The sequence below is a fragment of the Psittacula echo genome (assembly GCF_963264785.1).
Source record: "Psittacula echo genome assembly, chromosome: 19".
NCBI lineage: Eukaryota > Metazoa > Chordata > Aves > Psittaciformes > Psittacidae > Psittacula > Psittacula echo.
In genome coordinates, this window is record NC_137755.1 from 1,550,321 (window position 1) to 1,672,961 (window position 122,641).

Sequence of the window (122,641 nt, forward strand, 5' to 3'; positions counted from 1 at the left end):
GCCCTCATTATTGATTAACTGCAATCACTGCAGTGCACTCATCATTGATTAACTGCAATCACTGCAGTGCACTCATCATTGATTAACTGCAATCAGTGCAGTGCACTCATTATTGATTAACTGCAATCACTGCACTGCCCTCATTATTGATTAACTGCAATCACTGCAGTGCCCTCATTATTGATTAACTGCAATCACTGCAGTGCACTCATCATTGATTAACTGCAATCACTGCAGTGCACTCATCATTGATTAACTGCAATCAGTGCAGTGCACTCATTATTGATTAACTGCAATCACTGCAGTGCCCTCATTATTGATTAACTGCAATCACTGCAGTGCCCTCATTATTGATTAACTGCAATCACTGCAGTGCCCTCATTATTGATTAACTGCAATCACTGCAGTGCCCTCATTATTGATTAACTGCAATCAGTGCAGTGCCCTCATCATTGATTAACTGCAATCACTGCAGTGCCCTCATCATTGATTAACTGCAATAACTGCAGTGCCCTCATCATTGATTAACTGCAATCACTGCAGTGCCCTCATCATTGATTAACTGCAATCACTGCACTGCCCTCATCATTGATTAACTGCAATCACTGCAGTGCCCTCATTAGTGATTAACTGCAAACACTGCAGTGCACTCATTATTGATTAACCATCAACACCATAACCAGCACCATAACCACCGTAACCATAGCAAGGCCCCGGGCTTCACCTTCGGCAGCTCCGCCATGGGATGGATGCGCCAAGCACCGGGGCAGGGGCTCCAATGGGTCGCCAGCATTACCGGCAGTGGTGGCAGCACCTACTACGGGGCATCGGTGCAGGGCCGAGCCACCATCAGCAGGGACAACTCCCAGGGCACGGTCACGCTGCAGATGAGCGGCCTCACGGTGCAGGACACGGCCACTTACTACTGCGGGAAGAGTGCTGGTGGTGGTGCTGGTGCTGGTAGTGCTGGTGCTTATGGTGGTTATGGTGGTTATGGTGGCATACCCGTAATGAGCACCATAGCCACCACCATAACCACCATCCCCAGCCCCATAACAGCCATACCCATCATTACCACTGCAGACACCCTCCCCAGTACCATAACCATCATACTCACCATACCCACCGTAACCAGCACCATACCCACCATAACCAGCACCATACCCACCATACCCACCATAACCACCATAAGCAGCACCACCACCAGCACTCTTCCCGCAGTAGTAAGTGGCCGTGTCCTGCGCCGTGAGGCCGCTCATCTGCAGCGTGACCGTGCCCTGGGAGTTGTCCCTGCTGATGGTGGCTCGGCCCTGCACCGATGCCCCGTAGTAGGTGTCACCACCGCTGTTAATGCTTGCGACGTACTCGAGCCCCTGCCCCGGTGCTTGGCGCATCCATCCCATGCCGTAGTCGCCGAAGGTGAAGCCCGAGCCCTTGCAGAGGAGGCTCACGGAGCCCCCGGGGCTTTGGAGGCCGCCGCCGCTCTCCTCCAGCGTCACGGCCGCCATCAGACCTGGGCATGGACAAGAAGGAGCCATTGAGGCCATGGGGGGCTCAGCACCGCCACCATGGACCCCCCATCCCCAACCCCGTCCCCAGCGCCGCCGGGGCTCCGGGTCCTACCTGGGGAGAGGTTTGGGGCAATGGATCCGGATTTGGGCTTCACCTTCGGCAGCTCCAACATGGGATGGATCTATATGGTGATATACCCATAATGAGCACCATAACCATAACCACCATCCCCAGCACCATAACAACCATACCCGTTATTACCACCGTAGCCACCCACACCAGTACCATAACCATCATACTCACCAGATCCAGCATAACCGGCACCATAAGCAATACAAGCACCATAAGCACCAGCAGCAGCAGCACCACCTCCAAAGCCCCGGGGGCTCCGTGAGCCTCCTCTGCAAGGCCTCGGGCTTCACCTTCGGCGACTACGGCATGGGATGGGTGCGCCAAGCACCGGGGCCAGGGGCTCCAGTTCGTCGCCAGCATTAGCAAGAGTGGTGGCAGCACCTACTACGGGGCATCGGTGCAGGGCCGAGCCACCATCAGCAGGGACAACTCCCAGGGCACGGTCACGCTGCAGATGAGCGGCCTCACGGCGCAGGACACGGCCACTTACTACTGCGGGAAGAGTGCTGATGGTGGTGGTGCTGGTGATGGTTATGGTTACGGTGCTGGTAGTGGTGGTGATTATGGAGGTTCTGGTGCTGGTCATGGTGGGTATGGTGGTTAGGGTGGTATACCCATAATGAGCACCGTAACCATAACCATAACCACCATACCCCGCACCATAACAACCATATCCATCATACTCACCATACCCACCATAACCAGCACCATACCCGCCAGCCCCACCATAACCACCATGCCCACCATAACCGCTATAACCAACATACGCACCATAACCAACACCATAACCACCATAACCAGCACCAAACCCACCATAACCAGCATCACCAGCACCATACCCACCATAACCAGCATCACCAGCACCAGAACCACCATAAACACCATGCCCACCATAACCAGCACCATAACCACCATAACCACTTTATCCAACATAACCAGCACCATATCCACCATAACCACCATCACTAGCTCCATACCCATCAAAACCACCATAACCACCATAACCACTTTATCCAACATAACCAGCACCATAACCAGCACCAGCACCACCACCACCATCACTCTTCCCGCAGTAGTAAGTGGCCGTGTCCTGCGCCGTGAGGCCGCTCATCTGCAGCGTGACCGTGCCCTGGGAGTTGTCCCTGCTGATGGTGGCTCGGCCCTGCACCGATGCCCCGTAGTAGGTGCTGCCACCACCGCTGTTAATGCTGGCGACCCATTGGAGCCCCTGCCCCAGTGCTTGGCGCATCCATCCCATGTTGGAGCTGCCGAAGGTGAAGCCCAAATCCGGATCCATTGCCCCAAACCTCTCCCCAGGTAGGACCCGGAGCCCCGGCGGCGCTGGGGACGGGGATGGGGATGGGGGGGGGGGGTCCATGGTGGCGGTGCTGAGCCCCCCATGGCCTCAATGGCTCCTTCTTGTCCATGCCCAGGTCTGATGGCGGCCGTGACGCTGGAGGAGAGCGGCGGCGGCCTCCAAAGCCCCGGGGGCTCCGTGAGCCTCCTCTGCAAGGGCTCGGGCTTCACCTTCAGCGACTACGGCATGGGATGGATGCGCCAAGCACCGGGGCAGGGGCTCGAGTACGTCGCTGGCATTAGCTACAATGGTGGCACCACCAGATACGGGGCATCGGTGCAGGGCCGAGCCACCATCAGCAGGGACAACTCCCAGGGCACGGTCACGCTGCAGATGAGCGGCCTCACGGCGCAGGACACGGCCACTTACTACTGCGGGAAGGGAGATGGTGGTGGTGCTGGTAGTGCTGGTGCTTATGGTAGTTATGGTGGTTATGGTGGCATACCCATAATGAGCACCATAGCCACCATCCCCACCACCATAACAGCCATACCCATCACTACCACTGTAGCCACCCGCACCAGTACCATATCCATCATACTCACCATACCCACCATAACCAGCACCATGACTGCCAGCCCCACCATAACCACCATGCCCACCATAACCGCTATAACCAACATACGCACGATAACCAGCACCATACCCACCATAACCACCATAACCAGCACCATACCCACCATAACCACCATAAGCAGCACCACCACCATCTCTCTTCCCGCAGTAGTAAGTGGCCGTGTCCTGCACCGTGAGGCCGCTCATCTGCAGCGTGACCGTGCCCTGGGAGTTGTCCCTGCTGATGGTGGCTCGGCCCTGCACCGATGCCCCGTAGTAGGTGTAACCACCATTGTCAATGCTTCCGACGGACTCGAGCCCCTGCCCCGGTGCTTGGCGCATCCATCCCATGCCGTAGTCGCCGAAGGTGAAGCCCGAGCCCTTGCAGAGGAGGCTCACGGAGCCCCCGGGGCTTTGGAGGCCGCCGCCGCTCTCCTCCAGCGTCACGGCCGCCATCAGACCTGGGCATGGACAAGAAGGAGCCATTGAGGCCATGGGGGGCTCAGCACCGCCACCATGGACCCCCCCCATCCCCATCCCCGTCCCCAGCGCCGCCGGGGCTCCGGGTCCTACCTGGGGAGAGGTTTGGGGCAATGGATCCGGATTTGGGCTTCACCTTCGGCAGCTCCAACATGGGATGGATCTATATGGTGATATACCCATAATGAGCACCATAACCATAACCACCATCCCCAGCACCATAACAACCATACCCGTTATTACCACCGTAGCCACCCACACCAGTACCATAACCATCATACTCACCAGATCCAGCATAACCGGCACCATAAGCAATACAAGCACCATAAGCACCAGCAGCAGCAGCACCACCTCCAAAGCCCCGGGGGCTCCGTGAGCCTCCTCTGCAAGGCCTCGGGCTTCACCTTCGGCGACTACGGCATGGGATGGGTGCGCCAAGCACCGGGGCAGGGGCTCCAATGGCTCGCCAGCATTACCAGCAGTGGTGGCAGCACCTACTACGGGGCATCGGTGCAGGGCCGAGCCACCATCAGCAGGGACAACTCCCAGGGCACGGTCACGCTGCAGATGAGCGGCCTCACGGCGCAGGACACAGCCACTTACTACTGCGGGAAGAGTGCTGATGGTGGTGGTGCTGGTGATGGTTATGGTTACGGTGCTGGTAGTGGTGGTGATTATGGAGGTTCTGGTGCTGGTCATGGTGGGTATGGTGGTTAGGGTGGTATACCCATAATGAGCACCGTAACCATAACCATAACCACCATACCCCGCACCATAACAACCATATCCATCATACTCACCATACCCACCATAACCAGCACCATACCCGCCAGCCCCACCATAACCACCATGCCCACCATAACCGCTATAACCAACATACGCACCATAACCAACACCATAACCACCATAACCAGCACCAAACCCACCATAACCAGCATCACCAGCACCAGCACCACCATAAACACCATGCCCACCATAACCAGCACCATAACCACCATAACCACTTTATCCAACATAACCAGCACCATACCCACCATAACCACCATCACTAGCTCCATACCCATCAAAACCACCATAACCACCATAACCACTTTATCCAACATAACCAGCACCATACCCACCATAACCACCATCACTAGCTCCATACCCATCAAAACAACCATAACCACCATAACCACTTTATCCAACATAACCAGCACCATAACCAGCACCAGCACCACCACCACCATCACTCTTCCCGCAGTAGTAAGTGGCCGTGTCCTGCGCCGTGAGGCCGCTCATCTGCAGCGTGACCGTGCCCTGGGAGTTGTCCCTGCTGATGGTGGCTCGGCCCTGCACCGATGCCCCGTAGTAGGTGCTGCCACCACCGCTGTTAATGCTGGCGACCCATTGGAGCCCCTGCCCCGGTGCTTGGCGCATCCATCCCATGTTGGAGCTGCCGAAGGTGAAGCCCAAATCCGGATCCATTGCCCCAAACCTCTCCCCAGGTAGGACCCGGAGCCCCGGCGGCGCTGGGGACGGGGTTGGGGGGGGGGGGTCCATGGTGGCGGTGCTGAGCCCCCCATGGCCTCAATGGCTCCTTCTTGTCCATGCCCAGGTCTGATGGCGGCCGTGACGCTGGAGGAGAGCGGCGGCGGCCTCCAAAGCCCCGGGGGCTCCGTGAGCCTCCTCTGCAAGGGCTCGGGCTTCACCTTCAGCGACTACGGCATGGGATGGGTGCGCCAAGCACCGGGGCAGGGGCTCGAGTACGTCGCTGGCATTAGCAAGAGTGGTGGCACCACCAGATACGGGGCATCGGTGCAGGGCCGAGCCACCATCAGCAGGGACAACTCCCAGGGCACGGTCACGCTGCAGATGAGCGGCCTCACGGTGCAGGACACGGCCACTTACTACTGCGGGAAGGGAGATGGTGGTGGTGGTTATGGTTATGGTGGTTATGGTGCTTATGGTAGTTATGGTGGTTATGGTGGCATACCCATAATGAGCACCATAGCCACCATCCCCAGCCCCATAACAGCCATACCCATCACTACCACTGTAGCCACCCGCACCAGTACCATATCCATCATACTCACCATACCCACCATAACCAGCACCATGACTGCCAGCCCCACCATAACCACCATGCCCACCATAACCGCTATAACCAACATACGCACGATAACCAACACCATACCCACCATAACCAGCACCAAACCCACCATAACCACCATAACCAGCACCATACCCACCATAACCACCATAACCAGCACCAAACCCACCATAACCACCATAACCAGCATCACCAGCACCAGAACCACCATAAACACCATGCCCACCATAACCAGCACCATAACCACTTTATCCAACATAACCAGCACCATACCCACCATAACCACCATCACTAGCTCCATACCCATCAAAACCACCATACCCACCACAACCAGCACCATAAGCACCATAACCACTATATCCAGCATAACCAGCACCATAACCACCACCACTACCAGCACTCTTCACACAGTAGTAAGTAGCCATGGTTATGGTTGTTATGGTGTTGGTTATGGTGGGTATGGAGCTAGTGATGGTGGTTATGGTGGGTATGGTGTTTATGGTGGTTCTAGTGCTGGTGATGCTGGTTATGGTGGGTATGGTGCTGGTTATGCTGGTTATGGTGGGTATGGTGCTGGTGATGGTGGTTATGGTGGGTATGGTGCTGGTTATGGTGGTTATGGTGTTGGTTATGGTGCGTATGTTGGTTATAGCGGTTATGGTGGGCATGGTGGTTATGGTGGGTCTGGCAGTCATGGTGCTGGTTATGGTGGGCATGGTGAGTATGATGGATATGGTACTGGTGCGGGTGGCTACAGTGGTAGTGATGGGTATGGCTGTTATGGTGGTGGGGATGGTGGTGGCTATGGTGCTCATTATGGGTATGCCACCCTAACCACCATAACCAGCACCATAACCAGCACCATAACCATAACCACCACCATCTCTCTTCCCGCGGTAGTAAGTGGCCGTGTCCTGCCCTGGGAGTTGTCCCTGCTGATGGTGGCTCGGCCCTGCACCGATGGCGCGTACCAGGTGCTGCCACCACTGCTCCTAATGTGAGCCACGTACTCGAGCCCCTGCCCCGGTGCTTGGCGCATCCATCCCATGCCGTAGTCGCCGAAGGTGAAGCCCGAGCCCTTGCAGAGGAGGCTCACGGAGCCCCCGGGGCTTTGGAGGCCGCCGCCGCTCTCCTCCAGCGTCACGGCCGCCATCAGACCTGGGCATGGACAAGAAGGAGCCATTGAGGCCATGGGGGGCTCAGCACCGCCACCATGGACCCCCCCCACCCAACCCAGTCCCCAGCGCCGCCGGGGCTCCGGGTCCTACCTGGGGAGAGGTTTGGGGCAATGGATCCGGATTTGGGCTTCACCTTCGGCAGCTCCAACATGGGATGGATCTATATGGTGATATACCCATAATGAGCACCATAACCATAACCACCATCCCCAGCACCATAACAACCATACCCGTTATTACCACCGTAGCCACCCACACCAGTACCATAACCATCATACTCACCAGATCCAGCATAACCGGCACCATAAGCAATACAAGCACCATAAGCACCAGCAGCAGCAGCACCACCTCCAAAGCCCCGGGGGCTCCGTGAGCCTCCTCTGCAAGGCCTCGGGCTTCACCTTCGGCAGCTACGGCATGGGATGGGTGCGCCAAGCACCGGGGCAGGGGCTCCAGTTCGTCGCCAGCATTAGCAAGAGTGGTGGCAGCACCTACTACGGGGCATCGGTGCAGGGCCGAGCCACCATCAGCAGGGACAACTCCCAGGGCACGGTCACGCTGCAGATGAGCGGCCTCACGGCGCAGGACACAGCCACTTACTACTGCGGGAAGAGTGCTGATGGTGGTGGTGCTGGTGATGGTTATGGTTACGGTGCTGGTAGTGGTGGTGATTATGGAGGTTCTGGTGCTGGTCATGGTGGGTATGGTGGTTAGGGTGGTATACCCATAATGAGCACCGTAACCATAACCATAACCACCATACCCCGCACCATAACAACCATATCCATCATACTCACCATACCCACCATAACCAGCACCATACCTGCCAGCCCCACCATAACCACCATGCCCACCATAACCGCTATAACCAACATACGCACGATAACCAACACCATACCCACCATAACCAGCACCATACCCACCATACCCACCATAACCAGCATCACCAGCACCAGCACCACCATAAACACCATGCCCACCATAACCAGCACCATAACCACCATAACCACTTTATCCAACATAACCAGCACCATACCCACCATAACCACCATCACTAGCTCCATACCCATCAAAACCACCATAACCACCATAACCACTTTATCCAACATAACCAGCACCATACCCACCATAACCACCATCACTAGCTCCATACCCATCAAAACAACCATAACCACCATAACCACTTTATCCAACATAACCAGCACCATAACCAGCACCAGCACCACCACCACCATCACTCTTCCCGCAGTAGTAAGTGGCCGTGTCCTGCGCCGTGAGGCCGCTCATCTGCAGCGTGACCGTGCCCTGGGAGTTGTCCCTGCTGATGGTGGCTCGGCCCTGCACCGATGCCCCGTATCTGGTGGTGCCACCATTGTAGCTAATGCCGGCGACGTACTCGAGCCCCTGCCCCGGTGCTTGGCGCATCCATCCCATGCCGTAGTCGCCGAAGGTGAAGCCCGAGCCCTTGCAGAGGAGGCTCACGGAGCCCCCGGGGCTTTGGAGGCCGCCGCCGCTCTCCTCCAGCGTCACGGCCGCCATCAGACCTGGGCATGGACAAGAAGGAGCCATTGAGGCCATGGGGGGCTCAGCACCGCCACCATGGACCCCTCCCCCCAACCCCGTCCCCAGCGCCGCCGGGGCTCCGGGTCCTACCTGGGGAGAGGTTTGGGGCAATGGATCCGGATTTGGGCTTCACCTTCGGCAGCTCCAACATGGGATGGATGCGCCAAGCACCGGGGCAGGGGCTCGAGTCCGTCGGAAGCATTGACAATGGTGGTTACACCTACTACGGGGCATCGGTGCAGGGCCGAGCCACCATCAGCAGGGACAACTCCCAGGGCACGGTCACGCTGCAGATGAGCGGCCTCACGGCGCAGGACACGGCCACTTACTACTGCGGGAAGGGAGATGGTGGTGGTGCTGGTGCTTGTTGTGGTTATGGCGGTTATGGTGCTGATTATGGTGCTGGTAGTGGTGGTGCTTACGGTGGGTATGATGCTGGTTATGGGTACAGCACCATAACCACCATACCCACCATAACCGCACCAGAACCACCATAACCACTGTAACCAGCACCAGAACCACCAGAACCACCTTAACCAGCACCATAACCACCATACTGACCATAACCACCACAACCAGCACCATACCTATCATACCCACCAGAACCACCACCATAAAAACCATACCCATCATTACCACCGTAGCAACCCTCACCAGTACCATAACCATCATACTCACCATAACCAGCACCATACCTGTCAGACCCACTATAACCACCATGCCCACCATAACCGCTATAACCAACATACCGACCATAACCAGCACTATACCCACCATAACCACCAACGATAGCTCCATACCCATTCAAAACCACCATACCCACCATAGCCAGCACCATAACCACCATAACCACTTTCTCCAACATAACCAGCACCATAACCAGCACCAGCACCACCACCACCATCACTCTTCCCGCAGTAGTAAGTGGCCGTGTCCTGCGCCGTGAGGCCGCTCATCTGCAGCGTGACCGTGCCCTGGGAGTTGTCCCTGCTGATGGTGGCTCGGCCCTGCACCGATGCCCCGTAGTAGGTGCTGCCACCACCGCTGTTAATGCTGGCGAGCCATTGGAGCCCCTGCCCCGGTGCTTGGCGCATCCATCCCATGCCGTAGTCGCCGAAGGTGAAGCCCAAATCCGGATCCATTGCCCCAAACCTCTCCCCAGGTAGGACCCGGAGCCCCGGCGGCGCTGGGGACGGGGTTGGGGGGGGGGGGTCCATGGTGGCGGTGCTGAGCCCCCCATGGCCTCAATGGCTCCTTCTTGTCCATGCCCAGGTCTGATGGCGGCCGTGACGCTGGAGGAGAGCGGCGGCGGCCTCCAAAGCCCCGGGGGCTCCGTGAGCCTCCTCTGCAAGGGCTCGGGCTTCACCTTCGGCGACTACGGCATGGGATGGATGCGCCAAGCACCGGGGCAGGGGCTCGAGTACGTCGCCGGCATTAGCTACAATGGTGGTTACACCAGATATGGGGCATCGGTGCAGGGCCGAGCCACCATCAGCAGGGACAACTCCCAGGGCACGGTCACGCTGCAGATGAGCGGCCTCACGGCGCAGGACACGGCCACTTACTACTGCGGGAAGGGAGATGGTGGTGGTGCTGGTAGTGCTGGTGCTTATGGTGGTTATGGTGGTTATGGTGGCATACCCGTAATGAGCACCATAGCCACCATCCCCACCACCATAACAGCCATACCCATCACTACCACTGTAGCCACCCGCACCAGTACCATATCCATCATACTCACCATACCCACCATAACCAGCACCATGACTGCCAGCCCCACCATAACCACCATGCCCACCATAACCGCTATAACCAACATAGGCACGATAACCAACACCATACCCACCATAACCAGCACCAAACCCACCATACCCACCATAACCAGCATCACCAGCACCAGCACCACCATAAACACCATGCCCACCATAACCAGCACCATAACCACCATAACCACTTTATCCAACATAACCAGCACCATACCCACCATAACCACCATCACTAGCTCCATACCCATCAAAACCACCATAACCACCATAACCACTTTATCCAACATAACCAGCACCATAACCAGCACCAGCACCACCACCACCACTACCAGCTTCCTTCCCGCAGTAGTAAGTGGCCGTGTCCTGCCCTGGGAGTTGTCCCTGCTGATGGTGGCTCGGCCCTGCACCGATGCCCCGTATCTGGTGGTGCCACCATTGTAGCTAATGCTGGCGACGTACTCGAGCCCCTGCCCCGGTGCTTGGCGCATCCATCCCATGCCGTAGTCGCCGAAGGTGAAGCCCGAGCCCTTGCAGAGGAGGCTCACGGAGCCCCCGGGGCTTTGGAGGCCGCCGCCGCTCTCCTCCAGCGTCACGGCCGCCATCAGACCTGGGCATGGACAAGAAGGAGCCATTGAGGCCATGGGGGGCTCAGCACCGCCACCATGGACCCCCCCCCCCCAACCCCGTCCCCAGCGCCGCCGGGGCTCCGTGGCTATGGGGAAGGGTCCATAGGGACCCTATGGGGTGGGTTTGGGGCCTGAAAGGGGTTAATTATTAGGGGTAACGTAGTGGAGATGGGAGATAAAGGGGATTATTAGGCCTAATAGGCTTAATTATTAGCCCTAATACAGCAGGGATGGGGGATGAATTAATTATAGGCCCTAATGGTCTTATTTGTTAGCCCTAATATAGTAGTAATGAGGGATAAATTGAATTATGAGCCTCATAAAGTCAATTATTAGCCCTAATAGGCTTAATTATTAGCGCTAATATAGCAGGGATGGGGGATGAGTTAATTATAGGCCAAAATGGTCTTATTTATTAGCTCTAATATAGAAGAGATGGGGGATATATTGAATCATTAGCCTAATAAAGCCAATTATTAGCCCTAATAGGCTTAATTATTAGCTCTAATGTAGCGTGGAGGGGGCATAAATTAATAATAAGCCCTAATGGTCCTATTTATTAGCCCTAATATAGTGGGGATGGAGGGTAAATTGAAGTATTAGCCTAATAAAGTCAATTATTACCCCTAAAAGGCCGAATTATTAGCCCTAATGGAGCGTGGATGGGGGATAAATGTAATAATAAGCCCTAATGGCCATACTTATTAGCCCTAATATAGTGGGAATGGGGGATAAATTGAATCGCTAGCCTAATAATCTCAATTATTAGCCCTAATAGGCTTAATTATTAGCCCTAATTCAGTGGAGATGGGGGATAAACAAATTATAAGCCTAATAAACTTAATTATTAACCCTAACAGTATTAATTATTGGCCCTAATTTGCTGGGGATGGGGGATAAATGTACTTGCAAACCAAATAAAGTCAATTATTAGCCCTAATAGGCTTAACAATTAGCCCCAATTCAGCGGGGATGGGGGACAAATTGAGCTATAAACCCAATAAACCTCATTATTAGCCCTAATAACGCTCATTATTAGCTCTCATTTAGGGGGCTGGGGCTCAAATTCGATTGAAAGGCCACAGAGTTGCCATTATTAGCCCTAATAGACTGAATTATTAGCCCTAATAGAGGGGATAACCTTAATTGTCTCCCGGAATCCAGGTGCCGAGAGCAGCTGCTGGAACCAAAGCAGCCGAAAACGACAGCCGGGGCCTATTTTTGGGCTGAAAAAGGCCCTTTTTGGGGTTTCGGGGCTATTTATGGCTATTTTGGGCAGCAGCAGCTGCGCGGGAAACCCCCAAAGCGGGCGGGTTTGGCCCCAAAAAGGGGCCGCCCCCGACATCGGCCGCGGGACGGGGCCGTCGCTGCCCGGTGATCGCTCTTAATGCTATTAATTGGGTCCGATTAATGCGATTAATTGCATCAAATTGATGATTCTGCTTCACTATTAATGGTATTATTCGCTTTATCTGATGGGAATTGCTGGTTTTATTGCTAATAGTCATCAGTTCGCTGAATTCAGACCTATTATTACGCCCTCCTATGATATCGCTCCTTTATTTCCTATTAACTTATTAATGCATTATTTCAACTTATTAACCTATTATTTGAGTGTTAGGGGAACTATTATTAGCTCTATTAGTCCCTTTTATCACTCTTATTAGCACAAATGCTTCTATTTCTAGTATTAATATTAGTATTTGTGTTATTAATAGCTTTTATTAGCATTATTATTGTGAATAGTAATACTATTAAATAATTGTTTAATTACCATTACTTTATCTTCCTTTTTTACAGTAATATTATCATTAATAGCACTAAAATAATGATATTATTATTATCTTATTGGAAATAATCAGATTTATATTAGAATATTAGAAATTATTAGGTTTTGATTAGAAATTATTAGGTTTCTCTTAGAAATGATTAATTTCTACTAGAAATCATCACATTTACATTGCAATTATTAGAAACAGTTATTAGCGCTAGAAATCATTCTCGTTTTATTAATGGGAATTAATCAGGAGTCTTTTATTAGGAGGAATTGCCTTTAATCACTATTATTAGAAGAAAAATCTCTGCATTATTGTAGTCTATTAGCTGTTTTATAGGTCTATTAGGGGGTTATTAGCTTATCATTTTGTCATTATTTAGCTTTATTTTTATTATAATTATTATTTTCAAGGCTCCATTGCATTATTATTATCATTATTATTTTATTATTAGCAATAATAATAATTATTAATTATTATCATCAAACCCTCCCACTTTATTTGCCCTCTTTATTATTATTGGGAGGAACCAGCCCTGTTTCTTTCACGTTATCTCTTTATTCCTTGATTAATTCCTGTTATTAGCACAAATACTCTCATTTCAGCATCGTTCCATTGCATTAGCGCTATCATTAATCACTATTATCGCCAATAATCGCTTCTTATTCCCATTATTACCGCCTTTGCAGAGATTTGCACCACTTTATTAGTGGCTAATAGCAGTCATATTAATAATATTAATAATATGAAACCAATATTATTTTATAAAAGGATAATTTATAGTTATTATGTCATTGTAATTATTATTTTTTTATTTTCTATTGCCTATATTTTCTATTATTTTATATTGGCTATAATTATTACAACTAATTAATATTATTAATAGAGAAATAATACGTTATTTACATACTATATATTAAAAATCATACCTTGTATAATAATACGTTATTTATTAATAAATATGTTACATTCTAATTGCCATATATTAATCATTCTATAATTTATATTTATTATATCGTTATAATAATTATTTTCTATTTTCTATGATTTATATTTTCTATTATTTTCTATTGCTAGAATTATTATAACGGTAATTTATATTAATATTATTAATTAATTATATTAATTACATTAATTAATTAATATATCAATATATAAATAATATATACTGCGTTATTAATAAACACATTACAGTGGTCACATATTAAGATTTATATAGAACACTATAGAATAATAAGGATAATATTATACTAACCAATTAATAATTAGCCTCTTTAGTAGCAATACGGCTCCTTTATTATCATTATTAGCGATAACACTTGATAGTTTATGGGTATCATTAGGAGGAATGTGCAGAGAAGTGATTTACGATTACTTATTTATTAATTAGAAGTGATTTATTATTACTAATACTTCTTTATTGTATTATTGTTAATAGTCGATGATCTCATAACGCATATTCCGTTCTTACAGATATTATTAGATCTTATATCATTATTAATAGCATTAATAAACATGATTACTACCAATACGTTATTAAATCACTAATAAATTATTATTAAACTATTATTTCCTTTATTTTTCCTATTATTAAAGCAATAAATCCTACTTTCGGGGTGCAAATAAAGGGAATCAATGGAGTTAAAGGGAATAAAAGAGAAAATAAAGGGAAGGAACGCAAGGGATAAAAGGAAATCAATGAAATAAGGGGAATAAAAAGGGAATAAAGGGGAATAAAAAGGGAATAAAGGGGAATAAAAAGGGAATAAAAGGGAATAAAAAGCGAATAAAAGGGAATAAAAAGGGAAAAAAAGGGGAATAAAAAGGGAATAAAGGGGAATAAAAAGGGAATAAAGGGGAATAAAAAGGGAATAAAAGGGAAATAAAGGGAATAAATGCCCCCAAAATTGGATTAAATTCCCCCAAATCAAGGAAATAAAGGCTCAAAATTGAATTAAATGCCCCCAAATTGGATTAAATTCCCCCAAATCAAGAAAATAAAGGCTCAAAATTGAATTAAATGCCCCCAAATTGGATTAAATTCCCCCAAATCAAGGAAATAAAGGCTCAAAATTGAATTAAATGCCCCCAAATTGGATTAAATTCCCCCAAATCAAGAAAATAAAGGCTCAAAATTGAATTAAATGCCCCCAAATTGGATTAAATTCCCCCAAATCAAGAAAATAAAGGCTCAAAATTGAATTAAATGCCCCCAAATTGGATTAAATTCCCCCAAATCAAGGAAATAAAGGCTCAAAATTGAATTAAATGCCCCAAAATTGGATTAAATTCCCCCAAATCAAGGAAATAAAGGCTCAAAATCGAATTAAATGCCCCAAATCAAGGAAATCAAGGCTCTAAATTGAATTAAAAGCTCAAAATCAATGAAGTAAAGGCTCTAAAGTGAATTAAATACCCCAAAGTTGGATTAAATGCCCCCAAATCAAGGAAATAAAGGCTCAAAATCGAATTAAACGCCCCCAAACCGGACTAAATGCCCCCACATCACTGCAATAAAGGCTCAAAGTGAAATTTAATGCCCCAAATCAAGGAAATAAAGGCTCTAAATCGAATTAAACGCCCCCAAACCGCATTAAACGCCCCCAAATCGAGGAAATAAAGGCTCTAAGTGAAGCTTAATGCCCCAAACCGGCGAAATAAAGGCTCCAAATCGAATTAAATGCCCCAAAGCGGTGAAACAAATGCCCCCAAATAAACTGAAAGGAAGAATTTGGGCGAATGTTACAGAAATCCCCTCAAATTAAGGAAAAGGCCATTAAGAAAGCGACGGAACCCGGACCCAAGCCGCTGGCCCAAGGCAAACGGCACCGAACGCCCTAAAAGCCCAGGAAACGCGTGAAAGAAACGGTTTAAACACCCCTTCCCGCGAATGGAAGCGGAAAACGCTCAAAATCCGTGAAATTAAAGGGGAAAAATAAAGGAATTAAACACAATAAAAGTAAAGAAAACGGAAGGGGGGGGGGTGGTGCGTGTGGCTGTGGCATGCGGCTCGCCCCACAAAATGGCGCCCTAATCTGCCCAGCAACGCCCTCCGATTGGCTGCGAGGCGCCGTCGGGGGCGTGGCTTCGTCGGGGAACCCGGAAGCGCCTCCCCCGTCTCCGTAGCAACCGCGCCGTTGCCCGTGGCAACCGCGGGGGCTCTCCCTTAGCGACGCCGCCATTTCCCTTAGCAACGGCCTCCGGGTGGGTTGGAGGTGAGGGGGGACGCGGTGGGAAGGGGGGGGGGGGACAGAGCCTTTGGGGGGGACCCCGGAGACGGGAGGATGGGGTCCGGGGGGGTCCAGGCCTCGTTTAGGGGGGCTTAGGCTTCATTTGGGGGGGCTAGGCCCAGGTAGGCCGCGGGGTCCGGGGGGGCGCGAGTGGGGGCCGCGCTCCATTGGGGTCTATGGGGGGGACGGGGGGACGGGTTTTGGGGGGGGGGGGTGGTGTCACCCCATTCACCTCATGTCTTGCTTTAGGGCCTCTAAAGGAGAAGGAGCCCCGTTTGAGAGCGACACCCCCCCCCCCCTTAAGGTAAGAGGAAAGGCCCCCAAAATAGGGGGTTTGAACCCAAAGCGGAGGGATTTGCCTCAGAAATGGGGGGGGTTCACCCCGAAACGGGGGTTTTCTCCCTTTAACCCCCCTAAATAAGCTTGTTTGTGGCTATTGTTTGATTAAACCCCCCCCCCCCAGGCTTGAACCCCCCCAAAATCAGGATAAACCCCCCCCAAACAAGGATAAAACCGTCCAAAGGAGGGGTTTTACCCCCAAAATGGAGGCCAAACGGCAGATAAACCCTCAAACCCCGAAGTTTTTAGCTTAAAAGGATTTAAAGCCCTAAAATAGGGGTTTAATGCCCTAAAATAGGGGTTTAATGCCCTAAAATGAAAGAGGTGCCCCCAAAATACAAAGATCCCACCCCAAAAATCAGCTCACCGCAAGAAAATGGCTATAAACGCTTAAAATAGGCCTAAACCACCCCAAAATAGGTGCTTTGGCACACAAATTGGCATAGAATGCCCCCAAAGTGAGGTTAAACCACCCAAAATAGGGGTTTTAACCCCCAAAATGGGGTTTTTAAGCCCCAAAATGGGGTTTTTAACCCCCAAAATAGGGTTTTTAAGCCCCAAAATGGGGTTTTTAAGCCCCAAAAGAGGGATTTAAACCCCCCAAAACGAGTTGAATTCCCCCCAAATCGGTATTTAAGCCCCCAAATATGTTGATATTCCCCCCCAAAATGCGTATTTAGACTCTAAAATGGATAAAATAAGGATAAATAAGCCTCAAATAAGTATAAATACACCTAAAATAGGGATAAATCCACCTAAAATAAGGAAGAAAAAGCCTCAAATAAGGATAAATCACCCTAAAATAAGGATAAATCACCATAAATAGGGATAAATAAACCTAAAATAAGGATAAATGACCCTAAAATAAGGAGAAATCACCCTAAAATAAGGATAAATGACCCCAAAATAAGGATAAATCAACCTAAAATAGGAATAAATGACTCTAAAATAGGAATAAATAACCTAAAATAAGGATAAATGACCCTAAAATAGGGATAAATCACCCTAAAATAGGGATAAATAAACCTAAAATAGGGGTAAATCACCCTAAAATAGGGATAAATAACCCTAAAATAGGGATAAATCACCCTAAAATAGGGATAAATAACCCTAAAATAGGGATAAATCACCCTAAAATAGGGATAAATAACCCTAAAATAGGGATAAATCACCCTAAAATAGGGATAAATAAACCTAAAATAGGGATAAATCACCCTAAAATAGGGATAAATAAACCTAAAATAGGGATAAATCACCCTAAAATAGGGATAAATAAACCTAAAATAGGGGTAAATCACCCTAAAATAGGGATAAATAACCCTAAAATAGGGATAAATCACCCTAAAATAGGGATAAATAACCCTAAAATAGGGATAAATCACCCTAAAATAGGGATAAATAAACCTAAAATAAGGATAAATCACCCTAAAATAGGGATAAATAAACCTAAAATAGGGGTAAATCACCCTAAAATACGGATAAATAACCCTAAAATAGGGATAAATCACCCTAAAATAGGGATAAATAACCCTAAAATAGGGATAAATCACCCTAAAATAGGGATAAATAAACCTAAAATAGGGATAAATCACCCTAAAATAGGGATAAATAAACCTAAAATAGGGATAAATCACCCTAAAATAGGGATAAATAAACCTAAAATAGGGATAAATCACCCTAAAATAGGGATAAATAAACCTAAAATAGGGATAAATCACCCTAAAATAGGGATAAATAACCTAAAATAGGGATAAATGACCCTAAAATAAGGATAAATCCCCCCAAATAAGGATAAATCCCCCCCAAATAAGGATAAATGCCCCCCAAAGTAGTCGAGAACCCCCCAAAGAACTTTATTAACCCCAAACCCGCAAGTTTCACACCCCAGAAATACGCTTATATTCCCCCAAAATAGGTTTCTTACCCCCAAATCCCCCTTTAGACCCCCCCAAAACCCCTTTTTCCTCCCTTTCCGCCCCAAAACTCCCCCTCCCCTTAATGACGTCACGGTGGGGGGGGGCTCCCCCCCCCCCCCTTTACATCCGCCTTGGTCCCCTCCTCTTCCTCCCATGGGGGGGGGGGCACCCCCGGGACCCCCATAGTTGAGCCTGGAGGTGGGACCCCCCCTTATCCATCCCTTTGTGGGGGGGGGGAGGTCGTTTTGGGGTGAAAAAGGGGAATTTGGGGCTGGAAATGGGGATTTTTTGGGGGGGAAATGGGGATTTTGGGGGGGAAATGGGGATTTTGGGGGGGGAAATGGGGATTTTGGAGGGGAATGGGGATTGGGGGGGGAATGGGGATTTGGGGGGGGAATGGGGATTGGGGGGGGAAATGGGGATTTTGGGGGGGAAATGGGGATTTTGGAGGGGAAATGGGGATTTGGGGGGGGAATGGGGATTTGGGGGGGGAAATGGGGATTTGGGGGGGGAATGGGGATTTGGGGGGGGAAATGGGGATTTTGGGGGGGGAAATGGGGATTTGGGGGGGGAAATGGGGATTTGGGGGGGAAATGGGGATTTGGGGGGGGAAATGGGGATTTGGGGGGGGAATGGGGATTTGGGGGGGGAAATGGGGATTTGGGGGGGGAAATGGGGATTGGGGGGATAATGGGGATTTTGGGGGGATGATGGTCGTTTTTGGGGTGAAAACCGGGGATTTTGGGGGTGAAGAGGTCGTTTGGGGTGAAAAATGTGGATTTTGGGGGGGAATAGGGGTTTTGGGGGGGGATAATATTGATTTGGCTGTGAAATGATGCTTTTTTTGGGGGGAAAAATGGTGATTTTGGGGGGGGGGAGCGGTGATTTGGGGGGGTTAATGGTGATTTTTGAGGGTGATGATGTTGATTTGGGGGAAAAGCAGTGATTTGGGGGGGTTGAGGGTGATTTTTGAGGGGGAAAAAGGTGATTTTGGAGAGGCAAATGTCGGGTTTTGGGGGGAATAATTGTGGGTTTGGTGGCTTAGGGCAAATAACAGGGATATGGGGGAAATAACGGGGTTTTGGGGTCCAACGACTGCTTTTTGGGGTAAACCACCCAGTTTCGGGGTGCAAAACCTGAGTTTTGGGGTTTAACACCGGATTCTTTGGGGTAAAGCCATTGCTTTTTGGTGCCTAACGCCTGATTTTGGGGTGAAACCACTGCTTTTTGGTGTCCCAAACCTCATTTTGGGGCGAAACCACCTAATTTTGGGGTAAAACCAGCTGATTTTGGGGTTAAACCAGCTGCTTTTTGGTGCCTAACCCTTAATTTTGGGGTCAAACAACTGGTTTTTGCCATCCCAAACCTTAATTTTGGGTGAAACCCAGGTGATTTTGGGGGTAAACCCCCTAATTTTGGGGGGTAAACCCCCTAATTTTGGGGGTAAACCACCTGCTTTTGGTACCTAACCCTTAATTTTTGGGGTAAACCAAGTGATTTTGGGGGTAAACCCCCTAATTTTGGGGGTAGACCACCTATTTTGGGGGGTAAACCAGGTGATTTTGGGGGTCAACCACCTGCTTTTGGTGTCTAACCCTTAACTTTGGGGGAAACCCACTAATTTTGGGGGTAAACCCCCTAATTTTGGGTGTAAACCACCTATTTTTGGTGTCTAACCCTTAATTTTGGGGGTAAACCAGCTGATTTTGGGGGTAAACCACCTAATTTTGGGCGTAAACCACCTAATTTTGGTGTCTAACCCGTGATTTGGGGGGTAAACCACCTAATTTTGGGGGTAAACCACCTAATTTTGGTGTCTAACCCTTAATTTTGGGGGTAAACCAGCTGATTTTGGGGGTAAACCACCTAATTTTGGGGGTAAACCACCTAATTTTGGTGTCTAACCCTTAATTTTGGGGGTAAACCACCTAATTTTGGTGTCTAACCCTTAATTTTGGGGGTAAACCACCTAACTTTGGGGGTAAACCGCCTAATTTTGGTGTCTAACCCTTAATTTTGGGGGTAAACCACCTAATTTTGGGGGTAAACCACCTAATTTTGGTGTCTAACCCTTAATTTTGGGGGTAAAACACCTAATTTTGGGGCTAAACCCCCTAATTTTGGGGCTAAACCCCCTAACTTTGGGGCTAAACCCCCTAATCTCGGGGCTCAACCACCCCCTTCTTGGCCCTAACCCCCCGCTTTCGGTGCCACCCCCCCCCCCCCCCGTTTCCTCCCTGCAGCTCCCCCCCTCGCCATGGACCCCGACCCGCGCCGCCCCCCGCCGAGCCCTCCGCGTCCCTTGGCCCCCCCCTTGAACCTGCCCCTCATCCTGGAGGAGCTCCGGGTCCTGCAGCAGCGCCAGCTCCACCAGCTCCAGTTGACCGAGGACATTTGCCGCCAGGTCCTCCTCTTGGGCACCCTCCAGCCCCCCAAGAGCCACCTCCTGCCCCCTAAACCCCCTTTCTTCCACCTCCTTCCTGCCTTCCACGCGCCGCCGGCGCCGGCGCCGCGGCGCGAGTGCGGCGTGTGCGGCAAGGCCTTCGGCAGCGCCAGCGCGCGGCAGATCCACCTGCGCTCGCACACGGGCGAGCGGCCCTACAAGTGCACCGTGTGCGGCAACCGCTTCACCACGCGCGGCAACCTCAAGGTGCACTTCCACCGGCACCGCGAGCGCTACCCGCACGTGGCCATGAACCCGCACCCCGTGCCGCAGCACCTCGACTTCCTCCTGCCGCCCCGCGGGGGAGGCCGGCAGGGCAACGCGGGCAACCAGCAGGGCAATGGGGGCAACCAAGTCAATGGGGGCAACCAAGTCAGTGTGGGCAACCAAGTCAATGGGGGCAACCAAGTCAACGCGGGCAACCAACCACTCAATGGAGGCAACCAAGTCAACGGGGGCAACCAACCACTCAATGGAGGCAACCAAGTCAACGCGGGCAACCAACCACTCAATGGGGGCAACCAAGTCAACGCGGGCAACCAACCACTCAATGGAGGCAACCAAGTCAACGGGGGCAACCAAGCACTCAATGGGGGCAACCAAGTCAATGGGGGCAACCAAGCACTCAATGGGGGCAACCAAGTCAACGCGGGCAACCAACCACTCAATGGGGGCAACCAAGTCAATGGGGGCAACCAAGCACTCAATGGGGGCAACCAAGTCAACGGGGGCAACCAACCACTCAATGTGGGCAACCAACTACTCAATGGAGGCAACCAAGTCAGCGGGGGCAACCAAGTCAATGTGGGCAACCAAGTCAACAGGGGCAATCAAGTCAATGGGGGCAACCAACAGGGCAATGGGGGCAGCCAAGCCAACGGGGGCAAGCAAGTCAATGGGAGCAACCAACAGGTCAATGTGGGCAACCAAGTCAATGGGGGCAACCAACCACTTAATGGCGGCAACCAAGTCAATGGAGGCAACCAAAGCAATGGGGGCAACCAACCACTCAATGTGGGCAACCAACCACTCAATGGAGGCAACCAAGTCAATGTGGGCAACCAAGTCAATGGGGGCAACCAACAAGGCAATGGGGGCAACCAAGTCAATGGGGGCAACCAACCACTCAATGTGGGCAACCAAGTCAACGGAGGCAACCAAGTCAATGCGGGCAGCCAACCACTCAATAGGGGCAACCAAGTCAGTGGGAGCAACCAACCACTCAATGGGAGCAACCAACAAGGCAATGGGGGCAACCAAGTCAATGGGGGCAACCTAGAGGGCAATGGGGGCAACCAAGTCAAAGGGGGCAAGCAAGTCAGTGGGAGCAACCAACAGGTCAATGGGGGCAACCAACCACTCAATGGAGGCAACCAAGTCAATGGGGCCACCCAACCACTCAATGGGGCCACCCAGCCGCTCAATGGGGCCACCCAACCGCTCAATGGGAGCAACCACGTCAATGCGGGCAACCAAGAGGTCGACGTGGCCACTCCTGATCTCAATGGGAGCAAGCAAGTGGTCGATGTGGGTGCTCAGGAGGTCAATGGGAGCACCCAAGAAGTCAAGGTGGGTGCCCAAGAGGTCAACGTGGGCGCTCAGCATCATGGTGGGGCCAGCCAAGGCCATGTGGGCACCCAAGAGGTCAGTGTGGGCACCCAACAGGTCAATGTGGGCACCCAAGAGGTCAGTGTGGGCACCCAACAGGTCAATGGGAGCACCCAACAGGTCCATGTGGGCACCCAACAGGTCAATGTGGGCACCCAACAGGTCAATGGGAGCACCCATCAAGTCAATGTGGGCACCCACCAGGTCAACCCAAGCACCCATGAGGTCAACGTGAGCACCCAACCCATGAACCCAAGCACCCACCAGGTCAACATGGGCACCCAACAAGTCAACACGGGCACCCGCCAGGTCGACCCAAGCACCCAGCAGCTCAATGGGAGCACCCAACAAGTCAATGTGAGCACCCATCAGGTCAACGTGGGCACCCAACCCATCAACCCAAGCACCCAACAGGTCAGCCCAAGCACCCATCAAGTCAGCGTGGGCACCCAACAGCTCAACGTGAGCACCCAACCCATCAACCCAAGCACGCAACAGGTCAACGTGGGCACCCAACAGGTCAATCCAAGCACCCATCAAGTCAACGTGGGCACCCAACAGGTCAAGCCAAGCACCCAACAGGTCAACGTGGGCACCCAACAGGTCAATCCAAGCACCCATCAAGTCAACGTGGGCACCCAACAGGTCAATCCAAGCACCCATCAAGTCAACGTGGGCACCCAAAAGGTCAACCCAAGCACCCAACAGGTCAACGTGGGCACCCAACAGGTCAAGCCAAGCACCCAACAGGTCAAGCCAAGCACCCAACCCATCAACCCAAGCACCCACCAGCTCAACGTGGACACCCATCAAGTCAATGTGGGCACCCATCACGTCAATCCAAGCACCCAACAGGTCAACCCAAGCACCCATCAGGTCAACCCAAGCACCCATCAAGTCAATGTGGGCACCCATCAGGTCAACCCAAGCACCCATCAAGTCAATGTGGGCACCCAACAGCTCAATGTGGGCACCCAACAGGTCAACATGGGCACCCAAAAGGTCAACCCAAGCACCCATCAAGTCAACCCAAGCACCCATCAAGTCAACATGGGCACCCATCAGGTCAAGGTGGGCACCCAACAGGTCAACGTGGGCACCCAACAGGTCAACCCGGGCACCCAACAGGTCAACATGGGCACCCAACAGGTCAACCCGGGCACCCAACAGGTCAACGTGGGCACCCAACAGGTCAACATGGGCACCCAACAGGTCAACCCGGGCACCCAACAGGTCAACGTGGGCACCCAACAGGTCAACGTGGGCACCCATCAGGTCAACCCAAGCACCCATCAGGTCAACATGGGCACCCACCAAGTCAACGTGGGCACCCACCAGCTCAATGGGAGCCCCCACCTCACCCTCGCCGCCTTCCACAAGCTCCGGCTGTTGTCCGGTGACGACAACGCCCCCCCCCCGCCTCCGTGGCCCCTCTTCCCCCCCCCCCGCGCCTCGGAGACCTCCAAGCTCCAACAACTGGTGGAGAAGCTCGACCCCCCCCCATCATCACCATCACCATCATCATCGCCATCACCGCCATCGCCATCGCCGCCAATGGACGCCCACCGGCACCGGTGCCGCCGCGCGTGGAGGCTCCTGGGTACTACATGGAGGGCCCGGTGTGGGGCGCACCAAGGGGGGGCCCCCCCGCTGCCCCCCGGCTCCTGCCCCCTGTGCCTGGGGGGGCTGCGGCGGCGCGGGGAGCGCGGGGAGGAGGCCGCAGGAGGAGGAGGAGGAAGGGAGGAGGAAGGGGAGGTAAGAGGGGGATGGGGGGGGAAAGGGGGGGAATTGGGGGGAATTGGGGGGGAATTGGGAATTTGGGGGGAATTGGGTGGAATTGGGGGGAATTTGGGTAGAATTGAGGGGAAATTCGGTGAAATTGGGAGGAATTTGGGTGGGATTTGGGTGGAATTGGGTGGGATTGGGGGAAATTGGGTGGGATTTGGGTGGGATTTGGGCGGAATTGGGGGGAATTTGGGTGAAATTGGGAAATTGGGTGGGATTTGGGTGGAATTGGGGGGAATTTGGGTGGGATTCGGGGGGAATTGGGGGGAATTTGGGTGAAATTGGGAATTTGGGTGGTATTTGGGTGGAATTGGGTGGAATTGGGGGAAATTGGGTGGAATTTGGGTAGAATTGGGTGGAATTGGGGGCAATTTGGGTGAAATTGGGAAATCGGGTGGTATTTGGGTGGAATTGGGTGAAATTTGGGTGGGATTTGGGGGGAATTGGGAGCAATTTGGGTGAAATTGGGAAATTGGGAGGGATCTGGGTGGAATTGGGTGAAATTTGGGTGGGATTTGGGGGGATTTGGGGGGAATTTGGGTGGAATTAGGGTAGGAGTTGGGTGAAATTTGGGGAAATGGGGTGGGATTTCGGTAGAATTGGGTGGAATTGGGGGGAATTGGGGGGATTTGGGGGAAATTTTGGGAGATTTGGGTGAATTTGCGTGAAGTTGGGTGGAATTTGGGGGAAATTGGGTGGGATTCGGGTGAAATTGGGTGGGATTTGGTTGAAATTTGGGTGAAGTTTAGGTGAATTTGGGTGGAATTGAGTGGAATTTGAAATTTCGGTGGGATTTGGGTGGGATTTGGAGGCAATGAAGGAAAAAGGGGGGAAATGAACAAGAAATGGGGAAATGGGGTGAAAATTGGAGGAAATTTGGAGGAGATGAAGGAAAATTTATGGAAACTAAGGAAAAATGGGTGAAATTTCAGGGAATTATTGAATTTTGGGGAAATTTGGGAGAAAGAAAGGAAAAATGGGTGAAATTGCGGGAAATTGGGGAGAAATGAAGGAAAATTGGGGGGAAATGGGGGAAATTGTGGGGAAACCGAGGAAATCTGGGTGAAATTTGGGGAAATTTGCGGGAATTAGGGGGAAAATGAGGAAATTTAAGGGAAATTGGTGGAAATTTCAGGGAAATTGGGGAAATTGTGGGGAAACGGATAGAATTTGAGGGGAAATGGGGAAATTTAAGGGAAATTGGGGGAAATTGTGGGGAAACCGAGGAAATTTGGGGGAAATTTGGGAAATTTGTGGGAATTGCGGGGAAAATGAGGAAATTTAAGGGAAATTGGGGAAAGCGTGGGGAAACTGAGGAAATTTGGGGGAAATTGGGGAAATTTGGGGGAAATTGGGGAAAATGCAGGGAAATCGGGGGAAATGGTGGGGAAAATGAAGGAATTTGGTGGGAAAGAGGGGAAAAAAGGGGAGAAAACGAGGGAATGTCAGGAAAATCCATCGGGAATGAGGGGAAAAGGGGGGGGGGGAATGGAAGCGAATGGGGGGGGAAACCGAGGCACAGCAGCGCTGAAACCCCCCCTCCCCTCTCCCCACAGGTCCCCCCCCCATGGACACCATCGGCACCCCCCAGAGCCCCCTTGGGGACCCCCAGTGAAGACGAGGGGGGGGCTCCGGTGGACGGGGACCCCCCCAAGGAGGCGGAGGGGGACGAGTAAGGCAATGGGGGGGGATGGAGACCCCCCCAAACCCCCCCCCTGCACCCCAAACCCCCCCCCCATAACCATAGTTTAGGCCATTAAAGCCATTAAACAGCCGCCCCCCCCCCCCCGCCCCTCCGCTGTGCTTACTGGGGACAAAATGGCGGCCGTTGCTATGGAGACGGTGCGCAAGATGGCCGCGGTTGCTAGGGGGAGAGCGGATAACGTTCAAAATGGCGGCGGTTGCCATGGAGACGGGGCAGCGTTCAAGATGGCGGCGGCTGCCATGGAGACGGGGCAGCGTTCAAGATGGCGGCGGTTGCTATGGAGATGGGGCCGCATTCAAAATGGCGGCCGTTGCCATGGAGATTCGCGCCCGCCCCCAAAATGGCGGCCGTTGCCATGGAGATTCGCGCCCGCCCCCAAGATGGCGGCGGTTGCCATGGAGATTCGCGCCGGCCCCCGAAATGGCGGCCGTTGCCATGGAGATTCTCCCCCTCCCCTACAATGGCGGCCGTTGCCATGGAGATACGCGCAGGCCCCCCCAAATGGCGGCTGTTGCCATGGAAACACGCGCCGGCCCCCCAAAATGGCGGCCGTTGCCGGGGACCCGCCCCTAAAATGGCGGCCGTTGCCATGGAGATACGCGCCCGCCCCCAAGACGGCGGCCGCCGCGCCGGAGACGTCGTAAAGAGCCCGCGCCAGCTCTAAAGATGGCGGCCGTCGCCACGGCGACGGTCCCCATGGCGACCGCCGCCAGCCCTCAAGATGGCGGCCGCTGCCTGGCAGCGCGCCCGCCAAGATGGCGGCGGCCGCGGCGGCTTCGCGCCCTTTTCCCCGCCGCCACTTCCGGTTCCGGGGCCCGGTGAGGGGAAGGCGGCGGGGCCCAGCGCGGCGGCCGGATCCCGGCGTCCGGATCCCGGATCCCGGTGCTTGGATCGCGGATCCCGGGATCCCGGGGCCATGTCGGACACTTGGAGCTCCATCCAGGCGCACAAGAAGCAGCTGGACTCGCTGCGGGAGCGGCTGCAGCGGCGGCGGAAGCAGGACCCGCTGGGTAACGGCGGGGAATGGCGGGGGGGGGGGGGGGGCAATTAACGGGGTTAATGAGGGGTAATGGGGAAATTAAGGGGGTTAATGAGGGGTAATGGGGGTAATTAAGGGGTTCAATGAGGGGTAATGGGGGTAATTAAGGGGGTTAATGAGGGGTAATGGGGTAATTAAGGGGGTTAATGAGGTAATGGGGTAATTAAGGGGGTTAATGAGGGGTAATGGGGGTAATTAAGGGGTTAATGAGGGGTAATGGGGGTAATTAAGGGGGTTAATGAGGGGTAATGGGGGAATTAAGGTGGTTAATGAGGGGTAATGGGGGAATTAAGGGGGTAATGAGGGGTAATGGGGGAATTAAGGTGGTTAATGAGGGGTAATGGGGGAATTAAGGGGGTTAATGAGGTAATGGGGGTAATTAAGGGGGTTAATGAGGGGTAATGGGGTAATTAAGGGGTTAATGAGGGGTAATGGGATAATTAAGGGGGTTAATGAGGTAATGGGGTAATTAAGGGGGTTAATGAGGGGTAATGGGGGTAATTAAGGGGTTAATGAGGTAATGGGGGTAATTAAGGGGGTTAATGAGGGGTAATGGGATAATTAAGGGGGTTAATGAGGTAATGGGATAATTAAGGGGGTTAATGAGGGGTAATGGGGGTAATTAAGGGGTTAATGAGGGGTAATGGGGGCAATTAAGGGGTTAATGAGGGGTAATGGGGGTAATTAAGGGGTTAATGAGGTAATGGGGGTAATTAAGGGGGTTAATGAGGGGTAATGGGGGTAATTAAGGGGTTAATGAGGGGTAATGGGGGTAATTAAGGGGTTAATGAGGGGTAATGGGGGTAATTAAGGGGGTTAATGAGGGGTAATGGGGGTAATTAAGGGGTTAATGAGGGGTAATGGGGGTAAATAAGGGGGTTAATGAGGGGTAATGGGGCTCAATGGGAGGTCTGGGGTGAATTAAAGGGGTTAATGGGGGTTAATGGCCATTAACGAGGGTTAATGATAATTAATAGGGATAATTAGGGGGGTTACAGGCTTTAATTAGGCGGTTAATGGCCATTATTGAGGGTTAATGGCAACTAATAAGGATGATTTGGGGTTTAATGGGGGTTAATGGTGTTAATTAGCGGGTTAATGGCCATTAATGAGGGTTAATGATAATTAATAGGGATAATTAGGAGGTTTAACAGGCGTTAATGGCGTTAATTAGGGCCTTAATGGCCACTAATGAGTGTTAATGATAATTAATAGGGATAATTAGGGGCGTTAATGAGGGTTAATGGCATTAATTAGGGCCTTAATATGTCTCAATGGCCCTTACTGGTGCCCTAGCATTAATGAACCTGTTAATTAACCCCCATTAACGACCCCTAATGAGCCTTTCCCCCCCCCCCCCCTTAGACCCTACCCCCCCCCGCACCTCCAGCCCGGCCCCTCCCCCTCCCTCCTCCTCCTCCTCCTCGTCCCCTCCCCCCCCGGCCTCCCCCTCCCCGGTGACGTCATCGGCGGGGGCGGGGCGCCGGGACGATGACGTCACCGCCTGCGACCCCGCCCTCGAGCGCCGCCTCCTCCTGCTGCTGGCCCAGCCCCCGCTGGCGCTGCCCGCCGACGCCGACGCCCTCTGCCGCGCCATGGCCGCCGTGAGTGACGTCACTTCCTGCGCCCACTGACCTCAGCGCCTGGGGGGGGGGGGGGCGGGTTCTGCGCGTCCCCATGGGATGACGTCATCGTCTATGGGGGGGGGGTTCTATTCGTCCCCATGGGATGACGTCATCGTCTATAAGGGGGGGTTCTGTTCGTCCCGATAGGATGACGTCATCGTCTATAGGGGGGTTCTATGTGTCCCCATGGGATGACGTCATCGTCTATAGGGGGGGGTTCTATTCGTCCCCATGGGATGACGTCATCGTCTATAAGGGGGTTCTGTTTGTCCTGGTAGGATGACGTCATCGTCTATCAGGGGTTCTATTCGGTCCGATAGGATGACGTCATCATCTATAGGGGGGTTCTATTCGTCCCCATAGGATGACGTCATCGTCTATAGGGGGGTTCTATGTGTCCTGATAGGATGACGTCATCATCTGTAAGGGGGTTCTATACGTCCCGATAGCATGACGTCATCATCTATAGGGGGGTTCTATTCGTCCCCATAGGATGACGTCATCGTCTATAAGGGGGTTCTATTCGTCCCGATAGGATGACGTCATCGTCTATAAGGGGGTTCTATTTGGCCCCTTTAGGATGACGTCATCATCTATGGAGGGGGTTCTGTTCGTCCCGATAGGATGACGTCATCGTCTATAGGGGGGTTCTATGTGTCCCCATGGGATGACGTCATCGTCTATAGGGGGGGTTCTATTCGTCCCGATAGGATGACGTCATCGTCTATAAGGGGGTTCTGTTTGTCCTGGTAGGATGACGTCATCGTCTATAAGGGGTTCTATTCGGTCCGATAGGATGACGTCATCATCTATAAGGGGGTTCTATATGTCCCAACAGCATGACGTCATCGTCAATAAGGGGGTCCTATTCGCCCCGATAGCATGACGTCATCGCCCATAGGAGGGTCCTATTCGCCCCGATAGCATGACATCATCGCCCATAGCAGGGTCCTATTCGCCCCGATAGCATGACGTCATCGTCAATAAGGGGGTCCTATTCGCCCCGATAGCATGACGTCATCGCCCATAGCAGGGTCCTATTCGCCCCGATAGCATGACGTCATCGTCAATAAGGGGGTCCTATTCGCCCCGATAGCATGACATCATCGCCCATAGCAGGGTCCTATTCGCCCCGATAGCATGACGTCATCGTCAATAAGGGGGTCCTATTCGCCCCGATAGCATGACGTCATCGCCCATAGCAGGGTCCTATTCGCCCCGATAGCATGACGTCATCGTCAATAAGGGGGTCCTATTCGCCCCTAATAGCATGACGTCATCGCCCATAGGAGGGTCCTATTCGCCCCGATAGCATGACGTCATCGCCCATAGCAGGGTCCTATTCGCCCCGATAGCATGACATCATCGCCCATAGCAGGGTCCTATTCGCCCCGATAGCATGACGTCATCGTCAATAAGGGGGTCCTATTCGCCCCGATAGCATGACGTCATCGCCCATAGCAGGGTCCTATTCGCCCCGATAGCATGACGTCATCGTCAATAAGGGGGTCCTATTCGCCCCGATAGCATGACATCATCGCCCATAGCAGGGTCCTATTCGCCCCGATAGCATGACGTCATCGTCAATAAGGGGGTCCTATTCGCCCCGATAGCATGACATCATCGCCCATAGCAGGGCCCTATTCGCCCCTAATAGCATGACATCATCGCCCATAGCGGGGTCCTATTCGCCCCTAATAGCATGACGTCATCGCCCATAGGAGGGTCCTATTCGCCCCGATAGCATGACGTCATCGCCCATAGCAGGGTCCTATTCGCCCCGATAGCATGACGTCATCGCCCATAGGAGGGTCCTATTCACCCCGATAGCATGACGTCATCGCCCATAGCAGGGTCCTATTCGCCCCTAATAGCATGACGTCATCGCCCATAGCAGGGCCCTATTCGCCCCGATAGCGTGACGTCATCGCCCATAGCAGGGCCCTATTCGCCCCGATAGCATGACGTCATCGCCCATAGGAGGGCCCTATTCGCCCCGATAGCATGACGTCATCGCCCATAGGAGGGTCCTATTCGCCCTGATAGCATGACGTCATCGCCCATAGGAGGGTCCTATTCGCCCCTAATAGCATGACGTCATCGCCCATAGCAGGGTCCTATTCGCCCCGATAGCATGACGTCATCGCCCATAGCAGGGTCCTGTTCGCCCCGATAGCATGACGTCATCGCCCATAGCAGGGCCCTATTCGCCCCGATAGCATGACGTCATCGCCCATAGCAGGGCCCTATTCGCCCCGATAGCGTGACGTCATCGCCCATAGCAGGGCCCTATTCGCCCCGATAGCATGACGTCATCGCCCATAGGAGGGTCCTATTCGCCCCGATAGCATGACGTCATCGCCCATAGCAGGGCCCTATTCGCCCCGATAGCATGACGTCATCGCCCATAGCAGGGTCCTATTCGCCCCGATAGCATGACGTCATCGCCCATAGCAGGGTCCTATTCGCCCCGATAGCATGACGTCATCGCCCATAGCAGGGTCCTATTCGCCCCGATAGCATGACGTCATCGCCCATAGCAGGGTCCTATTCGCCCCGATAGCATGACGTCATCGCCCATAGCAGGGTCCTATTCGCCCCGATAGCATGACGTCATCGCCCATAGCAGGGTCCTATTCGCCCCGATAGCATGACGTCATCGCCCATAGCAGGGTCCTATTCGCCCCTAATAGCGTGACGTCATCGCCCATAGGAGGGTCCTATTCGCCCCGATAGCATGACGTCATCGCCCATAGCAGGGTCCTATTCGCCCCGATAGCATGACGTCATCGCCCATAGCAGGGTCCTATTCGCCCCTAATAGCATGACGTCATCGCCCATAGGAGGGTCCTATTCGCCCCGATAGCATGACATCATCGCCCATAGCAGGGTCCTATTCGCCTCGATAGCGTGACGTCATCGCCCATAGGAGGGTCCTATTCGCCCCGATAGCATGACGTCATCGCCCATAGCAGGGTCCTATTCGCCCCGATAGCATGACGTCATCGCCCATAGCAGGGTCCTATTCGCCCCTAATAGCATGACGTCATCGCCCATAGCAGGGCCCTATTCGCCCCGATAGCGTGACGTCATCGCCCATAGCAGGGCCCTATTCGCCCCGATAGCATGACGTCATCGCCCATAGGAGGGCCCTATTCGCCCCGATAGCATGACGTCATCGCCCATAGGAGGGTCCTATTCGCCCTGATAGCATGACGTCATCGCCCATAGGAGGGTCCTATTCGCCCCTAATAGCATGACGTCATCGCCCATAGCAGGGTCCTATTCGCCCCGATAGCATGACGTCATCGCCCATAGCAGGGTCCTGTTCGCCCCGATAGCATGACGTCATCGCCCATAGCAGGGTCCTATTCGCCCCGATAGCGTGACGTCATCGCCCATAGCAGGGCCCTATTCGCCCCGATAGCATGACGTCATCGCCCATAGGAGGGTCCTATTCGCCCCGATAGCATGACGTCATCGCCCATAGCAGGGCCCTATTCGCCCCGATAGCATGACGTCATCGCCCATAGCAGGGTCCTATTCGCCCCGATAGCATGACGTCATCGCCCATAGCAGGGTCCTATTCGCCCCGATAGCATGACGTCATCGCCCATAGCAGGGTCCTATTCGCCCCTAATAGCGTGACGTCATCGCCCATAGGAGGGTCCTATTCGCCCCGATAGCATGACGTCATCGCCCATAGCAGGGTCCTATTCGCCCCGATAGCATGACGTCATCGCCCATAGCAGGGTCCTATTCGCCCCTAATAGCATGACGTCATCGCCCATAGGAGGGTCCTATTCGCCCCGATAGCATGACATCATCGCCCATAGCAGGGTCCTATTCGCCTCGATAGCGTGACGTCATCGCCCATAGGAGGGTCCTATTCGCCCCGATAGCATGACGTCATCGCCCATAGCAGGGTCCTATTCGCCCCGATAGCATGACGTCATCGCCCATAGCAGGGTCCTGTTCGCCCCGATAGCGTGACGTCATCGCCCATAGCAGGGTCCTGTTCGCCCCGATAGCATGACGTCATCGCCCATAGCGGGGTCCTATTCGCCCCGATAGCATGACATCATCGCCCATAGCAGGGCCCTATTCGCCCCGATAGCATGACGTCATCGCCCATAGCAGGGCCCTATTCGCCCCGATAGCATGACGTCATCGCCCATAGCAGGGCCCTATTCGCCCCGATAGCATGACGTCATCGCCCATAGGAGGGTCCTATTCGCCCCGATAGCATGACGTCATCGCCCATAGGAGGGCCCTATTCGCCCCGATAGCATGACGTCATCGCCCATAGCAGGGCCCTATTCGCCCCTAATAGCATGACGTCATCGCCCATAGGAGGGTCCTATTCGCCCCGATAGCATGACGTCATCGCCCATAGCAGGGCCCTATTCGCCCCGATAGCGTGACGTCATCGCCCATAGCGGGGTCCTATTCGCCCCGATAGCGTGACATCATCGCCCATAGGAGGGCCCTATTCGCCCCGATAGCGTGACGTCATCGCCCATAGCAGGGCCCTATTCGCCCCGATAGCGTGACGTCATCGCCCATAGCAGGGCCCTATTCGCCCCGATAGCGTGACGTCATCGCCCATAGGGGACCCCCCCCATTTCCCCCCCCCCCCCCGCAGGCGGACGTGGCGGCGCCGCGGCGCGGCGTGGAGAGCCTCCTGCAGAAGTTCGCGGCGCAGGAGCTGATCGAGGTGCGCCGCGGCGGCCTCCTCCCCGGCGCCGGCGCCGCCATGGTGGTCACCTACGCCGACCACGCCAAGCTGAGCGCCATGACGGGCGGGGCGCTGACGTCAGCGCCGACGTCGGCGCCGGGCGACGCCGGCAGGAAGAGGAAGGCGGAGCAAGATGGCGGCGGCGCGGCGGCGGCGGCGGCGGCGGCGGCGGCGCCGGCGGCGGCGGCGGCGCCGGGAGGGGGAGAGGGGAAGGAGGCGGTGAAGAGGGCGCGGAAGGTGGCGTCCGAGGTGGACCTGGAGATCGAGAGCCTGCTGAGTCAGCAATCCACCAAGGAGCAGCAGAGCAAGAAGGTGGGCGCCGGGCAAGATGGCCGCCGGGGGGGGGGGGGTGGGGTGGGGAGATGGGGGTCCATCCATGGAGCTCCATCAATGGGGATCAGTGGGGATCCATCAATGGGGATCCATCCATGGAGCTCCATCCATGGGGATCTATCCATGGAGCTCCATCAGTGGGGATCAGTGGGGATCCATCAATGGGGATCTATCCATGGAGCTCCGTCAATGGGGATCCATCAGTGGGGATCTATCCATGGGGATCTATCAATGGGGATCCATCAGTGGGGATCTATCCATGGGGATCTATCAATAGGGATCCATCCATGGAGCTCCATCCATGGGGATCTATCAATGGGGCTCCATCCATGGGGCTCTATCAATGGGGCTCCATCCATGGGGCTCTATCAATGGGGATCTATCAATGGGGCTCCATCCATGGGGCTCTATCAATGGGGCTCCATCCATGGGGCTCTATCAATGGGGATTTATCAATGGGGCTCCATCCATGGGGATCTATCAATGGGGATCTATCAATGGGGCTCCATCCATGGGGCTCTATCAATGGGGATCTATCAATGGGGCTCCATCCATGGGGATCTATCAATGGGGCTCCATCCATGGGGCTCTATCAATGGGGATCTATCAATGGGGCTCCATCCATGGGGCTCTATCAATGGGGCTCCATCCATGGGGATCTATCAATGGGGATCTATCAATGGGGCTCCATCCATGGGGCTCTATCAATGGGGCTCCATCCATGGGGCTCCATCCATGGGGCTCTATCAATGGGGCTCCATCCATGGGGCTCTATCAATGGGGCTCCATCCATGGGGCTCCATCCATGGGCTCGCCGCAGGTGAGCCAGGAGATCCTGGAGCTGCTCAACACCACCACGGCCAAGGAGCAATCCATCGTGGAGAAGTTCCGCTCCCGCGGGCGCGCCCAGGTCCAGGAGTTCTGCGACCACGGCACCAAGGAGGAGTGCGTCAAGGCCAGCGGCGCCGAGCGGCCCTGCCGCAAGCTCCACTTCCGGTAGGGCGCCGCCTCCCCACCGCGGCCATGATCCATGGATCCCTGTTCCCCAGCCATGGATCCCTGTTCTCCAGCCATGATCCATGTTCCCCAGCCATGGATCCCTGTTCTCCAGCCATGGATCCCTGTTCTCCAGCCATGATCCATGTTCTCCATCCATAGATCCATGTTCTCCAGCCATGATCCCTGTTCTCCAGCCATGGATCCCTGTTCTCCAGCCATGGATCCCTGTTCTCCAGCCATGGATCCCTGTTCTCCAGCCATGATCCCTGTTCCCCATCCATGATCCCTGTTCCCCATCCATGGATCCCTGTTCTGCATCCATAGATCCATGTTCTCCAGCCATAGATCCATGTTCTCCATCCATAGATCCCTGTTCCCCAGCCATAGATCCCTGTTCTCCATCCATAGATCCCTGTTCTCCATCCATGGATCCCTGTTCTCCATCCATAGATCCATGTTCTCCATCCATAGATCCCATGTTCTCCAGCCATGGATCCATGTTCCCCAGCCATAGATCCCTGTTCCCCAGCCATGAATCCCTGTTCTCCAGCCATAGATCCATGTTCTCCATCCATAGATCCATGTTCTCCATCCATGATCCATGTTCTCCATCCATAGATCCCTGTTCTCCATCCATAGATCCAAGTTCTCCATCCATAGATCCATGTTCTCCATCCATAGATCCATGTTCTCCAGCCATAGATCCCTGTTCTCCATCCATGGATCCCTGTTCTCCATCCATGATCCCTGTTCTCCATCCATAGATCCCTGTTCTCCATCCATAGATCCCTGTTCTCCATCCATGATCCATGTTCTCCAGCCATAGATCCCTGTTCTCCATCCATGGATCCCTGTTCTCCAGCCATAGATCCCTGTTCTCCATCCATAGATCCATGTTCTCCATCCATGGACCCATGTTCTCCAGCCATAGATCCCTGTTCTCCATCCATAGATCCATGTTCTCCAGCCATAGATCCCTGTTCTCCATCCATAGATCCCTGTTCTCCATCCATAGATCCATGTTCTCCAGCCATAGATCCCTGTTCTCCATCCATAGATCCAAGTTCTCCATCCATGGATCCATGTTCTCCAGCCATAGATCCCTGTTCTCCAGCCATAGATCCCTGTTCTCCATCCATGGATCCCTGTTCTCCATCCATGGATCCCTGTTCTCCAGCCATGGATCCCTGTTCTCCAGCCATAGATCCCTGTTCTCCAGCCATAGATCCCTGTTCTCCATCCATAGATCCCTGTTCTCCAGCCATAGATCCCTGTTCTCCAGCCATGATCCATGTTCTGCATCCATAGATCCATGTTCTCCATCCATGGATCCATGTTCTCCATCCATGGATCCATGTTCTCCATCCATGATCCATGTTCTCCATCCATAGATCCATGTTCTCCATCCATAGATCCATGTTCTCCAGCCATGGATCCCTGTTCTCCAGCCATGGATCCCTGTTCTCCAGCCATAGATCCCTGTTCTCCAGCCATAGATCCATGTTCTCCAGCCATGGATCCCTGTTCTCCAGCCATAGATCCATGTTCTCCAGCCATAGATCCATGTTCTCCAGCCATAGATCCATGTTCTCCAGCCATGATCCATGTTCTCCAGCCATAGATCCCTGTTCTCCATCCATAGATCCATGTTCTCCATCCATAGATCCCTGTTCTCCAGCCATAGATCCCTGTTCTCCAGCCATAGATCCATGTTCTCCAGCCATGATCCATGTTCTCCATCCATAGATCCCTGTTCTCCATCCATAGATCCATGTTCTCCATCCATAGATCCATGTTCTCCATCCATGGATCCATGTTCTCCAGCCATGGATCCATGTTCTCCAGCCATGGATCCATGTTCTCCATCCATGATCCATGTTCTCCATCCATGGATCCCTGTTCTCCATCCATAGATCCATGTTCTCCATCCATGGATCCATGTTCTCCAGCCATGGATCCATGTTCTCCAGCCATGGATCCATGTTCTCCATCCATGATCCATGTTCTCCATCCATGGATCCCTGTTCTCCATCCATAGATCCATGTTCTCCATCCATAGATCCATGTTCTCCATCCATAGATCCATGTTCTCCAGCCATGGATCCATGTTCTCCAGCCATGGATCCATGTTCTCCATCCATGATCCATGTTCTCCAGCCATAGATCCCTGTTCTCCAGCCATAGATCCATGTTCTCCAGCCATAGATCCATGTTCTCCAGCCATAGATCCATGTTCTCCAGCCATAGATCCATGTTCTCCATCCATAGATCCATGTTCTCCATCCATGATCCATGTTCTCCATCCATAGATCCCTGTTCTCCAGCCATAGATCCATGTTCTCCAGCCATAGATCCATGTTCTCCAGCCATAGATCCATGTTCTCCAGCCATAGATCCCTGTTCTCCATCCATGATCCATGTTCTCCAGCCATAGATCCCTGTTCTCCATCCATGATCCATGTTCTCCAGCCATAGATCCCTGTTCTCCAGCCATAGATCCATGTTCTCCATCCATAGATCCATGTTCTCCATCCATGGATCCATGTTCTCCAGCCATGGATCCATGTTCTCCATCCATGGATCCATGTTCTCCATCCATGATCCATGTTCTCCATCCATGGATCCCTGTTCTCCAGCCATAGATCCCTGTTCTCCAGCCATAGATCCCTGTTCTCCAGCCATAGATCCCTGTTCTCCAGCCATAGATCCCTGTTCTCCATCCATAGATCCATGTTCTCCATCCATGGATCCATGTTCTCCAGCCATAGATCCCTGTTCTCCAGCCATAGATCCATCTTCTCCAGCCATAGATCCATCTTCTCCAGCCATAGATCCATGTTCTCCATCCATGATCCATGTTCTCCATCCATAGATCCATGTTCTCCAGCCATAGATCCATGTTCTCCATCCATAGATCCATGTTCTCCAGCCATAGATCCATGTTCTCCAGTCATAGATCCCTGTTCTCCAGCCATAGATCCCTGTTCTCCAGCCATAGATCCATGTTCTCCAGCCATAGATCCATGTTCTGCAGCCATAGATCCATGTTCTCCATCCATAGATCCCTGTTCTCCAGCCATGGATCCCTGTTCTCCAGCCATGGATCCCTGTTCTCCAGCCATGATCCATGTTCTCCAGCCATAGATCCATGTTCTCCAGCCATAGATCCATGTTCTCCAGCCATAGATCCATGTTCTCCAGCCATAGATCCCTGTTCTCCAGCCATAGATCCATGTTCTCCATCCATGATCCATGTTCTCCAGCCATAGATCCCTGTTCTCCAGCCATAGATCCCTGTTCTCCAGCCATAGATCCATGTTCTCCAGCCATAGATCCCTGTTCTCCAGCCATGGATCCATGTTCTGCATCCATAGATCCATGTTCTCCAGCCATGGATCCCTGTTCTCCATCCATAGATCCCTGTTCTCCAGCCATGGATCCATGTTCTCCATCCATAGATCCCTGTTCTCCAGCCATGGATCCCTGTTCTCCATCCATAGATCCATGTTCTCCATCCATAGATCCCTGTTCTCCAGCCATAGATCCCTGTTCTCCAGCCATGATCCATGTTCTCCATCCATAGATCCCTGTTCTCCAGCCATAGATCCCTGTTCTCCAGCCATGATCCATGTTCTCCAGCCATAGATCCATGTTCTCCAGCCATAGATCCATGTTCTCCAGCCATGATCCATGTTCTCCAGCCATAGATCCCTGTTCTCCATCCATAGATCCATGTTCTCCATCCATGGATCCATGTTCTCCATCCATAGATCCCTGTTCTCCAGCCATGGATCCCTGTTCTCCATCCATAGATCCATGTTCTCCATCCATAGATCCATGTTCTCCATCCATGATCCATGTTCTCCATCCATAGATCCCTGTTCTCCATCCATAGATCCCTGTTCTCCAGCCATGGATCCATGTTCTCCATCCATAGATCCATGTTCTCCATCCATGATCCATGTTCTCCATCCATAGATCCATGTTCTCCATCCATGATCCATGTTCTCCATCCATAGATCCCTGTTCTCCATCCATAGATCCAAGTTCTCCATCCATAGATCCATGTTCTCCATCCATAGATCCATGTTCTCCAGCCATAGATCCCTGTTCTCCATCCATGGATCCCTGTTCTCCATCCATGATCCCTGTTCTCCATCCATAGATCCCTGTTCTCCATCCATAGATCCCTGTTCTCCATCCATAGATCCCTGTTCTCCAGCCATGGATCCATGTTCTCCATCCATAGATCCATGTTCTCCATCCATAGATCCCTGTTCTCCAGCCATAGATCCCTGTTCTCCATCCATAGATCCCTGTTCTCCATCCATGGATCCCTGTTCTCCAGCCATAGATCCATGTTCTCCATCCATGATCCATGTTCTCCAGCCATGGACCCATGTTCTCCATCCATGGATCCATGTTCTCCAGCCATAGATCCATGTTCTCCATCCATGATCCATGTTCTCCAGCCATAGATCCATGTTCTCCAGCCATAGATCCCTGTTCTCCAGCCATAGATCCCTGTTCTCCAGCCATAGATCCATGTTCTCCAGCCATGATCCATGTTCTCCAGCCATAGATCCCTGTTCTCCAGCCATAGATCCCTGTTCTCCATCCATGATCCATGTTCTCCATCCATGGATCCCTGTTCTCCAGCCATAGATCCCTGTTCTCCATCCATGGATCCCTGTTCTCCAGCCATGGATCCCTGTTCTCCATCCATGGATCCCTGTTCTCCAGCCATGGATCCCTGTTCTCCAGCCATGGATCCATGTTCTCCCCCCCCACAGGCGCATCATCAACAAGCACACGGACGAGTCCCTGGGGGACTGCTCCTTCCTGAACACCTGCTTCCACATGGACACCTGCAAGTACGTCCACTACGAGATCGACGCCGGCCCCACCGCGCCGCCCCGCAGCCCCCCCGCCGCCGCCCCCCGGCAACGCAGCCCCCCCCCGAAGGACCTGGCCCGGCCCCCCGGCGGGGCAGATGCGGGCGCGGACCGGCTCTTCCCGCCGCAGGTGAGGAAACGGGGGGGGGGGGGGAATGGGGAAGTTTGGGGAAATTTCGTAAAGATTCGTGGATTTCAGCGGAATTTGGGGGGAATTTGGGGAAATTTTGGAAGAATTTGTGAATTTCAGCAAAATTTTGGGGGAATTTGGGGAAATTTTGTAGGAATTCGTGAATTTCAGCGGAATTTCGGTGGAATCTGGGGAAATTTTGTAAGAATTTGTGGATTTCAGGGGAATTTCGGTGGAATCTGGGGAAGTTTTGTAAGAATTTGTGAATTTCAGCGGGAGTTTGGGGAAATTTCAGAAGAATTTGAATTTCAGGTAAATTCTGGTGAAATTCGGGAAACTTTCATAAAAATTTGTGAATTTCAGGGAAATTTTGGTGAAATTTGGGGCAATTTCATAAAATTTTGTGATCTTCAGGGAAATTTTGGTGAAATTTGGGGCAATTTCATAAAATTTTGTGATCTTCAGGGAAATTTTGGTGAAATTTGGGGAAATTCTGTAAGGATTTGTGAATTTTAGAGAAATTTTGGTGGAACTTTTGGAAATTTTATAATGTTTAGTGAATTACAGGGGAATTTTGGTGAAATTTGGGGCAATTTCATAAAATTTTGTGTATTTCAGCAGAATTTTGGTGAAATTTGGGCAAAATGTGTGAATTTTAAAAGGGATTTTGGGGAATTGAGGAATTTAGAGAGTATTTGTGAATTTCAAAGACATTTTGGTGAAATTTGGGCAAAACTTGTGAATTTTAAAAGGGATTTTGGGGAATCTTGAGGAATTTAGAGAATATTCGTGAATTTCAAAGACATTTTTGTGAAATTTGGGCAAAATGTTTGAATTTTAAAAGGGATTTTGGGGAATTGAGGAATTTAGAGAATATTCGTGAATTTCAAAGACATTTTTGTGAAATTTGGAGAAATCTGGGGAAAATTTAGGGGAAATTTGTGAATTTTGAAGAAATTTGGGTGAAATTTGGAGAAATTCGGGGGAAATTTGTGAATTTCCCTGAGATTTTGCAGGAATTTTGAGGAATATTACTGAATTTCAGTGCAAGTTTGGGGAAATTTGTGGGAATTCAGTGATATTTGATGAGGTTTAGTGGCATTTTGTGAAATAGAGTGGATTTCAGGGAGCTTTTGGGGAAATCTTGGGAATTGGGGAGAAACTGCGAGAATTGGTGAATTTTAAGGAAATCTTGGTGAAATCTGGTGAAATAGGGAAATCTGATGCAGAATTTTGAAACTTCGATGGGACCTTGGAAAAACTTGATGGATTTTCAGGAATTCTGATGAATTCAGGAGAAGTTTCAAAATTTTTTGTGGGATTTTGAGGAACTTTTGGGGATTCTGGTGAGTTTTGATACATTTTGGTGAATTTTGAGGGATTTTCATTAATTTTGACGGAATTTTGGTGGATTTTCATGGACTTTGACAGAATCTTGGTGATTTTTGAGGGGTTTTGGTGAATTTTGTTGGAATTTTGGCAAATTTTGATGGATTTCCTGGAATTTCAGTGTATTTTGCCGGATTTTGATGAATTTTGAAGGGATTTTGAAAACTGTGATGATTTTTGTTGGAATTCTGGCTAATTTGGATGGATTTTTGGTGAATTTTGATGGATTTTGGTGAATTTTGATGGAATTTTGTGAATTTTGCAAGATTTTGATGAATTTTGAAGGAATTTTGACGAATTCTGATTTTTGTTGTTGGAATTCTGGCAAATTTTGATGGATTTTTGAATTTTGATGGGTTTTGGTGAATTTTGATGGATTTTGGTGAATTTTGATAGATTTTGGTGAATTTTGGTGGAATTTTGTGAATTTTGCCAGATTTTGATGTATTTTGAAGGAATTTTGACAAATTCTGATGATTTTTGTTGGAATTCTGGCAAATTTTGTCAGATTTTGGTGAATTTTGTTGGATTTCAGTGCACTTTGAGGGACTTTTGGTGAATTTTGCCGGGTTTTGGTGGAATCCTGGTGTATTTTGACCCCCCCCCCCCCCCTTTATCCCAGTGGATCTGCTGCGACATCCGGTACCTGGACGTGAGCATCCTGGGCAAGTTCGCGGTGGTGATGGCCGACCCGCCCTGGGACATCCACATGGAGCTGCCCTACGGGACGCTGACCGACGACGAGATGCGGCGCCTCAACATCCCCGTCCTGCAGGACGAGGGCTTCCTCTTCCTCTGGGTCACCGGCAGGTCTCCCACCGCCCTGCCCGCGCGGCCGCCCTCGGGGACCTCCTTTGGGGTCTCCATTGGGGTCTCCATTGAGGGTCTTTATTGGGGTCTTCATTGAGAACCTCCATTGAGGGCTTCATTGAGGTCTCCATTGGGGTCTTCCATTGAGAACCTCCATTGAGGGCTTCATTGAGGTCTCCATTGGGGTCTCCATTGAGAACCTCCATTGAGGGCTTCATTGAGGTCTCCACTGGGGTCTCCATTGAGGACCTCCTTTGGGGTCTCCATTGAGGACCTCCATTGGGGTCTTCCATTGGGGTCTCCATTGAGATCTTCCATTGAGGTCTCCATTGAGAACCTCCATTGAGGTCTTCCATTGAGGTCTCCATTGGGGTCTTCATTGAGGATCTTCATTGGGGTCTTCCATTGAGGGTCTCCATTGAGGACCTCCATTGAGGTCTTCCATTGGGGTCTCCATTGGGGTCTTCATTGAATTCTTCATTGAGGACCTCCATTGAGGGCTTCATTGAGGTCTCCATTGGGGTCTTCATTGAGAACCTCCATTGAGGGCTTCATTGAGGTCTCCATTGGGGTCTTCCATTGAGAACCTCCATTGGGGTCTCCATTGAGGTCTCCATTGAGGTCTCCATTGGGGTCTCCATTGAGGACCTCCTTTGGGGTCTCCATTGGGGTCTTCCATTGAGGTCTCCATTGGGGTCTTTATTGAGGTCTCCATTGGGGTCTCCATTGAGGACCTCCTTTGGGGTCTCCATTGAGGACCTCCTTTGGGGTCTCCATTGGGGTCTTCCATTGAGGTCTCCATTGGGGTCTTTATTGAGGTCTCCATTGGGGTCTCCATTGAGGACCTCCTTTGGGGTCTCCATTGAGGACCTCCTTTGGGGTCTCCATTGGGGTCTTCCATTGAGGTCTCCATTGGGGTCTCCATTGAGGACCTCCTTTGGGGTCTCCATTGGGGTCTTCCATTGAGGTCTCCATTGGGGTCTTCATTGAGGTCTCCATTGAGAACCTCCTTTGGGGTCTCCATTGAGGTCTCCATTGGGGTCTCCATTGGGGTCTTCATTGAGGTCTTCCATTGAGGACCTCCTTTGGGGTCTCCATTGAGGGTCTTCATTGAGGTCTCCATTGAGGACCTCCTTTGGGGTCTCCATTGGGGTCTTCCATTGAGGGTCTCCATTGGGGTCTCCATTGAGGTCTTCCATTGAGGGTCTCCATTGGGGTCTCCATTGAGGACCTCCTTTGGGGTCTCCATTGAGGGTCTTCATTGAGGTCTCCATTGAGGACCTCCTTTGGGGTCTCCATTGAGGGTCTCCATTGGGGTCTCCATTGAGGACCTCCTTTGGGGTCTCCATTGAGGGTCTTCATTGAGGTCTCCATTGAGGACCTCCTTTGAGGTCTCCATTGGGGTCTTCCATTGAGGTCTTCCATTGAGGTCTCCATTGGGGTCTTCATTGAGGTCTTCCATTGAGAACCTCCTTTGGGGTCTCCATTGAGGTCTCCATTGGGGTCTCCATTGAGGACCTCCTTTGGGGTCTCCATTGAGGGTCGCCATTGGGGTCTCCATTGAGGACCTCCTTTGGGGTCTCCATTGGGGTCTCCATTGAGGACCTCCATTGAGGGCTTCATTGAGGTCTCCATTGGGGTCTCCATTGAGAACCTCCATTGAGGGCTTCATTGAGGTCTCCATTGGGGTCTCCATTGAGAACCTCCATTGAGGGCTTCATTGAGGTCTCCATTGGGGTCTCCATTGAGGACCTCCTTTGGGGTCTCCATTGAGGACCTCCATTGGGGTCTTCCATTGGGGTCTCCATTGAGGTCTTCCATTGAGGTCTCCATTGAGGACCTCCATTGAGGTCTCCATTGGGGTCTCCATTGGGGTCTCCATTGAGGACCTCCATTGAGGTCTCCATTGGGGTCTCCATTGGGGTCTTCATTGAATTCTTCATTGAGGACCTCCATTGAGGTCTCCATTGGAGTCTCCATTGAGGACCTCCATTGAGGGCTTCATTGAGGTCTCCATTGGGGTCTCCATTGAGAACCTCCATTGAGGGCTTCATTGAGGTCTCCATTGGGGTCTTCATTGAGGACCTCCATTGAGGTCTCCATTGGGGTCTCCATTGAGGACCTCCTTTGGGGTCTCCATTGGGGTCTCCATTGGGGTCTTCCATTGAGGTCTCCATTGGGGTCTCCATTGAGGCCTCCATTGAGGACCTCCATTGGGGTCTCCATTGGGGTCTCCATTGGGGTCTCCATTGGGGTCTCCATTGGGGTCTCCATTGAGGTCTCCATTGGGGTCTCCATTGAGGTCTTCACTGAGGTCTTCATTGGGGACCCCCCAACCCCATCAGGGCCTCAAACCCCCCTTAGATACCCTCCAAACCCCTTTATTAACCCCAAACCCCCTTTATTGACCCCAAACCCCCTTTATTGACCCCAAAACCCCCTTTATTGACCCCAAAACCCCCTTTATTGACCCCAAACCCTGCTCTCCACAGGGCCATGGAGCTGGGCCGCGAATGCCTCAACCTCTGGGGGTGAGTTTTGGGTTTCGAGCTCCCCAAATCCCCCCGAAATGACCCAAAATCGCCCGAAATGACCCAAACCCGCCCGAAATGACCCAAACCCGCCCAAAATGACCCAAAATGGCCGGAATTGCCCCCAAACCGGCAGGTATGAGCGAGTCGATGAGATCATCTGGGTGAAGACCAATCAGCTGCAGCGCATCATCCGCACCGGGCGCACCGGGCACTGGCTCAACCACGGCAAGGAGCATTGCTTGGTACGGGGGGGTTTTGGGGTGGAAAAGGGGGGTTTTGGGGTGGAAAAGGGGGGTTTTGGGGTGGAAAAGGGGGGTTTTGGGGTGGAAAAGGGGGTTTTGGGGTGGAAAAGGGGGGTTTTGGGGTGGAAAAGGGGGAATTTGGGGTGAAAAAGGGGGGTTTTGGGGTGGAAAAGGGGGGTTTGGGGTGGGAAAGGGGGGTTTTGGGGTGGAAAAGGGGGGTTTTGGGGTGGAAAAGGGGGGTTTTGGGTGGAAAAGGGGGGTTTTGGGATGGAAAAGGGGGGTTTTGGGGTGGAAAAGGGGGGTTTTGGGTTGGAAAAGGGGGGTTTTGGGGTGGAAAAGGGGGAATTTGGGGTGGAAAAGGGGGGTTTTGGGGTGGAAAAGGGGGGTTTGGGGTGAAAAAGGGGGGTTTTGGGGTGAAAAAGGGGGGTTTTGGGGTGGAAAAGGGGGGTTTTGGGGTGGAAAAGGGGGGTTTTGGGGTGGAAAAGGGGGTTTTGGGGTGAAAAAGGGGGGTTTTGGGGTGGAAAAGGGGGGTTTTGGGGTGGAAAAGGGGGTTTTGGGGTGAAAAAGGGGGGTTTTGGGGTGGAAAAGGGGGGGTTTTGGGGTGGAAAAGGGGGGTTTTGGGGTGGAAAAGGGGGGTTTTGGGGTGAAAAAGGGGGGTTTTGGGGTGAAAAAGGGGGGTTTTGGGGTGAAAAAGGGGGGTTTTGGAGTGAAAAAGGGGGGTTTTGGGGTGGAAAAGGGGGGTTTTGGGGTGAAAAAGGGGGGTTTTGGGGTGGAAAAGGGGGGTTTTGGGGTGGAAAAGGGGGGTTTTGGGGTGGAAAAGGGGGGTTTTGGGGTGAAAAAGGGGGTTTTGGGGTGGAAAAGGGGGGTTTTGGGGTGGAAAAGGGGGGTTTTGGCGTGAAAAGGGGGGTTTTGGGGTGGAAAAGGGGGGTTTTGGGGTGAAAAAGGGGGGGTTTGGGGTGGAAAAGGGGGGTTTTGGGGTGGAAAAGGGGGAATTTGGGGTGGAAAAGGGGGGTTTTGGGGTGGAAAAGGGGGGTTTTGGGGTGGAAAAGGGGGGTTTTGGGGTGGAAAAGGGGGGTTTTGGGGTGAAAAAGGGGGGTTTTGGGGTGAAAAAGGGGGGTTTTGGGGTGAAAAAGGGGGTTTTGGGGTGGAAAAGGGGGGTTTTGGGGTGAAAAAGGGGGGTTTTGGGGTGAAAAAGGGGGGTTTTGGGGTGGAAAAGGGGGGTTTTGGGGTGGAAAAGGGGGGTTTTGGAGTGAAAAAGGGGGGTTTTGGGGTGGAAAAGGGGGGTTTTGGGGTGGAAAAGGGGGGTTTTGGGGTGAAAAAGGGGGGTTTTGGGGTGAAAAAGGGGGGTTTTGGGGTGGAAAAGGGGGGTTTTGGGTTGGAAAATGGGGATTTTGGGGTCCTGGAGGGGGTTTTGGGATGGAAAAGGGGGGGTTTGGGATGGAAAAGGGGGGTTTGGGGGTCCTGGAGGGGGTTTTGGGGTGGAAAAGGGGGGTTTTGGGGTGCAAGAGCTGCGATTCTGACGTGTAAAAGGCGCATTTGGGGGCGTTTTGGGGCGCGGACGTTGGATTTTGGGTTCAGAAAAGCCGATTTTGGGTCGGGAAAGGCTCCTTTTGGGGCTCAACCCCCCCCCCCCCCCCCCTTTTTCTCTTTCGAGGTGGGGGTGAAGGGCAACCCCCAAGGCTTCAACCGCGGCTTGGACTGCGACGTGATCGTGGCCGAGGTGATGGGAGACGGCCGTTAAGGAGCGCTAATGGGGTTAATTAATGAGCGCTAACGGGGTTAATTAATGAGCGCTAACGGGGTTAATTAATGAGCGCTAACGGGGTTAATTAATGAGCGCTAATTAATGGGGGTGCCCTCAGGTACGCTCCACGAGCCACAAGCCCGATGAGATCTATGGGATGATCGAGCGCCTCTCCCCGGCACCCGCAAGATCGAGCTCTTCGGGCGGCCGCACAACGTCCAGCCCAACTGGTACCCCCGTTAATAGCTCATTAACAGCTAATTAATAGCCCATTAATAGCTCATTAATAGCCGATCAATAGATCGTTAATAGCCGATTAATAGCTCATTAATAGCCCATTAATAGCCGATTAATAGCTCATTAATAGCCCATTAATAGCTCATTAATAGCCAATTAATAGTCCATTAATAGCCGATTAATAGCTCGTTAATAGCCGATTAATAGCTCATTAATAGCCGATTAATAGCTCGTTAATAGCCGATTAATAGCTCATTAATAGCCGATTAATAGCCGATTAATAGCTCATTAATAGCCGATTAATAGCTCATTAATAGCTCATTAATAGCCCATTAATAGCCGATTAATAGCTCATCAATAGCCGATTAATAGCTCATTAATAGCCCATTAATAGCCTATTAATAACTCATTAATAGCCGATTAATAGCTCATTAATAGTTGACTAATAGCTCATTAACAGCCCATTAATAGTTGATAAATAGGTCATTAATAGCTAAATCATTATTAATTAGCCATTCTCAGTTATTAATGAGATATGTCTATATTCCCCTTAATAATATCCAACTAATAACTAATATTTAATAACTCATTAATAGCTAATTAATAGCTAAGGTAGCCAATTAATAACGAAGTCATATCTAATTAATAACTAATTAAGATCTAGTTAATATCTAATTAATAGCCTATTAATAGCCACTGATTAATATCTCTTAATAGCTTCTAAATAATAATTCTTAATACCCCCAATTAATTCATAATTTGTACATAATATGTGTAATTAATAAGCCTTAATACCCCCAAGTAATTAATAATGTCTAATTAATAAGCCTTAATTAAGGTGTTAGTAATAATCCAAATTAATAACCCATAATTAATAACGGTTAATAACTCCTAATTCATACATCCAATTAATAATCCCTAATTAATAATCTGTAATTAATACCCCAATTAATAACCCCTAATTAATACTAATCAATTATTCCTCAATACCCTGTAAATAACATGCCCTACTTATTAATGTCTAATAATCTATTAATAACCCCAATTAGTTAATAATCCCTAATTAACAACATATTATTAATATTCCCTCATTAACGTGCTCTAATAAGCCGTTAATACTTTCAACAACTCCTAATTCATAACTCCTAATCAATACTCCTAATTAATTGTCCCTCATTAATACACCTAATTACTCCTGATCAATAACTCATTATTAATAACTCTTAATAATCCGTAACTAATAACCCCTCGTTAATACCCCAGTGTATAACCGCTAATTATCATTCTCTAATCAATACACCCTTAATAATTCTAATTAATAACTCCTAATTAATAATCGCTCATTAATAACTTCCAATTAATACCTTCAGATGAATCCATCAGCCCTAATTAACACTCCCAATAATCCTTTATTAATAGTCCCTAATTAATTAATAGTCCCTAATGAATTAATTAATAGTCCCTAATTAATTAATAGTCCCTAATTAATGAGTGAATGCCTCCCTTAGGATCACCCTCGGGAACCAGCTGGACGGGATCCACCTCCTGGACCCGGACGTGGTGGCGCGGTTCAAGCACCATTACCCCGACGGCATCATCTCCAAGCCCAAAAACCTCTAGTTCCGAGCGGCCCTTTTGGGGCCAAAACCGCCCTTTTTGGGGCCGCAATAAAGACAAAGGGGGACGAACGGCTCCGGGTTTCCTTTGGCACGGGTTTTGGGGCTAAAAAGCCCGGGTTTGGGGCTCAAAGCCCCGTTTTCGTACCAAAAAAGCCCATTTTTGCGGTTCCGAAGCGCTGCAAGACGTCGTTTTGGGGCTAAAAAGCCCGGTTTTGGGGCTACAAAGCCCTCTTTTGGTGTGAAAACGCCACTTTGGGGGCGGAACGCAGGAGTTTTGCATCCCCAAGCCCCGTTTTTGGGGTGAAACCCCCCATTTTTAGGTCCCCAAGCCCCATTTTGGGGGTGAAACCCCCCATTTTTGGGGTGAAACCCCCCATTTTTAGGTCCCCAACCCCCCTTTTTGGGGTGCAACCCCCCATTTTTAGGTCCGCAACACCCATTTTTGGGGTGAAAACCCCCATTTTCAGGTCCCTAACCTCCATTTTTGGGGCAAACCCCCCATTTTTGGGGTGAAAACCCCCATTTTCAGGTCCGCAACCCCCATTTTTGGGGTGAAACCCCCCATTTTTGGGGTGAAAACCCCCATTTTCAGGTCCCCAACTCCCCTTTTTGGGGTGAAAACCCCGATTCTTAGGTACCCAACCCCCATTTTCGGGGTGAAAAACCCCATTTTTAGGTCCGCAACCCCCCTTTTTGGGGTGAAAACCCCCATTTTTGGGGTGAACCCCCCCATTTTTAGGTCCGCAACCCGCCTTTTTGGGGTGAAACCCCCCATTTTAGGGGTGAAAACTGCCATTTTCAGGTCCCTAACCTCCATTTTTGGGGTGAAACCCCCCATTTTTGGGGTGAAACCCCCCATTTTTAGGTCCCCAACTCCCCTTTTTGGGGTGAAACCCCCCATTTTTAGGTCCCCAAGCCCCATTTTTGGGGTGAAACCCCCCATTTTTGGGGTGAAAACCCCCATTCTTAGGTCCCCAACCCCCATTTTTGGGGTGAAACCCCCCATTTTCAGGTCCCTAACCTCCATTTTTGGGGTGAACCCCCCCATTTTCAGGTTCCTAACCTCCATTTTTGGGGCAAAACCCCCATTTTTGGGGTGAAAACCCCCATTTTTAGGTCCGCAACCCCCATTTTTGGGGCAAAACCCCCATTTTTGGGGTGAAAACCCCCATTTTTAGGTCCCCAACTCCCCTTTTTGGGGTGAAACCCCCCATTTTTGGGGTGAAATCCCCCATTTTTAGGTCCCCAACCCCCATTTTTGGGGTGAAACCCCCCATTTTTGGGGTGAAAACCCCCATTCTTAGGTCCCCAACCCCCATTTTTGGGGTGAAACCCCCCATTTTCAGGTCCCTAACCTCCATTTTTGGGGCAAAACCCCCCCATTTTCAGGTTCCTAACCTCCATTTTTGGGGCAAAACCCCCATTTTTGGGGTGAAAACCCCCATTTTTAGGTCCGCAACCCCCATTTTTGGGGCAAAACCCCCATTTTTGGGGTGAAAACCCCCATTTTTAGGTCCCCAACTCCCCTTTTTGGGGTGAAACCCCCCATTTTTGGGGTGAAATCCCCCATTTTTAGGTCCCCAACCCCCATTTTTGGGGTGAAACTCCCCATTTTCAGGTCCCTAACCTCCATTTTTGGGGCAAAACCCCCATTTTTGGGGTGAAACCCCCCATTTTTAGGTCCCCAACTCCCCTTTTTGGGGTGAAACCCCCATTTTTGGGGTGAAAAACCCCATTTTTAGGTCCCCAACTCCCCTTTTTGGGGTGAAACCCCCCATTTTTGGGGTGAAAACCCCCATTCTTAGGTCCCCAACCCCCATTTTTGGGGTGAAACCCCCCATTTTCAGGTCCCTAACCTCCATTTTTGGGGTGAACCCCCCCATTTTCAGGTTCCTAACCTCCATTTTTGGGGCAAAACCCCCATTTTTGGGGTGAAAACCCCCATTTTTAGGTCCGCAACCCCCATTTTTGGGGTGAAAACCCCCATTTTTGGGGTGAAACCCCCCATTTTTAGGTCCGCAACTCCCTTTTTTGGGGTGAAACCCCCCATTTTAGGGGTGAAAACCCCCATTCTTAGGTCCCCAACTCCCCTTTTTGGGGTGAAAACCCCCATTTTTGGGGTGAAACCCCCCATTTTTAGGTCCCCAACTCCCCTTTTTGGGGTGAAACCCCCCATTTTTGGGGTGAAAACCCCCATTTTCAGGTCCCAACCCCCATTTTTGGGGTGTGAAAACCCCCATTTTCAGGTCCCCAACCCCCATTTTCGGGGTGAACCCCCCCCGTTTTGTGGTCGAACCCCCCCATTTGGCCCCGTTGCCCCCAGCACACACGCACCCGCCGGCTCGTGAACCCCTTTAATACGAACCAGGGCACCAAGCGGGGTCCCCACCCCTCGATGCCGGGGGGGGGTCACTTGACGAAGACGACGCTGTTGGGGCCGGCGTTGCGGGCGGCGAGCCAGGCCAGGAACACGTCCCTGCGTTTGGGGGCAAAAAGAGGGGGGTTTGGTTAAAAACGGGGGGGAAAAGGGGGGTTTTGGGGTAGAAAACGGGGATTTGGGGTAGAAAAAGGGGATTTGGGGGGTTTTAGAGTGGGATTTGGGGGTGAAAAGGGGGATTTGGGGGTAAATAAAGGGGGTTTTGGGTAGAAAAGGGGGATTTGGGGTAGAAAAGGGGGGATTTGGGGGGTTTTAGAGTGGGATTTGGGGGTAAAAAGGGGGTGTTTGGGGGAAATAAAGGGGGTTTTGGGGTAGAAAAGGGATTTGGGGGTAAATAAAGGGGGTTTTGGGGTAGAAAAAGGGGATTTGGGGTAGAAAACGGGGTTTTGGGGGGTTTTAGAGTGGGATTTGGGGGGTGAAAAGGGGGATTTGGGGGTAAATAATGGGGGTTTTGGGGTAGAAAAGGGGTGATTTGGGGGGTTTTGGGGGTAAAAAGGGGGATTTGGGGGAAATAAAGGGGTTTTTGGGGTAGAAAAGGGGGATTTGGGGGTAAATAAAGGGGGTTTTGGGTAGAAAAGGGGGATTTGGGGGTAAATAAAGGGGGTTTTGGGGTAGAAAAGGGGGATTTGGGGTAAATAAAGGGGGTTTTGGGGTAGAAAAGGGGGATTTGGGGGTAAATAAAGGGGGTTTTGGGGTAGAAAAGGGGGATTTGGGGTAGAAAAGGGGGTTTGGGGGGTTTTAGAGTGGGATTTGGGGTAGAAAACGGGGTTTTGGGGGGTTTTAGAGTGGGATTTGGGGGTGAAAAGGGGGATTTGGGGGTAAATAAAGGGGGTTTTGGGGTAGAAAAGGGGGATTTGGGGTAGAAAAGGGGGATTTGGGGGGTTTTAGAGTGGGATTTGGGGGTGAAAAGGGGGATTTGGGGGTAAATAAAGGGGGTTTTGGGGTAGAAAAGGGGGATTTGGGGTGGGATTTGGGGGTAAAAAGGGGGATTTGGGGGAAATAAAGGGGGTTTTGGGGTAGAAAAGGGGGATTTGGGGGTAAATAAAGGGGGTTTTGGGGTAGAAAAAGGGGGATTTAGGGGTAAATAATGGGGGTTTTGGGGTAGAAAAGGGGGATTTGGGGGTAAATAAAGGGGGTTTTGGGGTAGAAAAGGGGGATTTGGGGGTAAATAAAGGGGGTTTTGGGGTAGAAAAAGGGGGATTTGGGGTAGAAAAGGGGGTTTGGGGGGTTTTAGAGTGGGATTTGGGGGTAAAAAGGGGGGTTTGGGGGTAAATAAAGGGGGTTTTGGGGTAGAAAAGGGATTTGGGGGTAAATAAAGGGGGTTTTGGGGTAGAAAAAGGGGGATTTGGGGTAGAAAACGGGGTTTTGGGGGGTTTTAGAGTGGGATTTGGGGGTGAAAAGGGGGATTTGGGGGAAATAAAGGGGTTTTTGGGGTAGAAAAGGGGGATTTGGGGGTAAATAAAGGGGGTTTTTGGGGTAGAAAAGGGATTTGGGGGTAAATAAAGGGGGTTTTGGGGTAGAAAAAGGGGTTTTTGGGGTAGAAAAGGGGGTTTTGGGGGTAAATAAAGGGGGTTTTGGGGTAGAAAAAGGGGGATTTGGGGTAGAAAAGGGGGTTTGGGGGGTTTTAGAGTGGGATTTGGGGGTGAAAAGGGGGATTTGGGGGAAATAAAGGGTTTTTGGGGTAGAAAAGGGGGATTTGGGGGTAAATAAAGGGGGATTTGGGGGTAAATAAAGGGGTTTTTGGGGTAGAAAAGGGGGATTTGGGGGTTTTAGGGTGGGATTTGGGGGTGAAAAGGGGGATTTGGGGGTAAATAAAGTGGGTTTTGGGGTAGAAAGGGGGTTTTGGGGGTAAATAAAGGGGGGTTTGGGGTAGAAAAGGGGGTTTTAGGGTGGGATTTGGGTTAGGGTCATTGGGTAGAGGCTTTTGGGGCCATTTTTGGGCCGGTTTTGAGTGTTTTAGGGCTGTTTGTGGGTGTTTCGGGCCATTTCTGGGTGTTTCGGGCCATTTCTGGGTGGTTTTGGGCCGGTTTTGGGTGTTTCGGGCCCGTTTTTGGGTGTTTCGGGCCCGTTTTTGGGTGTTTCGGGCCCGTTTTTGGGTGTTTTTGGGATGTTTTTGGGTGTTTTTGGGGTGTTCCGGTACCCACCGGCAGTGCCTGACGACGCACTCACTGCTGCAGCGTTTCTGGGCCATTTCTGGGTGTTTTGGGGCCTTTTTTGGGTGGGTTTGGGCCGGTTTTGGGTGTTTCTGGGTGGTTTTGGGCCGTTTTTGGGTGTTTCTGGGTGGTTTTGGGCCATTTTTGGGTGTTTCGGGCCCGTTTTTGGGTGTTTTTGGGGTGTTTTTGGAGTGTTTTTGGGGTGTTCCGGTACCCACCGGCAGTGCCTGACGACGCACTCACTGCTGCAGTATTCCTCATCCCAGTCCCCGCTGGCCACGGGCGCGTTCCCGCATCCCGCCCGGATGCAGCGCGCGGGGGGGGGGTCCTCGGGTACCAGCTCCACGGCGAGGCCTGGGGGGGACTCAGCCTGCGGGGGGGGGCGGGGGGGGAACAGCATCCGGCACCATTGGGACCCACTGAAACCCACTGAGTCCCATTGAAACCCATTGGATCCCATTGAGTCCCACTGAACCCCATTGGATCCCACTGAATCCCACTGAACCCCATTGGATTCCATTAAACCCCATTGGATCCCATTGAACCCCATTGAGTCCCACTGAACCCCATCGGAATCCCATTGAGTCCCATTGAACCCCATCGGAATCCCATTGAATCCCAAAGAAACCCAATGGATCCCATTGAGCCCCATTGATTCCCATTGGAATCCCATTGAACCACATTGGATCCCATTGAACCCCATCAGAATCCCATTGAAACCCATTGGATCCCATTGAGCCCCATTGATTCCCATTGGAATCCCATTGAACCACATTGGATCCCATTGAACCCCATCAGAATCCCATTGAAACCCATTGGATCCCATTGAGCCCCATTGATTCCCATTGGAATCCCATTGAAACCCATTGGGTCCCATTGGAATTCCGTTGAAACCCATTGGATCCCATTGAGCCCCATTGGAATCCCATTGAATTCCATTGGATCCCACTGAACACCATTGAATCCCATTGAACCCCATTGAACCCCATTGGAATCCATTAAAACCCCCTTGAAATCCCCCAAACCCTCTTATAGTTCCCAAAAATCCCTCTAAAACTCCTTAAAACTCTCCAAAACCCCCTAAAATTCCTCAAACTCAGTTAAAATTCCAAAGAAATTCCCCCACATTCACTAAAATCCCCCAAAATTCCTTAAAATCCACGTAAAATTCCATAAAGTACACCAGAATCCCCCTAAACCTCCTCAGAGTCTCCTAAACCTGCCCAAAATTCCCCCCAAATTCCCCTAAAATTCCCCCAATTCAAATTCCCCCAAATTCAACCAAATTCCCCCCAAATTCCTTGAATTTTTCCTGAAAATTCCTAAAACTTCCCTTAAAAGTTCCAGAAAACACACCAAAAAATCCCAATTTGTCAAATTCCCCTAAAATACCCAAAATTCCCTTAAAATTCCCCTACAATTCCCCAAAAATTCAAATTCACCTGAAATTCCTCTAAAATGCCCCAAAATTCTGCTGATTTCAAATATTTCTAAAATTCCCTGCTATTCAAATACTCCTAAACTCCCCCAAAATTCCCCTAAAATTCCCCAAAATTCGAATTCCACTAAAATGCCCCCAAATTCCCCAGAATTTCCCCAAAATCTGCAAAAAATTCCCAAAAATCCAAATTCTGCCAAAATTCCCCCAAATTCCGCTAAAATCCTTCGAAATTCCCATAAAATTCTCCAAAATTCAGTCAAATTCCCTGACATTCAAATGCCACTAAAATTTCCCAAATTCACTCAAAATTCTCCTAATATCTCCCCAAATTCTCTCAAAATTCCCTCAAATTCCCTTAAAATTTCTCCAAAATTCACCCAAATTCTTCAAAATTCCCAAATCTCCCAAAACCCAGAATTCCCCCAAACCTCCCCCAAATTCCCTTAAAATTCCTCCAAAATTCTCCCAGATTCCCCCCAAATCCGGAACTTCCACCAAATTTTCTCCAAATTTCCCCAAAATCTAGAAAACCCTCCCAAAATCCAGAATTTCCCCCCAAATCCCCGAATTCTCAAAAATTCCCCCCAAATCCAGAATTCCCCCAAAATTTCTCCAAAATTCTCAGAAGTTTCCTCAGAATTCCTCCAAATTCCGGAAAATCTCCTGAAAATCCAGAATTTCCTCCAAAATCCCCAAATTCTCAAAAACTCCTCTGAAATCCAAAATTCCCCCCCAAATTCTCCCAAATTTCCCCCAAATTCTCCCCCAAATTTCCCCCAAAATTCTCCAAAATTCCCCCAAATTTCCCAAAATTTCCCCCAAATTTCCCAAAATTCCCCCAAATTCCCCAAATTCCCCCAAATTTCCCAAAATTTCCCCCAAATTCCCCAAAATTTCCCCCAAATTCCCCAAAATTCCCCCAAATTTCCCAAAATTTCCCAAAATTTCCCCCAAATTCCCCAAAATTTCCCCCAAATTTCCCAAAATTCCCCCAAATTCCCCCAAATTTCCCAAAATTCCCCCAAACCCCCCCCCCCATTCTCACCTCGTTCCCGAACTCCCCCCCCACCATCTCCACCACCTCCTCCTCCGCCGCCGCCTCGTCCCCGGCGCCTCCGTCCTTGCCGGGCGCCGCCGCCCCCACCACGCGCAGGGGGGGCAGGATCTTGATGTGCAGCGGCGGTGCCGGCGGCACCGCGGGCTGGGGGGGGGGCAGCGTCAGCCGTAACCGCGGCGGGGGGGTCCCGCCGGTACCGGCACCGCCGGCGCCCGCCGGCTGCTGCATGGCTTGGAGCGGCGGCGGCGCCTGCAACAGCGCCCCCCCCTGGCTGGGCGGCGCGGGCACCGGCGGCGGCATCTGCTGCAACGGCGGCGGCTGCAGGCGCGGCGCCGGCGTCCGCGGCGGCACCGGGATCACCGCGACCAAGGAGGGCGCCAGGAGCTGCTTGGGGATGAGGATCTGGGTGATGGCGGGGGGGTCCGGGGAGGAGGAGGAGGAGGAGGAAGGAGGGGGGGGAGCGGGGGGGGAGGAAGAGGAGGAGGAGGGAGGAGGAGGAGGAGGAGGAGGGGGGGGGGGAGTGGGGCTGGTGTCGGCGTCGGGGGGGTCCGAGGAGGTCTGGAATGAGAGGGAAACCGGCGGTTACGGCACGGGAACGGCCCCAAAGCGGGGGGGGGATTGGACCCAAAACGTGGTCGTGTTAAAAAAGTGCTATTTATAACGATACGGGGCCCAAATTGGGATGAATTCACCCCAAAACCTGTTCATGTTGAAAAACTACTAATTATAACGATATGGGCCCCAAATCGTGATGAATTCACCCCAAAACGTGCTTACGTTGAAAAACTACTTATGATAACGATATCGGTCCCCAAAACGTGATGAATTCACCCCAAAACATGCTTATGTTAAAAAAATACCAATTGTAACAATATGGGTCCCAAAATCTGATGAATTCACCCCAAAACCTGTTCATGTTAAAAAACTACTAATTATAACGATATGGGTCCCAAATTGTGATGAATTCACCCCAAAACCTCGTCATGTTATAAAACTACCGATTACAACGATACAGCACCCAAATTGTGATGAATTCACCCCAAAACACATCCGTGTTGGGGAAGCGTTCGTTACATCAATATGGTCCCCAAATTGTGACGAATTCACCCCAAAACCCATTGGGGTTAGGAAACTATCAATTCCAGCAATATAAACCCCAAATCACGATGAATTCACCCCAAAATGTACCCGTGCTTGGGAAACATCCATTATAGCAACACAGCCCCCAAATCCTGCTGAATTCAGCCCAAAGCCCATCCCCATGGGACGCACCAAGATGGCGCGGTAAGCGGCCAGTGCCTTCAGGTATTCCTTCTTGGCTGCTTCCGTCTTCCTCTTGTACACCTGGAAAGGGGGAAATGGGGGGGATTTGGGGGGGATCAGCCGCAATTTTCCAGTGTTCCAGCGAAATGTCACCAAATTCATCAAATCTGCCCAAATTCCACCAAAATTGTGCCGAATTCCAGCCAAATTCCAGCCAAATTTCCCCAAATTCCACCGAAATTGCACCGAATTCCACCCAAATTCATCAGATCTCCCCAAAGTTCACCGAAATTGTACCCAATTCCACTCAAATTCAGCCCACCTCCCCAAATTCCACCAAAATTGTACCAAATTCCACCCAAATTCATCAAATCTTCCCAAATTCCACCAAAACTTTACCAAATTCCACCAAATTCCACACAAATTCAGCTCATCTACCCAAATCTCGCCCAAATTGTACCGAATTCCACCCAAATTCATCAAATCTCCCCAAATTTCACCAAAACGGCACCAAAATCCACCAAAACCTATCAAATCATCCTGCATTTCACCAAAATCAAGCAAAATTAACCAAAATGCAACAAAATCCTGCACGTTTCTCAGGATTTCACCAAAGCTCTCCTAAAAATGCACTGGTTTCGCTGGAATTTCACCAGAATTCACTCATTTTCATCAGCTTTCAGCAAAATTTCACCCAAATGGACAGAATTTCAATGAATTTCACCGAATTCCAACAAAATTCTATGGATTTCATCAGATTTCACAAAATACTCTTCCGAAAAATCGCTGCTTTTCATCAAGCTCCCCCAAAATGTTACCAAAATTTCCCTGGAACACAGAATTTTACTCAAATTCACCGCAATTCACTGCTTTTCATGAAATTTGGTCAAATTTCACCGAGTTTTTCACCAAAATCCCCCTAGATTTGCTGATTTGCATTAAATTTCACCAAAATGTCACCAAAATTGCCCCACTTACGTCAAATTTGGTGAGAATTTAACCGGTTTCCCCGGAATTCCAGAACTCTCACTGTATTTCTCCAAAACCCACTAATGCTCATTAAATTCCATCCACATTTCACCAAAACTCGAATTCCATCAAATTTCAAGAAAATTCCACCGACATTTCCCTGACATTCAGATTTTCCTGGGATTTCACCAAAACCCACCGACTTTCTGGAAGTTTTAACAAAAAATCATCAAAACTACCCCATTTTCATCAACCTTAGCCAAAATCCCTAACTCAGAACTCCTAAAATTTCAGCAAAATTTACCGATTTTCACGAAACGCCAACAAAATCTCACCAGAATTCCCTGGTATTCATCAAGTTTCACCCCTATTCCACCAAAATTCCCCCAAAATACACTGATTTTCACGGAATTCTAACAAACCTCCCTGATTTCCAGGAATTCCATCCAATTTCCCTCAAATTCCACCAAAATCTCACTGAAATTCACAGATTTTCATGGAATTCCACAAAATTCCCTGATTTCCATGGGATTTCACCAAAAATTCACCAAAATCTCCCTGAAATCCACGAATTTTCATGAAATGTCACCAGAATTCCTTAATTTGCATTGAATTCCATCTATTTTCACCAAAGTGTCCCTAAACATCACAAATTTTCACGGAATTTCACCCATATTTGCTGATTTCCATGACATTTCACCATAAATCCGCCAAAATCTCTCTGAAATGCACAAATTTCCATGGAATTTCACGAGGACTCACTAATTCCCATGAGATTTCACCAATAATTCACCAAAACCCCCCTCAACTCCACGAATTTTCATGGAATTCCCCCAAAACACACCAATTTCCATGAAATCCCATCAAACTTTTCCAAAATTTCACCGAAATCTCCCTGAAATCCACACGTTTTCAAGAAACCCCACCGAAACTCCCTGATTCCCATAAAATCCCATCAAATTTCGCCAAAATCTCCCTGAAACCCGCATTTTTTCAGAGAATTCCACCAAAATCCTGATTCCCATAAAATTCCATCAGATTTCATCGAAATCTCCCTGAAATCCGCAAGTTTTCAAGAAATCCCACCAAAATGCCCTGATTCCCATAAAATCCCATCAAATCTCACCAAAATCTCCCCGAAATCCACAAATCTTCACGCAATCCCACCGAAACTCCCTATTTTCCACGAAATTCCACCGAATTTCACCAAATTTCCACCAAAATCCCCCTGAAATCCGCCGATTTCCACGGAATTCCACCCAAACTCCCCGATTTCCACGGAATTCCCTCCAGTTTCACACACACACACACACACACACACACACCCCCCCCCGGAGCTGACCTGCTTCTGCTCCTCGCCCAGGCTGTCCCACATGGAGGCCACGATCTTGGAGACCTCGCCGAAGGTGGCGTTGGGGTTCTGGCCCTTGATGGCGGCCTGGGTGTCGCGGAAGAAGAGGGCGTAGGCGGACACCGGCTTCTGCGGCTCGTTCGGGTCCTTCTTCTTCTTGGGCTTCTTGGGGGGCTTCCCCCGGCGCGGGGCATCTGCCCCCGGGGGGGCCGGGGTCGGGGGCGCCGGCGGGGCCGGAGGGGATGGGGCTGGGGCGGCCTGGGGGGGGGAGAAGAGAGAAGAGAGGGGGGTGAAGGGGGGGGGAAATGGGGGGGAATTGGGGGAAATTTGATGGGAATTGCAAAAAGAAGGAGAAAACGGAAGGAAATTGAGGGAAATGGAAGGAAATCGGGGAAAATCGGGAGCAAATCGGGGAAAATCGAAGGAAATACGGTAAAATCAGAGGAAATTTGGGGAAAATTGATGACATTCGGGAAAATGGGGGGAAATGGAAGAAAATGGGGGGAAATGGAGGAAAATCAAAGGGAATTGGGAAAAACCAGAAGGATATCGGGGAAAACTAACGAAAATCAAAGGAAATCAGGGGAAATTCAGGGAAATCAAAGGAAATTGGGGAAAATTGAGAAAAACTGAAGGAAATCGGGGGAAATTGAAGGAAATTAAGGAAAAGTGAAGTTAATTGGGGGAAATCAGGGAAAATCAAAGGAAATTGGGGAAAATTCAGGGAAATCAAAGGAAATTGGGGAAAATTCCGGGAAATCAAAGGAAATTGGGGAAAATTGAGAAAAACTGAAGGAAATCGGGGGAAATTGAAGGAAATTAAGGAAAAGTGAAGTAAATAAGGGAAAATCAGGGAAAATCAAAGGAAATTGGGGAAAATTGGGGAAAATTGAGAAAAACTGAGGGAAATCAGGGAAAATTGAAGGAAATTGAGGAAAAGTGAAGTAAATTGGGGAAAATAAGGGAAAATCAAAGGAAATTGGGGAAAATTGGGGAAAATTGGGGAAAATTGAGAAAAATTGAGGGAAATCAGGGAAAACTGAAGGAAATGGAGAAAAAGTGAAGTAAACTGGGGAAAATAAGGGAAAATCAAAGGAAACCAGGGAAAATGAAGAAAATCAAAGGAAATGGAGAAAAATAAAAGGAAATAGCAGAAAATTGAGGAAAATCAAAAGAAATTGGGGAAAATCGACGGAAAACGGGGAAAACTGGGGAAAATCGACGGAATCCACGATTCTGGGCACCAACCCCACCGTTTTGCCCACCGCCACATCATTTCCAGCACCAAACCCACCGGTTTTGGCCCCAAACCCATCGTTTCGGTGCATTTCACCCCCAAAAAAGGTCCATTTTGGGGCGGTTTTGGGGCTCCTCACCCTCCGGAACTCCTCGGCCTCCTCCTCCTGCACGGAGCCAGCGGGCGACGGGGGGGGCGAGAGGCGCTCCTCGGGCGACGGCGCCGCCGGCGGGGGGGTGCCCCCCGGGGCCGCGCTCGATCCCGCCGTGCCATTGGCTCCCAGGCTGAGCCCCAGCTGAGAGCTGAGCTCCGATTGGTCGATGGTGGTCAGCTGCCCCGGGGCCAGCAGCCCCCCCGGGCTCAGGGCCGCCATGGGGACGTCGATGGTGACGGGGGGGGCGGCGCTGTACTGGGTGCTCATCGTGTGCTCCAGGTCCTGCGCGAGGGGGACGGGGGGGGGGGGGGGGGGTGTGAGAGCCAAAACCACCCGGTTTCACCCCAAAAAACAGGCTCTGCCCCCCCAAAAACGCTTTTTTCCACCCCGGAAACGCCTTCGCGGCGCCGGAAACGACCTTTTTCGCACCAAAAACGCCTTTCTGATGCCCAAAATGCCTTTTTCCACCCCAAAAACGCCTTTTTCCCCATCAATAATGCCTTTGTGACACCAAAAATGCCTTTTTCCACCCCAAAAACGCCTTTTTCCCCATCCGTAACGCATTTGTGACACCAAAAATGCCTTTTTCCACCCCAAAAACGCCTTTTTCCACCCCAAAAACGCCTTTTTCCCCATCCGTAACGCATTTGTGACACAAAAATGCCTTTTTCTACCCCAAAAACGCCTTTTTGCACAACAATAACGCCTTTGTGACACCAAAAATGCCTTTTTCTACAGCAATAATGCTCTTGGGGCACCAAACCCGCCTTTTTTGGCCCCAATATTGTCTTTGTGACACCAAAAATGCCTTTTTCTACCCCAAACCCACGTTTTCCCACAACAATAATTTCCCCCTTTATATCCCCCCATATCCCCATTCCCCCCCCATATCCCCATTTCCCACCCATTTCCCCCCTATTTCCACCCCCATATTCCCTATTTCCCCCCATTTCACCCCACTTCCCACCCATTCCCCCCCATATCCCCAATGCCCTCCTTCATATCCCTCCCATATCCCCATTCCCCCCCATATCCCCATTCCCCCCCATTTCCTACCCATTCCCCCCCATATCCCCATTTCCCCCCATTTCCTACCCATTCCCCCCTCTTATATCCCCCCATTTCCCCCCCATATCCCCATTTCCCACCCATTTCCCCCCTATTTCCAGCCCCATATCCCCTATTTCCCCCCTATTTCCACCCCCATATCCCCTATTTCCCCCCATTCCCCCCCATATCCCCATTTCCCCCCATTCCCCCTCATTTTCCCCTCTTATATCCCCCTATATCCCCATTCCCCCCCCATATCCCCATTTCCCCCCCATTTCCCCTATTTCCCCCATATCCCCATTTCCCCCAACATTCCCCCCCATATCCCCATTCCCCCCTTTATAACCCCCCCATATCCCCTATTTCCCCCCATTTCCCCCCATATCCCCATTCCCCCCTATTTCCACCCCCATATCCCCTATTTCCCATTTCCCCCCTATTCCCCCCCATATCCCCATTTCCCCCCATTTCCCCCCCATATCCCCATTCCCCCCTATTTCCACCCCCATATCCCCTATTTCCCATTTCCCCCCTATTCCCCCCCATATCCCCATTTCCCCCCATTTCCCCCCCATATCCCCATTCCCCCCTATTTCCACCCCCATATCCCCTATTTCCCCATTACCCCCTATTCCCCCCCATATCCCCATTTCCCCCCCCATATCCCCATTCCCCCCTATTTCCCCCCCCATATCCCCTATTTCCCCCCATATCCCCCCCTTATATCCCCCCCCCCCTTACCATGGCGAGCCCCCCCGCCAGCAGCCCCGCTCCCTGCTCCATGAGCCCATGGCCGATGCCCACGGGCATCTCCAGGCCCTGCACCCCGTAGTGGGGCGCGGGGGGGAAGTTGGGGTCCGGGGCCCCCCCCGGCTCGCCCAGGTCCTCGAAGTGCCCCACGACGTCGGCCACGGCCAGCGAGGGGTCGGCGTCCAGCGAGATGGGGGGGATCTCGAACTCCTCGTCCCCCAGGCTCGGCGTGTGGAACGTCTGGGGGGGGGGGGGCCATGGGGCTCAGTGGGGGGGTAGGGGGGAATGGGGGCATATGGGGGAAATGGGGGTCGATGGGGGAATGGGGGCGATGGGGGAATGGGGGCGATGGGGGAATGGGGGCGATGGGGGAATGGGGGCGATGGGGGTGATGGGGGAATGGGGGCGATGGGGGGCTATGGGGGCGATGGGGGAATGGGCGTGATGGGGGAATGGGGGCGATGGGGGAATGGGGGTGATGGGGGAATGGGGGCGATGGGGGAATGGGGGCGATGGGGGTAATGGGGGTCTATGGGGGAATGGGGGCGATGGGGGCGATGGGGGAATGGGGGCGATGGGGGTAATGGGGGTCTATGGGGGAATGGGGGCGATGGGGGAATGGGGGTGATGGGGGAATGGGGGCGATGGGGGAATGGGGGCGATGGGGGTAATGGGGGTCTATGGGGGAATGGGGGCGATGGGGCAATGGGGGCGATGGGGGTGATGGGGGAATGGGGGCGATGGGGGAATGGGGGCGATGGGGGAATGGGGGTGATAGGGTAATGGGGGCAATGGAGGCTATGGGGCAATGGAGGCTATGGGGCAATGGGGGATATGGGGGTAATGGGGATAATGGGTCAATGGGGGTAATGGGGGCAATGGGGTAATGGAGGCTATGGGGCAATGGGGGATATGGGGGTAATGGGGATAATGGGTCAATGGGGGTAATGGGGGCAATGGGGTAATGGAGGCTATGGGGCAATGGGGGATATGGGGGTAATGGGGATAATGGGTCAATGGGGGTAATGGGGGCGATGGGGTAATGGGGGTCTATGGGGGTAATGGGGGTCTATGGGGTAATGGGGGTCTATGGGGTAATGGGGATAATGGGTCAATGGGGGAATGGGGGTGATGGGGGAATGGAGGCTATGGGGCAATGGGGGTAATGGGGATGATGGGTCAATTGGGGTAATGGGGGCGATGGGGTAATGGGGTTCTATGGGGGCAATGGGGTAATGGGGGTCTACGAGGGTCTGTGGGGTGATGGGGCAAGGAGAATCTAAGGGGTAATGGGGGTAATGTTGGTCTATGGGGTAATGGGGGCAATGGGGGTAATAGAGGTCTATGGGGTAATGGGGGCAATGGGGGTCTATGGGAGTAATGGGAGTCCATGGGGCAATGGGGTTGAATGAGAGTCTATGCGTGTAATGGGAGTCTATGGGGCAATGAGGGTCTATGGGGGTAATGGGGTCTATGGGGCAATGAGAGTCTATGGGGTAATGGGGTCTATGGGGTTAAGGGGGCAATAGGGGTCTATGAGCTCTATGGGGCAATGGGGTCTATGGGGTTAAGGGGGCAATAGGGGTCTATAAGCTCTATGGGGCAATGGGGTCTATGGGGTTAAGGAGGCAATAGGGGTCTATGGGGCAATGGGGTCTATGAGATTAAGGGGACAATAGGAGTCTATGAGCTCTATGGGGCAATGAAAGTCTATGGGGTTAATGGGGCAATAGGGGTCTATGGGGCAATGGGATCTATGAGCTCTATGGATGTCTATGGGGCTCTATGGGATACCAGCACTCTATGGGGTCTCTTGGACTCTATGGGGCGGTCTATGGGGCCTGCCCCCCAAGTCCGTACCTCGGCTCCGGTGAGGAAGGGGTGCGCCGTCCCGGTGATGGCCAGGTAATTGTCACTGCCCCCGGGGAACTGGGGGGAGCCCAGCATGGGCACCCCATAGCGGCACCCCATAGCCCCCCCCATAGTGGCACCCAATAGGCCCCCCCATAGGGGAACCCCATAGAGGCGCCCCCCCATAGGAGCACCCCAACACTCTATAGCGGCACCCCAGCACCCCATAGGGGAACCCCAACACCCCACAGCCCCCCCACAGGAGCTCCCCAGCACCCCATAGGGGCACCCCAACACCCCATAGCCCCCCATGTGCCCCTAAAGACCCCATAACCCCCCTTATGTGCCCCTAAAAGACCCATATCCACCCCTATGTGCCCCTAGAGGCCCCTTAGCCCCTCTCATGTACCCCTAAGTGACCCATATCCATCCCTATGTGCCCCTAAAGGCCCCACAGCCCCCCTTATGTGCCCCTAAGAGACCCATATCCACCCCTATGTGCCCCTAAAGGCCCCATAGCCCCCCACAGGTGCCCCCCATCACGCCCTAAGCGCCCCACAGCGCCCATTCCCGCCCCATAGCCCCCATTCCCGCCCCATAGCCCCCATTCCCGCCCCATAGCCCCCATTCCCGCCCCATAGCCCCCGTTCCCCTTCACCTCCATCGCTCCGCCGCCGCCCTGCCCGCCTTCCCCTCAGCGCTCCGCGCCGGAAGTCGCCCTCCTTCCCTTCCGGTCCCGTGGGGCCATAGAGACGGCGCCAACGCCCGTACGCTAACGGGATTGGAGGACCGAGCTAGAGCGCCGCCCCGGGGCGGGCGGAGCCGGAAGTAAGGGCGGAAGCGGAAGTAGGGAGCGGCCGGACCGGAAGCCGGCGGGAGGAGTAGAGGCGGCGCCCGCCGAGAGGGGCAGAGCGGCCCCCGCGTCATGGCGCGCGCGGGACGTCGGCCGGTAACGTCATCGGCGGCGACGGGATAAGGGGGGGGGGGGATCTATAGGGGCCTATGGGGGGGGGTCTATAGGGGACTGTGGGGGGGGGGATATGGGGGGATATGGGGCTATAGGGGGGATATGGGGCACTGTAGGGGTCTATATGGGGGGTATATGGGGCTATAGGGGGCATATGGGGCACTATAGGGGTCTATATGGGGGGTATATGGGGCTATAGGGGGGATATGGGGCAATATAGGGGTCTATATGGAGGATATATGGGGCTATAGGGGGGATATGAGGCATTATAGGGGTCTACATGGGGGGGATATGGGGCTATAGAGAGGATATGGGGCACTATAGGGGTCTATATGGGGGGTATACGGGGCTATGGGGGGGATATGGGGCACTATAGGGGTCTATATGGAAGGTATATGGGGCTATAGAGGGGATATGTGGCACTATAGGGGTCTATATGGGGGGTATATAGGGCTATAGGAGCAATATAGAGCACTATAGGGTCCTATAGGTGGAGTATATGGGGCTATACGAGGGATATGGGGTACTACAGGTGCCTATGTGGGGGTATATGGGGCTATAGAGGGCATATGGGGCACTATAGTGGCCTATATGGGGGGTATATGGGGCTATAGGGGGGATATGGAGCACTATAGCCGCCTACAGGTAGAGTATATGGGGCTATATGGGGGAGATAGATACTATAGGGGCCTATAGGTGCAGTATATGGGGCTATATGAGGGATATGGGGTACTATGGCGGGGTATATGGGGCTATAAAGGGGATATGGGGCTGTATGGAGGCCTACAGGGGAGTTATATGGAGGCTTTATGGGGCTAGAGGGGGGATATGGGGCACTATAGGGGCCTAGGGGGGGTATATGGTGCTATAGGGTGGATATGGGGCACTATAGGAGCCTATAGGGCAGTTATACAGAGGTTGCATGCGGCTATAGGAGGGATATGGGGCACTATGGAAAAGTTACATGGGGCTATAGGGGGGATATGGCTTGATATAGGGGACCAATGGGGCAATAAAGGGGCCTATAGGGGAGACATAGCGGCTTATAAGGAATCTATGGGGGGTTTAGGGGCATATAGGGGCTTATAGGGGATGTATTGGGGGGAATAGGGAGCTACAGGGGGGCCATAGGGACTTGCAGAGGGATATAGGGGGGATTTGGGGGCTCTATGTGGGGTATATAGGGGGACTATGGGCGGATATAGGGGTCTATAGGGCACCTATGGGGTGCTTAAGAGGCATATAGGATCTATATGGTGAAAATAGGGCAATGGAAGGGGGGTATACGTTGCTATAGGGCACTTACAGGCGATATCGGGGTGTGTAGAGGGGATATGGGGGCCTATAGGGGCCATATGGGGGCCTATAGAGGAGATATAATGGCCTACAAGAGGAGTAGGGGGGCATATAGGGGGCTATTGGGACCTATAGCGGGATATATGGGACTTATACGGCTCTATGGGAGGTATATAGAGATCTATAAGAGGTATATAAGGGTCTTTAAAGGGCGTATAGGGGTCAATGGGGGGTATATAGGGAACTTACAAGGCTATATAGCTGTCTTATAGGGGTATATAGGGGTCAATGGGGGTATATAGGGGTCAATGGGGGGGATATGGGGGTCAATGGGGTGGATATAGGGGACTTATAGGGTCTATGGGGGGTATATAGGGGTCAATGGGGGGTATATAGGGGTCAATGGGGGGGATATGGGGGTCAATGGGGGGGATATAGGGGACTTATAGGGGTCAATGGGGGGGATATAGGGGTCAATGGGGGGGATATAGGGGACTTATAGGGGTCAATGGGGGGTATATAGGGGTCAATGGGGGGGATATGGGGGTCAATGGGGGGGATATAGGGGACTTATAGGGGTCTATCGGGGTATATAGGGGTCTATGGGGGTATATAGGGGTCAATGGGGGGTATATAGGGGTCTATAAAGGGTATATAGGGGTCACTGGGGGGTATATAGGAGTCTATAGGGGGTCTATAGGGGTCAATGGGGGGGATAGAAGGGCTGGAGTTGGCTCCGCCCCCTCTATGACATCCTACCTCACCTCCATAGGAACGAGAGCTCCGATTGGCTGACGGCTCGTCCCGGCTCCTGTGACGTCATCGGGAGGCAGAGGTGAGGGCGGGGCCAAGGACACACCTCCGAAAGAGCAGCGTTGCTATTGGCCAATGGGTGGCCAATGGGTGGCCGTGGCCATGGTTGCTCAAGACCCCCCCCCAAAACGTCCCGTTTTCACCCCAAATTTCAGGGGGTTTTCTCCCTTTGCAACCCATTTTCACCCCAAAAATGGGTCTTTGGGGGCAAAAAGTGCCTCGGCCTCCTTTCCCTGTTACCAAAAGGCTGCAATTTGGTTGGAAACCCCTCGAATTCGGGGCTTAAAGGGAAATCTGGGGGGGGCTTGGTGGTGCTTGAACAAAAAGGGATAGTTTAGGAGGGAGCAAAATGGTTAAAACGGGCTTTTCAGCCCAATTTTGATGCTGGTTTGGGGAGGAAAAGGGGTTTTTGCTGTCAGAAAGGCCAAGAAAAGGGCTTATTCCAATGTTTTCAGAGAAAAATGTGGGATTTTAGGGAAAGAAAGAAATTTGGGGGGATTTTAATGGATTTTTGGTGGATTTGGGGAATTTCGTAACAAAATTGATGACTTTCAGAGTGAATTTACTGAATTGTTAGTGAATTTGATGAGATTTTGGTGAAATTGATGGGGTTTTATGGTGAATTTGCTAAATTTTCAGTGAATCTGGAAAATGTCAAGTGGATTTGAGGAATTTTTGGTCGAATTCAGTGAATTTGAAGGGAATTTGCGGAATTTCAAGTGAAATTTTAGGTGTTTCAAGATAATTTGCTGAGTTTTCAGCGGTTTTGACAGATTTCTAGTGAAATCCAGTGAATTTGAAAGGAATTTGCTGGAAATTTCTGGTGTTTTGAGATAATTTGCTGAATTTTCACTCATTTTTACCAATTTCTAGTGAAATCCAGTGAATTTGAAGGGATTTTGCTGAATTTCAAGTGAAATTTGTGTTGTTTTGCGATAATTTGCTGAATTTTCACTCATTTTTACCAATTTCTAGTGAAATCCAGTGAATTTGAAGGGATTTTGCTGAATTTCAAGTGAAATTTGTGTTGTTTTGCGATAATTTGCTGAATTTTCACTCATTTTTACCAATTTCTAGTGAAATCCAGTGAATTTGAAGGGAATTTGCTGAATTTCAAGTGAAATTTGTGGTGTTTTGCGATAATTTGCTGAATTTTCACTCATTTTTACCAATTTCTAGTGAAATCCAGTGAATTTGAAGGGATTTTGCTGAATTTCAAGTGAAATTTGTGGTGTTTTGAGATATTTGCTGAATTTTCAGTGGGTTTGACAAATTTCTAGTGAAATCCAGTGAATTTGAAGGGAATTTGCTGAATTTCAAGTGAAATTTGTGGTGTTTTGAGATAATTTGCTGAGTTTTCAGTGGTTTTGACAAATTTCTAGTGAAATCCAGTGAATTTGAAGGGATTTTGCTGAATTTCAAGTGAAATTTGTGGTGTTTTGCGATAATTTGCTGAATTTTCACTCATTTTTACCAATTTCTAGTGAAATCCAGTGAATTTGAAGGGATTTTGCTGAATTTCAAGTGAAATTTGTGGTGTTTTGAGATATTTGCTGAATTTTCAGTGGGTTTGACAAATTTCTAGTGAAATCCAGTGAATTTGAAGGGAATTTGCTGAATTTCAAGTGAAATTTGTGGTGTTTTGAGATAATTTGCTGAGTTTTCAGTGGTTTTGACAAATTTCTAGTGAAATCCAGTGAATTTGAAGGGATTTTGCTGAATTTCAAGTGAAATTTGTGGTGTTTTGAGATAATCTGCTGCATTTTCATGTAGATTTGCTGCATTTTGAAGGGAATTTGGTGAGATTTGAGGGAATGTCGTGAATTTGGAGGCGAATTTGCCGAGTTTTGGTGAATTCTGCTTCATTTCCACCCGATTTTAACCCAATTCTGCCCCAAATTTCCTCCAAATTCATTCAAATTCACTGATTTCCCCATCCATTCACTCAAAAAAAGGTGAATTTTGGGCGTTTCTGAGCCCGTTTTTCTTGATTTCATCATTTTAAATGCTTTGGACCCAAATTTTCATCCGAATTTGGGGTTTTGGGTGCTATTTGTGAGGTTTTTTGCCCTTTTTTGACCCAAAAAGCGAATTTTCGGGTGGTTGGGGCTGTTTTGAGCTATTTTTGTGCTTAAAACCGGAATTTTTAGGGATCTGGGGGAGAATTTTGACCAAATCTTTCGTTTTTGGGGCTGAATTTGGGATTTTCCACCTTTCATTCCCCAAAAATAGACATTTTGGGGGGTTTTGAGGCCGTTTCTTCCTTTCAAACGGGCTTTTGGCCTCAATTTTGACCCGAATTGGCACGAAAATGGGTAAAAGATGGCATTTTTGGGCTTTCTGCTAACAAAAACCACCATTTCGAGGGATTTGGGTGCAGTTTGGAGCCACTTTTTGGGTTGAAACGCGCCGTTCCGAGGGATTTCGGCCTCGATTTCCACCCGAATTCCCTCAAAAATGGTGAATTCTGGGATTTCCCCTCACTTTCTCCCTTCAAAACCCCTTTTTGAGGGGATTTTGGTGAAAAAAGTCCGTTTTCGGGGGGATTTTGGTGCCATTTAGAGCTATTTGGGGCCTTTAAACCCCATTATGGGCTTTGAAACTGCTCTTTCGGGCGGATTCTGCCACGGAAAGCGATGAATTGTGAACTTTAATGGGGTTTTTTCACCCCAGAAGCGGGTTTTGGGGCATTTTAGTCCGGTTTTGCGGGCATTTTAGTCTGTTTTTAAGCCATTCGGGCTGCTCCTTGGGCCTCTTTGCCTCAAATCCCCTCAAACCGCCCCTTTTACCCCTTATCTCACAGAAATCCACCCCATTCCATAGGGAAACGCTGCCTTTTGCGCCTATTTCGTGCTTTTTAGCCCCATTTACCTCAGCTTTAGACCGATGGGGGGGGGGGGTGTCGCTTATTCCACGCCTTCCCCCCCCCGCAACCGCTTGCGGGTGCATTTCGGGGCGGAACAAGGCGATTTCGGGGCGAAAGAAGGCGATTTTGGGGCGAAACAACGCGATTTCGGGGCGTTTCACCCGCGATCCGCCGCTTTTAAAGCGGCAATGGCGGCCTGAGGGAGGCGGGGGGGGGGGGAAGGACCCTTCGCCAAGATGGCGGCCGGGCTGCCCGCGGCGCTGCCTGCGCCGCTTCACACCCCCCCGCCAAGGTGGGACTTCCGGGTTCCCGCGGGCGCTCAGCCAATCAGCGCTTGACGGGCGGCGGGCTCCGCCAATGAGAGGCGGGAGGCGGGGCTTAGGCGCGTCCATCACGGGCGGGAAGCGGGGGGGGGGGGTTTGCTTCGCGCCTTGTTTGCAGCGCGCCGGGGGTGAGGCCGCGCCATAGAGGAGGAGGAAGCAAAGAGGAAATAGGGGGGGGGGGGGAGGAAAACGGACACGGAAATACCCCCCCCGCCCCTCCCCCACCCCCCCGTGGGCATCGGGGACCCCCCCCCCCCGCCGCAGGTAAGGGATTAAGGGGGGGTTATGGGGGGGGGGGAACGGGAAATGGGGGGGGGTGAGGTAGGCCGCCCCCCCCCCCATGAGGTGAGGGTGGTACGATCCGGGGGGGGGGCACACTGGGGGTATCGGTACCCCGGTAATGGGAACCCCGTTAATGAGAGTAGGGGGTTAATGGGGAACCAGTAGGGTCAGGGAGCTGTTAATGGGGTGCCATTGAGTACTAATGGGGGGAGCTATTAACTTCAATACCCCATTAATGGGGTCCCATTAACTCCTAATGGGGGGCATTAACCCCAGTGCCCCATTAATGGGGTTCCATTAACCCCAATACCCCATTAATGGGGTCCCATTAACTCCTAATGGAGGGCATTAACCCCAGTACCCCATTAATGGGGTTCCATTAACCCCAATACCCCATTAATGGGGTCCCATTAACTCCTAATGGGGGGCATTAACCCCAGTACCCCATTAATGGGGTTCCATTGAGTACTAATGGGGGGGCTATTAACCTCAATACCCCATTAATGGGGTCCCATTAACTCCTAATGGGGGCCCATTAACCCCAGTGCCCCATTAATGGGGGTCCCAATAACCGCAGTACCCCATTAATGGGGTCCCATGAATTCCTAAGGGGGGCCCAGTAACCCCAATACCCCATTAATGGGGTCCCATTAACTCCTAATGGGGTCCCATTAATGCCACTACCCCATTAATGGGGTCCCATTAACTCTTAATGGGGGCCCATTAACCCCGATACCCCATTAATGGGGTCCCATTAATTCCAATACCCCATTAATGGGGTCCCATTAACTCCTAATGGGGGCCCATTAACCCCAATACCCCATTAACGGTGTCCCATTAAGTCCTATTGGGGTCCCATTAACCCCAGTACCCCATAATGGGGTTCCATTGACTCCTAATGGGGTCCCATTAACCCCAGTGCCCCATTAATGGGGTCCCATTAAGTCCTAATGGAGGCCCATTAACTCCAGTACCCCATTAATGGGGTCCCATTAACTTTTAATGGGGGCCCATTAACTCCTAATGGGGTCCCATTAACCCCAGTGCCCCATTAATGGGGGTCCCATTAAGTCCTAATGGGGGCCCATTAACCCCAGTTTTCATTAATGTGGTTCCATTGACTCCAAATGGGGTCCCATTAACCCCAGTGCCCCATTAGTGGGGTTCCATTAACTTCTAATGGGGGGACATTAATCCCAGTGCCCAATTAATGGGGTCCCATTAACCCCAGTACCCCATTAATGGGGTCCCATTAAGTCCTAATGGGGGTCCATTAACCCTAGTGCCCCATTAGAGTCCCATTAACCCCAGTGCCCCATTAATGGGGTTCCATTAACTTCTAATGGGGGGACATTAATCCCAGTGCCCAATTAATGGGGTCCCATTAACCCCAGTACCCCATTAATGGGGTCCTATTAAGTCCTAATGGGGGTCCATTAACCCTAGTGCCCCATTAGAGTCCCATTAACCCCAGTGCCCCATTAATGGGGTCCCATTAACGCCAATACCCCATTAATGGGGGTCCATTAACCCCAGTACCCCGTTAATGGGGTCCCATTAAGTCCTAATGAGGTCCCATTAACCCCAGTGCCCCATTAATGGGGTCCCATTAACCCCATAATGGGGGTCCCAGTAACCCCAGTGCCCCGTTAATGGGGTCCCATTAACCCCAGTGCCCCATTAATGGGGTCCCAGTAACCCCAGTGCCCCCTCAATGAGGCCCCCATTACCCCCCCTTGCCTGTTCCTGGGAGCCCCATTCCCCTCTGTTAATGGGGTCCCAGTGCCCCCCATTCACCTCTTAGTGGGAGCCCCAATATCTCCCCTAAGGGGCATCCCGATGGCCCCCAGTGCCCCATAACTGGGCTCCCATTGCCCCATAACTGGGCTCCCAGTGCTCCCCATTGCCCCATAACTTGTGCTCCCATTGCCCCGTAACTGGGCCCCCATTGCCCCCCATTTCCCCATAACTGGGCCCCCATTGCCCCATAACTGGGGTCTCAGTGACCCCATTGCCCCATAACTGGGCCCCCATTGCCCCATAACTGGGCTCCCATTGCCCCATAACTGGGGTCTCAGTGCCCCCATTGCCCCATAACTGGGCCCCCATTGCTCCTAACTGGGGTTTCAGTCACCCCATTGACCCCCGTTGCCCCCCATTGCCCCATAACTGGGCTCTCATTGCCCCTAACTGGGGTCTCAGTGACCCCATTGCCCCCCATTGCCCCATAACTGGGCCCCCATTGCCCCCTTACTGGCCCCCCTCATCCTCCCATTGCCCCCTTGCTGCCCCCCCCCGCGCTTGCCCCCCATTGGCTCCCCCGCGCCCCCCTCTAACCAATCCCCTCTCTCCGCAGCCTCAAGCCCCGCCCCTGCGCTCTGATTGGCCGCCGCCCCCAACATGGCCGACCCCATCATGGACCTCTTCGACGACCCCAACCTCTTCGCCCTCGACCCATTGGCCGACGACGCCTTCGGCCCCGCCCCGCCGCCCCCTCCGGCCCAGCCAATGGCTGACGACGCCCTGGCCACGCCCCCTCCTCCCATTGGCCCGCCCGCCGAGGACCCCTTGGCCCCGCCCCCCGACCCCCCGCAGCAGGAGCTGATTGGCCAGCTCAACCCCTTCATGGGCGCCACGGGGGCGGCCATGACGGCGCCGCCATCTTGCCCCAGTGCCCCTAAGCTCCTCCTCCTGAAGCCCCACGTGGGCGCTGACGTCACAAGCCCCGCCCCCGACGTCACCGGCCCCGCCCCGTCCTCCACCAATGGCGGGGCCAAGGTGACCTTGGCCAAGGTCCTGGCCGGGGCCGCCCCATTGAGGCCCGGGGTCTCCATCGTGGGAGCGGGGGGCGGGGCCTCGGTGGCCACGCCCCCTGCCGCCGTGCACCGATTGGTCCAGGCCGCCCGGCCCGTCAAGCAATTGGTGCTGCAGCCCGTGAAGGCGGGGGCGAGCGGCGGGAAAGGGGGAGGAGCCACGGCGGCGGCGGCGGCCAATCAGGTGAGGGGGACTAGAATGGGGGGTGGGTGAATGGGGGGGGTTAATGGGGTCTGTGGGGGGGCGGCCCCGTTGACGGGTTGTGGGGTGGCCATTGGTGGGTTATGGGGGGCCCATTGATGAGTAATGGGGGGCCCATTGATGGGTTTTGGGGTCCTCATTGATGGGTTTTGGGGTCCTCATTGATGGGTTGTGGGGTGCCCATTGGTGAGTAATGGGGGGCCCATTGATGGGTTATGGGGTCCCCATTGATGGGTTTTGGGGTGCCCATTGATGGGTTATGGGGGGCTCATTGATGGGTTGTGGGGTGGCCATTGATGAGTAATGGGGTGCCCATTGATGGGTTATGGGGTCCCCATTGATGAGTAATGGGGTGCCCATTGATGGGTTATGGGGTGCCCATTGATGGGTTATGGGGTGCCCATTGATGAGTAATGGGGGGCCCATTGATGGGTTGTGGGGTCCCCATTGATGAGTTATGGGGTCGTCATTGATGAGTTATGGGGTGCCCATTGATGGGTTGTGGGGTGCCCATTGATGAGTTATGGGGTCCTCATTGATGAGTTATGGGGTGCCCATTGATGAGTTATGGGGTGCCCATTGATGGGTTATGGGGGGCCCATTGATGAGTAATGGGGGGCCTATTGATGGGTTTGGGGGTCTCCATTGATGATTTATGGGGTGCCCATTGATGGGTTTTGGGGTCCCCATTGATGGGTTGTGGGGTGCCCATTGATGAGTTATGGGGTCCCCATTGATGAGTTACGGGGTTCTCATTGATGAGTTATGGGGTATCCATTGATAGGTTGTGAGGTCCCCATTGGTGGGTTTTGGGGTCCCCATTGATGAGTTACGGGGTCTCCATTAATGGGTTACGGGGTGCCCATTGATGCGTTACGGGGTCCTCATTGATGAGTTATGGGGTCCCCATTGATGGGTTATGGGGTCCCCATTGATGGGTTTTGGGGTCCCCATTGATGACTTACGGGGCCCCCCCCTTCCCCCCCCCCCCCGCAGGCCGACTCCAAACGCATCACCTTGGTCCTCCAACAGCCGCCGGGCTCGGCGGTGCCATCCGGCCACCGCCACGTGGTGCTGGGCACCTTACCGGGCAAGCTGGTCCTGCAGGGCAACCAAGTGAGCGCCCTCGGCCACGCCAAGGCCACCACCGCCGCCACCGCCAGCACCACCACCACCACCAAGGTGGTCACCATCCAGCTGCAGGTCCAGCAGCCCCCCGGCGCCCACCAAGGCGGGGGGCCCCAGAAGATCCAGGTGCTGCAGGCGGGCCAAGGGGCGCCCGTCACCGTGTCCTCGGTGCCGCAGGTGGTGGCGGCCGGCGCCGGGCAGAGGGTGACGGTGCCGCTCAAGGTGGTGCTGCAGCCGCAGGTGAGGGAGGTGGGGTGGGAAGGGGGGGGACACGACGCTGTTTTGGGGGCGATTTGGGGCTGTTCGGGGTGGGTTTGGGTCTAACGTTGGGGTTGGGGTTGGTTTTAGGGCTTGTGTTGGTTCCATTGGGTCTAATCTGGGTGGTTTTGGGTCTAATCTTGGTGGGTTTGGGTCTAATCTTGGGGTTGGGGTTGGTTTTAGGGCTTGTATTGGTTCCATTGGGTCTAATGTTGTTGGGTTTGGGTCTAATCTTGATGGGTTTGGGTCTAACGTTGGGGTTGGGGTTGGTTTTAGGGCTTGTGTTGGTTCTGTTGGGTCTAATCTTGGGGGGTTTGGGTCTAATCTTGGGGTTGGGGTTGGGTTTGGACCTTGTGTTGGTTCCATTGGGTCCAATCTTGACCCCATTGCCTCCACCATGACCCCATTGACTCAACCCCGACCCCATTGACACAACCACGACCTCATTGACTCAACCCCGACCCCATTGACTCAACCCCGACCCCATTGACTCAACCCCGACCCCATTGACTCAACCACAACCCCATTGACTCAACCCCGACCCCATTGACTCAACCCCGACCCCATTGACACTACCCCGACCTCATTGACTCAACCCCGACCCCATTGACTCAACCCCGACCCCATTGACTCAACCACAACCCCATTGACTCAACCCCGACCCCATTGACTCAACCCCGACCCCATTGACTCAACCCCGACCCCATTGACTCAACCCCGACCCCATTGACTCAACCACAACCCCATTGACTCAACCCCGACCCCATTGACTCAACCACGACCCCATTGCCTCCCCCATCACCCCATTGACTCAACCCCGACCCCTTTGACTCAACCCCGACCCCGTTGCCTCCACCACGACCCCATTGACTCAACCACGACCCCATTGACTCAACCACAACCCCATTGCCTCCCCCATCACCCCATTGACTCAACCCCGACCCCATTGACTCAACCACAACCCCATTGCCTCCCCCATCACCCCATTGACTCAACCCTGACCCCATTGACTCAACCACGACCCCGTTGCCTCCACCGCAACCCCATTACCTCCCCCATCACCTCCCTTTCCCTTCCAGACCACCACCTCCCCGGGCGCCTCCTCCGGCCTCTCCGTGGTGAAGGTGCTGAGCACCCCGGACCTCTCTTGCCACGCGGCCTCCGTCGGCGGCGCGGCGCCAACGCCGGCACCGCCGGCGGCCCCGCGCGGCGCCAGCGAGGAGAGCCGCAAGCTGGAGCACCAGAAGAAGCAGGAGAAAGCCAACCGCATCGTGGCCGAGGCCATCGCCCGGGCGCGGGCCCGCGGCGAGCAGAACATCCCGCGCGTGCTCAACGAGGACGAGCTGCCCCACGTGCGGCCCGACGACGACGGCGCCGAGCGCAAGCGGCGCCGCCGGGGCGACCGCGGCGCCAAGGAGGACAGGAGCAGGAAGGGCAAGGGGCAAAGCGGGGCTAGGAGTAAAGGGAGGAGCAAACCCAGGTGAGGAAGGAGCTGGGGGGGGGGGGGGGGGGTTGAGGGTGTAGAGGTCTACTGAGGACGTTGAGTTCTGTTGGGTGCCCGTTGAGCCCAGTGTGTGCCCATTGAGCCCAGTGTGTGCCCATTGACCCCATTGAGCTCCATTGTGTGCCCATTGACCCCATTGAGCTCCATTGTGTGCCCATTGACCCCATTGAGTCCCGTTGAGCCCATTGAGTCCCATTGAGCCCATTGAGTCCCGTTGAGCCCATTGAGTCCCATTGAGCTCTATTGTGTGCCCATTGACCCCATTGAGTCCCGTTGAGCCCATTGAGTCCCATTGAGCCCATTGTGTGCCCATTGACCCCATTGAGTCCCGTTGAGCCCATTGAGTCCCATTGAGCCCATTGTGTGCCCATTGACCCCATTGAGTCCCGTTGAGCCCATTGTGTGCCCATTGACCCCATTGAGCTCCATTGTGTGCCCATTGAGTCCCATTGTGTGCCCATTGAGCCCATTGTGTGCCCATTGACCCCAGTGAGCTCCATTGTGTGCCCATTGAGCCCATTGAATCCCATTGAGCCCATTGTGTGCCCGTTGACCCCATTGAGTCCCATTGAGCTCTGTTGTGTGCCTATTGACCCCATTGAGTCCCATTGAGCCCATTGAGTCCCATTGAGCCCATTGTGTGCCCATTGACCCCATTGAGTCCCGTTGAGCCCATTGAGTCCCATTGAGCCCATTGTGTGCCCATTGACCCCATTGTGTGCCCATTGACCCCATTGTGTGCCCATTGACCCCAGTGAGCTCCATTGTGTGCCCATTGAGCCCATTGAATCCCACTGAGCCCATTGTGTGCCCGTTGACCCCATTGTGTGCCCATTGACCCCATTGAGCTCCATTGTGTGCCCATTGAGCCCATTGAATCCCATTGAGCCCATTGTGTGCCCGTTGACCCCATTGAGTCCCATTGAGCTCTATTGTGTGCCCATTGACCCCATTGAGTCCCATTGAGCCCATTGAGTCCCATTGAGCCCATTGTGTGCCCATTGACCCCATTGAGTCCCGTTGAGCCCATTGAGTCCCATTGAGCCCATTGTGTGCCCATTGACCCCATTGTGTGCCCATTGACCCCATTGTGTGCCCATTGACCCCATTGAGTCCCATTGAGCCCATTGTGTGCCCATTGACCCCATTGAGTCCCATTGAGCCCATTGAGTCCCATTGAGCCCATTGTGTGCCATGGACCCCATTGAGCCCATTGAGCCCATTGTGTGCCCATTGACCCCACTGAGTCCCATTGAGCCCATTGTGTGCCCATTGACCCCATTGAGTCCCGTTGAGCCCATTGAGTCCCATTGAGCCCATTGTGTGCCCATTGACCCCATTGAGTCCCGTTGAGCCCATTGAGTCCCATTGACCCCATTGTGTGCCCATTGACCCCATTGAGTCCCGTTGAGCCCATTGTGTGCCCATTGACCCCATTGAGCTCCATTGTGTGCCCATTGAGTCCCATTGTGTGCCCATTGAGCCCATTGTGTGCCCATTGACCCCAGTGAGCTCCATTGTGTGCCCATTGAGCCCATTGAATCCCATTGAGCCCATTGTGTGCCCGTTGACCCCATTGAGTCCCATTGAGCTCTGTTGTGTGCCTATTGACCCCATTGAGTCCCATTGAGCCCATTGAGTCCCATTGAGCCCATTGTGTGCCCATTGACCCCATTGAGTCCCGTTGAGCCCATTGAGTCCCATTGAGCCCATTGTGTGCCCATTGACCCCATTGTGTGCCCATTGACCCCATTGTGTGCCCATTGACCCCAGTGAGCTCCATTGTGTGCCCATTGAGCCCATTGAATCCCACTGAGCCCATTGTGTGCCCGTTGACCCCATTGTGTGCCCATTGACCCCATTGAGCTCCATTGTGTGCCCATTGAGCCCATTGTGTCCCCATTGACCCCATTGAACTCCATTGTGTCCCCATTGACCCCGTTGTGTGCCCATTCACCCCATTGAGCCCATTGAGTTCCATTGTGTCCCCATTGACCCCATTGAGCCCCATTGTGTGCTCATTGAGCTCCATTGTGTGCCCATTGAGCCCATTGTGTGCCCATTGACCCCATTGAGCCCCATTGTGTGCTCATTGAGCTCCATTGTGTGCCCATTGAGCCCATTGTGTGCCCATTGACCTCAATTGTGTCCCTGTTGACCCCATTGAGCCCCATTGACCCCACTGTGTCCACATTGACCCCGTTGAGCTCTACTGAGTCCATTGAGCTTCATTAAGGCCATTGAGCCCATGGTGTGCCCATTGACCCCATTGAGCCCCATTGTGTCCCCATTGACCCCGTTGAGCTCCATTGTGTCCCCATTGACCCCATTGACTCCATTGAGCTCCATTGCATCCCCATTGTCTCCATTGTCCCCATTGTGACCCCATTGCCCCCATTGCCCCCCATTGACCCCCTTGCCCCCCCTTGCCCCCCCAGCACCATCACGCCGGTGGTGGGGAAGAAGCGGAAGCGCAACGCGTCCTCGGACACCTCCGACGCTGAGGTCCTGCCCGCGCCGTCCCCGCGCCAGGAGGAGGAGCCCAGTGTGCAGGTAAGGGGCCCGCGGGGGCACCGACACCACCAGCACCTCCATAGGCACTTCCAGAACCCATTTATGGCCCCATAACCATCTGCAGAACCCATCTATGACCCCATAACCATTTTCAGAACCCATCTACAGCCCCATAACCATCTCCAGAACCCATCTATGGCCCCGTAACCACCTCCAGAACCCATCTATGACCCCATAACCATCTCCAGAACCCATCTATGACCCCATAACCATCTCCAGAACCCATCTATGGCCCCGTAACCATCTCCAGAACCCATCTATGACCCCATAACCATTTCCAGAACCCATCTATGGCCCCGTAACCACCTCCAGAACCCATCTATGACCCCATAACCATTTCCAGAACCCATCTATGGCCCCGTAACCACTTCCAGAACCCATCTATGACCCCATAACCATCTCCAGAACCCATCTACGACCCCATAACCATCTCCAGAACCCATCTACGGCCCCATAACCATGTCCAGAACCCATCTATGACCCCATAACCATCTCCAGAACCCATCTATGACCCGATAACCACATCCAGAACCCATCTACGGTGCCATAACCACATCCAGGACCCATCTATGACCCCATAACCATCTCCAGAACCCCTCTATGGTCCCATAACAGTGTCCAGAACCCCTCTATGGTCCCATAACCATTTCCAGAACCCATCTATGACCCCATAACCACCTCCAGAACCCCTCTATGGTCCCATAACCACATCCAGAACCCATCTATGACCCCATAACCATCTCCAGAACCCATCTACAGCCCCATAACCACCTCCAGCCCCATAACCAGCCCTTTCCTCCCCCCAGAAGCGCCGCTCCAACCGGCAGGTGAAGCGCAAGAAGTACACGGAGGACCTGGACATCAAGATCACCGATGATGAGGAGGACGAGGAGCTCGACGTCACCGGCCCCGCGCGCCCGGAGCAGCCCCCGGCGCCGCCGGCACCGGAGCCCGAGGGAGAGGCCTTGCCCTCCATGCAGTTCTTTGTGGTGGGAGCGGTTCCATTGAGGTCCTCATTGGGTCGTGGGCATCCATGGGCACCCGTTGGGGCAGCCATGGGCACCCATTGGGTCATCCATGGGCACCCGTTGGGTTGTGGGCACCCGTTGGGTTGTGGGCACCCATTGGCCATGGGCATCCATTGGGTCATCCATGGGCACCCATTGGGTCGTGGGCACCCATTGGCCATGGGCACCCATTGGGTCATCCATGGGCACCCATTGGGTCGTGGGCACCCATTGGCCATGGGCATCCATTGGGTCATCCATGGACACCCATTGGGTCGTGGGCACCCATTGGCCATGGGCATCCATTGGGTCATCCATGGGCACCCATTGGCCATGGGCATCCATTGGGTCATCCGTGGGCACCCATTGGGTCATCCATGGGCACCCATTGGGTCGTGGGCACCCATTGGCCATGGGCATCCATTGGCCATGGGCATCCATTGGGTCATCCGTGGGCACCCATTGGGTCATCCATGGGCACCCATTGGGTCATGGCCATCCGTGGGCACCCATTGGGTTGTGGTCACCCATTGGGTCATGGTCATCCATGGGCACCCATTGGGTTGTGGTCATCCATGGGCACCCATTGGGTTGTGGTCATCCATGGGCACCCATTGGGTTGTGGTCATCCATTGGCCATGGGCACCCACTGGGTCATCCATGGGCACCCATTGGGTCATGGTCATCCATGGGCACCTACTGGGACGTCCATGGGCACCCGTTGGGTCACCCATGGGCACCCATTGGGTCATGGCCATCCATTGGCCATAGGCACCCATTGGGTCATCCATGGGCACCCATTGGGTCATGGTCATCCATGGTCACCCATTCGCCATGCTCACCCATTGGCCATGTTCACCCATTGGGCCTTGCCTTGTGTCTCCTGCAGGAGAACCCGAGCGAGGAGGACGCGGCCATTGTGGACAAGGTGTTGTCCATGAGGGTGGTCAAGAAGGAGGTGAGGGAGGGTCTTGGGGGCATCTAAAGGGGGTTTGGGGTCAATGGAGCTCAATGGGGATGGGTCTTGGAGGGGTTTGTGGGGGCTTGAAGGCATCTAAAGGGGGTTTGGGGTCAATGGAGCTCAATGGGGATGGGTCTTGGAGGGGTTTGTGGGGGCTTGAAGGCATCTAAAGGGGGTTTGGGGTCAATGTAAGTCAATGGGGATGGGTGTGAAGGGGTTTATGGGCTCTTGGTGGCATCTAAAGGGGGTTTGGGGTCAATGGAAGTCAATGGGGATGGGTGTGAAGGGGTTTATGGGCTCTTGGTGGCATCTAAAGGAGGTTTGGGGTCAATGGAAGTCAATGGGGATGGGTTTTGGAGGGGTTTGTGGGGGCTTGGTGGCATCTAAAGGAGGTTTGGGGTCAATGGAAGTCAATGGGGATGGGTTTTGGAGGGGTTTGTGGGGGCTTGGTGGCATCTAAAGGGGGTTTGGGGTCAATGGAAGTCAATGGGGATGGGTTTTGGAGGGGTTTGTGGGGGCTTGGTGGCATCTAAAGGAGGTTTGGGGTCAATGGAGCTCAATGGGGATGGGTTTTGGAGGGGTTTGTGGGGCCTTGGTGGCATCTAAAGGGGGTTTGGGGTCAATGGAGCTCAATGGGGATGGGTCTGAAGGGGTTTGTGGGCTCTTGGTGGCATCTAAAGGGGGTTTGGGGTCAATGGAGCTCAATGGGGTTGGGTCTGAAGGGGTTTATAGGCGCTTGAAGGCATCTAAAGGGGGTTTGGGATCAATGGAAGTCAATGGGGATGGGTTTTGGAGGGGTTTGTGGGCTCTTGGTGGCATCTAAAGGGGGTTTGGGCTCAATATAACTCAATGGGGCTGGTCCTTACGGGCTCTTGGTGGCCTCTGAGGGGGGTTTGGCCTCCTGCTGTGTCCATGGGGCAGGCTTCGGAGGTGGGCCGAGGCCTTGGCCTGGATCTGCTGCCTTGTCCTCACGCCCCATCGCCTTCCCCATAGCTTCCCTCGGGCCAACTGGTGGAGTCGGAGGAGTTCTTCGTCAAGTACAAGAACTAGTGAGTGCCCCACGGCGACGTGCCTATGGGGTCCCAGCAGCCGTGGCGACGTGCCTATGGGGTCCCAGCAGCCATCGGGCCCTCGGGGACGTTCCCGGCCCCGTCCCACCGTCTCCTGTGTGCCCCCAGCTCCTACCTGCACTGCGAATGGGCCACCATTGACCAGCTGGAGAAGGACAAGAGGATCCACCAGAAGCTCAAGCGCTTCAAGACCAAGATGACGCAGATGCGGCACTTCTTCCATGAGGTCCTTGGTGGTCCTTTGTGGGCCATTCTGCTCTTTCCGGGTCTATTGTGGTTAATGGTGGTGGATTATGGGCCATTATGGTCCTTTGTGGGCCATCGGGTCTTTATGGGCCATTATGGTCCCTTTTGGTCCATTATGGTTCTTCATGGTCAACTAGGGTCTTTTATGGTCCGTTATGGTCTATCATGGTCCTTTGGTTCATTGTGGTCCATTGTGGTCCTTTATGGTCCATTATGGGTCATTGGGGTCAATTATGGTCCATTATGGTCCATTATGGTCCTTTATGGTCCATTATGGTTCTTCATGGTCAATTATGGTCCTTTATGGTCCATTATGGTCTATTATGGTCCTTCGGTTCATTATGGTCCATTGTGGTCCTTTATGGTCCATTATGGTTCATTGGGGTCAATTATGGGCCATTATGGTCAATTATGGTCCATTATGGTCCTTTATGGTCCATTATGGTTCTTCATGGTCAATTATGGTCATTTATGGTCCATTATAGTCTATTATGGTTCTTTGGTTCATTATGGTCCATTGTGGTCCTTTATGGTCCATTATGGTCCATTTATGCTCCATTATGGTTCTTCATTGTCACTTATGGCCCTTTATGGTCCGTTATGGTCCATTTATGGTCCATTTATGGTCCATTATGGTTCTTCATTGTCACTTACGGCCCATTATGGTCCATTTATGGTCCATTATGGTCCATTATGGTCCATTTATGGTCTATTATGGTCTATTATGGTCCATTTATGGTCCATTATGGTTCTTCATTGTCATTTATGGCCCATTATGGTCCATTTATGGTCCATTAGGGTCCATTATGGTCCATTTATGGCCCATTCTGGCCCCTTCCGGTCCTTCACGGCCCCTGCCTCTCCCTCCCCACCAGGACGAAGAGCCCTTCAACCCCGACTACGTGGAAGTCGACCGCATCCTGGACGAGTCGCACAGCGTGGACAAGGACAACGGCGAGGTGATGGCGGCGCCGACGGCTCCCCTGTGTCCCCGTCCCCCCCCTTCCCCTTCCCTCCATGGCCCCCCTCCGTGGTCCTCTCCTTGATGGGCTCCATCCCCTTCCAGCCCGTGGTCTATTACCTGGTCAAGTGGTGCTCGCTGCCCTACGAGGACAGCACCTGGGAGCTGCAGGAGGACGTGGATGAAGGCAAGATCCTGGAGTTCAAGCGCATCCAGGCCCGCAACCCGGAGCTCAAGCGCTTGGTGAGCGCTGGGGTCTTCTCCAGCTGCCCCATAAGGGGCTCTGGGAGAGGTTTGGGGCCTCTCAAGTGCTCCTGGGGGCGGTTATGGGGGCTTGAAGGCATCTAAAGGGGGTTGGGGGTCAATGGAAGTCAATGGGGATGGGTCTGAAGGGGTTTGTGGGGGCTTGGTGGCTCCTAAAGGAGGTTGGGGGTCAATGGAAGTCAATGGGGATGGGTGTGAAGGTGTTTATGGGCTCTTGGTGGCATTTAAAGGAGGTTTGGGGTCAATGGAGCTCAATGGGAATGGGTTTTGGAGGGGTTTGTGGGGGCTTGAAGGCATCTAAAGGGGATTTGGGGTCAATGGAAGTCAATGGGAATGGGTTTTGGAGGGGTTTGTGGGGGCTTGAAGGCATCTAAAGGGGGTTTGGGGTCAATGGAAGTCAATGGGGATGGGTTTTGGAGGGGTTTTTTGGGGCTTGAAGGCATCTAAAGGGGGTTTAGGGTCAATGGAAGTCAATGGGGATGGGTGTGAAGGTGTTTATGGGCTCTTGGTGGCATCTAAAGGGGGTTTGGGGTCAATGGAAGTCAATGGGGATGGGTTTTGGAGCGGTTTGTGGGGTCTTGGTGGCATCTAAAGGGGGTTGGGGGTCAATGGAAGTCAATGGGGATGGGTCTTGGAGGGGTTTTTTGGGGCTTGAAGGCATCTAAAGGGGGTTTAGGGTCAATGGAAGTCAATGGGGATGGGTGTGAAGGTGTTTATGAGCTCTTGGTGGCATCTAAAGGGGGTTTGGGGTCAATGGAAGTCAATGGGGATGGGTTTTGGAGCGGTTTGTGGGGTCTTGGTGGCATCTAAAGGGGGTTGGGGGTCAATGGAAGTCAATGGGGATGGGTCTTGGAGGGGTTTATGGGGGCTTGAAGGCATCTAAAGGGGTTTGGGGTCAATGGAAGTCAATGGGAATGGGTTTTGGAGGGGTTTGTGGGGGCTTGAAGGCATTTAAAGGGGGTTTGGGGTCAATGGAAGTCAATGGGGATGGGTTTTGGAGGGGTTTTTTGGGGCTTGAAGGCATCTAAAGGGGGTTTAGGGTCAATGGAAGTCAATGGGGATGGGTTTTGGAGGGGTTTGTGGGGGCTTGAAGGCATCTAAAGGGGGTTGGGGGTCAATGGAGCTCAATGGGGCTGACTCTGAAGGTGCTTATGGGCTCTTGAAGGCATCTAAAGGGGGTTTGGTGGCACCTAAGTGGGGTTTGGGCTCAATATAAGTCAATGGGGCTGGCTCTGGAGGTCTTGGCGCGCTCTTGGCGTCACCGGGCTCCCTTTGCCTTGGCGCCGGCGGCAGCCGCGTCCTCAGGCCGGGTCATGGCAGAAGCTGGAGCTGTGCCACGAGTACAAGAACCACAACCAGCTCCGCGAGTACCAACTGGAAGGGGTCAACTGGCTCCTCTTCAACTGGTACAACCGGTGAGTGCCGCGCTGACGGCGGTGATGATGGGGATGGCGATGGCGATGGCGAGCTTCATCCATGGTGTCCATCGAAGGCAAAACTGCATCCTGGCCGACGAGATGGGCCTGGGCAAGACCATCCAATCCATCGCCTTCTTGCAAGAGGTCTACAAAGGGGGCATCCACGGCCCCTTCCTGGTCATCGCGCCCTTGTCCACCATCACCAACTGGGAGCGGGAGTTCGGCACGTGGACCGAGATGAACACCATCGTCTACCACGGCAGCCTCGCCTCGCGCCAGATGATCCAGCAGTACGAGATGTACTGCAAGGACGGCAGGGTGAGGGCTCCAGCCCCACCCCATTGACCCCATTGACCCCATTGAGTCCCATTGAGTCCCATTGAGTCCCATTGACCCCATTGAACCCGTCGACCCCATTGAGTCCCATTGACCCCATTGACTTCCATTGACTCCCATTGACCCATTGACTCCATTGAGTCCCATTGACCCCATTGACTCCATTGAGTCCCATTGACCCCATTGACTCCATTGACTCCCATTGACTCCATTGTCTCCATTGACTCCCATTGAATCCCATTGACCCCATTGACTCCCATTGACTCCATTGTCTCCATTGACTCCCATTGAGTCCCATTGACTCCCATTGAGTCCCATTGACCCCATTGACTCCCATTGACCCCGTTGACTCCATTGAGTCCCATTGACTCCATTGTCTCCATTGACTCCATTGAGTCCAATTGAGACCATTGACCCCCATTGACTCCCATTGACCCCATTGACTCCCATTGACCCCATTGACTCCATTGAGTCCCATTGACTCCATTGTCTCCATTGACTCCATTGAGTCCCATTGAGACCATTGACCCCCATTGACTCCCATTGACTCCCATTGCCCCCATTGACTCCATTGTCTCCCTTGACCCCCCTTGAGTCCCATTGACCCCTATTGACCCCCATTTCCCCCATTGCCTCCCAATAACTCCCATTGACCCCCATTGAGTCCGTTGAGTCCCATTGAATCCCATTGACTCCCATTTGACTCCATTGACTCCATTGCCCCCCATTGCCCCCCATTGACTCCCATTGCCCCCCATTGACCCCCATTGACTCCCATTGCCCCCCATTGACCCCCATTGACTCCCATTGCCCCCCATTGACCCCCATTGACTCCCATTGCCCCCCATTGACTCCCATTGACTCCATCGACTCCCATTGACTCCCATTGACCCCAATGACCACCATTGACTCCATTGCTCCCCATCCCCCATTGACCCCATTGACCGCATTTCCCCCCATTGACCCCATTGCCCCCCATTGAGACTTATTGACCCCCATTGACCCCCATTGACTCCATTGACCCCCATTGCCCCCATTGCCCCCCATTGTCCCCCATTGCCTCCATTGTCCCCATTGACCCCATTGTCTCCATTGACCCCCATTGACTCCCATTGCCCCCCATTGACCCCCATTGCCCCCATTGACTCCATTGACCCTCATTGACTCCCATTGACCCCCATTGACTCCATTGTCTCCATTGACCCCCATTGACCCCATTGCCCCCCATTGTCCCCCATTGCCCCCCATTGACTCCCATTGCCCCCATTGACTCCATTGACTCCCATTGCCCCCATTGACTCCATTGTCTCCATTGACCCCCATTGACTCCCATTGACCCCATTGCCCCCCATTGCCCCCCATTGACTCCATTGACTCCCATTGCCCCCATTGACTCCATTGTCTCCATTGACCCCCATTGACCCCCATTGACTCCCATTGACCCCCATTGACTCCATTGACCTCCATTGCCCTGCATTGGCTCCCATTGCCCCCCATTGACTCCATTGACTTCATTGTCTCCATTGACTCCCATTGTCTCCATTGTCTCCATTGACTCCCATTGACTCCCATTGACCCCCATTGACTCCATTGACCCCCATTGCCCCGCATTGACCCCCATTGCCCCCCATTGACTCCCATTGCCCCCCATCGCCCCCCCCCCCCAGGGCCGCCTCATCCCCGGCGCCTACAAGTTCGACGCGCTCATCACCACCTTCGAGATGATCCTGTCCGAGTGCCCTGAGCTGCGCGAGATCGAGTGGCGCTGCGTGGTCATCGACGAGGCCCATCGCCTCAAGAACCGCAACTGCAAGCTGCTCGACAGCCTCAAGCACATGGACCTGGTGCGGGGCCTCGAACGGGCCGTGAGGGCATCTAAAGGGGCTTGGAGGGCGTCTAAAGGGGCTTGGAGGAGGTCTAAAGGGGGTTGGAGGGGGTCTAAAGGGGGTTGGAGGGGGTCTAAAGGGGGTTGGAGGGGGTCTAAAGGGGGTTGGAGGGCGTCTAAAGGGGGTTGGAGGGGGTCTAGAGGGGGTCTAAAGGGGGTTGGAGGGGGTCTAAAGGGGGTTGGAGGGCGTCTAAAGGGGGTTGGAGGGCGTCTAAAGGGGGTTTGAGGGCGTCTAAAGGGGGTTGGAGGAGGTCTAAAGGGGGTTGGAGGGGGTCTAAAGGGGTTTGAGGGCGTCTAAAGGGGGTTGGAGGGGGTCTAAAGGGGGTTGGAGGGGGTCTAAAGGGGGTTGGAGGGGGTCTAAAGGGGGTTGGAGGGCGTCTAAAGGGGGTTGGCGGGGGTCTAAAGGGGGTTGGAGGGCGTCTAAAGGGGGTTGGAGGAGGTCTAAAGGGGGTTGGAGGGGGTCTAAAGGGGGTTGGAGGGCGTCTAAAGGCGGTTGGAGGGCGTCTAAAGGGGGTTGGAGGGGGTCTAAAGCGGTTGGAGGGCGTCTAAAGGGGGTTGGAGGGGGTCTAAAGGAGGTTTGAGGGGGTCTAAAGGGGGTTGGAGGGGGTCTAAAGGGGGTTGGAGGGGGTCTAAAGGGGGTTGGAGGGCGTCTAAAGGGGGTTGGAGGAGGTCTAAAGGGGGTTGGAGGGGGTCTAAAGGGGGTTGGAGGGCGTCTAAAGGAGGTTTGAGGGGGTCTAAAGGGGGTTGGAGGGGGTCTAAAGGGGGTTGGAGGGGGTCTAAAGGGGTTGGAGGGGGTCTAAAGGGGGGTGGAGGGGGTCTAAAGGGGGTTGGAGGGGGTCTAAAGGGGGTTGGAGGGCGTCTAAAGGGGGTTGGAGGGGGTCTAAAGGGGGTTGGAGGGGGTCTAAAGCGGTTGGAGGGGGTCTAAAGGGGGGTGGAGGGGGTCTAAAGGGGGTTGGCGGGGGTCTAAAGGGGGTTGGAGGAGGTCTAAAGAGGTTTGAGGGGGTCTAAAGGGGGTTGGAGGAGGTCTAAAGGGGTTTGAGGGCGTCTAAAGGGGGTTGGAGGGGGTCTAAAGGGGTTTGAGGGCGTCTAAATGGGGTTTGAGGCCGTCTAAAGGGGTTTGAGGGCGTCTAAAGGGGGTTTGAGGGCATCTAAAGGGGGTTTGAGGGCGTCTAAAGGGGGTTTGAGGGCTCCTAAAGGGGTTTGATGGGATCTAAAAGGGGGTTTGATGGGATCTAAAGGGGGTTTGATGGGATCTAAAGGGGTTTGATGGGATCTAAAGGGGGTTTGATGGGATCTAAAGGGGTTTGATGGGATCTAAAGGGGGTTTGATGGGATCTAAAGGGGGTTTGATGGGATCTAAAGGGGTTTGTTGGGATCTAAAGGGGGTTTGATGGGATCTAAAGGGCGTTTGATGGGATCTCAAGGGGGTTTGATGGGATCTAAAGGGGGTTTGATGGGATTTAATGGGGTTTGATGGGATCTAAAAGGGGGTTTGATGGGATTTAATGGGGTTTGATGGGATCTAAAGGGGGTTTGATGGGATCTAAAGGGGGTTTGATGGGATCTAAAGGGGGTTTGATGGGATTTAATGGGGTTTGATGGGATCTAAAAGGGGGTTTGATGGGATCTGAAGGGGTTTGATGGGATCTCAAGGGGGTTTGATGGGATCTAAAGGGGGTTTGATGGGATCTAAAGGGGTTTGATGGGATCTGAAGGGGTTTGATGGGATCTAAAGGGGTTTGATGGGATCTAAAGGGGTTTGATGGGATCTCAAGGGGGTTTGATGGGATCTAAAGGGGGTTTGATGGGATCTAAAGGGGTTTGATGGGATCTAAAGGGGGTTTGATGGGATCTAAAGCGGTTTGATGGGATCTAAAGGGGGTTTGATGGGTTCTAACAGGGTTTAATGGGCCCTACAAGAGCTTTGGCCTCCCCGCACCTCCCCAGTGCCGCTCGTGAAGGTCCCTATGGAGCCTTGGTGGCATCTCAGGTGGCTTCCCCCGTTGTGTCCCCCCCCTGCAGGAGCACAAGGTGCTGCTGACGGGCACCCCCCTGCAGAACACGGTGGAGGAGCTCTTCAGCCTCCTGCACTTCCTGGAGCCGGCCCAGTTCCCATCGGAAGCCGAGTTCCTCAAGGACTTTGGGGACCTCAAGACCGAGGAGCAGGTGAGGTCCATGGGGATGCCCTCACCTCCATCCCCACTGACCACCCCATGGTGATGCCCTCACCTCCATCCCCATTGACCACCCCATGGTGATGCCCTCACCTCCATCCCCATTGACCGCCCCATGGTGATGCCCTCACCTCCATCCCCATTGACCGCCCCATGGTGATGCCCTCACCTCCATCCCCATTGACCGCCCCATGGTGATGCCCTCACCTCCATCCCCACTGACCACCCCATGGTGATGCCCTCACCTCCATCCCCATTGACCGCCCCATGGTGATGTCCTCACCTCCATCCCCATTGACCACCCCATGGTGATGCCCTCACCTCCATCCCCATTGACCACCCCGTGGTGATGCCCTCACCTCCATCCCCATTGGGTACCCCATGGTGATGCCCTCACCTCCATCCCCATTGACCACCCCGTGGTGATGCCCTCACCTCCATCCCCATTGGGTACCCCATGGTGATGCCCTCACCTCCATCCCCATTGACCACCCCATGGTGATGCCCTCACCTCCATCCCCATTGACCACCCCATGGTGATGCCCTCACCTCCATCCCCATTGACCACCCCATGGTGATGCCCTCACCTCCATCCCCATTGACCGCCCCATGGTGATGCCCTCACCTCCATCCCCATTGACCACCCCATGGTGATGCCCTCACCTCCATCCCCATTGACCGCCCCATGGTGATGCCCTCACCTCCATCCCCATTGACCACCCCATGGTGATGCCCTCACCTCCATCCCCATTGACCACCCCATGGTGATGCCCTCACCTCCATCCCCATTGGGTACCCCATGGTGATGCCCTCACCTCCATCCCCACTGACCACCCCATGGTGATGCCCTCACCTCCATCCCCATTGGGTACCCCATGGTGATGCCCTCACCTCCATCCCCATTGACCACCCCATGGTGATGCCCTCACCTCCATCCCCATTGGGTACCCCATGGTGATGCCCTCACCTCCATCCCCATTGACCACCCCGTGGTGATGCCCTCACCTCCATCCCCATTGACCGCCCCATGGTGATGCCCTCACCTCCATCCCCATTGACCACCCCATGGTGATGCCCTCAACTCCATCCCCATTGACCACCCCATGGTGATGCCCTCACCTCCATCCCCATTGACCACCCCATGGTGATGCCCTCACCTCCATCCCCATTGGGTACCCCATGGTGATGCCCTCACCTCCATCCCCATTGACCGCCCCATGGTGATGCCCTCACCTCCATCCCCATTGACCGCCCCATGGTGATGCCCTCACCTCCATCCCCATTGACCACCCCATGGTGATGCCCTCACCTCCATCCCCATTGGGTACCCCATGGTGATGCCCTCACCTCCATCCCCACTGACCACCCCATGGTGATGCCCTCACCTCCATCCCCATTGGCCACCCCCTTAGGTCCAGAAGCTCCAGGCCATCCTGAAGCCCATGATGCTGCGGCGCTTGAAGGAGGACGTGGAGAAGAACCTGGCCCCCAAGCAGGAGACCATCATCGAGGTGGAGCTCACCAACGTGCAGAAGAAGTTCTACCGCGCCATCCTGGAGAAGAACTTCTCCTTCCTGGCCAAGGGCGCCGGGCACGCCAACATGCCCAACCTGCTCAACACCATGATGGAGCTGCGCAAGTGCTGCAACCACCCCTATCTCATCAACGGTACGTGCCCATCGTGCTGCTCGTGGTGGTGGGTTCCCTCTGTGAGGTCCACAGAGGTCCATGCACGTGGTGCTTGAGGGCCTTCAAGGTCGTCCCGTTGGGTTCTTCCTCCATGCCCTCCATGGAGAACCTCCTCGGCGTCCTCCATCCCCATCCCATTGCGTTCCCCATCCATCGCCGATGGGAGTCCTCCCCCGATGCCCTCCATGGAGAACCTCCTCGCCGTCCTCCATCCCCATCCCATTGCGTTCCCCATCCATTGCCGATGGAGTCCTCCCCCCATGCCCTCCATGGAGAACCTCCTCGGCGTCCTCCATCCACCCCCATCCCATTGCGTTCCCCATCCATCGCCGATGGAGTCCTCCCTCCATGCCCTCCATGGAGAACCTCCTCGGCGTCCTCCATCCCCATCCCATTGCGTTCCCCATCCATCGCCGATGGGAGCCCTCCCTCCGTGCCCTCCATGGAGAACCTCCTCGGCGTCCTCCATCCCCATCCCATTGTGTTCCCCATCCATCGCCGATGGGAGTCCTCCCCCCATGCCCTCCATGGAGAACCTCCTCGGCGTCCTCCACCCCCATCCCATTGCGTTCCCCATCCATCGCCGATGGGAGTCCTCCCCCCATGCCCTCCATGGAGAACCTCCTCGGCGTCCTCCATCCCCATCCCATTGCGTTCCCCATCCATCGCCGATGGGAGTCCTCCCTCCATGCCCTCCATGGAGAACCTCCTCGGCGTCCTCCACCCCCATCCCATTGCGTTCCCCATCCATCGCCGATGGGAGTCCTCCCTCCATGCCCTCCATGGAGAACCTCCTCGCCGTCCTCCATCCCCATCCCATTGCGTTCCCCATCCATCGACGATGGAGTCCTCCCTCCATGCCCTCCATGGAGAACCTCCTCGGCGTCCTCCACCCCCATCCCATTGCGTTCCCCATCCATCGCCGATGGGAGTCCTCCCCCGATGCCCTCCATGGAGAACCTCCTCGGCGTCCTCCATCCCCATCCCATTGCGTTCCCCATCCATCGCCGATGGGAGTCCTCCCCCCGTGCCCTCCATGGAGAACCTCCTCGGCGTCCTCCATCCCCATCCCATTGCGTTCCCCATCCATCGCCGATGGGAGCCCTCCCCCCATGCCCTCCATGGAGAACCTCCTCGGCGTCCTCCATCCCCATCCCATTGCGTTCCCCATCCATCGCCGATGGGAGTCCTCCCTCCGTGCCCTCCATGGAGAACCTCCTCGGCGTCCTCCATCCCCATCCCATTGCGTTCCCCATCCATCGCCGATGGAGTCCTCCCTCCGTGCCCTCCATGGAGAACCTCCTCGGCGTCCTCCATCCCCATCCCATTGCGTTCCCCATCCATCGCCGATGGAGTCCTCCCTCCGTGCCCTCCATGGAGAACCTCCTCGGCGTCCTCCATCCCCATCCCATTGCGTTCCCCATCCATCGCCGATGGAGTCCTCCCTCCGTGCCCTCCATGGAGAACCTCCTCGGCGTCCTCCATCCCCATCCCATTGCGTTCCCCATCCATCGCCGATGGGAGTCCTCCCCCCATGCCCTCCATGGAGAACCTCCTCGGCGTCCTCCATCCCCATCCCATTGCGTTCCCCATCCATCGCCGATGGGAGTCCTCCCTCCATGCCCTCCATGGAGAACCTCCTCGGCGTCCTCCATCCCCATCCCATTGCGTTCCCCATCCATCGCCGATGGGAGTCCTCCCCCCGTGCCCTCCATGGAGAACCTCCTCGGCGTCCTCCATCCCCATCCCATTGCGTTCCCCATCCATCGCCGATGGGAGCCCTCCCCCCATGCCCTCCATGGAGAACCTCCTCGCCGTCCTCCATCCCCATCCCATTGCGTTCCCCATCCATCGCCGATGGAGTCCTCCCTCCGTGCCCTCCATGGAGAACCTCCTCGGCGTCCTCCATCCCCATCCCATTGCGTTCCCCATCCATCGCCGATGGGAGCCCTCCCTCCATGCCCTCCATGGAGAACCTCCTCGGCGTCCTCCATCCCCATCCCATTGCGTTCCCCATCCATCGCCGATGGGAGCCCTCCCTCCGTGCCCTCCATGGAGAACCTCCTCGGCGTCCTCCATCCCCATCCCATTGCGTTCCCCATCCATCGCCGATGGAGTCCTCCCTCCATGCCCTCCATGGAGAACCTCCTCGGCGTCCTCCACCCCCATCCCATTGCGTTCCCCATCCATCGCCGATGGGAGTCCTCCCTCCATGCCCTCCATGGAGAACCTCCTCGGCGTCCTCCATCCCCATCCCAAGAACCTCCTCGGCGTCCTCCATCCCCATCCCAAGAACCTCCTCGGCGTCCTCCATCCCCATCCCATTGCGTTCCCCATCCATCGCCGATGGGAGTCCTCCCCCGATGCCCTCCATGGAGAACCTCCTCGGCATCCTCCATCCCCATCCCATTGCGTTCCCCATCCATCGCCGATGGAGTCCTCCCCCCATGCCCTCCATGGAGAACCTCCTCGGCGTCCTCCATCCCCATCCCATTGCGTTCCCCATCCATCGCCGATGGGAGCCCTCCCCCCGTGCCCTCCATGGAGAACCTCCTCGGCGTCCTCCATCCCCATCCCATTGCGTTCCCCATCCATCGCCGATGGAGTCCTCCCCCCATGCCCTCCATGGAGAACCTCCTCGGCGTCCTCCATCCCCATCCCATTGCGTTCCCCATCCATCGCCGATGGGAGTCCTCCCTCCGTGCCCTCCATGGAGAACCTCCTCGGCGTCCTCCATCCCCATCCCATTGCGTTCCCCATCCATCGCCGATGGGAGCCCTCCCCCCATGCCCTCCATGGAGAACCTCCTCGATGTCCTCCATCCCCATCCCATTGCGTTCCCCATCCATCGCCGATGGAGTCCTCCCCCCATGCCCTCCATGGAGAACCTCCTCGGCGTCCTCCATCCCCATCCCATTGCGTTCCCCATCCATCGCCGATGGGAGCCCTCCCCCCATGCCCTCCATGGAGAACCTCCTCGCCGTCCTCCATCCCCATCCCATTGCGTTCCCCATCCATCGCCGATGGAGTCCTCCCTCCGTGCCCTCCATGGAGAACCTCCTCGGCGTCCTCCATCCCCATCCCATTGCGTTCCCCATCCATCGCCGATGGGAGCCCTCCCTCCATGCCCTCCATGGAGAACCTCCTCGGCGTCCTCCATCCCCATCCCATTGCGTTCCCCATCCATCGCCGATGGGAGCCCTCCCTCCGTGCCCTCCATGGAGAACCTCCTCGGCGTCCTCCATCCCCATCCCATTGCGTTCCCCATCCATCGCCGATGGAGTCCTCCCTCCATGCCCTCCATGGAGAACCTCCTCGGCGTCCTCCACCCCCATCCCATTGCGTTCCCCATCCATCGCCGATGGGAGTCCTCCCTCCATGCCCTCCATGGAGAACCTCCTCGGCGTCCTCCATCCCCATCCCAAGAACCTCCTCGGCGTCCTCCATCCCCATCCCAAGAACCTCCTCGGCGTCCTCCATCCCCATCCCATTGCGTTCCCCATCCATCGCCGATGGGAGTCCTCCCCCGATGCCCTCCATGGAGAACCTCCTCGGCGTCCTCCATCCCCATCCCATTGCGTTCCCCATCCATCGCCGATGGAGTCCTCCCCCCATGCCCTCCATGGAGAACCTCCTCGGCGTCCTCCATCCCCATCCCATTGCGTTCCCCATCCATCGCCGATGGAGTCCTCCCCCCATGCCCTCCATGGAGAACCTCCTCGGCGTCCTCCATCCCCATCCCATTGCGTTCCCCATCCATCGCCGATGGGAGCCCTCCCCCCGTGCCCTCCATGGAGAACCTCCTCGGCGTCCTCCATCCCCATCCCATTGCGTTCCCCATCCATCGCCGATGGAGTCCTCCCCCCATGCCCTCCATGGAGAACCTCCTCGGCGTCCTCCATCCCCATCCCATTGCGTTCCCCATCCATCGCCGATGGGAGTCCTCCCTCCGTGCCCTCCATGGAGAACCTCCTCGGCGTCCTCCATCCCCATCCCATTGCGTTCCCCATCCATCGCCGATGGAGTCCTCCCTCCATGCCCTCCATGGAGAACCTCCTCGGCGTCCTCCACCCCCATCCCATTGCGTTCCCCATCCATCGCCGATGGGAGCCCTCCCTCCATGCCCTCCATGGAGAACCTCCTCGGCGTCCTCCATCCCCATCCCATTGCGTTCCCCATCCATCGCCGATGGGAGTCCTCCCTCCGTGCCCTCCATGGAGAACCTCCTCGGCGTCCTCCATCCCCATCCCTCTGCGTTCCCCATCCATCGCCGATGGAGTCCTCCCCCCATGCCCTCCATGGAGAACCTCCTCGGCGTCCTCCATCCCCATCCCATTGCGTTCCCCATCCATCGCCGATGGGAGCCCTCCCTCCGTGCCCTCCATGGAGAACCTCCTCGACGTCCTCCATCCCCATCCCATTGCGTTCCCCATCCATCGCCGATGGGAGTCCTCCCCCCGTGCCCTCCATGGAGAACCTCCTCGGCGTCCTCCATCCCCATCCCATTGCGTTCCCCATCCATCGCCGATGGGAGCCCTCCCCCCATGCCCTCCATGGAGAACCTCCTCGGCGTCCTCCATCCCCATCCCATTGCGTTCCCCATCCATCGCCGATGGAGTCCTCCCTCCATGCCCTCCATGGAGAACCTCCTCGGCGTCCTCCATCCCCATCCCATTGCGTTCCCCATCCATCGCCGATGGGAGCCCTCCCTCCGTGCCCTCCATGGAGAACCTCCTCGGCGTCCTCCATCCCCATCCCATTGCGTTCCCCATCCATCGCCGATGGGAGTCCTCCCCCCATGCCCTCCATGGAGAACCTCCTCGGCGTCCTCCATCCCCATCCCATTGCGTTCCCCATCCATCGCCGATGGGAGCCCTCCCTCCGTGCCCTCCATGGAGAACCTCCTCGACGTCCTCCATCCCCATCCCATTGCGTTCCCCATCCATCGCCGATGGGAGCCCTCCCTCCGTGCCCTCCATGGAGAACCTCCTCGGCGTCCTCCATCCCCATCCCATTGCGTTCCCCATCCATCGCCGATGGGAGCCCTCCCTCCGTGCCCTCCATGGAGAACCTCCTCGACGTCCTCCATCCCCATCCCATTGCGTTCCCCATCCATCGCCGATGGAGTCCTCCCCCCATGCCCTCCATGGAGAACCTCCTCGGCGTCCTCCATCCCCATCCCATTGCGTTCCCCATCCATCGCCGATGGGAGTCCTCCCCCCGTGCCCTCCATGGAGAACCTCCTCGGCGTCCTCCATCCCCATCCCATTGCGTTCCCCATCCATCGCCGATGGAGTCCTCCCTCCGTGCCCTCCATGGAGAACCTCCTCGGCGTCCTCCATCCCCATCCCATTGCGTTCCTCATCCATCGCCGATGGGAGTCCTCCCCCCGTGCCCTCCATGGAGAACCTCCTCGGTGTCCTCCATCCCCATCCCATTGCGTTCCCCATCCATCGCCGATGGGAGTCCTCCCCCGATGCCCTCCATGGAGAACCTCCTCGGCGTCCTCCATCCCCATCCCATTGCGTTCCCCATCCATCGCCGATGGGAGCCCTCCCTCCGTGCCCTCCATGGAGAACCTCCTCGGCGTCCTCCACCCCCATCCCATTGCGTTCCCCATCCATCGCCGATGGGAGCCCTCCCCCCGTGCCCTCCATGGAGAACCTCCTCGGCGTCCTCCATCCCCATCCCATTGCGTTCCCCATCCATCGCCGATGGAGTCCTCCCTCCATGCCCTCCATGGAGAACCTCCTCGGCGTCCTCCATCCCCATCCCATTGCGTTCCCCATCCATCGCCGATGGGAGCCCTCCCTCCATGCCCTCCATGGAGAACCTCCTCGGCGTCCTCCATCCCCATCCCAAGAACCTCCTCGGCGTCCTCCATCCCCATCCCATTGCGTTCCCCATCCATCGCCGATGGGAGTCCTCCCTCCATGCCCTCCATGGAGAACCTCCTCGGCGTCCTCCATCCCCATCCCAAGAACCTCCTCGGCGTCCTCCATCCCCATCCCATTGCGTTCCCCATCCATCGCCGATGGGAGTCCTCCCTCCGTGCCCTCCATGGAGAACCTCCTCGGCGTCCTCCATCCCCATCCCATTGCGTTCCCCATCCATCGCCGATGGGAGCCCTCCCCCCGTGCCCTCCATGGAGAACCTCCTCGGCGTCCTCCATCCCCATCCCATTGCGTTCCTCATCCATCGCCGATGGGAGTCCTCCCCCCATGCCCTCCATGGAGAACCTCCTCGGCGTCCTCCATCCCCATCCCATTGCGTTCCCCATCCATCGCCGATGGGAGCCCTCCCTCCGTGCCCTCCATGGAGAACCTCCTCGGTGTCCTCCACCCCTCGCAGGCGCCGAGGAGAAGATCGTGGCCGAGTTCCGCGCCTCGTGCCCGGTGGCGCCGGCGCCGCCGGACCTGGCCCTGCAGGCCATGGTGCGCTCGGCCGGGAAGCTGGTGCTGCTCGACAAGCTCCTGCCCAAGCTCAAGGCCGGCGGCCACAAGGTGCTCATCTTCTCGCAGATGGTTCGCTGCCTCGACATCCTCGAGGACTACCTCATCCACAAGAGGTGCGGGACCAACGGGAGCCGGGGGGGGGGGGGGGCCTCCTGCGCGCTGCGCCCACAGCCCCATGGCGGCCCCATGGCGGCGGCCACATAGACCCCGATGGCAGCCCCATGGCGGCCCCATAGACCCCAATGGCAGCCCCTTAGACCCCGATGGCAGCCCCTTAGACCCTAATGGCAGCCCCATAGCAGCCCCATAGCGGCCCCATGGCGGCGGCCACATAGACCCCGATGGCAGCCCCACTGCGGCCCCATAGCGGCGGCCACATAGACCCCCATGGCAGCCCCACTGCGGCCCCATAGCGGGCCCATAGACCCCGGTGGCAGCCCCATAGTAGCCCCACAGCGGCCCCATAGCGGCCACATAGACCCCGATGGCAGCCCCACGGCGGCCACATAGACCCCGATGGCAGCCCCATGGCGGCCACATAGACCCCGATGGCAGCCCCACAGCGGCCCCATAGCGGCCACATAGACCCCGATGGCAGCCCCACGGCGGCCACATAGCGGCCACATAGACCCCCATGGCAGCCCCACTGCGGCCACATAGCGGCCACATAGACCCCCATGGCAGCCCCACGGCGGCCACATAGACCCCGATGGCAGCCCCACTGCGGCCCCATAGCGGCCCCATAGCGGCCACATAGACCCCGATGGCAGCCCCACAGCGGCCCCATAGCGGCCCCATAGCGGCCACATAGACCCCAATGGCAGCCCCATAGCAGCCCCACAGCGGCCCCATAGCAGCCACATAGACCCCGATGGCAGCCCCATAGCAGCCCCACAGCGGCCCCATAGCGGCCACATAGACCCCAATGGCAGCCCCACAGCGGCCCCATAGCGGCCACATAGACCCCGATGGCAGCCCCATGGCGGCCACATAGACCCCGATGGCAGCCCCACTGCGGCCCCATAGCGGCCACATAGACCCCGATGGCAGCCCCACTGCGGCCCCATAGCGGCCCCATAGCGGCCACATAGACCCCGATGGCAGCCCCACTGCGGCCCCATAGCGGGCCCATAGACCCCGATGGCAGCCCCACAGCGGCCACATAGACCCCGATGGCAGCCCCACGGCGGCCACATAGACCCCGATGGCAGCCCCACAGCGGCCCCATAGCGGCCACATAGACCCCAATGGCAGCCCCATAGCAGCCCCACAGCGGCCCCATAGCAGCCACATAGACCCCGATGGCAGCCCCATAGCAGCCCCACAGCGGCCCCATAGCGGCCACATAGACCCCAATGGCAGCCCCACAGCGGCCCCATAGCGGCCACATAGACCCCGATGGCAGCCCCATGGCGGCCACATAGACCCCGATGGCAGCCCCATGGCGGCCACATAGACCCCAATGGCAGCCCCACAGCGGCCCCATAGCGGGCCCATAGACCCCAATGGCAGCCCCACAGCGGCCCCATAGCGGGCCCATAGACCCCGATGGCAGCCCCACAGCGGCCACATAGACCCCGATGGCAGCCCCATGGCGGCCCCATAGACCCCAATGGCAGCCCCTTAGACCCCGATGGCAGCCCCTTAGACCCCAATGGCAGCCCCATAGCAGCCCCATAGCGGCCCCATAGCAGCCCCATAGACCCCGATGGCAGCCCCATAGCAGCCCCATAGCAGCCCCATATCCCCCAATGCCAGCCCCACCTCCACTCCATAGCGGCCCCATATCCCCCAATGCCAGCCCCATATCTCCCAATGCCAGCCCCATAGCGGCCCCATAGCAGCCCCATAGCTGCCCCATAGCTGCCCCATAGCTGCCCCATAGCTGCCCCATAGCAGCCCCATAGCAGCCCCATATCCCCCAATGCCAGTCCCATAGCAGCCCTATAGCGGCCCCATAGCAGCCCCATAGCTGCCCCATAGCAGCCCCATAGCAGCCCCATAGCAGCCCCATAGCAGCCCTATAGCTGCCCCATAGCAGCCCCATAGCAGCCCCATAGCAGCCCCATAGCAGCCCCATAGCTGCCCCATAGCAGCCCCATAGCAGCCCCACAGCAGCCCCATAGCAGCCCCATAGCTGCCCCATAGCAGCCCCATAGCAGCCCCATAGCTGCCCCATAGCAGCCCCATAGCAGCCCCATAGCAGCCCCATAGCAGCCCCATAGCTGCCCCATAGCTGCCCCATAGCCAGCCCCACAGCGGCCCCACAGCAGCCCCATAGCTGCCCCATAGCTGCCCCATAGCAGCCCCATAGCAGCCCCATAGCTGCCCCATAGCTGCCCCATAGCAGCCCCATATCAGCCCCATAGCTGCCCCATAGCTGCCCCATAGCAGCCCTATAGCAGCCCCATAGCAGCCCCATATCCCCCAATGCCAGCCCCATAGTAGCCCTATAGCGGCCCCATAGCTGCCCCATAGCAGCCCCATAGCTGCCCCATAGCAGCCCTATAGCTGCCCCATAGCTGCCCCATAGCAGCCCCATAGCAGCCCCATAGCAGCCCCATAGCGGCCCCATAGCTGCCCCATAGCAGCCCTATAGCAGCCCCATAGCAGCCCCATATCCCCCAATGCCAGCCCCATAGCAGCCCTATAGCTGCCCCATAGCTGCCCCATAGCAGCCCTATAGCAGCCCCATAGCAGCCCCATATCCCCCAATGCCAGCCCCATAGCAGCCCTATAGCGGCCCCATAGCAGCCCCATAGCAGCCCCATAGCTGCCCCATAGCAGCCCCACAGCAGCCCCATAGCAGCCCCATAGCTGCCCCATAGCAGCCCCACAGCAGCCCCATAGCAGCCCCACAGCAGCCCTATATCTGCCCCATAGCAGCCCCATAGCAGCCCCATAGCAGCCCCATAGCAGCCCCATAGCTGCCCCATAGCTGCCCCATAGCAGCCCCATAGCAGCCCCATAGCTGCCCCATAGCAGCCCCATAGCAGCCCCATAGCTGCCCCATAGCAGCCCCATAGCAGCCCCATAGCTGCCCCATAGCGGCCCCATAGCGGCCCCATAGCAGCCCCATAGCAGCCCCATATCCCCCAATGCCAGCCCCATAGCAGCCCCATAGCTGCCCCATAGCTGCCCCATAGCTGCCCCATAGCGGCCCCATAGCTGCCCCATAGCTGCCCCATAGCAGCCCCATAGCAGCCCCATAGCTGCCCCATAGCAGCCCCACAGCAGCCCCATAGCAGCCCAATAGCAGCCCCACAGCAGCCCCATAGCTGCCCCATAGCAGCCCCATAGCAGCCCCACAGCAGCCCCATAGCAGCCCCATAGCTGCCCCATAGCAGCCCTATAGCAGCCCCATAGCTGCCCCATAGCAGCCCCATAGCAGCCCCATAGCAGCCCCATAGCTGCCCCATAGCTGCCCCATAGCCAGCCCCACAGCGGCCCCACAGCAGCCCCATAGCTGCCCCATAGCAGCCCCATAGCTGCCCTATAGCGGCCCCATAGCAGCCCCATAGCAGCCCCATAGCTGCCCCATAGCAGCCCCATAGCAGCCCCATAGCAGCCCTATAGCTGCCCCATAGCAGCCCCATAGCAGCCCCATAGCAGCCCTATATCTGCCCCATAGCAGCCCCATAGCAGCCCCATAGCTGCCCCATAGCAGCCCCATAGCTGCCCCATAGCTGCCCCATAGCAGCCCCATAGCGGCCCCATAGCAGCCCCATAGCTGCCCCATAGCAGCCCCACAGCAGCCCCACAGCAGCCCCATAGCAGCCCCATAGCAGCCCCATAGCTGCCCCATAGCAGCCCCATAGCAGCCCCATAGCAGCCCCATAGCTGCCCCATAGCAGTCCCATAGCTGCCCCATAGCTGCCCCATAGCAGCCCCATAGCAGCCCCATAGCTGCCCCATAGCAGCCCAATAGCAGCCCCACAGCAGCCCCATAGCAGCCCCATAGCTGCCCCATAGCAGCCCCATATCCCCCAATGCCAGCCCCATAGCAGCCCCATAGCTGCCCCATAGCTGCCCCACAGCAGCCATCCCCATCCCCATCCCCCCGCGCCGCGCGCAGGTACGCGTACGAGCGGCTGGACGGGCGCGTGCGGGGCAACCTGCGCCAGGCGGCCATCGACCGCTTCAGCCGCGCCGACTCGGAGCGCTTCGTGTTCCTGCTGTGCACGCGCGCCGGCGGGCTCGGCATCAACCTGACCGCCGCCGACACCTGCGTCATCTTCGACTCCGACTGGAACCCCCAGAACGACCTCCAGGTACCCATGGGGGGGCGATGGGGGGGACCTTGGGGGGGGGGGATGGGGGTATGGGGGGGTATGGGGATAGGGGGGTATGGGGGTATGGGGGTATGGGGATAGGGGGGTATGGGGATAGGGGGGTATGGGGATATGGGGGTATGGGGGTATGGGGATATGGGGGTATGGGGATATGGGGGTATGGGGATATGGGGGTATGGGGGTATGGGGGTATGGGGATAGGGGGGTATGGGGGTATGGGGATAGGGGGGTATGGGGGTATGGGGGTATGGGGGTATGGGGGTATGGGGGTATGGGGATATGGGGGTATGGGGGTATGGGGGTATGGGGATATGGGGGTATGGGGGATATGGGGGTATGGGGGTATGGGGGTATGGGGATAGGGGGGTATGGGGATAGGGGGGTATGGGGATAGGGGGGTATGGGGGTATGGGGGGTATGGGGGTATGGGGATATGGGGGGTATGGGGGTATGGGGATATGGGGGTATGGGGGTATGGGGATAGGGGGGTATGGGGGTATGGGGGTATGGGGATAGGGGGGTATGGGGGTATGGGGGTATGGGGGTATGGGGATATGGGGGTATGGGGGTATGGGGGTATGGGGGTATGGGGATATGGGGGTATGGGGATATGGGGATATGGGGGTATGGGGGATATGGGGGTATGGGGATAGGGGGGTATGGGGATAGGGGGGTATGGGGATAGGGGGGTATGGGGGTATGGGGGTATGGGGGTATGGGGATATGGGGGTATGGGGGGGTATGGGGGGATATGGGGGTATGGGGGTATGGGGATATGGGGGTATGGGGGTATGGGGGGATATGGGGGTATGGGGGTATGGGGATATGGGGGTATGGGGGTATGGGGATAGGGGGGTATGGGGATAGGGGGGTATGGGGATAGGGGGGTATGGGGGTATGGGGGTATGGGGGTATGGGGGTATGGGGGATATGGGGGTATGGGGGTATGGGGGTATGGGGGTATGGGGGTATGGGGATAGGGGGGTATGGGGGTATGGGGGTATGGGGATATGGGGGTATGGGGGTATGGGGGTATGGGGATAGGGGGATAGGGGGGTATGGGGGATATGGGGGTATGGGGATAGGGGGGTATGGGGGTATGGGGACATTGGGGCTATGGGGGACATTGGGGGCTATGGGGGACATTGGGAGCTATGGGGCTGGGAGGGGTGGGGGGCGTTGAGAGATATGGGGCTGATGGAGGGATAGGGGGCATTGGGAGCTATGGGGTGGGAGAATGATGAAGGTGGGGTCCATCAAACTCTATGGGGAGTGCACTCCATGGGGCTGTGTTCTATGGGTCTCTATGGGGTTTCTATGGGTCTCTATGGGTCTCTATGGGCTCTCTATGGGTCTCTATGGGTCTCTATGGGGTCTCTATGGGTCCCTATGGGGTCCCTATGGGTCTCTATGGGGTCTCTATGGGTCCCTATGGGTCTCTATGGGTCCCTATGGGGTCTCTATGGGTCTCTATGGGTCCCTATGGGGTCTCTATGAGGTCCCTATGGGTCTCTATGGGTCCCTATGGGTCTCTATGGGGGTCATGGCTTGGTCCAGGCAGCGCGTTGCCGCGCATCCACCAGGGGGCGGTATAGTGCCGCAGTGTGCTCTATGGCTCCCTATGGCTCCCTATGGCTCCCTATGGCTCCCTATGGGTCTCTATGGGGTCTCTATGGGGCTCTATGGGTCTCTATGGGGTCCCTATGGGTCTCTATGGGTCCCTATGGGTCTCTATGGGTCTCTATGGGTCCCTATGGGTCTCTATGGGGGTCATGGCTTGGTCCAGGCAGCGCGTTGCCGCGCATCCACCAGGGGGCGGTATAGTGCCGCAGTGTGCTCTATGGCTCCCTATGGCTCCCTTTGGCTCCCTATGGCTCCCTATGGCTCCCTATGGTGTCGCTGTGGGTCGCTATGGGGCGCTGTGGGTCTGCCCCACAGGCGCAGGCGCGGTGCCACCGCATCGGGCAGTCCAAGGCGGTGAAGGTGTACCGGCTGATCACGCGCAGCTCCTACGAGCGGGAGATGTTTGACAAGGCCAGCCTCAAGCTGGGCCTCGACAAGGCCGTGCTGCAGAGCATGAGCGGCCGGGAGGGAGCCATCGCCGGGGTGGGTCTCTGTGGGGCAGTAGGGGGCTATGGGGGGCTATGGGGCAATGGGGTAATGAGAGTCATGGGGGGCTATGGGGTAATGGGGGGTTATGGGGTGGGCAATGAGGGGCTATGAGACCCCCCCATGGAGCATCCCCATGGATCCCCAGGGAGCTGACCTGTGGCTCCCGTTGAGCCCCATTGACTCCATTGACTTCATTGACCCCCATTGACCCCCATTGCCCCCATTGACTCCCATTGTCCCCCATTGACCCCCATTGCCCCCATTGACTCCCATTGACTCCCATTGACCCCCATTGACTCCCATTGACCCCTATTGACCCCCATTGACTTCCATTGCCCCCCATTGACTTCCATTGCCCCCATTGACTCCATTGCCCCCCATTGACTCCCATCGACTCCCATTGCCCTCCATTGACCCCCATTGACCCCCATTGCCCCCATTGCCCCCCATTGACCCCCATTGCCCTCCATTGACCCCCATTGCCCCCCATTGACTCCCATAACCCCCATTGATGCCTTTGACACCCATTGACCCCCATTGACCCCCATTGACTCCCATTGACTCCATTGACTCCCATTGACTCCCATTGCCCCCATTGCCCCCCATTGACCCCCATTGCCCTCCATTGACCCCCATTGCCCCCCATTGACTCCCATAACCCCCATTGATGCCTTTGACACCCATTGACCCCCATTGACCCCCATTGACTCCCATTGACTCCATTGACTCCCATTGACTCCCATTGACCTCATTGACCCCCATTGACTTCATTGACCCCCATTGACTTCATTGACCCCCATTGCTCCCCATTGACTCCCATTGACCCCTATTGACCCCCATTGAGTCCCATTGACCCCCATTGACTCCCATTGACTCCCATTGACTCCCATTGACCCCCATTGACCCCCATTGACCCCCATTGACTCCCATTGACTCCCATTGACTCCCATTGACTCCATTGACTCCCATTGACTCCCATTGACTCCCATTGACTCCCATTGACTCCATTGACTCCCATTGACTCCCATTGCCCTCCATTGACCCCCATTGACTCCCTTTGACCCCCATTCCCCCCATTGCCCCCCATTGCCCCCCACTGACTCCCATTGACTCCCATTGCCCCCCATTGCCCCCCATTGCCCCCCACTGACTCCCATTGCCCCCCCCCCGTTGGCAGCCCATGCAGCAGCTGTCCAAGAAGGAGCTGGAGGACCTGCTGCGCCGCGGCGCCTACGCCGCCATCATGGAGGAGGACGACGAAGGGGCCAAGTTCTGCGAGGAGGACATCGACCAGATCCTGCTGCGCCGCGCCACCACCATCACCATCGAGAGCCGCGGCACCGGCTCCACCTTCGCCAAGGTGGGCGGGATGGACCCATAAGTGTGGGGCTGGGACCCATAAGTGTGGGGCCGGGCCCAGAAGTGTGGGGCCGGGCCCATAAGTGTGGGGATGGGGTCATAAGTGTGGGGATGGACCCATAAGTGTGGGGCCGGACCCATAAGTGTGGGGATGGGGTCATAAGTGTGGGGATGGGGGCATCAGGGTGGGGATGGACCCATAAGTGTGGGGCCGGGCCCATATGTGTGGGGATGGGGTCATAAGTGTGGGGATGGACCCATAAGTGTGGGGCCGGACCCCTAAGTGTGGGGATGGGGTCATAAGTGTGGGGATGGGGGCATCAGGGTGGGGATGGACCCATATGTGTGGGGCTGGGCCCCTAAGTGTGGGGCTGGACCCATAAGTGTGGGGCTGGGACCCATAAATGTGGGGCTGGGACCCATAAGTGTGGGGCCGGACCCCTAAGTGTGGGGCTGGACCCATAGGTGTGGGGCTGGGCCCATAAGTGTGGGGCTGGACCCATAAGTGTGGGGCTGGGCCCATAAGTGTGGGGATGGACCCATAAGTGTGGGGATGGGGTCATAAGTGTGGGGATGGACCCATAAGTGTGGGGCTGGGCCCATATGTGTGGGGCCAGGCCCATAAGTGTGGGGATGGGGGCATCAGGGTGGGGGTGGACCCATATGTGTGGGGCTGGGCCCATAAGTGTGGGGATGGACCCATAAGTGTGGGGCTGGGCCCATAAGTGTGGGGCTGGGACCCATAAGTGTGGGGCTGGACCCATAAGTGGGGGGATGGGGTCATAAGTGTGGGGCTGGGGTCATAGGGGTGGGGATGGGGTCATCAGGGTGGGGATGGGGGCATCAAGGTGGGGCTGGACCCATAAGTGTGGGGCTGGGGCCATCAGTGTGGGGCTGGGGGCATCAGGGTGGGGATGGGGTCATAAATGGGGGCTGGACCCATAAGTGTGTGGCTGGGGCCATAAGGGTGGGGCTGGGCCCATAAGTGAGGGGGCTGGGATCCGTAAGTGTGGGGCTGGGACCCATAAGTGGGGGGGCTGGGATCCATAACTGTGGGGCTGGACCCCTAAGTGTGGGGCTGGACCCATAAGTGTGGGGCTGGACCCCTAAGTGTGGGGCCGGACCCCTAAGTGTGGGGCTGGACCCCTAAGTGTGGGGCTGGACCCATAAGTGTGGGGCTGGACCCCTAAGTGTGGGGCCGGACCCCTAAGTGTGGGGCTGGACCCCTAAGTGTGGGGCTGGGACCCCTAAGTGTGGGGCTGGGACCCATAAGTGTGGGGCCGGACCCCTAAGTGTGGGGCTGGACCCATAAGTGTGGGGCTGGACCCCTAAGTGTGGGGCCGGACCCATAAGTGTGGGCCTGGGACCCATAAGTGTGGGGCCGGACCCCTAAGTGTGGGGCTGGGTCCCCGCTCCGGTCCAGGCGTCCTTCGTGGCCTCCGAGAACCGCAGCGACATCGCCTTGGACGACCCCAACTTCTGGCAGAAGTGGGCCAAGAAAGCGGAGCTGGACCTGGAGCTGCTCGGCTCCAAGGTAGGGGGCAGGCAGTGGGGCAGGCAATGGGGCTGTGGGGCAGGCTATGGGGCTATGGGGCAGGCTATGAGGCAGGCAATGGGGCAGGCAACGGGGCTATGGGGCAGGCAATGGGGCAGGCAATGGGGCTGTGGGGCAGGCAATGGGGCTATGGGGCAGGCTATGAGGCAGGCAATGGGGCTATGGGGCAGGCTATGGGGCAGGCAATGGGGCTATGGGGCAGGCAATGGGGCAGGCAATGGGGCTATGAGGCAGGCTATGGGGCAGGCAATGGGGCAGGCAATGGGGCTATGGGGCAGGCAATGGGGCAGTCTATGAGGCAGGCAATGGGGCAGGCAATGGGGCTATGGGGCAGGCTATGGGGCAGGCAATGGGGCAGGCAATGGGGCTGTGGGGCAGGCAATGGCGCTATGGGGCAGGCTATGGGGCAGGCAATGGGGCTGTGGGGCAGGCAATGGGCTGTGGGGCAGGCTATGGGGCTATGGGGCAGGCAATGGGGCTGTGGGGCAGGCAATGGGGCTGTGGGGCAGGCAATGGGGCTGTGGGGTAGGCAATGGGGCTATGGGGCAGGCAATGGGGCTATGGGGCAGGCAATGGGGCTATGGGGCAGGCTATGAGGCAGGCAATGGGGCAGGCAATGGGGCTATGGGGCAGGCTATGGGGCAGGCAATGGGGCAGGCAATGGGGCTGTGGGGCAGGCAATGGCGCTATGGGGCAGGCTATGGGGCAGGCAATGGGGCTGTGGGGCAGGCAATGGGGCTGTGGGGCAGGCTATGGGGCTGTGGGGCAGGCAGTGGGGCTGTGGGGCAGGCAATGGGGCTGTGGGGCAGGCTATGGGGCTGTGGGGCAGGCAATGGGGCTGTGGGGCAGGCAATGGGGCTGTGGGGCAGGCTATGAGGCAGGCAATGGGGCAGGCAATGGGGCTATGGGGCAGGCTATGGGGCTGTGGGGCAGGCTATGGGGCAGGCAATGGCGCTATGGGGCAGGCTATGGGGCAGGCAATGGCGCTATGGGGCAGGCTATGGGGCAGGCAATGGGGCTGTGGGGCAGGCTATGGGGCTGTGGGGCAGGCAGTGGGGCTGTGGGGCAGGCCTCAGTGGGGCAGGAGGGGAGCGACGGGCCCCATTGGCCTCTATGGGGCCCACCATGGCCAAGGCCCCCTTGGGGCTGCCCTAGCAGGTGCCTGACGGGTCCTTGCTGTTCAGGACCCCTTGGTGCTGGACACCCTGCACCATGGCCACCATGGTCAAGGCCCCCTTAGGGCTGCCCTAGCAGGTGCCTGACGGGTCCTTGCTATTTAAGGACCCCTTGGTGCTGGACACCCCGCACCACGGCCACTGTACCTGAGGCCCCCTTGGGGCTGCCCTGGTGAATGCCTGACGGGCCCTTGCGGTTCAGGACCCCTTGGTGCTGGACACCCCGCACCACGGCCACGGTACCTGAGGCCCCCTTGGGGCTGCCCTGGTGAATGCCTGACGGGCCCTTGCGGTTCAGGACCCCTTGGTGCTGGACACCCTGCACCATGGCCACCATGGTCAAGGCCCCCTTAGGGCTGCCCTAGCAGGTGCCTGACGGGCCCTTGCGGTTCAGGACCCCTTGGTGCTGGACACCCCGCACCACGGCCACTGTACCTGAGGCCCCCTTGGGGCTGCCCTGGTGAATGCCTGACGGGCCCTTGCTATTTAAGGACCCCTTGGTGCTGGACACCCCGCACCACGGCCACTGTACCTGAGGCCCCCTTGGGGCTGCCCTGGTGAATGCCTGACGGGCCCTTGCGGTTCAGGACCCCTTGGTGCTGGACACCCCGCACCACGGCCACTGTACCTGAGGCCCCCTTGGGGCTGCCCTGGTGAATGCCTGACGGGTCCTTGCTATTTAAGGACCCCTTGGTGCTGGACACCCCGCGCCTGCGCAAGCAGACGCGCCCGTTCAGCGCGCTGCGGGACGATGACCTGGTGGAGCTGTCGGAGCTGGAGAGCGAGGAGGAGGAGCAGCAGCGGCCCCGGCCCCCCCGGCGGCCCCCCCCGGCCCCACAGCACCCCTATGGGCGCGCCGAGTGCCTGCGCCTGCACCGGCACCTCCTGCTCTACGGGTGAGCCAATGGGGACGGGGCAGGGCCTCTATGGGAGCCAATGGGGACGGGGCAGGGCCTCCATGGGAGCCAATGGGGACGGGACAGGGGCTCTATGGGAGCCAATGGGGATGGGGCAGGGGCTCCATGGGAGCCAATGGGGATGGGGCAGGGGCTCTATGGGAGCCAATGGGGACGGGGCAGGGGCTCCATGGGAGCCAATGGGGATGGGGCAGGGGCTCCATGGGAGCCAATGGGGACGGGGCAGGGTCTCTATGGGAGCCAGTGGGGACGGGGCAGGGGCTCTATGGGAGCCAGTGGGGACGGGGCAGGGGCTCTATGGGAGCCAATGGGGATGGGGTAGGGCCTCTATGGGAGCCAATGGGGATGGGGCAGGGCCTCTATGGGAGCCAATGGGGATGGGGCAGGGCCTCTATGGGAGCCAATGGGGATGGGGCAGGGCCTCCATGGGAGCCAATGGGGATGGGGCAGGGCCTCTATGGGAGCCAATGGGGATGGGGCAGGGGCTCTATGGGAGCCAATGGGGATGGGGCAGGGCCTCTATGGGAGCCAATGGGGACGGGGCAGGGGCTCTATGGGAGCCAATGGGGATGGGGCAGGGCCTCTATGGGAGCCAATGGGGATGGGGCAGGGGCTCTATGGGAGCCAATGGGGGTGGTGCAGGGCCTCTATGGGAGCCAATGGGGATGGGGTAGGGCCTCTATGGGAGCCAATGGGGATGGGGCAGGGGCTCTATGGGAGCCAATGGGGACGGGGCAGGGGCTCTATGGGAGCCAATGGGGATGGGGCAGGGGCTCTATGGGAGCCAATGGGGACGGGGCAGGGGCTCCATGGGAGCCAATGGGGATGGGGCAGGGGCTCCATGGGAGCCAATGGGGACGGGGCAGGGGCTCCATGGGAGCCAATGGGGATGGGGCAGGGGCTCTATGGGAGCCAATGGGGATGGGGCAGGGGCTCTATGGGAGCCAATGGGGATGGGGCAGGGGCTCTATGGGAGCCAATGGGGATGGGGCAGGGGCTCCATGGGAGCCAATGGGGATGGGGCAGGGCCTCTATGGGAGCCAATGGGGATGGGGCAGGGCCTCCATGGGAGCCAATGGGGATGGGGCAGGGGCTCTATGGGAGCCAATGGGGACGGGGCAGGGGCTCTATGGGAGCCAATGGGGATGGGGCAGGGCCTCCATGGGAGCCAATGGGGATGGGGCAGGGGCTCCATGGGAGCCAATGGGGATGGGGCAGGGGCTCCATGGGAGCCAATGGGGATGGGGCAGGGGCTCTATGGGAGCCAATGGGGATGGGGCAGGGGCTCTATGGGAGCCAATGGGGACGGGGCAGGGGCTCTATGGGAGCCAATGGGGATGGGGCAGGGCCTCCATGGGAGCCAATGGGGATGGGGCAGGGGCTCCATGGGAGCCAATGGGGATGGGGCAGGGGCTCTATGGGAGCCAATGGGGATGGGGCAGGGGCTCTATGGGAGCCAATGGGGACGGGGCAGGGGCTCTATGGGAGCCAATGGGGATGGGGCAGGGCCTCTATGGGAGCCAATGGGGATGGGGCAGGGCCTCTATGGGAGGTGATGGGGGGGGTCCCTGCGCTCTATGGGGCAGCCATGGGGCGGTTGGGATGGGGCGGGATCCAATGGGAGGTGATGGGGGGGGTCCCTGCGCTCTATGGGGCAGCCATGGGGCGGTTGGGATGGGGCAGGATCCAATGGGAGGTGGATGGGGGGGGTCCTTGTGCTCTATGGGGCAGCCGTGGGGCAGCCCTGGGGGTCCTTGCATTGTGTCCGTCCCCCCCCCCCCCCAGCTGGGGCCGCTGGCAGGAGCTGGTGGTGCCGGGGCGGCCGAAGCGGCGCCTGCTGGAGCGCGAGGCCCAGAGCGGGGCCCGCGCCATCCTGGCCTCCTGCCTGGCGCTCGGGCACGGCCAGGGCAGCCCCCTGGGGGCCTTCGTCTGGGACCTCATCGGGCCCATGGAGAACGGGCGCAGCCGCGAGGGCCCGGGGCAGGGCCAGGCAGGTGAGGGGGGGGGGGGTCCCATTGGATCCCATTGGGTCCCCATTGATCCCCATTGATTCCCCATTGGATCCCATTGGGTCCCCATTGATTCCCCATTGATTCCCCATTGGATCCCCACTGGATCCCCATTGATTCCCCATTGGATCCTATTGGGTCCCCATTGATCCCCATTGATTCCCCGTTGGATTCCCATTGGATCCCCATTGGATCCCCATTGATTCCCCATTGGATCCCCACTGGATCCCCATTGATTCCCCATTGGATCCCATTGGGTCCCCATTGATTCCCCATTGGATCACCATTGGATCACCATTGGATCACCATTGATTGCCCATTGGATCCCATTGGGTCCCCATTGGATCCCATTGGATCCCCATTGGATCCCCATTGATTCCGCATTGGATCCCCATTGATTCCCCATTGGATCCCCATTGGATTCCCATTGGGTCCCCGTTGGATTCCCATTGGATTCCCATTGGATCCCCATTGATTCCCCATTGATTCCCCATTGGATCCCCATTGGATCCCATTGGTTCCCCATTGGTTCCCCATTGGATCCCCATTGATTCCCCATTGGGTCCCATTGGGTCCCCATTGGATCCCCATTGATTCCCCGTTGGTTCGCATTGGATCCCCATTGATTCCCCGTTGGCTCCCATTGGATCCCCATTGGATCCGCATTGATTCCCCATTGGATCCCATTGTGTCCCCATTGGATCCCCATTGGATCCCATTGGATCCCCATTGATTCCCCGTTGGCTCCCATTGGATCCCCATTGGATCCGCATTGATTCCCCATTGGATCCCATTGTGTCCCCATTGGATCCCCATTGGATCCCATTGGATCCCTGTTGATTCCCCATTGGCTTCCCATTGGATCCCCATTGAATCCCCATTGATTCCCCATTGGGTCCCATTGGATCCCCATTGGATTCTTGTTGGTTCCCCATTGGATCCCCATTGGTTCCCATTGGATCCCCATTGGCTTCCCATTGGATCCCCATTGATTCCCCATTGATTCCCCATTGGGTCCCATTGGATCCCCATTGGATTCTTGTTGGTTCCCCATTGGATCCCCATTGGTTCCCATTGGATCCCCATTGGATCCCTGTTGGTTCCCATTGGTTCCCCATTCCCTCCCTCCCCTCCCATTCCCTCCCCATTGGCTTCCCATTGGATCCCCATTGGCCTCCATTCCCTCCCCTCCCGTTGGCTCCCGTCCCCTCCAGGCCTCCCCATTGGCCCGCGGGGCCGGAAGGGCCGGAAGGGGAAGGCGGCGCCGGGGCCCTGGGATTCCCAGCTCCTGGATTGGCTCCGGCGCCAGCGCCCGGAGCAGCTCCTGCAGGACGAGGGCTTCCGGCGGCACCTCCAGCGCCACGGCCACAGGTACCGCCTGCCCCATAGAATCTATGGGGCGCCCCATAAGTGGGCTCTGCGGGTCCCCCCCCTGCCCCACAGAATCTATGGGGCGCCCCATAAGTGGGCTCTGCGTGTCCCCCCCCTGCCCCACAGAATCTATGGAGCGCCCCATAAGTGGGCTCTGCGTGTCCCCCCCTGCCCCACGGAATCTATGGGGCGCCCCATAAGTGGGCTCTGCGGGTCCCCCCTGCCCGACGGAATCTATGGGGCGCCCCATAAGTGGGCTCTGCGGGTCCCCCCTGCCCCACAGAATCTATGGGGCGCCCCATAAGTGGGCTCTGGGTGTCCCCCCCCCTGCCCCATAGAATCTATGGGGCGCCCCATAAGTGGGCTCTGCGTGTCCCCCCCCGCCCCACAGAATCTATGGAGCGCCCCTTAAGTGGGCTCTGCGTGTCCCCCCCTGCCCCATAGAATCTATGGAGCGCCCCATAAGTGGGCTCTGCGTGTCCCCCCCTGCCCCATAGAATCTATGGGGTGCCCCATAAGTGGGCTCTGCGTGTCCCCCCCTGCCCCATAGAATCTATGGGGCGCCCCATAAGTGGGCTCTGCGGGTCCCCCCTGCCCCACAGAATCTATGGGGCGCCCCATAAGTGGGCTCTGGGTGTCCCCCCCCCTGCCCCATAGAATCTATGGGGCGCCCCATAAGTGGGCTCTGCGTGTCCCCCCCCTGCCCCACAGAATCTATGGAGCGCCCCTTAAGTGGGCTCTGCGGGTCCCCCCCTGCCCCATAGAATCTATGGGGTGCCCCATAAGTGGGCTCTGCGTGTCCCCCCCCGCCCCACAGAATCTATGGGGCGCCCCATAAGTGGGCTCTGCGTGTCCCCCCCCGCCCCACAGAATCTATGGAGCGCCCCATAAGTGGGCTCTGCGTGTCCCCCCCTGCCCCATAGAATCTATGGAGCGCCCCATAAGTGGGCTCTGCGTGTCCCCCCCTGCCCCATAGAATCTATGGGGCGCCCCATAAGTGGGCTCTGCGGGTCCCCCCTGCCCGACGGAATCTATGGGGCGCCCCATAAGTGGGCTCTGCGGGTCCCCCCTGCCCCATGGAATCTATGGGGCGCCCCATAAGTGGGCTCTGCGTGTCCCCCCCTGCCCCATAGAATCTATGGGATGCCCCATAAGTGGGCTCTGCGTGTCCCCCCCTGCCCCATAGAATCTATGGGGCGCCCCATAAGTGGGCTCTGCGGGTCCCCCCCTGCCCCATAGAATCTATGGGGTGCCCCATAAGTGGGCTCTGCGTGTCCCCCCCCGCCCCACAGAATCTATGGGGCGCCCCATAAGTGGGCTCTGCGTGTCCCCCCCCGCCCCACAGAATCTATGGGGCGCCCCATAAGTGGGCTCTGCGTGTCCCCCCCTGCCCCACGGAATCTATGGGGCGCCCCATAAGTGGGCTCTGCGTGTCCCCCCCGCCCCACAGAATCTATGGGGCGCCCCATAAGTGGGCTCTGCGTGTCCCCCCCCGCCCCACAGAATCTATGGAGCGCCCCATAAGTGGGCTCTGCGTGTCCCCCCCTGCCCCATAGAATCTATGGAGCGCCCCATAAGTGGGCTCTGCGTGTCCCCCCCTGCCCCATAGAATCTATGGGGCGCCCCATAAGTGGGCTCTGCGGGTCCCCCCCTGCCCCACGGAATCTATGGGGCGCCCCATAAGTGGGCTCTGCGGGTCCCCCCTGCCCCACGGAATCTATGGGGCGCCCCATAAGTGGGCTCTGCGTGTCCCCCCCTGCCCCACGGAATCTATGGGGCGCCCCATAAGTGGGCTCTGCGTGTCCCCCCCTGCCCCATAGAATCTATGGGGTGCCCCATAAGTGGGCTCTGCGTGTCCCCCCCTGCCCCATAGAATCTATGGGGTGCCCCATAAGTGGGCTCTGCGGGTCCCCCCCTGCCCCACGGAATCTATGGGGCGCCCCATAAGTGGGCTCTGGGTGTCCCCCCCCTAGGCTGCTGCTGCGCGTGCGGACGCTGCATTACCTGCGGCACGAGGTCGTGGGCGAGCACGGGGACAGGGTGCTGGCGGGGGCCAAGGCCAGGTGAGGGCGCTGTGGGGCGGGTTATGGGGCGCTATGGGGCGCTATGGGGTGGGTTATGGGGCGCTATGGGGTGGGCTATGGGGTACTATGGGGTCTCCATGGGATTCTATGGGGTGGTTTATGGGGCGCTCTGGGGTGGGTTATGGGGCGGGCTATGGGGTGGTTATGGGGCGCTATGGGGTGGGCTATGGGGCGCTATGGGGTGGGTTATGGGGCGCTATGGGGTTGGTTATGGGGTGCTCTGGGGCACTATGGGGTGAGTTATGGCGTGCTATGGGGTTGGTTATGGGGCGCTATGGAGCTGTATTATGGGGCACTATGGGGCTGGCTATGGGGCGCTATGGGGCACTATGGGGTGGGTTATGGGGTGCTATGGGGCACTATGGGGTGGGTTATGGGGCGAGTTATGGGGCGCTATGGGGTGGGTTATAGGTTCTATGGGGCACTATGGGGTGGGTTATGGGGCGCTATGGGGTGGGTTATGGGATTCTATGGGGCACTATGGGGTGGGTTATGGGGTGCTATGGGATGGGTCATGGGGCTCCATGGGGTGGGTTATGGGGCTCTTTGGGGTGAGTTATGGGGCAGGTTATGGGGCGCTATGGGGTGAGTTATGGGGTGGTTTATTGGGCGCTATGGGGCTGGGTTATGGGGTAGTATGGGGCGAGTTATGGGGGGGGTTATGGGGTGGGTTATGGGGTTCTATGGGGGACTATGGGGTGGGTTATGGGGTGCTATGGGCCACTATGGTGTGGGTTATGGGGCGCTATGGGGTGGGCTATGGGGTTCTATGGGGCACTATGGGGTGGGCTATGGGGTGCTATGGGGTGGGTTATGGGGCGCTATTGGGTCTCCATGGGGTTCTATAGGGTGGGTTATGGCACGCTATGGGGCAGGTTATGGGGTTCTATGGGGCGGGTTGTGGGTCACTATGGGGTGGGTTGTGGGGCGCTGTGGGGTGGGTTATGGGGCTCTATGGGGCGCTATGGGGTTTCTATGGGGTTCCCATGGGTCTCTATGGGGTTTCTATGGGTCTCTATGGGGTCTCTATGGGGTCTCTATGGGTCTCTATGGGTCTCTATGGGGTCTTTATGGGTCTCTATGGGGTCTCTATGGGGTCTCTATGGGTCTCTATGGGTCTCTATGGGCTCTCTATGGGGTCTCTATGGGTCTCTATGGGTCTCTATGGGGTCTCTATGGGGTCTCTATGGGTCTCTATGGGTCTCTCTCTATGGGGTCTCTATGGGTTTCTATGGGTCTCTATGGGTCTCTATGGGGTCTCTATGGGTCTCTATGGGGTCTCTATGGGGTCTCTATGGGTCTCTATGGGGTCTCTATGGGTCTCTATGGGTCTCTGGGTCTCTATGGGTCTCTTTGGGGTCTCTATGGGTCTCTATGGGTCTCTATGTTTCTCTATGGGGTCTCTATGGGGTCTCTATGGGTCTCTCTCTATGGGGTCTCTATGGGTCTCTATGGGTCTCTATGGGGTCTCTATGGGGTCTCTATGGGGTCTCTATGGGTCTCTATGGGTCTCTATGGGGTCTCTATGGGGTGCTTTGACGCTGCTCCCCCCCATTCAGCACCATTGATCTGTGGGTCCCGGCGCTGGAGCAGCCGGAGGCGCCCGCCCCATGGTGGGACCCCGAGGCCGACAAATCCCTGCTGCTGGGGGTCTTCAAGCACGGTACGGGGGGGGCCGCGACCCATAGAGCCCTATGGATGTGGCTCTGTGGGGCTGGGGCCTCGCGATGGCTCCCGCTGCCCCATAGATTCTATGGGGCAGGGGCTGCGCTGTGGGTCCCGGTGCCCCAAAGGGGAGGCTGGATGGGGCTGGGGTCACGCTATGGGTTCTGGTGCCCCATAGGTTCTATGGGGCTGGGGCCTCGCTATGGGTCCCAGTGCTCCATGGCAGAGGTTCTCTAGGGGTCCCGGTGCCCCATAGCTGAAGCTCTGTGGGGTGAGGGTGTGGTTATGCGGTTTCCAGTGCCCCATAGGTGAGGCTCTATGGGGCAGGGGCTGCGCTATGGGTCCCGGTGCCCCATAGGCTCTATGGGGGAGGGTCTGTGCTATGGTGCCCCATAGACTCTATGGGTCAGGGGGTTCTCTATGGGTCCCGGTGCCCCATAGATTCTATGGGTCAGGGGCTCGCTCTGGGTCCCGGTGCCCCATAGGCTCTATGGGTCAGGGGGTTCTCTATGGGTCCCGGTGCCCCATAGATTCTATGGGTCAGGGGCTCGCTCTGGGTCCCGGTGCCCCATAGGCTCTATGGGTCAGGGGGTTCTCTATGGGTCCCATTGCCCCATAGATTCTATGGGTCAGGGGCTCGCTCTGGGTCCCGGTGCCCCATAGGCTCTATGGGTCAGGGGGTTCTCTATGGGTCCCGGTGCCCCATAGATTCTATGGGTCAGGGGCTCGCTCTGGGTCCCGGTGCCCCATAGGCTCTATGGGTCAGGGGGTTCTCTATGGGTCGCGGTGCCCCACAGGCTCTATGGGGCTCGCTGTGGGTCGCGGCGCCCCATAGGCTCTATGGGGCTCGCTGTGGGTCGCGGCGCCCCATAGGCTCTATGGGGCTCGCTGTGGGTCGCGGCGCCCCGCAGGCTCTATGGGGCTCGCTGTGGGTCGCGGCGCCCCATAGGCTCTATGGGGCTCGCTGTGGGTCGCGGCGCCCCATAGGCTCTATGGGGCTCGCTGTGGGTCGCGGCGCCCTATAGGCTCTATGGGGCTCGCTGTGGGTCGCGGCGCCCCATAGGCTCTATGGGGCTCGCTGTGGGTCGCGGCGCCCCGCGGGCTCTATGGGGCTCGCTGTGGGTCGCGGTGCCCCATAGGCTCTATGGGGCTCACTTTGGCGCCCCCTGCAGGCTGGGAGCGGTACCAGTCCATGCGCGCTGACCCCGCCCTCTGCTTCCTGGCCCGGGCCGGGGGCCCCGAGGCCAAGGCGCTGGCGGCCGAGCAGGGCCTGGAGGGGAACGAGGGGTGAGAGCGGGGGATGGGGGGCGCTATGGGGCGGGCTATGGGGTCTCTATGGGGCTCTATGGGGCTCTATGGGGCTCTATGGGGCTCTATGGGGGCTCTATGGGGCTCTATGGGGCTCTATGGGGCTCTATGGGGGCTCTATGGGGTCTCTATGGGGCTCTATGGGGGCTCTATGGGGTCTCTATGGGGCTCTATGGGGTCTCTATGGGGCTCTGTGGGGTCTCTATGGGGCTCTATGGGGTCTCTATGGGGCTCTATGGGGCTCTATGGGGTCTATGGGGTGAGCTATGGGGTGAGCTATGGGGTTCTATGGGACAGGCTATGGGTCTCTATGGGTCTCTATGGGGCTCTATGGGGCTCTATGGGGTCTCTATGGGGCTCTATGGGGTTCTATGGGACGGGCTATGGGTCTCTATGGGGCTCTATGGGGCAGGCTATGGGGCAGGCTATGGGGCAGTCTATGGGTCTCTATGGGGCGGGCTATGGGGCTGGCTAGGGGGCTCCAGGGTCTTTATGGTGCGGGCTATGGGTCTTTATGGGGCAGGCTATGGGGCGGGCTATGGGTCTCTATGGGATGGGCTATGGGGCGGGCTATGGGTCTCTATGGGGCAGGCTATGGGGCAGGCTATGGGGCGGGCTATGGGTCTCTATGGGGTGGGCTATGGGGCGGGCTATGGGTCTCTATGGGGCAGGCTATGGGGCGGGCTATGGGGCTCGCTATGGGGCAGGCTATGGGGCGGGCTATGGGTCTCTATGGGGCAGGCTATGGGGCGGGCTATGGGGCAGGCTATGGGGCGGGCTATGGGTCTCTATGGGGCAGGCTATGGGGTGGGCTATGGGTCTCTATGGGGCGGGCTATGGGTCTCTATGGGGCGGGCTATGGGGTGGGCTATGGGTCTCTATGGGGCGGGCTATGGGGTGCCAATGAGGACCACGCCATGCTAATACCGACCAGCTTTAGGCTGGGCTGAGTGCAGCTCCAGGGCTGAGGCACCCACTTAGGGGTCGATGTGGGGCAGGAGTGGGGGGGAGGGGGGCGCGATGTGGGGCAGGAGCCCCGTGGGGCGCTGCCATTGTGTGCCCCCCATAGGGTGGACTTGGAGGACCCCGAGTACCAGCCGCTTATGGGGCCGGGCAAGGAGGAGGAGGAGGAGGAGGAGGTGAGGCCCTGCCCCACACCCTGCCCCCTAAGTGGGGCCCTGCCCCACAGCTGGACCCCCAAGCGGGGCCCTGCCCCATAGCGCCGTGGGGTGACGGCCGCTGTCCCCACAGCCGGACCCATTGGGGATGCTGGAGGAGGAGATCTCGGTGGTGGATGGGGAGGAAGGTAAGGGGGGTGTGGGGCAGGGCGGGACCCATAGGGACCCCATAGGGACCCATAGAGACCCCATAGAGCCCCCATAGGGACCCATAGGGACCCATGGAGCCCCATAGGGACCCATGGAGACCCCATAGGGACCCCATAGGGACCCATAGAGACCCCATAGAGCCCCCATAGAGCCCCCATAGGGACCCATGGAGCCCCATAGGGACCCATAGGGACCCCACAGAGACCCATAGGGGGCCATAGAGCACACTGCGGCACTATACCGCCCCCTGGTGGATGCGCGGCAACGCGCTGCCTGGACCAAGCCATGACCCCCATAGAGACCCATAGGGACCCATAGAGAGAGACCCATAGGGACCCATAGAGACCTATAGAGACCCCATAGAGACCCATAGAGACCCATAGAGACCCCATAGAGCCCCCATAGAGACCCATAGAGACCCCATAGAGGCCCCATAGGGACCCATAGAGACCTATAGAGCCCCCATAGAGCCCCCATAGGGACCCCATAGGGACCCATAGAGCCCCCATAGAGCCCCCATAGAGCCCCCATAGAGACCCCATAGGGACCCATAGAGCCCCCATAGAGCCCCCATAGAGCCCCCATAGAGACCCCATAGAGACCCATAGAGCCCCCATAGAGCCCCCATAGAGCCCCCATAGAGACCCCATAGGGACCCATAGAGCCCCCATAGAGACCCATAGAGCCCCCATAGAGCCCCCATAGAGCCCCATAGAGCCCCATAGAGACCCATAGAGCCCCCATAGCCCCCTTGTGTCCCCGCAGGCCCCGCTGCTCCCGCGGGTTCCCCGTCGTGGCCCCCAGCCCCGGTGCTGACGGCGCGGCTGCGGCGCCTGCTGGGGGCCTGGCCCCGGGATCGGGATCAGCCCCGGGATCAGCCCCGGGAACCTTGGGATCAGCCCCGGGATCAGCCCCGGGATCAGCCCCGGGAGCGGCGCCGGCGCCGCTGCGAGCTCAAGGAGCCGGGGCGCAAGGAGAAGCAGCAGAGGTGGGGCTGGGGCGTGGGGGGGAGAGGGGTGTTTGGGGTGAAAAACCGCGTTTTCGGTCAATTTTGGGGTGAAAACGGTCAGTTTTGGGTTGAAAACGGTCAATTTTGGGGTGAAAACGGTCAGTTTTGGGTTGAAAACGGTCAATTTTGGGGTGAAAACGGTCAGTTTTGGGTCGAAAACGGTCAATTTTGGGTTGAAAACGGTCAGTTTTGGGGTGAAAACGGTCAGTTTTGGGGTGAAAACGGTCAATTTTGGGGTGAAAACGGTCAGTTTTGGGGTGAAAACGGTCAGTTTTGGGGTGAAAACGGTCAGTTTGGGGGTGAAAACGGTCAGTTTTGGGGTGAAAACGGTCGGTTCCGGTCTGGAAGCGCTCCTTTCCGGTCATGCCCGGTCCCCGTTGCCCCCCCTGCAGGTGGAGCCGGCGGGAGCAGGCCGCCTTCTACCGCGTGGCGTCGAGCTTCGGCGTGGAGGCGGAGGGCGGGCGCCTGCGCTGGGGCCGGTTCCGGGCGCTGGCGCGCCTGGGGGCCCGCTCGGACCAGGAGCTCACGCGCTTCTTCCACGCCTTCGTGGCCATGTGCCGGCACGTGTGCGGCCTGCCCCCCGCCGCCGGGGACGGTACGGGGGGAGCCGGGGGGGGGAACATCCATGGGGAGCATCCCGAGGGCCATAGGGAGCATCCCAAGGGGGTTATTGGGGACCCAAAGGGACATGGGGAGCATCCAAGGGACATAGGGAGCATCCCAAGGGGGTTATTGGGGACCCGAAGGGACATGGGGAGCATCCAAGGGACATAGGGAGCATCCCAAGGGGGTTATTGGGCACCTAAAGGGACATGGGGAGCATCCTGAGATCCATAGGGAGCATCCCAAGGGGGTTATTGGGGACCCGAAGGGACATGGGGAGCATCCAAGGGACATAGGGAGCATCCCAAGGGGGTTATTGGGGACCTAAAGGGACATGGGGAGCATCCTGAGATCCATAGGGAGCATCCCAAGGGGGTTATTGGGGACCCAAAGGGACATGGGGAGCATCCAAGGGACATAGGGAGCATCCCAAGGGGGTTATTGGGGACCTAAAGGGACATGGGGAGCATCCAAGGGACATAGGGAGCATCCCAAGGGGGTTATTGGGGACCCGAAGGGACATGGGGAGCATCCAAGGGACATAGGGAGCATCCCAAGGGGGTTATTGGGGACCTAAAGGGACATGGGGAGCATCCAAGGGACATAGGGAGCATCCCAAGGGGGTTATTGGGCACCTAAAGGGACATGGGGAGCATCCCGAGGGACATAGGGAGCATCCCAAGGGGGTTATTGGGGACCCAAAGGGACATGGGGAGCATCCAAGGGACATAGGGAGCATCCCAAGGGGGTTATTGGGGACCCAAAGGGACATGGGGAGCATCCCGAGGGCCATAGGGAGCATCCCAAGGGGGTTATTGGGGACCCAAAGGGACATGGGGAGCATCCAAGGGACATAGGGAGCATCCCAAGGGGGTTATTGGGCACCTAAAGGGACATGGGGAGCATCCCAAGGTCCATAGGGAGCATCCCAAGGGGGTTATTGGGGACCTAAAGGGACATGGGGAGCATCCTGAGATCCATAGGGAGCATCCCAAGGGGGTTATTGGGCACCTAAAGGGACATGGGGAGCATCCAAGGGACATAGGGAGCATCCCAAGGGGGTTATTGGGGACCTAAAGGGACATGGGGAGCATCCTGAGATCCATAGGGAGCATCCCAAGGGGGTTATTGGGGACCTAAAGGGACATGGGGAGCATCCAAGGGACATAGGGAGCATCCCAAGGGGGTTATTGGGGACCCAAAGGGACATGGGGAGCATCCAAGGGACATAGGGAGCATCCCAAGGGGGTTATTGGGGACCCAAAGGGACATGGGGAGCATCCAAGGGACATAGGGAGCATCCCAAGGGGGTTATTGGGGACCTAAAGGGACATGGGGAGCATCCAAGGGACATAGGGAGCATCCCAAGGGGGTTATTGGGGACCTAAAGGGACATGGGGAGCATCCAAGGGACATAGGGAGCATCCCAAGGGGGTTATTGGGGACCCAAAGGGACATGGGGAGCATCCAAGGGACATAGGGAGCATCCCAAGGGGGTTATTGGGGACCTAAAGGGACATGGGGAGCATCCTGAGATCCATAGGGAGCATCCCAAGGGGGTTATTGGGGACCCAAAGGGACATGGGGAGCATCCAAGGGACATAGGGAGCATCCCAAGGGGGTTATTGGGCACCTAAAGGGACATGGGGAGCATCCTGAGATCCATAGGGAGCATCCCGAGGGGGTTATTGGGCACCTAAAGGGACATGGGGAGCATCCCGAGGGACATAGGGAGCATCCCAAGGGGGTTATTGGGGACCTAAAGGGACATGGGGAGCATCCAAGGGACATAGGGAGCATCCCAAGGGGGTTATTGGGGACCTAAAGGGACATGGGGAGCATCCCAAGGGGGTTATTGGGCACCTAAAGGGACATGGGGAGCATCCAAGGGACATAGGGAGCATCCCAAGGGGGTTATTGGGGACCTAAAGGGACATGGGGAGCATCCAAGGGACATAGGGAGCATCCCAAGGGGGTTATTGGGCACCTAAAGGGACATGGGGAGCATCCTGAGATCCATAGGGAGCATCCCAAGGGGGTTATTGGGGACCTAAAGGGACATGGGGAGCATCCAAGGGACATAGGGAGCATCCCAAGGGGGTTATTGGGCACCTAAAGGGACATGGGGAGCATCCTGAGATCCATAGGGAGCATCCCGAGGGGGTTATTGGGCACCTAAAGGGACATGGGGAGCATCCCGAGGGCCATAGGGAGCATCCCAAGGGGGTTATTGGGGACCTAAAGGGACATGGG

The 122,641-nt window shown here is 55.5% G+C and overlaps 4 protein-coding genes across 4 annotated transcripts; 3 read left to right on the forward strand and 1 right to left on the reverse strand.

The window, feature by feature from the left end:
* Positions 1–20,778: 20,778 nt before the first annotated feature.
* SALL2 (spalt like transcription factor 2) lies at positions 20,779–26,033 on the forward strand (the record flags this gene model as incomplete). The annotated part of the gene is made up of 2 exons (XM_080631903.1): positions 20,779–24,327; positions 25,914–26,033. 2 exons carry the CDS (start codon positions 20,779–20,781, stop codon positions 26,031–26,033), a joined length of 3,669 nt encoding a protein of 1,222 aa, XP_080488029.1.
* A 329-nt stretch (positions 26,034–26,362) lies between these two features.
* METTL3 (methyltransferase 3, N6-adenosine-methyltransferase complex catalytic subunit) lies at positions 26,363–48,422 on the forward strand. The gene is given in 12 exon segments (XM_080631827.1): positions 26,363–27,072; positions 28,467–28,705; positions 33,372–33,776; positions 34,618–34,793; positions 39,590–39,821; positions 41,833–42,020; positions 44,513–44,551; positions 44,688–44,796; positions 46,451–46,516; positions 46,659–46,710; positions 46,713–46,770; positions 48,286–48,422. Coding segments are annotated over 12 exon segments (1,965 nt in total). The 5' UTR covers positions 26,363–26,783; the 3' UTR covers positions 48,398–48,422.
* A 2,311-nt stretch (positions 48,423–50,733) lies between these two features.
* Positions 50,734–67,242, reverse strand: TOX4 (TOX high mobility group box family member 4). Its single transcript, XM_080631829.1, has 10 exons — positions 67,132–67,242; positions 64,768–64,881; positions 64,119–64,187; positions 62,250–62,498; positions 60,444–60,740; positions 59,059–59,325; positions 56,757–56,828; positions 55,473–56,042; positions 53,205–53,356; positions 50,734–50,872 (listed from the first exon to the last, which is right to left on the reverse strand). The coding sequence occupies exons 2-10, from the start codon at positions 64,771–64,773 to the stop codon at positions 50,806–50,808; spliced, it is 1,749 nt and encodes a 582-aa protein (XP_080487955.1). The 5' UTR covers positions 64,774–64,881; positions 67,132–67,242; the 3' UTR covers positions 50,734–50,805.
* CHD8 (chromodomain helicase DNA binding protein 8) lies at positions 64,942–120,559 on the forward strand (the record flags this gene model as incomplete). Its single annotated transcript, XM_080631904.1, has 32 exons — positions 64,942–65,058; positions 67,145–67,207; positions 73,013–73,653; positions 74,668–75,039; positions 76,137–76,537; positions 79,000–79,114; positions 79,942–80,124; positions 81,032–81,100; positions 82,097–82,152; positions 82,282–82,399; positions 83,295–83,378; positions 83,486–83,623; positions 84,938–85,059; positions 85,137–85,380; positions 87,066–87,242; positions 89,306–89,449; positions 90,870–91,125; positions 97,498–97,714; positions 101,677–101,872; positions 103,832–103,999; positions 105,183–105,365; positions 106,788–106,898; positions 108,779–108,990; positions 110,797–111,005; positions 112,235–112,391; positions 114,365–114,454; positions 116,035–116,138; positions 117,313–117,427; positions 118,518–118,587; positions 118,700–118,754; positions 119,542–119,764; positions 120,178–120,559. Exons 3-32 carry the CDS (start codon positions 73,057–73,059, stop codon positions 120,557–120,559), a joined length of 5,568 nt encoding a protein of 1,855 aa, XP_080488030.1. The 5' UTR covers positions 64,942–65,058; positions 67,145–67,207; positions 73,013–73,056.
* Between the last annotated feature and the right edge of the window lie 2,082 nt (positions 120,560–122,641).

Excerpts from the sequence above, each read along its gene's own strand:
- TOX4 (XM_080631829.1), bottom strand. Across the intron at positions 60,741-62,249 it reads TGGCGGGGGGGCTCGCCATG|GACCTGGAGCACACGATGAG; the intron begins GTAAGGGGGGGG and ends CCCCTCGCGCAG. Across the intron at positions 56,829-59,058 it reads TGGGCGAGGAGCAGAAGCAG|GTGTACAAGAGGAAGACGGA; the intron begins GTCAGCTCCGGG and ends CCCCCTTTCCAG.